At 37.6% G+C, this 142,118-nt stretch overlaps 9 protein-coding genes and 1 long non-coding RNA gene across 12 annotated transcripts; 5 read left to right on the top strand and 5 right to left on the bottom strand.

Annotated features, from left to right (window-relative positions):
• Nucleotides 1-16,494: 16,494 nt before the first annotated feature.
• mettl4 (methyltransferase 4, N6-adenosine) lies at nt 16,495-24,121 on the bottom strand. Its single transcript, XM_055037176.1, has 8 exons — nt 23,743-24,121; nt 23,528-23,593; nt 22,914-23,271; nt 22,664-22,733; nt 22,283-22,457; nt 22,100-22,203; nt 21,180-21,271; nt 16,495-18,213 (listed from the first exon to the last, which is right to left on the bottom strand). Exons 1-8 carry the CDS (start codon nt 23,965-23,967, stop codon nt 18,020-18,022), a joined length of 1,284 nt encoding a protein of 427 aa, XP_054893151.1. The 5' UTR covers nt 23,968-24,121; the 3' UTR covers nt 16,495-18,019.
• Nucleotides 24,122-25,120: 999 nt separating this feature from the next.
• smchd1 (structural maintenance of chromosomes flexible hinge domain containing 1) lies at nt 25,121-48,043 on the top strand. Its single transcript, XM_055037873.1, has 47 exons — nt 25,121-25,489; nt 27,184-27,259; nt 27,364-27,519; nt 27,630-27,712; nt 27,799-27,932; nt 28,044-28,158; nt 28,704-28,823; nt 28,904-29,067; nt 29,170-29,251; nt 30,919-31,132; nt 31,210-31,330; nt 32,391-32,571; nt 33,042-33,242; nt 34,382-34,495; nt 35,079-35,188; nt 35,455-35,537; nt 35,668-35,784; nt 35,936-36,022; nt 36,106-36,225; nt 36,318-36,462; nt 36,556-36,658; nt 36,801-36,873; nt 38,307-38,446; nt 38,889-39,017; nt 39,103-39,327; nt 39,436-39,578; nt 39,867-39,952; nt 40,045-40,163; nt 41,359-41,520; nt 41,607-41,735; nt 41,832-41,911; nt 42,052-42,209; nt 42,321-42,430; nt 42,769-42,830; nt 43,072-43,159; nt 43,378-43,509; nt 43,587-43,739; nt 43,825-43,951; nt 44,296-44,415; nt 44,595-44,680; nt 44,772-44,888; nt 44,961-45,142; nt 45,547-45,656; nt 46,149-46,219; nt 46,304-46,472; nt 46,561-46,704; nt 47,413-48,043. The coding sequence occupies exons 1-47, from the start codon at nt 25,388-25,390 to the stop codon at nt 47,508-47,510; spliced, it is 5,841 nt and encodes a 1,946-aa protein (XP_054893848.1). The 5' UTR covers nt 25,121-25,387; the 3' UTR covers nt 47,511-48,043.
• Nucleotides 48,044-48,462: 419 nt separating this feature from the next.
• Nucleotides 48,463-49,954, top strand: LOC129364852 (uncharacterized). Its single transcript, XR_008606480.1, has 3 exons — nt 48,463-48,725; nt 49,678-49,753; nt 49,833-49,954. It is a non-coding gene; the product is annotated as an uncharacterized LOC129364852 (long non-coding RNA).
• Nucleotides 49,955-50,606: 652 nt separating this feature from the next.
• emilin2b (elastin microfibril interfacer 2b) lies at nt 50,607-66,626 on the top strand. The gene is made up of 9 exons (XM_055037726.1): nt 50,607-50,798; nt 50,887-51,012; nt 52,324-52,505; nt 52,592-54,340; nt 63,339-63,533; nt 63,619-63,663; nt 63,736-63,789; nt 63,873-63,989; nt 65,925-66,626. Exons 1-9 carry the CDS (start codon nt 50,677-50,679, stop codon nt 66,254-66,256), a joined length of 2,922 nt encoding a protein of 973 aa, XP_054893701.1. The 5' UTR covers nt 50,607-50,676; the 3' UTR covers nt 66,257-66,626.
• A 91-nt stretch (nt 66,627-66,717) lies between these two features.
• On the bottom strand, nt 66,718-83,112 carry LOC129364829 (phosphatidate phosphatase LPIN2-like). Of its 2 annotated transcripts, none has more exons than XM_055037728.1 (20): nt 83,032-83,112; nt 77,286-77,486; nt 76,059-76,154; nt 75,125-75,414; nt 74,940-75,056; nt 73,909-74,032; nt 73,344-73,797; nt 72,865-72,964; nt 72,536-72,723; nt 71,466-71,559; nt 71,308-71,377; nt 71,148-71,231; nt 70,863-70,942; nt 70,212-70,362; nt 69,554-69,702; nt 68,990-69,076; nt 68,753-68,905; nt 68,403-68,517; nt 68,206-68,309; nt 66,718-68,114 (listed from the first exon to the last, which is right to left on the bottom strand). In XM_055037728.1, exons 2-20 carry the CDS (start codon nt 77,475-77,477, stop codon nt 67,970-67,972), a joined length of 2,793 nt encoding a protein of 930 aa, XP_054893703.1. In that variant the 5' UTR covers nt 77,478-77,486; nt 83,032-83,112; the 3' UTR covers nt 66,718-67,969. The 2 variants fall into 2 exon arrangements, with proteins under 2 accessions (XP_054893703.1, XP_054893702.1); XM_055037727.1 differs by having other exon boundaries at nt 70,212-70,365.
• Nucleotides 83,113-87,217: 4,105 nt separating this feature from the next.
• Nucleotides 87,218-109,854, bottom strand: myom1b (myomesin 1b). 2 transcript variants are annotated; one of them, XM_055037466.1, is made up of 37 exons: nt 109,740-109,829; nt 109,279-109,453; nt 107,516-107,650; nt 107,229-107,403; nt 104,986-105,143; nt 104,731-104,823; nt 103,299-103,387; nt 103,048-103,089; nt 102,697-102,858; nt 102,422-102,583; nt 101,096-101,237; nt 100,169-100,368; nt 99,880-99,933; nt 99,677-99,801; nt 99,404-99,587; nt 98,640-98,814; nt 98,432-98,553; nt 94,499-94,695; nt 94,279-94,405; nt 93,376-93,560; nt 93,173-93,287; nt 92,926-93,082; nt 92,322-92,428; nt 92,196-92,240; nt 91,971-92,107; nt 91,732-91,876; nt 91,155-91,214; nt 90,915-90,982; nt 90,706-90,819; nt 90,002-90,089; nt 89,886-89,924; nt 89,692-89,797; nt 89,372-89,535; nt 89,231-89,267; nt 88,811-88,833; nt 88,535-88,590; nt 87,218-88,429 (listed from the first exon to the last, which is right to left on the bottom strand). In XM_055037466.1, exons 2-37 carry the CDS (start codon nt 109,422-109,424, stop codon nt 88,178-88,180), a joined length of 4,386 nt encoding a protein of 1,461 aa, XP_054893441.1. In that variant the 5' UTR covers nt 109,425-109,453; nt 109,740-109,829; the 3' UTR covers nt 87,218-88,177. The 2 variants fall into 2 exon arrangements, with proteins under 2 accessions (XP_054893441.1, XP_054893442.1); XM_055037467.1 differs by lacking the exons at nt 107,229-107,403; nt 107,516-107,650; nt 109,279-109,453 and having other exon boundaries at nt 109,740-109,854.
• A 7,115-nt stretch (nt 109,855-116,969) lies between these two features.
• On the top strand, nt 116,970-121,524 carry myl12.1 (myosin, light chain 12, genome duplicate 1). The gene is made up of 4 exons (XM_055037538.1): nt 116,970-117,070; nt 118,858-119,062; nt 119,876-120,037; nt 121,052-121,524. Exons 2-4 carry the CDS (start codon nt 118,879-118,881, stop codon nt 121,222-121,224), a joined length of 519 nt encoding a protein of 172 aa, XP_054893513.1. The 5' UTR covers nt 116,970-117,070; nt 118,858-118,878; the 3' UTR covers nt 121,225-121,524.
• A 1,204-nt stretch (nt 121,525-122,728) lies between these two features.
• Nucleotides 122,729-128,344, top strand: fastkd3 (FAST kinase domains 3). The gene is made up of 7 exons (XM_055037539.1): nt 122,729-122,808; nt 123,692-125,145; nt 126,175-126,260; nt 127,138-127,312; nt 127,396-127,465; nt 127,903-128,017; nt 128,111-128,344. Exons 2-7 carry the CDS (start codon nt 123,717-123,719, stop codon nt 128,207-128,209), a joined length of 1,974 nt encoding a protein of 657 aa, XP_054893514.1. The 5' UTR covers nt 122,729-122,808; nt 123,692-123,716; the 3' UTR covers nt 128,210-128,344.
• A 45-nt stretch (nt 128,345-128,389) lies between these two features.
• chmp5b (charged multivesicular body protein 5b) lies at nt 128,390-132,031 on the bottom strand. The gene is made up of 8 exons (XM_055037540.1): nt 131,880-132,031; nt 131,179-131,283; nt 130,243-130,289; nt 129,906-129,999; nt 129,745-129,816; nt 129,475-129,583; nt 128,832-128,947; nt 128,390-128,729 (listed from the first exon to the last, which is right to left on the bottom strand). The coding sequence occupies exons 1-8, from the start codon at nt 131,946-131,948 to the stop codon at nt 128,679-128,681; spliced, it is 663 nt and encodes a 220-aa protein (XP_054893515.1). The 5' UTR covers nt 131,949-132,031; the 3' UTR covers nt 128,390-128,678.
• A 650-nt stretch (nt 132,032-132,681) lies between these two features.
• On the bottom strand, nt 132,682-140,594 carry LOC129364980 (delta-type opioid receptor-like). Its single transcript, XM_055037942.1, has 4 exons — nt 140,469-140,594; nt 139,926-140,215; nt 135,794-136,146; nt 132,682-135,222 (listed from the first exon to the last, which is right to left on the bottom strand). The coding sequence occupies exons 2-4, from the start codon at nt 140,165-140,167 to the stop codon at nt 134,693-134,695; spliced, it is 1,125 nt and encodes a 374-aa protein (XP_054893917.1). The 5' UTR covers nt 140,168-140,215; nt 140,469-140,594; the 3' UTR covers nt 132,682-134,692.
• Nucleotides 140,595-142,118: the final 1,524 nt, after the last annotated feature.

Below are 142,118 nucleotides of genomic sequence, written 5' to 3' on the forward strand. Positions count from 1 at the left end.
CCAAACTCAGACTGGTTGAAACAAATGCTGTCTGTCAGCATTTATTGTCTGATATGTCTGCAGAGTGGCCTGATCCCGCCGGGGCTGAGGCATGAGATTTCACGACTGTATCAGCGTGAGCAGATGTTCCAGCTTGCAGCTTCAGTTTGTGATGTAAGGCTGACATCACACCGTCTGCTGGCCATAATGATGCTCAGGCTCATATAAAGACACACAGTGGAAAACTACAGAGGACTCTTTCTGTGTGGAAATGAAATTTCTTTCACTCCATCCTTTACCAACAATAAAGTGAAATCCGGATGTACTAAAGAAAGTTTCCTCCATCCAGAAGTCAGCAAAAGACTTTCTTTCACCTATAACAAAAGCTAAGGCACCAACGGAAGAAGTCAGTAGAGATATGTTTTTTTCTTCTTTTTTTTAAACATTACTCTCAGTTGGTAATAACATACCAAAGCACAAAGACACTCATCAATCATATCATTCCCTTGGAACACATGGAATAATTAATTTATGTTCCTGCTGGCGTTCTAATTCAGAACCGGACTGAGGTCAGTTTGACTCAAATTTCACCTAGACATTATTTAGGAGAAAAGTCTACATGTTTAAAAAAAAAAAAAAAAAAACTTGAGTAGTTACACTTTAGAATATATGAACTTTATGTTTGCAGATTACATAAATATATTTAATCTCACATGCCTTCTGTAAATATCCTTTAATGCTTAAATGCTTAGAAAAAATAATTCAAAAGAAAGTGTTGGATATTGTGCATGTTCGAGTTGAAAGGCTTTAAAATCTGTGTCACAACATTTGGTGAAAACATCAATAATTTGGTGTTTTGATTGTTTTACTCATAAAATAAAAGATGATATGTATGCCTGGAACAAAATTACACTGCTGCAAAATTATAAAGGTAGTTAAACTCAACATGTTTTTTTTTTTTTTTTGTAATTGTGGAAGTTTAGTCCATAATTTCATGAGCAAAGAATCTTACAGCATGCATAGCTAAGATCTAGATTTCCATATATTACACTTTTTGTTATGGAAATGTAGCTCTAAAGATTTTACATTCACCAGATTTCATAATTAAGGTAAGGATGTGTGAAAAACCTAGAAATAAATCTTCATTTTGTAGGCTTGACCAAGCTATACCATTCTCTTCAATGAGCCTTAACTATTCTACCCAAAATAAATCTAGATATGACCTTGTTTATCATAGGTTTAGTTTAACATTTTGTTGTTCTGACTGTGAATATGGGCATGATCAGGCAGAAATAGAAACAGAATGTTATCTCATAACAAGAAAATTCAGGTGTACCACAAGCAAAATGACAAGCAGATGGTAGCATGCAGAATAAAAAAGAAAAATATAGAAATAATAGACTGCACAGTCGGCACTGGAAAAAAAATTACGCTACATAGATCTTAAAAATAGCTTACCTTTTTAACAGAGATGTGCAACTCAGTCAGATCATTATTCACTACAAAATGAGTATGTATTTTTACACATGCGATGAAAAAACAGTCCATATGCTCAATGAACAAACTGTGGAAATGACAACAGGGACATAAACACGGGTTTGTCAGGAGCAGTGATGGCTATGGAGTCTAACAGCTGCTGGGAGGAATGATCTACAACGTTGCTCATTGTCCAATCTCATGTTGCATCATTCCAGCACAGATTTATTTACAATATGTTGGACTGGGATACATGTTTAATTTTTAAATCAGATTCTTTTCTGGTTTTTCAGTCATACTTGTCCATAAGGTCAGCCTTAATTCACTCTAATTAGAGTTTTAATTAAGCCTCATGAATCCAGTCTGTAAATGTGTTATTTATTTTTTCTCGGGGAGGGATGAGGTGACCAAATGACATTATTAATTGGACTGAGTCATGTCTGTGTTATTTTACTATGCCATTATTTTCAGGGAGATGTTCATAAATGATACAGCCTGTCAGAGTGAAGAGGCGTAGACAAAGTTGTTGTTTTTTTTTTTTTGCAAACAATTTTTTTACACCCACTCTTCTTTGTTTTCACACGTGCTTCTGCCTACCCACTGGTTCCCCATTACATGCAGTAAACAGTGTAGACAAGCTCAGAGGTGATAGGAGAAGGAGTCCAAAAAGAAAAAAAAAATGTGGAGGAAAGGAGGTTTGAGTCACTCGCCACCTTTAGTCTTTCTGCATGTCTCCTGCTGCTCCTTCATACCGGATCGGGACGCCTGACTGTTTGACGTGTGTGACAGCGACACAGAGAACACCACACCCTGCAGCTCTGATCTGGTCTAATCATAGAGATCACTGCGGCGCTTTCCCGGCGATCCGCATCCTGTCACCTGCAGGGGAAAAGGTCAGAACAGGTAACATCAGAGGGCAGGCAGCTCACAAATATTTCTGCTGTCCTGAACAAATATGGGAGAGGACATTCCTTGGATAGTTTTTCCTTAGTTTGTGAATATCCAGATTAAACTCAGATTGAAGTTGAACTCTGCTGGGCTGCTCCAAAACCTTACTAATAAATCCAGTAAGAAGAAACATCTTGATCAAATTTAAGCATTAGTTTAAATCTAAATAAAATGTGCGAATAATTTTGAGCCTATGGGAAACAAGTTTCCAACTCATTTTAAAAACTTCCAGTTTTATCACCATTTTTCTCTCCGGGTCTCCTCTGCTCAAGTTGGGGTTTTCCGGGAGCTTCCAGGCAAGCTGTTGAAAAAGGCTCCTCATCCCCTGAGTGCTATTTGTCATGCATGGAACGCATCCAAAACCGGTGACTAAAGTCCGAACAGATGCTTGGACAGCAAGGTGCTTTCAAAATGCTGAACTTCTCACCTTCTCATTCAGATGAGGGTAAAAAGGTGAACAGCTGATTTAATTCCCTTCAAAAGCACTCGGAGATGTTTCCTAAACATCATGTCAAAGACAGTCTCTACACATCAACTGTCCAAGCCTTTAATTTCATGCTTTCTTCCACTTCTTGAAGAGTCTTCCTTGGAATGTTTTCCAGCAAAGTGCTTTTAATTTTTGCATTTTAGATTTGATGTATTCTGGAATTTAAAATATATAATCAATTGTATTTGAGCTTGTTGCTCACGTTGGCTGTCCTCATTTCCATATCTGAAGCATCACTGAAATATGGTAAACACAAGGCAGTTGAACCTGCAGCTGAAAGTTGCCAAATAGAGATAACTTGATTTTAAATGTAAGTTAATAACATTAAATTAATTAAATTTAAAGTAAAAGCCCTTCTTCCTGTGCGTTCACACAATGAAGAGAGACATATTGTGTTTGAAAAAAAGTCTTGTAGCATTTTGAGCAGCATTGTCTGTCTGTTATACACAGACATGCAACATGTTCTGAATAAAGAAAAAAATATATATTAAAAAAAAACATTCACCAGATTTCTTTACATTTGTGAGCCATGCAGTGATTTGGTACAATATAGTGAAAGGGGGCAGCTGAAAGTCTTACTTTTTCCACACAAATTCACTCTTTGTGTTACTCCTGATATTTTTACTGCACTACAAAAACGCTGCTGTTTTGATGTTATTCCGGGGACATGATTGGCCACACCACCCAAAAAACTTTGTTTCCATTTAGTTTTCTACGTTTTCTAGCATAGCTTTTTGGAGATTAGAAAGTTTCTTCAAGCTTTTGCCAAACATGTGTTGGTTGGTAGGAAAGTCAACTTGGTGCTTCATATCTTCTTATCTTAACATATTCTTACATTATCTCCTCTGGAAAAACAAGGTCATAATTTACATATACAGGACTTTTAAAAGGGAACAAACACTTGATGATGAACATTGAGCTGACGTAAGACAAAGATTCATGTTTTAGAGTATGTTTTACCCACAAAATTTTTGTCAGAACTGTTTAAATAGACACTTCACATAAGACTACTAAATTAAATACTTCAATCATGACTACTGCTTTTATATCTGTTTTATGGATGCACTTCAATCATTTCCTATTGTACTCTGATGACATTTGTTACTATAAAAGTCCTTGTAATCACATCTAATAGGACAAATGCTGCAGTGATCAACTTGAAGCACTTGGTATCAACACAGTTGTTAAATTAGACCTTATTTAAAAAATAGAGAGTTTTTTTCCATTTTGTGATATGACAGAAAATAATCTTGCTTCTAGTGCATAACTTTAGTTTTGCACTACAAGGAAACTAATGTTGCATAACTTTAGTTTTCAAATTAAGGTCATTGTATATTTAATGGTTAATCAGCTGTAGATTTTCAAAGTTGATGAACTTTGATGTTTTGATGAGAGAAATGGAGAGTCAAAAATGATATTACTTTTGGTAGTCACAACAGTAGAGTGAAAAATTAGAGAAACACACCACCACTGGTATTTTAGGAGACCAATGGCATGCTCCACAAAGAGACAGGAGTGGAAGTTTATCAGGCACTTGGTTGAGTCACATATGGCTTGCACATTAATACCAGAAAATCCTGGTGATCCCTGACTCATTCCTAATCAGGAATTCATTCCTAATCAGGAATCCACACTGGCACTGTGTGGATTCACAGTGCCAGTGAATCCATAGTGCTTTATTACACTTAAGTGTCACCACAGTATTTAAATGTTTACAGCAATAAGTCTGATTGTGAATACCTTGTCACATCTATGTGTTAACCTATGTGGCACGTAACCCCAGTGATCATCTCAGGAGGGGAATGTGAGAAAACTTTGAAATGTGGAATTGTTTTATTTACTTTTTAAGTAGGGCTTTTTTCATTTGAAAGCTCATTATGTGCAGTTTTGGCTCTCCAGCAGAAGCATAACTAACACCACTGTTTCAATGCATATGATAATGTCGATTAAAGTTTGAGATGGAGTGAAATAAAATGTTTAGTGTGGCTTCAATTCCCCACTTTACCATCTGTGTCACCAGTTTCCTCTGACTCCAGATCCAATGTACCTATGGGTCAGCATTTGTGTCACCGCTTACCATTCTCACTGTCCCGTCAGTTTTGTTTGCTAAAGAACCTTTGAGTGGAAAGTGAGACATACCAGTTTCAGGCTCTGTTTTGTGCATATCAACATTTAGAAATGAGACCCCAGGTCATTTATTCTTTAACATGTTAAAGAATAAATGTTAAAATAGAAAGTTGGAAAATTCCACATTTTAGCTTTGACAAGACAAAACATTTTCACATGTTTTATTTGAACATTTATTTTAAATATAACTATTAATTTAAAAAGTAACTCAGAGACAACTTCATTATAAGAAAATATAAATGTTTCTCATTTTTTCTATTTGTTAAAAAACATTTGTTGTTTTTTATCTCTTTGATGCATGAAAGTGTTATTATATTAGTGAGTAAAATGTGTGTTGTATAACCTTTTTCTCCCAGGTGAGACTCTGACTTTGACTTAATTTAAAAATACCTTAGAACATTGTTTTCAGTGATTTTCTTTCTGTGATAATGGTCTACATATATACAATATTTTTTTCTTATATAGTTACTTAAATATTTCATTACATGTTTTTCTGAACTTAATCTAAGTTATTAAATTCAATTTTTGTTTTTGATGAAGTGTGAGTCAGCACATCCACTCTATAATAAGTGCTTAAGTGCTGTTAAAATGTCGAGCTCACCAGAGTCTGATCCTTCCCACTGCTGTTTTTGCCACAAGCTGTCTGTCAAAAAATCTATTAATTTGTCAAAGGTTATTGGTCTGTCATTGCGCAGCATTTTAATAAAGCTGTAGGGCTTTGATAAGATCTTCATTTAATTGACAGCGAGCATATGATAAAGCCCCCTTTATTTATTTCCTCGTTTTATTTATATCCCTCTGGAAAAGGGATGTTGTGCAGATTGATTTCAGTGTTAGAGATACATCCTTCCTTCCAGTGCTATTGGAACTGTATGAAAAGCTGTGTATAAGTGATCTGATTTGAACTGCCCAGCAGGTTTTTAAAAAGAGGACAGCAGCCCATGGACCCTGAGGCTGTTCTCCCTTCATGCATGTTGTCTCTGGTATGCTAGCGTTCTGAGCTGACAGATCACCTTCCCATCAAAGAGGCACATCTGGCCCTCCTGGAGCTGTAGTCAAATGTCACCCTGACCCCCTCCTCTGAAGGAGGGACGCCATCCCGATGTTGTGTTAGCCCATCAGTCATTTCAATGCTTCTGCTGTGGCACTGCACACAAGAGCTGTCTACTGGATACTTCTTTAACTTTCCCACATTTGACCATGGTACAACTAGAAACCTCGATGTTTCCTCTTAGGGGGTTTGTGTGATAGAAAGCAAAGGTTTGTGGCGACCGAGCAGTTTGCTGTTTTAAAAACTTTTTCATTTTCATTACTATTTTTTATTTTTGTAGTCCTATTTTTCTATGCATAATAAATAATATTTGTTTGAACCCCAATGGTTTGCTAATTATAGTCTCACAAATTGAGAAAATCTGTTTTTCTTTCTAAATCTAATCTACAAATGACCCTCGTCTGAACGAGACATTAATTTCAGCTGTTCAGAAGTTTCGATTACAAAATTGTGATTCAATGATTCCCTTGTTTTTCCCATCAACCACATTGGAGTTAAGATTCATCAGTTTTGTTTTGTTTTTTGCTGTCTGTAAGAAATCACAAAGACAGATGCTTGTTCTCCTGCATGATAGATGCCTGAGGACTAAAAATACCTCTGTGCCCCCTTAATCCTCTTAATGTTTGATTCACCTTTACTTCCTGACTTTTCTGTTTTGTGTCTTTGCAGGCCTGATTGAGACGATCTTAGACTGGCCACGACAGGTTAAGTAGGGCGCGGGACAAAGCTCTCTGCAGGGCCGCCTTGCTGCTAACTCACATTAGCACATACATCTGTTTGAGGAGTTTTCCTTGCCGGCTGATAAGTCATGTTGTCTCTGACACTTTTCCCTGGACAGAAGCTCCACCCCACAAGATGAAAACGGACTCCGGGTCTAGAAAAAGAATTTCCAACCAAACTGTTTGTTCTTTCTTTTTCTTATTGACTGTGGCATATTTACTTATTGAAATCCGCTTTTTGTAATTTATGATAATGTGACAAATTATGAAATCCCACGCACGTCTTTGGTCTTTCCTTTGGGCTGATCTTCTAATTTGATGCAGGGCGCTGGTCTCTTGTTTAGACATCTGTTGAATAAAACGCAATGTTCTGCATTTTTTTATATTTTTATGCACTAAATGTGATTCAGGAACGCTGCCCAGAAAACTGTTTGTGTAGCCAGGAATTTGTGTCCTCAGAGTTGTCATGCCTGGAAGCACAAACATTTTTCCGCCTTTCACTAAATGCCTCTCACTCAAGACTAGCAGAGAAACTAATCAGATCGCCTGAATGTGGCTTTTCATTTGACTAATGTAAGCTGAAAATATGGAAATATGGAACATTTTACTAAAATATTTTAAAACAGGAATTTCTCTTGATGAGAATCAAATGTGAAGTAAAAGACAGAATCTAAGAAAGAAATCAAAATAGCCATAAAATAAAACATTTGTCGGTGTAGGATGCAGCTTTGTAATCATTAAGGATGTAATGTTGACAGACTTTGATGCAAGCGAGCTACCTGGTTATTCAGACATGTTTACATCAGTCACTATCAGTAAAGGGTCTCAGCCCTTGTCAAAGTTTCTTTCTTTGTGTTTCATCAAGGACAACCTCCACTTCATGAAGCCTAGACTCTCAAGGACTCAAATATGGCGTTAAAACATTATATAACTTTCAGCATATAAAAACAGCTTTTTACTGACATTTCTATCTTTAACTACCTCGATTGCTTGTCTTTATCTCAAAAGGTGGACTATTTTATTTATTTAAGTAGGAAAAAATCTTCAGTTTAGCTGATCGATGTGCAAACAAAGGCAGCAGTGGTGCCACAGTTTAAGCAGTCAACTCACACTGCTGTATAGATCAGGTCTTTATGCAACAGAAGACAATGAGTGACCTTTGTAGAGTATTGACTCAGACTCTGTGAGTTGGTGTTGCGGCATTGAGCTGACTGCTGGGAAGTTATCAACCACTTATTTCTCCCAAGGTAATGATAATTTGAATTAACGGTAAGGAAACTTTTCTTCAGGAGCAGATTTGGCTTGAAAATATTTATAACCACTTTTGCTCAATTTACCCTGATCAGTAAAGATGAAATGGGAGTTTTTATCCTTCAAAACTGGACAGTATGTAACTTTTTTTTCGAAACGCTTAAAACCATTCCCTTTTCTAAAAAAATAAAACAAATAAAAGTAAATAGTGTTAGTATCAATAGATATATTCTTTCCTAATATTATTCCCTGAATAGTATTATTAAAAGTTTGGTCAAGGCATATTAAAAAAAAAAAAAAGTCTAAAAACAATAATCTTTCAATATTTTTAATGTTTTATACATATACAATATAACTGAACTAAAAAAGAAAAAAAATTAATGTAATTTATTGCCGCACAAAAAAAGATTCTTTAATGTACATTCAAATGTGAGATTTCTTTTTAATACATTACATTGAACAGTCTTTGTCCAGTCCTGCAGGCTTTATGTCCTTATGTGTTGAAACTTCCTATTTACATAGATCAACACCAAACTACCTTTAAGTCTGAGATTTATTGCAACAGAAATTCAAATTTAAATGTTTGCTGTTATTACTTTTATTGGAACAAATGGCATTTAATGCACCCTGACAGATGCCAGACCGCATAAACCTCTCTGGGATTTAAGATGCATATCTCAAACCACATCAATGGCCTTATTCTATTTGTTCACATCAGCTTGCACTCCAGGCTTTAAATAGGACTTTATAATGACATAACAGTGTTTCCAGCAGTTTAGAGAAATCCATTTCTAAGACACTTACTATTAATCTGAGCAGAAGTGGAAATGATTCAGACGGCCACAAAAATACAGACATGTTTAACATTTTGTGTTTTTTGTTTTTTTTTGTGAACGATGAATGTTTGTGCAGGAGATATTTTATGTGTTCTTACTTTTTTTAAGAGCTGAAGATTTATTTTTAGCTGATGTTAACAACGGTGAGGTGGTGAAACATTGGGCTGCCAAGTGGCCCGGCACTGGAGAGCGACAGTCCGGATGACAGGCCGGGGCACGAAGTGGCTTCAGTGAGTCACCGATATGGGACAGCGATGACATGCCGTCACTTCAGCATCTGCTCTCCTGGTCTCTGGAGCTCCAAAGTTTAAGAGGAGGGATTATTTTGACTGTATTGGTGAAGCTAAGTGGAAAAGAGACAAGAGAGGGCAAAGGATGAAGAATATCAGAAAGTCCTATAGATAAAAAATAAATAAATAAATGAGGTAATGGGAAATGTTTTGGAGAAAAAAAAACATCAAGTTGACGCATTTGAAAGTGCGTGACTGTTGCTGAAGGAGACCAAAGACGTCATACTGTATATTTACTTGAAAGGGCCAGAGCCCAGAAGGCCAAAGACATCAGCACATGAAAATAAATATGACTAGAAAAAAAAACTAGACATCACTTAACACCAACTTCACCCCACCGGTCACAATAGTTATAGGACTTGAAATACTTACTTTTCAGTTAAAGTCCAGTAAATATGAGAATAATATATCGTAAAGCTAAAACAAATGTTGATTTTACTGCCTCTTTAAGAATAAGCACACTTTTGACAATGCTAAATAACAATTATCCAAGTCACATTGACGAGTAACTGGTTAAAAAAAATTGTAATCAATCAATCAATCGTCCAAATTTTATTTGTATAGCACATTTCAGCAGCAAGGCATTTCAAAGTGCTTTACATCATAAACACAAAAACACAAAGTCATCCACAAAAGGTTTACTGGTTACACTCCGACTGTGTTATATGGAACAAAATACCTATTGGTATTTTTATTCTCACTCACGCTCACAATCATGCAGTTTACAACGCCGTCAACAGCCTTTCAACGGGCTTCCAGCACAAAAGGACAGGCTGGGTAGAAAATCTAGAAAATCCTTCATAATGGCAGAACCAACACAACTTCTGTTGTTCTTCTCTGCCAGAAAAACTTTGAAAATGTCATAAGTTATTCAAATTAACCTGTCTTCATATTTAGAAGTCAAGAATAATCAGTGGGAGATGAATTGGTGTTTTTGATTTTGTGCTAAATGATTTGTAAACATAATTGAATGAGTCATGACGGAGCTGGCTCAGAGCCAGGCTTTCATGAATAAGCAGGAACTAAATTTGTTCAGAGGTATGACTCCTCATTACACTGAGACATGTTTCAATATCACCAAATTAGATTTGTTCATGTTGTTATAATCCACCTGAAATCCTCCAAGTGAAAAGATCTGAGAACCACAAAGACCGTAATCCTTCTGTATAGACATTTAATTCCCATAAACCAAATAAGCCTATGACCCCTGGAAACACACTTAGCATGAATAAGGCCAAGGTGACCTCAGACAGCAGTGGCATCTTGTGTTTAAACAGACCAAATTTAGTCTTGGTTTCCACATGGTGTCCATTTCCTGTTTTCAGATCTGATGGTCTGAAAGCTAATTGGTTTCTGTCATTTTAAAGAGCATATTATACATCCTTTGATGTGGTGATTCACATCTCCCATAGTCAGAAGGTGATTTATTATTATTTAACAAGAGTCGGTGGCCCATTGGGAGCACCCCGCCTCCCATCAGATCTCGCTCCCACACCCACTGAACAACACACTCTGATGCATATTTAGTTCTTTGTACTGAGGGTGCAAATATCATTTTAACTTATTAGAGCTGCTTTTAGTCAGAGTACATATTTTCATCTCAAACTCTTTGCTTAGTGAAAATGAACATGAAGCTTTTGATGAGGTCTGTAATTTGCTAATTGGGATTTCTTCTGCACTTAGAGATCTAAAAGATATTTGAACATTGCCATTACCTGCTCTGCATATATGTTAATGTGTATTCTATCATGTTTTCTTCACATTTACTGTTTGTTCCCATGTGCTGTTTCCTGTGTAAAGGGGCAGTGCTATGCAAAATAAACTTTCTTAAGATTTCTGTCATGTTAAATTGTCATTCCCTCATCAAAAACTTATCTTGAGTGTGACTTTGTCTCATTTATGTATGTTTTGCCCCTTTTTACCCAAATCCCTGCCTTGGAGCTTGAGATGACATGGAGAAGCACAGTTGTGATTATGTGCTGAAGGGGGAGTGTTGGAAAGAGTAGAAGGTTCTTAAAGAAACAGAACCCAACTTTAAGATGTCACATACGCTATGATGCAAAGTCAAATTTATTTTAAGTTTCCATGTTCATCCATGCCACCCCTTCATTAACACCATTGTGTAAGAGTAGACAAAACATGTCAAGGTAGATATCCACTTTAATGTCCTTTCTGCAGTTCAAGACTCACTGAAAAATTAGATATGAAGGCTAAAAGTATCCATTGTTCTAAAGTTAGACAATCTGCAGGTGGTCTGGACCATCTTTAAACTTGCTCAGTCAATACATGACTGGCATTTGTGAGAACACAACAAAGGATTTCCTCATGAACCTATCTGCAACACCTTCTTAATGATTACAGGTCTGCCCACTCACCAAAGAAGAAAAAACTGAAATGTGATGATTTAATGATTTGACCACTAACTGCTCTTCACAGCTAGTAAAGTGCTTAATTACCGGCCTTTTTTCTTCCTTTGACATTTACCTTCACCTTAAAGTCTCATCCAACAGGAACAACCTCTCTCAAAGCTCACAGCACTTCAGCATTTAGATAGTCAGGTCTGACAAGACTGTTCTCTCCTTTGCAAGCTGATGAGCTGGATCTTTCTCTCCCCTCATGGAAATTAGACATCTCAGTGTGGTTCTTGTGGCTATTTCCTGGTTTTGATTAATCCTCCTGAATTTCCTTTCTATAAATTCCTGTTTTTGCATAGGTACATTTTTCATTGTTGAAATATTTCTAAATTGTTCCTTGTTTAGAACCCCAGCAGTCCTAAATATCAAAATTTGCATTGTTTCTTGAATGTTTTGGTGCTGATCTGGGCTCAGATAGTTGTTAATTGTTAAATGATATCAAATAAGTGATAGAACAAGAACCCAGGATAAGACTTAAATGGTGAGAAATAAAGATGTGGAGAAGAATGTTTTGTTGTTGCCATATTCTGTTGATAGTGATTGATTAAGCAATAGAAAGGGTGAAATATCACACCAGGACGTGCACTGTACACCCTGATCTATAACAGAAGAGTGAACAATGAATCTTGTCTTTGTTACATGGGAAGATGAAAGTCTCTTTTTTGAGGATCCAGCATAACATGGAGCCAAAAGGTCATGAAGTGATTTCAGTTTTCTGCTATGAATGCCACTTTCATGCCAAAGATAGATCATCTGAAAGTGGTAAATCTGGAAGCCACTGTTTTATTTTGTTTTGTTTTGTTTGTTGATTTTGCAAAGTGGTATGTTGCATAATGGACGAGGACATTTTCATGTCAACACAGCAGCTGAAGGGAAGAGGGAATTATGGTGAGATATTAATCAACTTACTGTGCTATTTTGGCTGTAACATGACACAATGTGGAAAAGTTCAAAGGATATGAATACATTGTACAACACTTTAAACCATGCATAAATCTTCATTTATGTCTAGTAATTTTACCAGCGTCTTGAGCATTAAAAACACCTTCAGCAGGGGTTCCTGGCCAATTAGTTGGCATGTCTTCTCCTAGCAGAGATTCATTTTTCTTCTACATATTTAAAAATATCTATTAGTTTGTTTACACCTTGAATACTGGAATAACCTGCAGCGACTCATTGCAGAAACTCCATCTAAAGATCAAAGCATCAGAACCTTCATACTAATCTAATTTTATGCTAAAAAATATTATTTTAAAAAAGAATTTACAGCTTCAGATGAGAATCTTGTTTTGCTACATGCTTTTTCACAACTTCGCTGAAATAAAAGGAAGCAATACACCAAGCAGGCTAAACTGAAAGGCAAACAATAAGAGCTTTCATGAACTGTTCTTTCCAACAAAGCCCGAGGATTTGTAAATCTGGCACACAGTGATTTCCTGCCTGCTGCCATCCACCTGTCAGCTATTCTGACACCTAAACTGCTAATAACCCGAAATTTATCTCCTTCAGCGACTTTTGGACTACCCGCTCATGTTCAGACGCGCAAATAGTTCTTTTTTTCCCCTCCGTGACACCTTTTTTGTTAACGCACCGACACACTGCTCTCCGACAGACAGGTCTTTACACGAGAGACATGGGGGTACCTTCTGAATGAATAAGGATGGAGCTATCCATCTGTCCATCTGCTTCGGATCTCCTCTGGCTCTGAATGCTAATGAGGTCTAGCAGGCTATTTGGAAGTCTCTGAAAATGATAGAAATTAACCTTTTTCAGGAAATAAAGGCAAAAGATTGTAATCAGTCTTCAAGAACACTTTCAGGTATATTGCCCTTTCAGTATAAAATGGCAGCTGTGAGCTGGCTGTCAAAGATATTAGCTGAAGATACAGAGATGAAGAATGTCATGCATACATGAAAAAGAAGTTAAGTTTATTTATAAGGCACATTTTAGAGTCACAAAATCATAAAGCATTGCACAAAATTAATAAAACCATGACATAAGATCTTGGGAAATTAAAATAGTTTTCAAATTGTTTTTAAAATCATCCAAAGAGTCAGCAAAATGAAGTTGCAGGTGGGAAAACTGATGATCCAGACCAGTAAAAAGAGCATTAGTCCAAACTTGATGACACAAAATCATGAATTCTCTAGAGCTCCTCGGGAGTCCATGCCTCATACTTCATCTTTTAAATAAAAAACAAAATAAGAACAAGAAATAGATCTGGTGTTTGAGTCAAACTTTAATGAGGAGTCTAAACGTAACACCTACAGTATATTTTTCACATTAGATTTCATTCTTACATAATGGCAAACCTTTGACAAAGGCACAGTAGCTAATCTCAGGATTTCTTTATTACAGGACAAAACTTAAAACTCATTCTGGAAAGAAAAGTGAAACAAGTTGGAATTTGATACCTGCATTAATATTAGGCTCACTTCTTGATTATTCTAAGAGTCTTCGCACTTGGTATAGAAGTGCATTTTGAGTGACAACTCAACTCTTTATCTCAAACATGTGCCAATGTGAGAAGCACCTACTGTATTTCTCCAACAGCTACAAATGTTTTGACCAGGTTCATGTTTTTGATACAGAAAACACTTTTTAATTCATTCATAAAACATCTCCTTAAATAGAAAGCCATGACAAATACATATATCACTGCATCAAAAAATAAAATAAAAGAGTAATTCAGGTTAATTTCAGATAGGAGAAGAATACTGCACCAAAGCTGGTAAACTTTTGACTTGATGATGATGTCAACTTGGGGACAAAAAAGGACAGCACTGAAAACAAATCTTGCATCACCAGCTATTCCTCCCCCATGGTAAAGCAATTATTTTCCTGGAATATGTTTACTGTTACAGCTACATTTCTTTGATAGCACAAGAAAGCCCATAACAAACATGGATATGCATTCCCACAGGTAAATACAGTGCTGTGAAAAGTAGATGGTGATTGTAAATAATAATGAGAATAAAGCAAATTAACCTAGCTTTATTTGAAAAAATGATTTCCCCCTAAATCTAAGAACCACTTTTGCCATCATTGGCAGAAGCAGCTGTTGCTTATAAAGCAATCTTTTACATCTTTGAGGAGGATTTTTATCTCATTCGTCTTCTCAAGAGTTTTTAATCATGAATGACTTGTTTGACTGTGAAACGTATGAGAAAATTTGTGTCATGTTATCCAAATTCCTGAAAAAACTCATCCTTTTAGGGCAAAGAAAATATTATTAATCAATAATATTGATAATTAACTAAAAGCCACTAGTTTGAAACAGTGAGTATTTTTAAAATAAAAGAGAAAATAGATACCCTAAAATATCACTGCTCCTTTTATAGTAAAAGTAGAATTAGATGAAAAATGAGACAGGTCTTCTATAGAAACCTGTGTTGAGTTTTAATGATAAAACTCTTCTTTTGAAATGTAACAACATACTAAAGCTGCTGCCTTAAACATCAAGAGTTAGTGATAATAAATTTATACCGTGGGAATTGTCTTCAGGTTTGCACGCTCTGCTGCAGATTACACATTCCCTCTGAAGAGGACTGATGAAACTACTAAGTGTGCTGCGCTTTCATGGCTATTTTAGCCAGAGAAATAAAAGTATTTCTAGTAAACGCAAGCATGTAGGATGGGAATTTGGGACGGTAGCAGACGGGAAGAAGAAGCCCCTCTTAGGAAATAATTATTTCGACAAACCCCCCACTGCAGCCTCCTGTGGGAGATTTTGGCCCTGACGACGGCTGGTCTGCTCTGCGGCTGTTTCTGAACCACAGGATTTGTTTTTCATCCTGTGAGCAAAGTTATTGACAAAGCGCCATACTATTTAGAGCATTATTTTCCTGGAGCCCTTTAAACGTAATATCTTTTGGAAAGTTTGAAAAGAACTGCCTCTGACGATGGGGAATATTCTCCTGGGGCAAAGTATTGTATCCATTCTAAAATCAGAATACTCGTATATTGTTGTTGTTTTTCCAATCTCCTATTATTTTTCTAATACTTCAGGGCACTATAATAGATCAGGGCTTCATAGTTTTTCCAAACATCAACTTGGCTGATCGTGTTGAAGTACGGTGTTGGCAGCATCAGGCTGTGGAGGTATTTTTCTGTCAGAGGAACATGCTCACTTCACAAAATTGATGGCTTTCCACAGGAAGAACTTTATGTTGAAATATTAACGGAGCAGTGTTATGTAAAATTGGCTTTTTTGTGCTTTACATAATATTATAATGTTATTCACCCTTCAGAAACATACCTAGAGTTCTTTCCATTTTGACTTAAGGACAATAAAAAGTGTGCAAAGTGTATTTCCAAATATTCTGCCATTTAGGACATTTTTCTTGGTAATCATAACAGACCTGATAATTTCACTTTAGACAGTAAGAAAATAATGAAAAAATTTTTTATTTACTCAAAGTATTGCAAACGTCTGGTTTCAACTGTTTTTTAGAAAACAAAAATGTTTGTATTTTCTGAAGTTTTAGCACAAATACCCTCTGAGGTTGGTGTCAAAGACTGATACACAGACATTATCTGTGTATTAGCCTCAATATTCACAGCAAAACTAGCTGGCGAAAGGGAAGCCAGAACACAATGAAAGAAAAAGGACTACTGTGGATCTGGTAAAAGACACTGGGTTGCTGATTTTTTGCGGCTCCATCAGGGGAGCAGGGAAGCTGGGTGGTGAGGTCTTTGTGCTGGTGCTTCATCTTTAGTTTGACAGGAACCCCTGCTTTCACTGGCGCCTGAGAGAGAGATGATGACCTCATTCTTTGGTGCATTGTGATCTTTTAGAAACCAATGACGTCATCTCAGAAGCTGGCCATCGTGCAAGAGCAAAAAAAAAAAAAAAAATAAGAATTATTCTGAAGTTATGGCATCATGAAGATTATTTTTATAAACAGGAGACAAAAATAGCCAAAGAACAAAAACCTTTTGTAGAGGAAGTACTGACAGAGCTTGAGAGTCTGACAGATAATGAAGCAGGTAAACAAAAAAATTGTATTGAAAAGCAAGTAATACCAACATGAGTCACGGAGGTGACTTTGAATGAATGTAATAATAAATTGTGAATAGGATGAGAATATTAATTTTAAAAAAATCAAAGCTCCTTTTTTCATTGCATTTTGCTTTGAAGGGAAACAATCACAAAAAAAATCCTTGGAGACCTGACTGAGATTTTCAAGCACCTCTTCTCCACAACTTCTCAAAACACATTTTATTCAGACTTTTGACGGAGGTCAGTGAAGTCAAGTGAAATAAATATGAATATTAGTGCAAAAATTTCACATTTTAAACAGGTTGTCAATAGTTTCATCTGAGCTGCAGACTGATATGATTGTTTAAAACATGAGACACCGTCTACAGTCATTTGCAGGTTCTGCTCATTTTAATTGAGATCTTTTGCAAGTATAAATGTAGAAACTACTTCAGTGGCATTATTGTTACATTTTTGTGATGCTTGTCACTTATGCTAACCACAGAGCAAAGCCAACTCAAAAGATTACAACATAGTTTGGCTGCACAGCAGTAATGTAAAAGGTTCATGGTGGATATGGTGAAAAATGTCCATATTAACTCCAGAACAAAAGTGAAAAAAGATTAAGCTGGTATGAGAGAGTGAGAAATTGGTTCAGAACTAAGTATGATCTTGCTTGTTGTCTTGCATATGCACAATATGGGTCTGTTTATGAGTCTATGTGTTGAAGATGGACAGCGTGATGACAGTAACATGTAGGTGATTTTGCTGGAGTCACATTCTAGCTTCATTAGTTTTGATGTGTGGTGTGCTGCAGAGGCAATAACTCATCCTCATCTTCCTCAGAGGCGGCCATGCTCTTCCACTACATTTATTGGAAAGACCCCAACCAGTGAGCAAAGGACCAGTTAAACATGGGAAAGCATTTTGTTTTTAGCTGACACTGACGGTACAAGTGAATGGTGGACGAATTGTGGATGATGCTTTAGAAGCAGACTGTCTCTTACAGCTCAAGCCTCTGTTTCAGAAACGTTTTTCTCAACCGCATTTAGAAATTCAGCTTAAAACAGCATAGAAAGAGTAAAAATAGCAAGGCTTTGATCTTCCCTAAGACACATGCTGTGCCAAGGAGTACTCAAAAGGCTAAAAACCTGGAGAGTTGGGAGTCTGATTGCTGTGTGGGAAGTAGTTGGGTTCAAAACAGCTACAGAGAAATGCTCTTTCATCTCTCAAACAACATCATCACTACCTTAAGATTCATCCAGACCAAAAAAGATAAATCAAAGATCCCACATGCATGCAGATTATAGATCAAAAAGCGATGCAGGAGCAGCAGAATCTTTATCAAAAACAAAGTTAAAAGAAAAAAACAGCCGGCAGGTGTTGAACTTCGGTCATTTGCTCAATTGCTAAGAAGGCTGGATGCAGTAAGACAGTCACTTTTCTCAGGATATCTGCAGTCATGTTTCTGCAGGGCTGTCTGCAGTGTCTTCTGTGGCCTCGGCTTTAGCCGTATCTGCAGGTTCGAGGTTGAAGTAGCTGATGTGCTGAAATTTCAGCACCTCGTTTCCCCAGCTGGTCCACCCGGGCTGAAGACTCCGCGCAAACAGCTCCAAACACTTGGCTTCAGCTCCGACATACAACTTCAGCACCTCTGTGAAAAATTAAGACAAAGACACAATGATGCCATGATTGTTACACACAATGTGTGGCCAAACACACAACAGCTCATCTTCCTTGCATTTCAATAACGTAGGATGATACACTGCCTTGTGTTAGCTCCAGGAACACCTTCTACTGTCTAGTGTAGAGTACAGTTGTGCTGAGAATAATAGTAGTGTATTAAAAGAAAAGCATCCTTAAAATAGGATTTTTATGCAAAACACACTAGGAATGCTGCACAGAATAATCAAATCTGGGTTTCCCATTGCTTCCCTGCATGAATCTTTTGTATAAAAGCTCTTCACTTGTTACTTTGTAATAGGCTGAAGACAGAAGAGGCAGCTGCAGAACTCCTTCATACCACTGAACAGTTTTTCCTCCCTGTGAGGAGTCTGCCAGTGACCTTGGCTTTATAAGTATGGAACTCGCATTCCAGGAGAGGAACACCTGACAGATACGTTCCATTTCCCCTGCTCTCTGCTACTCTGACACTGTCTCAGTCGACATTCAGGGAGTTAATGAGCTCAAAAGTCTGCTCCCAAAACCCATCTAACCTATGTGTGCTGAATAGCCTTACTTCTTGTCCCCTCTCTGTGTCCATCAGGGAGACAAAGTCCTGGTGTGGAAAGGCCAGACATGCAGCTCAGTGACTAACTCGTCCTTAACTCATGACTCAGCTCTCAAGTTGAAAAGAGAGAAAATTTTTCACGATGATAAATCTTGAAATGGGACGGCACATCTGGATGAAAACACAAGCGAAAAGAAAAAAAGAAAGAGGTCTTTTCCTTCTGAACAAGTTACAGAGTCTTTGTTAATCCAGTTTGTGGAGATTTTTTCTATGTCTCTTCAAGATTAAGTAAGTAAAATGTACTTATTTTTAAAGTTGTGGAACATGATTAAAATCTAAATATCTCTGAATAAAATATAAGAATTAACATTTCAGTGCGCTCATCCAGAACAACATTGCTCCTTTGGGCCCTCCTTCTGTATGTCCTCCTGTAAATCTAGTTGAAAATCTGCTTTGGATTTACAAAAATTCTGCATTTTGTGAAGCCATCTTCATGGAGCATAAATCTTTCTCCAACCAACTGAAGAAAGATTTATATGACCAGGGGACTACTTTTTCTTCTTTTGACACATCAACTTCACTGTATTTTCTGGGATGTGATTTATAGCTTTGATCAGTTGACAAACATCATGTTGCCATTTTCTCCATTCTCATTGTTTTGTCTCTTGCCTTCATTTCTTGTTGATGCATATTTTCCATTGAGTTTATCATTAAAACCAGCGAAATTGAATTATGTTTCTTTGTGCCGCTAAAACAGCTCTGTAGCCTGACTCCTCAAGAGCTTTGAAGAATTTAAATGGTATTTATATTGTTTTAGGTCTAGTAAAATGCAACATTTATACATTAGTTTTGGTTTAGACGAACTGACCTTAAAATTATATTCTTAAAAGTTTCCACTCCTGAAAACCATGCATGGGTGGACAGATTCTTACTCCACAGCAACTACAAATGATATTGACCATCATCTGGGAGGGTGACACAAGTGGGTCACTGCTAAATAACTCAAATAAATGAGACGTGAATTCATCTTTTGTTACAGTAGCATAACCTTATACTGGAAGACCTTTTTTAAAAATCCATCCTTTAATTTGAATATACTTATTGATTGGAGGAACATCATATAAAATAATCATTAAAGATAAAAAAAAAAAACAGCTGGAATTACAAGACAAGTTTATTTTGCCTGTCATTAATGACTGTGCCAGATGGGATTTTGTTGAAATCAATTATTTCTTAATATAGATGAATAAGTGCAAATTAAAGGTTTGGCTATTATAATTTTTTTGTGTCTGATATTGTGGAGCTACAATAAACATTAATATATTTCCATGATTTTTATATATTTACCAGAAAAAATTAGCAAATCAGAAAGATTTTAAAGATCAAAATTGTGCTTTTTTTTCTTATATCTGAATTGAACTCTTTAACTTATAGGAATCATTTTTTGGACAACCAGCAGAGCCTTCTCACAACAAAATGCCTAAAATAAAGGAAAAAATCAAAAAAAAAAAACTGCTTTCAGTTTCCAGTTCTGCTTAATCACTCGATATCAACCAGTGAAGCTTAATTAAGGTGCATTTTTTTCTTCATTGCCTAACTAAAAGCTTCCAGGTCAGCAACAGCGGATCAACTGGAACAAACAAACCAGTTGTGAATGAAACCTGCTGAGACCCACTGACACAAACAAAGACTCACACATGGAAACCGAGCGCAATCTTTTTCCTAATCTGTTGAATCTCTATGGTGTCCCAGCTCCATGGAGGCATCATTATGATTTAAATCAATGTATTTTAATAATCTCCCTCTAGCTCTATGGGAGGGGAGCTTTTCTGTGCTGCTGAAAGGGCACCTGCAAACAGCAGCCATGTTTCACCCTCCATACTGCACCATAAATCGCATTCCCTTGAGAGGGAATGAGCTGACGTCAAGCCTTCCTTATTCATAGTTCCTGCATATGCTTTGCCAAGCTCTTACACTCAGTAGCAAGATGCATACTGGAGGTGGAACAATTGAGACAAATCTAACGTGTGTGATCTAAAAGTTTACTTTTTGACAAGTCAGATCTGTCACGGCTTCCATTATATGTAAATGTAAAAAGTATATACAGCTAGTATATTGTCTTCTCTTGTCTACAACAATAACATTCAAAAAGAAGCTCATGTTTTGACTCATGTTCAGTCTATATATGGTTCTATTTAGTGAGTTTTGTTTCCATAAAGAGGTGCTTCCCTGGTCCATACTTTCTCATGTAGGTACTGTCCTTATTAATAAAACACAAACGGCACTAGAGCAAGTGGTGTGAAGGGAAGTCGTCCTGCATTTAGATGTTATCAATGCTGCAGCTTTGCCCTCTAGTGGTGCAGAAAAAACACCACACTTTAAGAACTTACCTGACAGTGATGGCTTCTGGGAGTGCAAGGCCGAGGGAACGCTCACAATCAAACGTTTATCTTCAACTGGAACGTTTGCGGTTTGTAAAGGGCTGAAACAAAAAACATAAGTACTGTAAGTATCACCTGGAATTACCTCATCTAAAACTTTTCATTTGAAAACACAAAAGATGACTTGCAAAAGACCAGCATTTGTACCCTATTGAATCTCTGAATGCACAATCCTCATAGTGTCTTGTGATATGCTACAAACATAACACCATAAACATGTGTTACATTAACAGGTGTCATGTTTATCTGTGGAATAATATTTTCTGCTTGCCATGTCAAAGGTCAACTGCTAAAGCTGGTTTCTGCAGCAGCAAGACAAAAGATAAAGAAACGTCAGTTCTCATGGTGACTTGCCTTTCTGTCTTGCAAATATTTTGAACTTCTCTTGTCCTTGGATATCTGAGGACTTGTATTGACTTTGTGTGTCTCTTACACTCTGGCTTTATTCTCATCTTGTATAAGTTTCTCTATCAACCTGTTTTTCACCTTAATGCTTGGATAATTTTATTTTTCCACCATATCTTTGAGCAGGACAACAATTTTAAACACACAGCCATACCTATGATGAACTGGTTGAAATGAAAGCATTTTCACATGTAAAAATCATCTGGTCAAAGTCCAGATGTAAATCTAATTGAGAATTTGTGGCAAGACTTGAAAATTGATGTTCTCAAATGTCTTTTATTCAGTCTGAATGAGCTTTAATGTTTCGCAAAGCTGGTGGAGATGCACCTAGAAACACATGCACACTTGAATTACAATGAAAAGTGGTTCTAAAACCCAAGAGGGTGAAATATAAATGTTGGACACACTTTTCAGATTTAGATTTGTACCCAAAAAGTAGGGTACTGTATGAAAATCAGTCGCACCTCGTGTGATCATTGGCAGGACGATACCGACCCAGCACCAACACTTCATATGGCTTCTTGTGTGGTGAATCTAGAGGAAACACAAACTCCCCCGATGTGGTGACCTGGAGGACGAAAAGTTAGTTAGGATAAACTCCATCTGTGAAACTTACCATAAATCATTTAGCTCTAAATGTCCACTACCTTGACCCAGAACCATTCAGCAACAACTTCTACGCCCCAGTGTGGGTACAACTCGTCACGGACACATCGGAGGTGGCTGGGCCTGTTCGTAACCCAGGTGACCACCAAGCAGCCTGGAGATCCCAAGAGGGGGATGGGAAGCCGTTTCAGCTGGGATGAAGGCAAAGAGCTGTATCTTCATGGAAAAAATGTATGAGGTCAAACTCAGTCAACATGCTATATACATTGTGCTCTAAATTATTAAGCAAATTGGATTTAAGTGTCATAAAGATAAAATTTTTTGTTGGACTATAAAATTTATAAATGGTATCGGGTCAGGGCTCTAAGCATTTCTAACTGTCCACCACAATGGCTTGATAAAATATGTGAAAGCCAAATAACCTGCGACTTCTTTTCACAGACTTGTTTTCCCACGGTGGATCAATGACGATGACATCAAATCTCCTCCCACCTATTTAGGAGAGAAGAAATGTAATACTGTTCCTGGGAGAATTTTTATTAAACATTACGATGAAAAAATGTTTTTTTTTTCCTAAAAACATTTAAATGACTAACAGGTATTCCAGATGGCTTTAATAAAATTGATAATTTTCTAGATTTCACTGTCTTTTTTCATTTTCATTACACTCACATTGCACCAGTGGTTGTATTCTTGTGAAATCCGAGAGGAGGAATGCAGCGTTAGGAGGTATTATATACTCCTCCCCCATCAGAGGAACCACTGATGCCCAGGCCTGGCTGTTCTCGATCACCTGGGAGAACAGGTCGACATGTAAAGCAACGCCTTCATCTGTCAGAAGAGACTGTGTCCACTCCTGCTCTTCATCGGCCACCAGAGGGAGCTCTTTAGCTAACTCGCAGAGTGCTGCCAGTCTGCAGTCCTGGGAGGGAAGATGATCTTGGGATGTTTTTGTCTCTCCACTCAGGTATCCAAGTGACTGGGCAGAGTCCACTAAGGACTTGGTTCCCTCCAGAATAACGCTCCTGATCTGTTTCCACACATATATAGACATTATGTTTTCTGAATTGCAGACATAATTTTTGACATAATTCTATTAGCTGCTACAACATTGTTGTTACAATTATCCCTGAAGAAACTTAATAACTAATGTCATTAGTGCATTAGTGCATAATATTTTAACTGTATGTAGAGGATAAATGATATGCAAATGCATAAGGAATGCATCAACAAGTTGAGAAGAAGCTTCGACAGGTTTTGCAAAGCACTGGACAAAATCTATTCACCTTTTCATGAAAAGCCTTTGCATCGATTTCTCCTTGGTTGAGCTCACCGTGTTTTCGTTTCCGCTTCTGAAATCCAAAACACTTTATTAAATACCGATAACAGGACTACTTATCATTTTTAAAACGTGCATATTAAATGGCATCAACCAAAGAACAAGCCTCAACACATTTTGTTTACATTCAAAGAGGAACAGCCTACAGCTTCAGCAGTCTACCTTTGCGGATTTCTCTGTTTTCTGGGTCATAACAGTGAGTCCTCCATCACCTCCCCCACTCATGTTGTAATGACTCTTTGATATGTGAAAGCATTGTCTTTTAAAATTGCACTTGACGTGTGACTTGTGATGCCCAGTCCATGAGGTGCAGCTCGTGTACCCTCGGTCAATGAGCGCCTGGGAGTCCAAAACCCAGCCTGAGCTGCTCTGAAGCACAACCGACATCACGGAGGTGGAGGGCTCACCCCGGGGATGGTCGTTAAAGAACTGGTTATTTGCCTGTTTAGTCTTGCGGAGACACGCCTTGTCAATATCACGGCTGTGTGTAGAAAATTAGATTTCCCTGTAAACGATACTGAAAGGAAAGCCTGAGACCGTGATCCGCCCCTAACAGGAAGTGAAGCGTGTTGACGACATATGTGCTGGTGGTAACCGAGTCGACTCAATGTGCCGGCTCTTTTGAATGAACGAAGAAAGGTAACTCCAACCCCAATTCCAATAAAATTGAGGTTGTGTAAAACATAAATAAAAACAGATTATGATGATTTGCAAATACCTTTCAACTGGATACATAACAAAGATGAGATATTCAATGTTCAAACGGTTTCACAATGTGCAGTGGCAAGTAATAGTATTTCTACAGTTCATAGAGTATCATCAAAAGATTCAGAAAATCTGGGGAAGTCTTTGCAGGGAATAAATCAACATTGACCTTTGATCCCTCCGGTGGCACTGCATTAAAAACTGAGATATTCTGTAACAGCTTCTACTTATTTGGACAAAATGAATGGTATTACATAAATACTACTGCATATGGACCTGAATGACCAATACATCTTTATGTGGAGCAACATTGAGTGGTTTATATATAAGTTTTTTGTTTGTTTTTTTTTTCAATATGATTTTCCTTTTATCAGTTAACCAATAGAGAGTTTGGAGAACAAGAGTCATATTTTTGTGATTTGTTTCTCAGTAAATGTGAGACAAATATTATGAATTTTGTGCAGCTTAATGTCTTCTCTGTTTAGTGCAAAAAAATCCCACTAAATTCATCTATATTCGTCTAATATGTATTTAACACTAAAATTAAAAAAAATTAGGCTGAAGTTATTATGTGTGTATGATTTGTCCAATAAACTACATTCTGATTTGAATGGCATTCTAGGCATTGCAGATTTTGGAAGGCAAATAAAAAAGCCTGCTAAAATAGTCCAACTACCTTGTGAAGAGTCATTCAATGAGAAGAAACTTTAAACTTTTTCATATTCATTAAATGCTAAAAGGTTCACTTGACTTGTTAGGAGGGCACAATTAGAAGCCGAAAGAGCCCAATCTTTTCTGTGAGCGAAACTAAACAATTGAGATCCGGAAAAATAGCCGGAAGATCCATCAGGAGCTCGAGCACAGAAACGCTTTTTCTCTCCGATAGCAACAACACGCACGAGCAAAACTTATGCTTTTCAAACTCTCCCCGCAAAGAATATCCGAAGCAACATAATATTACAAAGACAAGACAAGACACAGAAGACGGTTTATATAACGTAGGAATATGTTGCAAGGTGATTCGAAAAGTTGTCGATAATCTCGGAGAAAGTGTAACGGAGTGCACCGTTTCTCTGGGCTGCTGCAGGAAGAACTGAGCAAAATGATTAATGTGTACAACTACCTACCCAACTACCAGCAGGGTTTGAAGAAGACTCTGAAACTCGGTTTGGAACTAGACGACTTTCTTCGACTTGTACACAGGGTGAGTTGTGCTTCTCTGCTCTGTTTTGGGGCTGTATGAAGGGTCATTGAAGCCTCCAAATACAAGAAGTTTTGTTTTGTTCTTAGTATCTATTTTTAAGATACGTTTTTAAGTTTATTTAGGTTTAAAGGAATGGCTACATATCACCCTATATGTGTAGGGGGAGATATATCGGGTGATTTTTTATTTTAAGAATTGACTTAAAATAAAGTATAAAGGAAAATATTTAGTAAAAAAAAATTAAAAGTGGTGTTGGGAAAACTTCAAATATTTTTGACAAACTTAAAAGGAAAAGTGACGCAAATTAATGAGACTTTCTGGTTTTGAAACATTTGTTAACTGTTTATTTCCATCTTTTTGCCATGTGCTTATGAGTAAAAGAGCAGTTGTGGAATTTGGTCACGTGACAGTGATGGTGATGAATGGTTTTGAACTCCTATGACAACCCCCTAAGGTGTTGCCCCCTCCTGATAATGGTCAGCAGTCATGACCCGTAACGAAATGTCCATTTTCTCTAGGACATCTCTGGTTACAATGTCACTTACCACTATCACCGTGTGAACAACTACAAGTAGTGGTGTCCTCTGATTTGATCAAATGCTATGCAAACGCTATTTTATATTGCAATAGATTTATGTTTATTGGACTGATGTTTGTCATTTGGTTAACAATTAAAAATAAATATTTAAATACATTTTATTAAAACTGGGCTGCACAGTGTGATGTTCATGGGCCGGGGGTTTTGTTCCACTTGTGCATGCATAGGTTCTATACCCTCCCACAGGCCAAAAACACGACTTTCAGTTCTGTGTCTGTATTGCCCCACCTGTTGACTGCTAGAAATAGGCACCTGCCTCCCTCATAAACAAGAATGAGCATGTTAGATAAGGATTAGGAAAACAAAACTTAGCTGTAGATACAAAAAAGGGAAACAAAAATCTCTGGTTGATCAAAACATAGTCAATAGATTAGCCATGCACTGTGTTGATGTAAAGCCAAGCAGAAAGGACTGAGCTTTTCATATGTTGATGTTAGACTTTTTTTTTTTTTTTTGTAGCTACAAATTATAAAGCATACAGTAGAGCAGGGATGTGAAAGTCAAATACACCCGCGAGCCAAACAACAAATTTGCTACAAGCCGAGGGCTGGACTGGTTCAACGTTTATTGAAATATATTGAAATGATTGCACTTCAACTACTGAACCAAGACCTAACACAGTGTATATTATTTAATAATTAAATGAATAAAACAATATTTTCATTTGAATCTGTCAGTGATTTCAAGTGAAACCATTTTCCAACAGGCAAATACACATAAACGAACTTACTTCAAAGAAAAATCGTACGTTCTGTACATTAAAAGAATAAAGCAATATTTTGTTATGGCTCTGTGAACATGTACTCTGCGTCCTACCTGGCTTGAAACCCCCCGGTACAAAACTATTTATTAAGTCTGTATTAAACTAAACACATGTATGCAGAAATGTTTTCATCTGGATTTGTGTCACACATTAGAAAATCAATAGTAGCACAGTTTTTTTTAAATGTATACTATTTACATTCCCTGGGTTTTTCTTGTTTATAACCCACTTAATTTGTTTGTAAAATGTATTGAACAGATATTTGTTGGTTAGAAATAACTGCATGTTTCATCTTAAATAAAGCTGAAATATAATTTTGTTTTCTGCCCACAGGAATTTGGCCTTCCTCCATGGCAAAAATTTTGTTTGGTGACAACAGACAGAACAGTTGTTGATCATGCCAAATTTAGTGAGTAAATCCTTGCTGAAACGTGAAGAGACTCATTAACATGATGCAAAAAAAGAAAAAATACTGATTGTATAAACATAAATTGGATCTTTGTCTCCTTATAGAGGAGCTTCAGGATGACAGCACCCTCTACTTGTTGCAAAGCGAGGACCAAGACCTTCCAGTGGCCGCTAAGGAGGTTATCAACTTTGTTCCTCATTACAACACGCTAATCGAGAGCGGAACATTTGAATACTTTGCCGAGGGCCAGGAATCACTGTGTGAGTTTTTATGTTGTAAATGGGTCGCTAGAAATTAACATAACGTAATCATAACCTTCCTCATTTCTTTGTTTCTTGTTTTTTTATGGTGATGTCTTCTATTCCTCCAGCCTGCTCTCTCGCTGAGCTGGTGGACAACTCTCTTTCGGCTACAGCTAAGAACACAGGAGTCAGGACGATAGAGATCCGGCTGGTTGGTTCTTTATATGCAGACTTGATTTAACCCTAACTTTTGTGTTGAGTTTTGTTATAATGTTAATGTGTGTGTGTTTTTGCCAGCTTTTTGACAAAACATTTGGGAAGTCTGCTGTCGTGGTGTTGGACAATGGATGCGGGATGACCTCCAAGCAGCTCAATAACTGGGCTGTTTACAGACTCTCTAAGTTCACAAGGGAAAACAGCAGATTTGAAAGGTTTGTTGTAGAATTTCCAGTGAGTGTGTTCACTTTAATAGGTTTTTATACAAAAACATAATTCTGTCACGTCACCTATCTTGTTTCTTGGACATCTTTTTGGGGATGTAGTGAAAGAGAAAATTACGCTCGTCCTGAACCTGTACCTCGCAGTCTCAACAGTGATATATCCTACTTTGGAGTTGGGGGCAAACAAGCAGCTTTCCATATTGGAACCTCAGTCAGAGTGAGTGTGTTTATGAAACATTTAAAATGTTATTTTGGTACAAAGATTATTGTGATGACTTTGCAGGACAAGAATAAACATTATTCTTACACCTTTAAAAACAATGTCAGACAGAATGGCAGAACAGAATGTGCTCTGTGGGTGAAACTTACACTACTGTGGGATTTCTTCCCGCTGATGCAAAGTGGGATGAGGAAACACTTTGTCCACTGACTTATGATGATTTCAAATGGAGAAATGTTCCCTTATTAGAAAAATTTGGCTGATCTGACACCTTTGATCCAGTCTCCAGTGGGGCAGCAGTGTACTGGTTGAGCATATAAATCAATAGCAAAACTATGAGCCATTTGATTAATCAAAAGCAGTTTAGTATAATTTAATTTCAATCACTTAATTTCATTGTTAATATGCAGTTATTGGAGCCAGCGTAGTTTTTAGTATCTATTAAAGAGGGACAAGGTAAAAAACGCTGCCAAAAGACATGTTTTTTGAACAAATATTTTTTTAAATGTAAAAAATTAATCATAGCATTTTGTAACTATCAGATGATCAGCAAACCAAGAAACTCTCCAGATGTTCATGAGCTGGTTCTATCAAAGGACGAATTTCAGAAAAAAGAGAAGAATAAGGAGGATGTTTACAAAGGGACCATCTTAAACAGGAAGGTGAGAGATTTTAATGAACGTGTTTGGTGAATTCACTGATAAAAGAAAGCTGCACATCTCATTTTACTCTCCTGCGGCAGCCTGGTGACTTCTCGCACATAACACACGAGGAGTCCTACCTTCAAGACATCATCAAGGAGGAAACCAGGAAGGAAAGCTTCACTGCTGTTGTTATAACAGGAGTCTGTCCTGGTCACATCGACTATCTAAAAGATTGTTTTCACGAGTGGACCAGACAGCTAGCGTGAGCTTGCTCACTCATATTCAATAGAGTATGAAACCCATGCATGTCAGAAGCATGGGACATAATATTGTTTTGTTTTTTTTTGTTTTGTTTTTTTTTCAGGCACATTTATCATTATTACATTCATGGAGTCAATGGAAACCACAAAATGGACCAGTCCCAAAAATCAAATATTGATATTCTGGTGAGTTCGGTTGACTATTACTGTAATTGTTTTGTTTTTGTTTTAGGTCTTATATTGTGCATCCAAAGACCTTTTTACACCACTGATCAAATTTTTCACATTTAATTATTTCATAATGCATCAAATTAAGTCACAGGCTTTTTTCAATATTTTTTAATCAGTGGAGAGCCACAAGGCTCCATTTTGGCCCTCTTCTTTTCTTCTAACCTCAGGTTGTCTTTGGAAAATGTGTCTTTAGTATTTGTGTTTCATTCCTCCCTGCAGTTCCTGTCAACCTCAGTAAGGTTGGATAAACCATTTACATTTTTTTAAGTGTTTGATTTATGTTTATTTTTTTTTGTGTGAAGACAGAGCTATGTATAAGAGAAAGCGGCAAGAAAAAAACTAAAATAACAGTGTTAGAGAGGTTTGGACTGGGATGAGCGAGATCACAGGACTGAAGAGAAAAGCTGGGGCTAATTAGTTGAACCAGTTTTTTTAACCGGTTTGATAGAGATGTCAGGTGGATGCAGCCCAGATCCTCTCCAGTTTGCATACCAGCCCCACTTAAAGAGTGGATAATGCAATAAATACCTGCTGCAGAACTCCTGTTCCCTCCTTGACAGACCCAACACCATTGTCCGCATCTCTTTCTTTGACTTTTCATCAACCTGAAACACCATCCAGCCAGGATTACAACAAGAGAAGCTAACTAAAATGGATGTAGATGCATCACCTTGATCATTGACTATCTAACAGCCAGACCTCGGTATGTAAGATTACAGAGCTGCAAATCAGACAGTCTAATAACATTGGAGCTCCCCAGGGAACGGTGATGTCTCCATTTCTATTCACCACCTGCACTGCGGACTTTAAGAACTGTTCCAAACTGTGCCATCTGCGAAAGTACTCAGATGACACGGCTATCGCAGGGTGTGTGAAATGGGGACAGGAGGTGGAGTACAGGACATTGGCGGATAATTTTGTGACTTGGTGCACAGAGAACCAACTCCTGCTTAGTGTAAACAAGTCCAAGAAAATGGTTCAGTTTCTGAAAACACATTTGCTCCCAATCTCCATCTCAGAGGCAGATGTGGTGTTGCATTACACTGGATGCTACAGTGGACTACTAGCACTGATGACCTCTACTAAAGGCCATGAGCAGACTCTTATTTCCTAAGAAAGCTGAGGTCTTTTAACATCTGCAATAAGATGCTCTTCATGCTCTATCAGTCATCAGTGGCTAGTTCCATCTTCAATGCAGTGGTGTGCTGGGGTGCTGCAATGAAGGTGAAAGACTTAATCAGACTTAACAGTTCAAGTTCAAGCTGGCTTTGCTAGAAGAGGTGATGAGAGACAGAATACTAAAGAAGATCAAAATCTCCCCCCTTTACAGTAATATTATTACTGTTATTATTAAACTCTGGCTGAGCCTCTCAAGGACATTGATAGACTGTTTGGGCTCGATACCAAAGTGTAAATGTGAACATTTTGAAAGAAATTTCTCACTCATGGTAAGAGGTGATCATCACCATCCAGAATTATAGATTTAAATTAGTCTAGATACAAAACAAAAATAGTTCAGTAGCCATTTACATTGCTTTTTGGCAACCCCCCCACAAAAACACCTTGACTTTATCTCAGCTTGTGACTTTATTTCAGATTATATTTAAAATTGTTTTTGGCAGGTTACTTTGCGGGAGAAACCGCCTAAAGGTTTGCGTCAGAAGAATCTCAGAGAAGTGCAGGATGACTTGCAGACCCTGTACATAAACTCAGCTGTAGACACATTTGAGTTCAAGGCCGAAACTTCTGACGACGGCTGCTTGGATGGAATCCTGAGATATCATCCATTTCTTTACGACAAGGAGACCTACCCCAAAGATCCGAAAACTCTTCAAGGTATTCAAATCTCATGCCGTTTATGAAAAGATTTCTCATAGCTTGATCTGTGAAGTGGATATGCTTCTGTTTTTTAGCAGCTGTTGAGGAAGATGATGATGAAAATCCGTCTGGAATCATGAATCAGGCCAGAGGGAAGAGGGACATCTTTGAGTGTTTCTGGAATGGACGACTCATTCCTTACACCACAGTTTCAGAGTAAATACATTCAACAATAGGTTGAACATTTACTTTTTGTTTTGGTATACTTGAAATGTTTTTCAAAATTAACTTGGACATATGCAGCAGTTTTTCTTGTGTATTTTATTATGTAGTCTTATTCTGAATTTCTGTTTTCCTCTTTCTCATTCTTTCGTTGGTAATCATTCTAACAGTTAGTATAGCTTATTTAACTTTACTTTAGACACCAGAATCTCTTTATTCACCTAAATACAATTTTTTATAACTCACATTGATTTGATAAATCAGTGTCAAATTAATACAGGGTGGGCATTTATTGTTTATTATTTAATGTTATACATTCCTTAGTATAAGAATTCAGATTTATTGTTGTCATAGTAAATTCCAATTAATAATGTTTAAAACTCCACAAGGATGTCCATATTGTCTAGATTATTTATGCTATTTTCTCCACTTTTGTTCAATGAAAGTATCAATAAATATTAATACATTTAAAATGTGATTAAATGCAGCTACTTTCCCCAGTTTAGTGATACAAATGACACTTTATGTGACTCGTATCCTAAAGAAAGTTTTAATACTTCGCAGATATTAATTTCTACCTACTTATAGAGTCTCAGCCATCCAGCAAAACCAAAAAAGGCAAATTAGTGGTTATAATTTAAAAAACACATAACTTCGATTAGTGTATTTTTCTTCTACCTTTCTTACTGCCATCCATCAATCCCTTCATCTTTCTGTTGTGAACTTTTGTATTCTTGTTTTTTTTTTTTTAAATAAGCATGAAGGATGATATATACAATAGAAAATAGAGCATTGAACTGGATTGAAAAACCTAAAAGGCCACCTGTTTTTGTGATCCAGTCTTTGCACGTGGCAGCACATGTATAGTTTTAGCCTGAAAAACAGAGGTTTGCTTAGCAATCAAACAAAACAGCTTAGACTGCAATGCGTTGCACTATTTATAGTAGCCCAGAACACCTGCAAGTTATTGACTAGAACCACTTTAGACTATTAGTTAATGTTGCTTCTGGAAAAAACAATAAAATGTAAAAAAAATATTCTGTCTGTGTTCCAGGTTCGATTGGTGCTGTCGGCCCAGTAGAAGTACATTGCCCCTGGAGTGTTTCAGCCGCTTTTCTGGGGTGCTTTTCACCAACGACAAATTCCGGGTCAATGCAAGCAAACAGAAGTTTATGGACCTGGAGCTGAAACTGAAGCACAAGGATGCCCATTTTACCCCAGTTTTTAATGTTCAGGTGATGATTCAGTGTTTTAAGTCAAGTTTTCATGAATAGTATATTTTAGCAACAAGGAATTTCAAAGTGCTTTACATCGTGAAAAACAATAAATATTGCACTAGAGTTTGAAAATAAAAAAAAAACAATAAAAACTTCTAATCCAGACAAGAATTAATCTATGTACACCTGCTACTAATCAAAGGTGACTAAACAAATTGATTTAAAGCTTTGATTCAAAGTGTTTGAACAGTTTTTCAGTTTTCTGGATGTTTGCTTCAGATTAGTGGAAATTTAATTCTAATTGTTCGGTTCTGACTCTGAAGATCCAGAGTAGATGACAACTTTAATTTTTGTTCTGTATTCTAAAGTGGGTTCTCTGAGCTACAGGAAAAAATACATTATATACACAATATGAAGTGTTTATAGTGGAAAGATATAGTGCATCTCTAATGCTTTTTTTTGTTTGTTTTTTACTGTGAATTTTACAGAAAGCCTCAAAAAATCGAAGCATCCAGAAAGAGTTCATCCAGTGGCTTGAAAAATGTCACAGTCAGTTTGATAAGCAGGTAAAGTTCATTGGCTATCAAGGACCTGTGAAAAGAACCGGTGTGTCCATTAAGAAGCTGTCTGACTGGGCCGTGTTCTCCACTATCGAATTGGATGGCAAAAGATACAAAGCAGGGGATCTTGTAAGTGTTGTAATATTAATATTTAATTGTACATATTTCAGTGTAGATATTCATGTAGATATACACAATATACAAATATTTTTCTTACTGTCTGATTCTATATCAAATACTCTTTCTACTTTAGGGAAGTTAGGATTGTCAAAATTGTTTTCATTTCCTAAATGTCAGAAATAGAAACATTACGGTTTTACTTTCTCCAATTATTAAAATGTACATATACTAAGATCAAACACACTTCTTCTGTGCTTCATCATAAGTAATCAAAAGAAAGTTTTTTTCTTACATGTATATAAATTCCTGTTTTCTACTGTATACTACCTTTATATATCTTAAGAAACTTCAACAGACACATCTTGTTCAATTAGTTTGTACACCCTCTGCAGCTGCACAAAAAAACATCTCGACTATACTACACTATATGATGCAAATAAAAGATTTTCTCTTTAAAGAAAAATTTACTTCACATCCCATTTTAATTTGATTATAATTTGCAATGACATACAAAAGACCTTTTTTTCCACATACAGGCGGCAGCATCGGGTTGTGGGTGTGTTTTACTAAATGAGGAACTGGTGCACTTCATAAAAGAGATAGGAGAAAAGGGAAAGAACAAAATGTGATGCTACTGAATTAATGTTTTTTGATGTGAGTCAGGAAGTTAAAGCTCGGACACACATACGTCTTCCAAATAGACAGTGACTCTATCATACCACCAATATAGTTACAACGTTAAGGACAATAGGCTCAATGTCTTTTCGTGGTCATCAGAAATACCTGCTCTCAGTAGAGAAGTTTGTAGGTACTGCAGCCTGTAGGTACTGCAGCCTACAGGCTGCAGTACCTTGGTCCAATTTGTCAGGACAAATTGGACCAAATTGCAAACTATTGTGAGAGAAAGATATCTTAACCCTGACTCATGTCGCATAGTTTGCAATTATACTGTAAAAATAATAAAAGCTTGAAATTATTCATCACTATTTTTTATATAACAAAGCAAGATAATTTTGGTAACTTTAACTGGCATAAAAAACGTCAGATTTATTGTCATTCAGTGAGAATAATTTCTTCTTACATCGATATAAATTCCTGTTTTCTACTGTAGACTTCTACCTTTATATGTCTTTTATGTTTTAACACAGGTGAAATCTCAGAAAACTCAGCCGATTTATTATGGCAAAGTGAATCAATTTTACCTGCATGGAGACCATAAAGGAGATGTGTTTGCCACTGGTGGAGAAGTGGAAATCACTCGTGTAAGAAAATAATTTATGCAATTTGGAAAAGCTAAATGACAGCTATTTGTCAAACAAAACAAACATTTTGTTCAAATGAAATTTCTTCTTCTTAATTAAATTGCACTTTTCCAGTTTAGGTGTATAATGTACGTTGGGTACATATTATTTGGATCATTTATTGTCAAGATGTTCTTCAGGCTGTTTTGTACATTTTTTTTCATATACAATTGTATTTCCTTATAAATTAGAAAATTTTTAAATTGCGATAAATGCTTTGTGCAGAAAAGTGGATGTATTCTTTAACTCCTCATACTCATTCACATAAATGCATTTATGTTTTAAATACATTTTAAATTTTAGACAAAGTTGAGTAAACTGGGATACTAGTCAATACTGATGCAACTTCTTTCTGCTAAATATTTTATATTTTTAGCTTTCTTCAATGTTGTGATTTTTCATGTTTCATGTTATATTGGGCTGAAATAAAGAAATCTATAAGATGATTTCATATAGAAATCATTATGTAAAGCTAATGATAGCTTTACATTATAATAAAATAAAATCATTCTAACATGATCAGATGTATGTCACATTTTTTCAGGTCCCAGAAACCCTGTATGACAATTACACCAGGGCTATTCCCATCTCCAAGATTGACCGGTCTGCTACAATAGAAACCATTAAGAATTGCATTGAGATCGACATTGACAAGTAAGTTAATTCTTGTGGAAAGTCAAAATGTTTTAAAATTTCTCCTGATTAGTGTAAAACAATGTACGCAATAAATTAAGTATTATAAGTTTAATAATAAGTATATCATAAATAAATGTTTACAGAGAAACATGAAATACACAAATGTAATTATACTCAGACTCAACTTCTCATTTGAATTTATTCTTTAATCTTGCATTGTACTCTTTTATTCTTTGTAAATAAGTAGTCTTGAAACGTGACTGGGATCATTGCTTTGTTTCCAGGTTGCCAGCAAAGCTGAGCATCTCGTGGCCTAAAGGGAATGCTTTGCCACAAAATGCTGTTATTCCTGCAGGGACTCCTTTAGGTAACGTGTTGCTACTTTCACTTTTTTCCCATATTACTACAATTTATTGTTGTGCCAACTCCTATCAAAATCAAATATTATTTTCTTTAAGAAATCAAGCTAACAATCATTCTGTGTTGCATCGTTTCAGGGCCCTTAGCTGTGGAAATTCTCAATAGAAAGGAGAAATCGATCTCATCCAGGATTAACACAGGGGGTCAAGGTGGAGGGATAAAACTGAATGTTGGACTCAGAATATTCTTTCATGGTAAGATCAGATATGTCATAGTCACATGATTGGTTTTATGTAAGATGTTATTTCAATCTTATCATTACCTTACTGTATTTCATTTGCATTGCTAGTGTAAGTTCTTTATTGTCCTGTCTCTTAGTGTACATTTATTTTATTTTATACACAGGTCCCAAAGAAGTCAAACAACCCAAACAGATTTCTTATTTCAGTGCCCCATATATAACTGGTCATGGACACTGGTTCAATAAAAATGGTTTGTTTCTTTTCATATCTTATCCTTCTGAATTTTTCACAACCCAAAAGTATAGCAATGAAAAAATGTTTCCTTCAATGCAGTATCCCTGACCGATCTGGGGAAGTACACACTGGCACTAAAAGCTGAGTTAAGTGAGAACAAAAAGACGTCCTATGGCGGCAGAGAGCTTCCGAGCTACGAGCACAAGTTCACTGTCAAAGGTAAAGTGATTTTATGTGACCAATATGGAAATGATTTTATTCTCTCCCACAATTTATCATGCAGACACTTTTGGTGTTTTTTTTTCTTTTAGAGGGAAATGCAGAGAACTTTACTTTTGGTCCACTGACCACCTCTCTGCGCATCGGAGTCCCATTCAGCATTCCCATGCAGATGACTGATTCTTATGGCCACCCCACAAAACCTCCACCAAATCTCCAGCCTGTTGTTGAATGCAGGTGAGTAGATCTTAAATGTATTTATATTTACATGATTTCAGACTGTATATTTAGTCTTTGATTTTTTTTCTTGTTTTGCTTGTGCTTATTCAGTGACTTGGCAGTGAGTTTTGAGACAACGAGCGCCAGTGGGAACAGCTTTACCATCCAAGGTGTCAAAGTCATAGGAAAACTCCAGAATTACCAACATTCCAGGGTAACATAAAACTAATCTCCATTCCTGTTTGATAGAAGAGCTACTAGATGTTTAAAATATTATTATGTTAATATTCAAAAACATTATTATTCTTTTTTGTTTTTTTGTTTTTTTGTTTTATTTTATTTATTTTTTTTTGCAGCGCTTTGATCTGAAAGTAACACTGCCAGGGTTGAAAAAACAAACACAGTTTGTCAAGATCAGTCCCTTTCCTGGTAAGACTGCTTTTATTTATGAATTTATTAAATAAAGCCGTAGCATGTAACTTGTGTTTTTTTGTTTTTTTTTTACATACCTTTTAAAAGTGTTGCCATATCATGACACCATTATATGAGGCAGATAGCTTGTGAAAAACTGTACATTTAACTATACAGTTAAATATAGTGTTAAAACTTAGAGGAATAACTTCACTTTGCTCGTTGATTTTCCTCTAGTTTCCCAGATCCAGGGACTCCGCATGCACAGGGAAATAATAAAAAAACAATCATTCGACAACAGACTTCAGATATATCTAGAGCTTTATCCAGAGAATTCAATGCATACAGAATGTGACATCAGCAGTACACCCAGATCATCAAGAAGTCCAACACAAAACAAAATATAGAATTACCTGCATCGAGTTGAAAAAGAAAGACAAAAATGCATTTTTGGGAATTGCTCACTCAGGCACAAAGCAATTCGATCTTCTGCTGTAAAACAGACCTTTTTATAAGGATGTGTATTCCCTTAATTTAAATATATGCATTAGAAGGTGTGTCCTCCCCTTGTAGAGCTGTTTAATGTTCATTTCATTACCTTGCTTGAGACCTGCTAAAATCCAAAGGCAAATATATGGAGAGAACAAAGGTCATCCTCAACCAGGGTATTCCCATACCAATCTCCTCCTTTTTACATTCCAGACCAGAATTTATAACCTGAAACTAGGCCTGGCGGTTTTCTGCCTTAGTGATTCAACAAGAAACTGATTTGTATTTTAAACAAACTGGCACAAAAATGTAATGGCAAATAATAACTATAAGTTTGGATCTAAAACTGCAGGGTTGTCCACTTTTAGAAAAGCTCTTTTAGAATACCTGAAATATTTTAGAACTTTCCTAATCCTATTGTATTTCAGTAATATAAAATGCATGCAAATAGTATGGTTAAAAACTAACTAATTCAGAACATGCTGTTGATGCTTAAAGGAAATATCTTAATACATTTGATTATACTTGTAGAAGACTTGTCTTAAAGGTTTTAGTGTTTTACTGAACTCTTAAACCAACACCAAAGAATGTATTGATCCTGATAATAGACAGACTCCCTATGTCTGGATACCCCTTAAGGGAGTACAACACTGCCTGTCTGAAAACCCTCCTTAGAAATTTATGTAAGATCAGAGAGGCACCAGTTTTAGTTTGGATCTTTATCAAAGTTTACCTTAACGTAAAGTCTACTCCAAATGTTCATGCTACATCAAATATTTCATATGCATAAAGGTTGACTGTCTTTAAAGTTATGCTAACCAAACTTATATTCTCAACAATAGTAAAATGTCTTTCAAATATGAAAGTCAATAAAACATAGTAATAAGTCACATCTGGAAACTGGCATCATGTAAAATAATTGAAATCTTCTAATTCTCCCTCTCTTTCTATTTCTGTTTCAGGCAATCCACATTCCCTTCTTGTAAAACCGGAAGTAAAACCAGTGAAAGTGGAAAATGGAAACCCAGTTAGTTTTGCTGTTGAAGTTCTCGATGAGGCTGGAAACATCACAGCCAACGCTAAACAGATAGTTCGCTGCCAGGTACGAGATTTTGATGTAAAAAAGAATTTGAGGATTACACTACAGGATAAGTAACCTAAATTAAGGTGTATGACCAACGTGGTCATGATCTTAAAAATGGCAGGGACTGTTTGTGCTGATCTCTGGCTGCCATTGCTTCTGAGATATCGGTGCTATGCATCATCCCAGAGGAGCTACGGTTAAAGTTGAGAGAAAAATAAAGTCAAAACGTTGCTAACCTACACCTTTTCATACTAAGCCATACTACTTCAAAAATCTCATTATCCAATGGCAACTTAAAGGGCCATGTTTTTGTCAGCTTACATACATTTCACCAGATAGTTGAATGTCCTGAATGTTTTGTAGGTAATGAACATATATCTGCATAATTTTACTGTTCTGTGTTTTTTATTTTGTTTTTTTAGAAATAAACTATTATTACTGTGTCTTAACTTTTTTTTAGATTCCAGGGCTTAAGTTGGCGGTGACAGACTGCAGCAGCACAGGAACCGGCCAGATTGTGACAGAGCCTGTAAACCTGAAAATTATTAATGGAGAGCCACAAATGCTGCAAGCTAAATTTGAGATGCCTGTAAGTTAAGAACAAATGTTCCACCATTAAACTCTTGGATTACAGTCTTATAGTTTTCTGTGTTTCTTTTTGTTTGTGTTTCTAGAGTCAGAAACATATTGCAGCCATCACAACAGAGCTGAAAGTCATGCCGAGCAGTCGAGTCTCCCGGATGGAGCTTTTCTGTGAGGGTGAGGAAAGGCTGGAGCTGAAGTATGAGGAAAAGATACAGTGGCAAGCTGGAGGGGTGCTGGAAAACCTCCTTTTTAAGCTCTATGATGAGTCTGGCAAGGAGGTCAAGGTCACTCCTGAAATAGCCTCCAGCATAAAGGTGTGCTTGGGACTCGCTATATAACATGTCGTTGCATGTATTGTGCATTTTAGTACGTTTTTGCTAATGTGATGTATTTTGATTTGATTCATCCTGGCTGTGTTTAAGGTTAACTGGACAGGAGACATCGATCAGAGAGCTTTGATAATGGGAAGGCTGCCAGATATTCAAGTTTCCACAAAAGTCCAGGAGGAACGATTCCACCAGGTCTCCTACCGGGACCACAGTGTGTCTTTCAGCTTTACCATTGTGTAGGTCAAAGGGCTCGTTAAACACATGAGGATATTGGAAATCATTTAAATATCTGATTTCAGAATTTAAAGTTTCTTCTAAAAGTATTCACTGCCTTTGTAATTCTTTACATTTTGTCATATTAAAAATACAAACTTTATTGTATTCTATTTTAATCTAAGGCTATAAACAGAAAAAAACCAAAACATTGTCAATAATTGCGAAGTGAATATAAATTTACATGGTTTTCTGCATTTTTTGACCAAAAAAGAGATTTGTTTGCATTTCTGTTCTTGCATTGTTCAAAGGCCTTATCCAGATGAACCAGCGCGACTGAAGGCAATTGTTCCTGAGAACACGGTGAAACTCGGTGAAACCGTCACTGGACCCATAAGTGAGCTTGCCTATGAGCACTCAAAATAAAAATATTTTATTTAATATTTAGAGTTTTATAAAATGTGGTTCTTAATATCTTTCACCATGCAGAGTTGATGTTTGTGGACCAGTACGACAATGTCACCAATAGGTTGACCTCTGATTGTGTGACGTCAATGGCTGTGGAAGCTGAGGGTCTCGATAAATCGAACATTGCATTCTTATGGGAGGTAAGGACACAAAAGCACAAGTGAATATGCATACACATTGCAACTGTTCCTACATCGAATGTTAACATTTTTCTTTCTTATTTTCTAGTTTACGCAAACATATCAATGTTAAATGTTTTATGCCCAAAATATCAGATTTCCAGTATTAAGTATCTATTAAGTTAGTTTGTTTTTGTAAATTGCTCAAAGGAGTAAGTGTGTGCATGGCTCTGAGTGTCTCTGTGTTGTTTTATTATGAACTATTGACCTGTGTATGGTCGGCCCGGCCTCTCCCCCTATGAATACTGGAGATAAGTGTGGTGGCAAACAACTAGATTCACGTCACCAAAACGTTTATGAGCAATGTTTAATCCTGTACACAGGAAGGACATATATATACATACAAAAGAACAGGTAAGGCGTGGTTCTGCAAATATACTCATACAGTATCGTGAAGCAGCAGAATATTGGTTATTTGGTCTTCGGCACTTCTCTCTCATTGCTGTTTTTCACCCAGAGCTTATCAGAATCTAAACTGTCCTCCTCAATTCTATAACAAAGTTGTTGTTTTTTTAAACTCAGGGTCAAAACACCAGACCATTTGTGCTGAACTTCAAAAAGTTCTGCATAGTAGGCCATACTTTAAACAGAGTTTTTTCTGCCTTAGAAGAAAACTCACAAATAATTGTGAGTGTTAAAAAAAAAGGCACCGTTGACTTCAAAAGTCAAGTCACTTAAATAACAGTTTTTAATTTTGGAAGCCTATATTTTATTTGTGAATATGCTGCTTTATTGTATATTTGTAAAAAGTCCCCAACCAGTGTTTCACCCTTTTTACAGATTAATCATGAGCAACAAATGTATGTATTTTTGACAAGAAAACTACTCCAAAGTAAGTGGAACTTGTCTTAGTATGAGAGAGAGGCAAAAAAGTAGAAGCTTTTTCCAGAACTGCAAAAAGGCAAAAATTAAGAGGGATGCCTTTTCTACAAGCATTAAAAACAATAATGAAAATGACTGCAGTACATATTTGAATGAGAAGAATTCCTCAAATACAATTACAAAACCTCAAAAGAACACTAAGACAACACAAACTGCCCAGTCTTTCAAAATTACAGTAGAATCATTTCAGTTTTTAACAAATATATAATTAAATTGTACAAAACTCTTTGTTACAAAAGAAGATTCTTCTGAACGTCTCTGTATCTGTTTCAAGGAGAGCAGCAGTTCTGTTGCAGTCTCTGGAATTCGCTTCAACTCGGGGCCTCTGGGGACCAGAGACGTTTGCTTCACCTATGGCAACTACACAGAACATATCAACTTTAAAGTGACGGCTGGAATTCCCACCAAGCTTAAACTCCTCAGTGGGCCTGAGATGGTAAAAATAAAACTAACTTATCACACAAATGTTGGTTTGCAACTTAAATAAAAGCCTGCATCTTTTTGTCTTTTACTCGTCGGCAGCCTTTGCAGATCTTGAATGGTACAGGCATTTCCACGCCATTCGTCGTGCAGTTGTGTGATGAGTGGGGAAACCCTTCCCCAGACCAGAGAGTGGTGGTGGAGACAAGAACTACACCCTCAACAGTAAAGGTGAGCTGGAAAGCCAGTAAATAACACAGTCTGTGTCTCTCACGTTTGTAAAAATAGAGATGCAAAGAGTGATGCTGTTGAACATTGTGTTGACAGGTGACGACATCTGTCACTTCTCAACCTGCGGATGCAGAAGGAAAAGCAGCCTTTACAGTTGTTTATGTGAAAGGGTCAAAGTAAGTCTTGACATAGTAAAACAATAAAACTTGCATTGTGTATTATGAAAACTACAAACTTTGAGATTTCATTTTGGAGAATGCCTTGAAGTGAGTGTGTTCCAATGTCTACTTCACTTTCTGCTCTCTTCTTCCATAAGGGGATACTATCAACTCGAATTTGTAGGGTGCTTTAACAGGAAACCCATCCCTGGTCCACATGTGAACTTCAGTATCATCCCTGATCCCAACAAACCCGTCACACTTTCAGTAAACTATGACACCAGTGCCAGGTTTCTAGCTGGAGGCACATTCCCTGGTTTGTATTTCTCCATATCCTTTCATTAAACTCTTCAGGATTATTTAGTGAGAAATAATCCCACAGAAATCCAGTGAAGTGGAGTCTCAGCTGTGTGTGTTTGTATTTTAGTTTTCTCTGTGGCCGTGGTGTCTGATGCAGGGAGTGAAATGACAACTTTTAAGTCTGCTGATTTGTCCATGTGGTGTTGGAAGGGAGAGTCATTGACACGTCCAGAATCAGTGAGTTGTCTATAAATAAGAGAGGCAATGTGACAAATTGGTGTGAAGTTGCTTAAAAATTCTATGTTGTTTTCAGAATGTTTACAAATAAAAAAATCAAAAAATTGTGGCGTAAGCCTTTGACCAGCCCCCAAATAAAGTGTAGACAAATAAATATGCATTTATAATAATATTAATATATGTATTATATTTATTTTTTTTTTACATTTATACATTTAGGTTGGTTTGTATTGCTGGGGCATAAAACTAACTAATAAAATGCATCAAAGTTTGTTGTTTTAATGTGATAATCTGTATAATTTCACAAGGCATCTAATTGTTCCTCATCTGTTATGCAGGCCACTCGGCTGGTGTGCAGTAAACCAATGGAGAATGACAACAAATGCTGTTATTATTTTAGGTAACTTGTCTGTAATGCTTGTCCTGTTGAGTCGATTTAAGCAAAGCGATGATTTTTTTCTGCTTGCTAATAGCATTGCTGGCATGTGTGTATAATAGTTGTTGAATATTGAGCCACAGTTCTTTAAATAATCTGGTGCTTTTACAATTTCTTGCATGTTTTTTTGTTTCAAAAACTACCATTTTCTTCCAACAAGACAAATCATGTAAAAAATGTGTCATTGTGGTTTGTTTCTTTGCAGGGATAAAAAAATCCCACCAAGTGTTGGGACATACACCATACAGTTTTCCCTGCGGGTTGAAAACACAGAAGTCCTATTCAGTAATCAGGTTGGTTTGTATACGTTTTTAATACATGATGTAAACAAAATTCAGCTGGCACATTCAAATAATGCTGTGCTTGGTAGAAAAAAATAAATCCTCAAAAGCTAGGTAATTTGTTTTGGCAGCTGTGACTCAACATTGACTTAACTTTTCAGAGTTCTTTAAAAATGCTCCTTAAATTCCCAAGAAGATATTGTTTATTAAGATTATTTTCTGTTCCATAGATCATTGTAAATGTTGTGGCTAATCAACCTGTCAAGCTAGGACCTGAATGTCAGCCACAAACCTCAGTTGTTTACTACAGCAGAGACATCGCCAACCGAACTTTAGTTGAGAACATGACTCTGAAGATTATGGTGAGCTTCAGTCTTTCAAACTACATTTTTAAAACAGAATTTGTTGAAAGATATAACACTGATTTCTTTTAATTCAGGATCAGCATGGTAATCCAACTGGGCAGAACCTGAACGGCAAGGTGTCGGTCTCCATAAAGTGTGCTGATGGGGAGCAAAGCAGAAATCTCCCTCTGCTTGAAGGGGTCGGCACTCTTCAAATAAACCTAAAAGATGGAAGCACCCACATCAACGTGAGTAACATTCTTCATCACTGATGTTATCATGGAGTCATTATGAAGAACATTACATCATATTAACAGTAACAACTCTTGCCAGAGGCTGGCGATCAGGGAGAACAGTCCTGGAGAGAACGGAAGAAGATACATTCTCATTTTCAAACCAGAAGTGGTGATACCTCCTACATCTCTGGGTCCTTTTGAACTTCCCTTCCATTTTTACAACGGTACATTGTTTAAATGGCTGTTAACAACAGAGCTGTCCTACTAATATGCAAGAGATTTATGGATCTGTTGGAGCTGTTCAGTCAATTTCACAGAATAAGATTGCATTTGGAACAAACCAAAAAATTCCTCATGTTGACAGAAGTTCAATCATTTCCTATAAAATTTTCCTATGAACATAAACAAATAAAATAATGTAAATAATAAATTATTTACAAGAAGTGAAAAGACCGGTTAGGTTGGTATCAGAAATTTGTCCTGAAATGTGATCAGGGAAAAACAAAACCAGCTTTAAAAATTGTTAGTGTTGCTCTTTCTGATGTTCATCTTTATTTTCACATTTTAGATTTTGACAACCAACAAAAAGTGTCTGGACTGACGAAGAAAAAGCATGAGTTGACCGTTCATGTTGAGAAACTCAACGAAACACATTCCTCGCTTGTCAGACTTCGTGAATTGCTTACTAGTGAGATTTATTCTTTTGACCTCTAGTTGTGATCTTTCAGAGATTCTAACATTATGCATTTGAAGTGGATTTAACTTTAAAACCTGAGAAGTTCTCAATTTAAGGCATAAAACCACTTTCACAACTTTTTCTATCTCTATTTGTTGCTGCAAAACATTAAAACATTTTCCTCCCACAAGGAAGTGTCCTGGATTCCAACATAAAAGAGGAAGCCCTCAAAAAAGTGCTGAAAGAAAGCAGAATACCAGCTTTGCAACTTTCATCTGTAAGTTTCGCAGATTTTTTTTCTCTTCTTTTCAAATCTTAATCGTGTGGCTTTTTCTGAGTCTAGCATTTCTACTCTTGACTCTTTGTAGATCCAAAATATAGACAGCTTACTCCAAGAAAAGACAGCTGAAAAGGAAAGGATAGAGAGGACTCCCAGGAGAGCGTTTCCTTCGTCTAACTGCAGTGGACCAGATATCCTTGGGAAGGTGATGGAATCTTTTAATTTTCTTTTTTATTCAGGATCCGGGTGTCTAAATCATCTGATGTTTTGGCTGCAGGTGGGCCACCTTGCACATATTAGCGATGAGGACGCTGCCTGGGTCATCTCTTGGCACCTGTCTTCAGAAATGGACTGCGTCATCACCAAGACGACAGCAGAAGCTCAGAGGATCTTCCGTGACGAACACGGCAGGCAGCAGATCATGGCCCTCGACAGCATTAATGTGCATCAAGGAAGCAGGTAAAGCAACATTTATACAGTAGTTTCATTGTTATAAAAAGGAAAATAAATTTGAATTTCCATCCTGGTTTGTTGACCAGTTCAACCATCTGTTTATCAACTTTTCCATCTACTACTCCTGTGTATTGTGAAAATTTCATATGAATTCAGTGTTTTTCTGCATTTACACTTTAAAAAGGGACCAAAAGAGAATCGAGAACTCCAGAAAAATCTGTGTGCAGAAGTTAAGAGGTTTTTAATGGGCCCATTGGAGTTTTCCAGTCCGTTTCAGAATCTCATTTAACTCAACATCAGATAAAAACATTTTTCACTAATATTAAAACTTAAAGCATCCCAGAGAAATGTTTTACAAGTGGAGAAATTTGCTTTAATTATAATATTTGGGCCTGTTTAATTTCTTGTAGACCTCTACCTCACATGAAACAAGGTAGAGAACTGTTCAGTCCAGTTGGGAACCCAGTCTGCGCGAGGAACTTGCTGATTTATACCACTGAAGAGGAGAGCTGTGAGCTTGGTGAGTTGGAATATGCTGATTTCTCTTTTTTATAATTGTTTTGCCCCCATGGGTTTTTACCAGGAGTTTGTAGCTTCTGTAGATTTTTAAATGTTGTACAGGTCCAATTGTCTGCCTTTACAGTCAGGATTTAGGTAAATAATTCCCCCTGGAATCCAAAGTCACACAGAAAATTATTCTTCAGGAGCATCTGTCTCTAGCTGTGTTTCCATTACAAATGGTTGCAAATCTTTGTCTAGATTCTTGTAAAATTGTTTTGGAAAAATTGTCAATGAATTTACAGAAGAGCAATGCATTCAGCGCGTTCGAATGATATACCACTTTTCATAAAATGTGTGATTTATTGAGAGCTTTAGTGGAATCAGCTGCATATTGTCCTCTTTCATTGGATCAAAACCATTTGAGGATTTTTTTTTTTGTTTAATTTTAATTTTAACAAGCAGTTGGATGTTAACCTTGTATTTGAAAGTTTTCCTCGTGTTTCACTTCCAGTGTTTAAAACCATCCTTGGTAACACGATTCTGATGGATGACATAGAGTCTGCTACCAATTACAGGAAGGCGGTGAGTGAATCTCTCTGACAGATGATGGTACCATGCTAGTCTCCACAGGGCTTCTTTATCCCGTAAATGACTTCCTGTTAACAGGTTATTCAGAAAGGGAACTATTGTCCCACCATATTGACCCGAGACGGGAACAGACTCCTCTTCAGTGGAAAGTTTGGGGGCGCACAGAACAAGGCACCAAAAAGGCACATAGTGAAGATGTTTGGAGCCCCTCTTCCTCTACGCTATGACACATTGCAGAAGGAGATAGGTGACAAATCTTACACTCCTTTATGAACCTTTTTATGACCACACAGTCAGATTATGCCTATTATATTGTTATTTTTGTTGTTGGATAGACTTGCTCATTCAATATCGTTCAACTTTGGAGAAGAAGAAAATTGAGGAAGATAAGCGTCATAAGACGATACAGAAACTTCATGAAATTGAACAAGAAGTGGAGGAAACTGAGAAAGAGCTTGAGGAGATTGAAAAGCAGCTTGGTAAGATTGTTTTTACACAACTTTCCATAAAAGTTGTGTTTTCTTGTTTCATACTTCGTAGAACTTTTCCACAACTTACCAGACTTAGTATAATACCTTAAGTCTTTCTGGAACTTACCAGATTACTATGTTGTTGTTTTTTTACTGAGCCTTAGCATTTTCTTCAGTAGAACTACCCAAACACTTTCTTAAACTTAACATGTACTTCTCTAGACAAGGCTCGTTTTTAAACTTAACAGGTTCTCTACTTAAATCTAAATCTGCTTTCCTGGAACACACAAGATACTTCCTTAAATCTCTCAATGGACCTTACCTTGTGCTAATCTAAACTTTCATAGAATTTAAGAGGTACTTTCTGAAACTTTAATTGAACCTACAAGGTATTTTATGGGGCTCCATTGAAACCTGCAGTCACAGCTGCTTTCCTGGAACTTTAATAGACATTTTCTTAAAGCAGGTCTCACTCCTTTGATTTATTTGATACGTTCAGAAACCTATGTTATGATGTGATTTTTAACTGGATACTTTTCTAGAATTTAGCAGGACATTTCTTGGTACCTTTTTGGAACTTGTGTTGTTGATAAGTAAAAGTTGGTCCAGAGAAAAAGTTTCAGAAATTTAAGCCTTAAGTTAACTTTAGTGTAATAATTTTTCCCGTATAGATGTGTTTCGCTGATTGTTCTGATATTGTTTTTTTTTCTCCTGCAGCATCAGTGAGATCAGGGAAACGAGGTCCTGAAGACATTTCAGAGCCATCTGGCCTCATGATGAAACGCCCAAGAGGAAGATCCAGGGATACTCCATAGAACTTTTAGCTCAACTTGTGATTTTGTTGTTTTTCTGTATTTCTTTTTAATCCGTTTTGAATGTTTTAAGTTTACAACTTCTAAAGTGAATTTACTTGGAATTCAGGAACATTTCATAAAGTCATTGTTTCTAAAAAAATAAACTGCTTCCATATTTTGTTTTTATTGTGTACCATTTTGTCAAGTTGGCATTGATTGTTTAGAAGTGCAAAACCTAAATGTGCACAACTTATGTTAAATGGTATTTTTATACATCCCAAAATATCTGGGTCTATTTTTCTGTTTGTGTAAATGAAAGAGGTCAGTGTTGATGTCTCAAAAATTGCACAGCAGAGGATCCTGCATGACCAGTCGGGTTTGGAAGTGTGCGCTGAAGATACAAAATATTTAAGACGTTTTCAAACTGCTGGTAGTTGCTGCTGATTATTATTTGAGGAAACTGCTAATATAAAAACAAACACAAAGTGAAATACAGTAGATGTTGACATATGGGCATTTGCCAAATAAATGTGATTTTGAGTTGGTGAACTATATTTTTGTGAACTGATTGCATGTACAGCATTTGTTTCAGATTTTTTTTAAATTTTCGGTTATTGCAGGAAAAAGCTTGCTTGCAAAACTTCCCATTTTGCAAGTAAGATGCGAAATGGGAAGTAATCAAGTTAGAATTGTTCTTGTTTTCAAGTTTGCCAATTCCCTGTACTAATTTAACAAACATGCTTTCCACTGCTATATAAACAGCTGTGATCTCCTTCTATCTTGTTTGAGCCAAAGTCGTTGTCGTCAGCTGAAGCTCCATGTTATTACGAAGCACAGAAAAGAGTTGAAACCTACAGAGAGCAGAAAGAAGAGCTCTCTGCACATCCCAGGTGTGTGTTTCTTAGTTACAGTAGGTGTTTCTATGTTTAGTGGGTGGATTCTAACAGCAGTAACACAGTCTCTGAATCAGGAAATGAGCATTTCATAATAGAGATACTATGTGCTCGAAACAAGGTAGAAAATAGTTTAATCTCTAGCGGAATTTGATCAATATGTTTTGAAACAGTTGAGAATAAACAAGTTTTCATGTTTTTTTCAACTTTGCATTGAGGCCAATCTCTAAATATCACACAGTTTTACCACTCTTGCAGTCTCAATGCAGTAAGGAAGACAAGATGATCCACTTGAACGACTGTCGCTTCAAAAAGATCATCAAGAAAACTTTGGAAACCAAAGGTTTGGACTTCAATGGCTTTGTGCAAGTTGTTCAAAAGATAATAATGGCTCTTCATAGTTGTTATATTGGCAGGAGCTATTTGCTATAATATGAATGCAATTGAAAATCTTGAAGGGAATTGTAAGACTGGCTTGGCACTTTTATTTACACTAGAATCATTTTGATGTGAAATTGCTATTTAACAGTTAAAGCAACTTTTAAGCCATTGTTTTAAGATCTGACCAAGTGCTTTTACATGTTTCTTTTTCAAGAGAAATCACTGATGCATGCAGATACTTGCCTTGGCGCCATTCTAGAAATTCAGGTCATGACAAGCTTGAACTGAGGCGCTTTTAGACACAAAGTCACAGTAAAGACATATAAAGTTGAAGTGTCACACTGTGTTTTCACCTTTTGGTTTTAGAAAAAAGCTCTTACACTTTTAAACTTATATTTATAATTACTATTGTCATACCATAAAAATTGTTAAACTTTGTAAATTCACAACTTGATAGGAATAATATTTGTTTTAATGCTAAGTTTCAGCACTAAAATTTCATGATAAATGCATGTCAACAGTGAGAGAATTGAAAAAAAAGTCCATAAATTCATTATTTCTGATTTTTAGACTAATGAATTAACATTTTAACATGCTGATTATCTCGCTGGTTGAGGTGTGCCTTCAATAATAATTACAGACCTCTCCATTCTTTATAAAAGGGAAAACTTAAAATTTGCTGTGTATTTATATTCTCCACACATAACTCATAATACTTTCTGATTACAGAAAGTATTTTCCATGGATTTAAATAATAAAATCAGAACTTCCTATTATTTTCCTGTTCCAACATGAGTGAACATTACTAACCTCAACCCAAATAAATGGCCAGGATTTTTTGTCCCACATCAGCATCTGTTCTTCAAAATTCTTTTATTGGATCTTATATCTCTCTTTTTTTTTTGCCCCAACAGGAATTTTCTGTCCTTTCAAATGAGACATTTGTGCTGACCACATCTGACAGAATAATAGTGGATGCTGATAAATTTGGTAAGTAAACTTGTTCAAGTTTACAAACAGAGGAAGAAACTAATTAGAACATGGGATGGTATTCTTTTGTTAATTTCAGAAAAACTGAAAGATGGCACCACCCTCTATCTGCTGCAAAAAACGGACCAAGCCCTGCCAGCTTCAACTGAGGAAGAGATAAACTTTGTTCCTCACTACAACACACTTATTGAAAGTGGGGCAAATGAGGCAAATGTCATGATTGGCAGCCATTTTGTTTGGTTTTATTGTTTTATGTGTGTTAACGGGCAATATTATGTAACATCTATTTTTTTGAGTTTTACATCATGTTATAATCTTTTTTTCCTCATCAAAGAAATAGTAATTTACAAAGTCAAATTTTTTTAAGTCATATTTGATATATGTATTAGTTTTATCACAACTTATGTCAAGATGTTGAATGTTCTGTTGACAATATGTTCATTGAAAATAAAAAATTGTCCTTTAAATTTCAAATGATATATTTTTAGTTCTTTAATCATTTAAAGTACAATTTCAATACATTGGACACATTTGATTTTTTTATTTAAAAGATAATAAATACCTTCATCTCTGTCATGCCTACTTCTTGAAGGTCATTCATTATAATTCCTAAATTACATTTTTTCTTGTGAAATTGAGCAACACTCATTTCACAAACAGAGTAAATTGAAGATGTTTCACAGCTAATAAAGACGGAACCAATTCTTAGCTCGTGGAAAAGGGGGCGCGGCTGCTCGGTTCGGAGGGGGTCCTGGTCCTGAAACGTCACATCCAAGATGCTGGAAGGCAGGCGCGCGCTTGGATGCGTCCAAAGCAGAGAAGAAGAAACAAGCCACAGATCTCTGGTTTCCAAACTGCTCGGGTCTCTGCTGGTTACAACCTGAGGTCTTCCTGCAGGGTGTTTTGTGCTGACATTCTTAACCATGAAGCGGGAAGTGCATCTCCTGAACTTTCTAATAACTTTCCCTCTCATCGGTGGAACACCGTTTCATCACATGTTTCGGGGAAACGCGTACTCTCCCCCCGAAACGCGACAGAGAAACAAGTGAGTAAGCTGCACATCTTTTTTTGTAATTAATTTCATTCCGTTCGTGCAAAGGACAGATTAGAACATTTAAAGTCATTCTTTTCAGAAACTGGTGCGCCTACGTTGTGCACAAGAACGTGAGCTGCGCTGTGGTTGGAGGCACGGAGAGCTTTGCGCAGCCGGAGTTTTTACCTTGTCCACCGGAGCAGCCGAACTGCGTGCAACAAGTGATGTAAGTTCCCAGAAATCACGATTATTGCGGAATCGGCAGATAGGTCTGTCCAGAAAACCCCATCTGATCTACAGTAGCACACATCTCTTTATATCTGACCAAGCAGACTTTCTTGTGATTTTTTTTTATTATTATTATTTCATTTCTCCAAGCTTTCTCAAGGCACATATTTTTTTACAATGTTTTTATTTGAGTTTGGTTGCATTTTTCTCTCATTTTAACTCATATAATCAGAAGAAACTGAAACTGACAAGTTTACTAAATTATGCCATACCTGGAGCAGGTACTAAACTGAATCAGAGCGCAAATCTGAGAAAAGAAACGTTGTTGCATGGCCAAGTGTACATTTTTAATGCAAAAGATTTAGCAACCAGTTTTTGATATTTATCTTACTTCTCATATTAAGGGCACATTCATCACATTTAGGAAGGAAATATCTTAACATCAGCTTTAATTAACAAGTTCACATTTCACACAGTTTTAGCAAATCTTAATGTTAAATCTAAGCCCCTTATTGTTGAAGTTGAATCTTCAGACGTTTTGTTACCAGGATCCTCTTACTAAAACAGTAGTTGTTTTCGAACAGTAAGCTTGGCACACAGCTAGGATGACACACCTCTCAGATCTTTTGTCTCTTACTTGTCTGCTGGCACAATTTGCTCTCATGGTTAGGGGAAAGGAATGAGCAAAACATAAACTTTGAACATCCCAAGAGCATTATTACAAGATCGTGTAGCTGGTTGGAAACACAACAAAAAGAAATTGGAGATAGATTAAAATAAACTGCACAACCATGTGTAGTTTATTTTACTGTGTGCTTCTTCTAAGAGCATCCCTTAGATGAAGCATAGTAAGTTTTTCAGGACTTAATTTATTTCACTACATGAATACATTTCTGTTGCATCCTTTACTGTTGTAGTCAAACACAGTAAAGGATACAATGCCTTCAAAAAAAAGTTTAGTACATTTATATAATGGCCTAACAAAAAGTAGTTCGTAATTGTGAGCCATACATTTGTGTCCATCCATTAATCTGTATTTTGCTGCATCATCTTTTGCTGAAATCACAACAAAAGACGAATGGCTCCCTACATGAGGAATTTATTGCAGAAGGGTGTCCAATAAAAGTGGGTGTGCACTTTGATTAGACCGTTGTAAAACATGAACATTCCAGTGTGAGAATGTTGTTCTGCAAGAAGATCAACCAGCAAAAATCCCCATTCACTCACTGGTGTAAGGGAATTTTTGCTGTATTTAGAGAGAGTCCTGGCATTTAACTTATTATCTTATCATTTTAATATTTGTTTGTAGATATCAAACACATTTTAGGCCCACATACAAGATCGGCTACAAGATTGTGACAGAACTGCAGTGGAAGTGCTGCCCGGGGTATCAGGGTTACGACTGCAAGGAGGTGAAAGACATGAAACTTCTCCAAGCAGACCGATTGCCCCATACCTCTTCAAACTCTGGCTATTTTCCACATCCACAAGGTCAGAAGCTAAGAATATTTTTTTAAATATTTAAAATGTTTAAAACCTTGAAGTGACAGGATCCTAATTGTTTGAATGTTATGTAGCTCCTAATCAGAGGACAGAGCAACAGAGAAACTATCCATCAACATGGGAGGGGCAGATTCAAGGTCAAACAGTTGCCACCGCACCACAGAGTCAAGGAAGACCTCAGAGTGCGCAACACCTGGAGGAGGAGGTGCAGCAGTTGTCCCAGATGGTTCTGGACATGCAGGCCAGAATGACAGACATGGCCTCCAACCTGAGGCTGGATTTCCAGGAGGATGCAAGTAAGATGTTGGCTACCCTGCTGAGCAACCTGAAACAGCCTGCCAGTGCTCGGGGCGGACAGACAGAGAGCTTCCAGGTGCAGGATTTCTCTTTTGGTCAAGAGGCCACATCAGTGGATGAGGTCACGAATAAGATAAACCAGTTCGCTGATGATCTGGAGTCAAAGAGCAATATCTTGAATGACTTAGTGGGTCGAGTTGACCTTCACGATGGACAAATTCGTCTGTTACTGGAGTCTGGTCGGAATCCTCTATCCACAGCCCAACCTGCCCCTGCGGGCACCGAAGCTGACCTGCGAGCCTACCTGGACGGCAAGATCAGCGCTCTGAGAGAAGAGTTGATGGAGGGTATGGACATCAAAATGGCCGACTTGAAGAACTCTTGTGATTATAAAATCCTCTCAGTTCAGGAACAGTGTGAAGGACAAGAAGCCAGCTACTTCAGCCTGACCGAGCTCCTGGAGTCAAAGGAAGAAGACCTCCGCAACGAGATCCAGGACCTTAAAAAAGAAGTATCTGATTTACAGAAGGCACAACCAGGGGATTCTTACTCTGTTCTGCTTCGCCTGCAAAACCTTGAAGACCATCTGAACTCAACTGAAAGGAGTTTGGTGGCACAGTGCATCTCTGTAGGGGAGAACCTTCGGACCGAGCAGGAAGAGGCCGTCACAGACTTGAAGAAGACGTTGGACAACAAGCTTGCATCCATTCAGGACCAACTCACGAACCAGCTGTCAGGAACAAACACCAGCTTCACATTTAGGAGTCCAAATGCTCTGCTGAAAGACATTAACTCTCTGAAGGAGTCAGTTAATAATCTGGAGCGTAAAGTCAACAATCTGGACCGTCCATGCTCAGGAGAATGCAAAGCTAATTTAACTGCCTTAGAAAACCTTCAGAAAGACTTTCAGAGCTATAAATCTGCTGTAGATGACATCAAGACACATCTGAATGTACAAATGAGGGACTTTGAATTCATGAAGGATCAGCTCGTTAGCATTAACAACAGCATTGAGAACAGTGACTTAAGTGACCCTCTGAAAAATGTAGAAGACTCAGGATTAGGTGAAGCGAAGCAGCAGAATCTGAGCTCCTCCTGGAGTCTAGCAAAAGACGGGGCCATGCAGGAGGCTGATGATCTTTTGGAACTTCACAGGGTGCAACACCAGGAGCTGAGACAGCGTTTGGATGAGCTGAGCAGGGAGGTGAAAGCTGAGAATGACAGATGCAGAGAAACGACTCACGACATGGGGGAGGAACTCGCCAGCATGGACAGCCGGATTGTTAACGTTGAGGCTCTGTGCAGCAGGCTAGACCCCATCTCCCTCAGCCTTCTGAGGGTCAAAGAAGGCCTGAACAGGCACATCACTGGGCTGTGGAGCAGTATGGACCAGCTGAACGGCACGGTTCAAACTCATGCTCAGGATATCGAAGGACTGAGGGGAAAGTGCCAGACGGTTCAAAATCAAAGCCTGAACATAGCTAAAGACATTCCCACCATAACTTATGGCTCTCCTGGGAAGGAAGGTAAGATGCCTGTCCTGCAAATCAGACATGAAGAGACAGATTTGTACAAACAAGCTAGGGAGTGATGTCTCTGTAAAGCTTTCACATCATGTATGAGAAGACTGAAATACACTAATAGTCTTATTAGTCTAATTAAACAAAATGTATAATTTTTATCAGATCTTTAAAAGTTTAGAAAAGAAACTTTAAAAAGGAAAGTTAAAAGACTTCTTGAGGAGTCTGGAGGTCTGGTGCCAGAAAACAACCTGATAGTGTAACAGGAAGGAGTAACACCTGGGTGGTTCAGACACTGTAAGTTTTTTAGAACCAACTTCTTTTCTGGGTTCTAGTAGAACTTTGTGGAATTAAAGATAATTGAGTTCAATTTGATTTCGCCTGAAGACATTCATTTACATTCAGAACAGAGAAGTGTCTGCATCTTTGGATGAATAAGTATCTTCAAGGTTCTATTTGGTTCACTTTTTTACATTTTATTGCTTTAAGGCATGAACAATTCACACATAGCTACCACATTAAAATGAAGGAAAATCTACAGAAATAAACAAAACATTTATGTATATATATATATATTTTTTTTTTTATTTCCTTAAAGTTCATTATATTTGATGTGTGAGGTCGACCAGATGCAGCAAATAAACATTTCGATTTAACTCAAATTATTTTGATCTCTGCAAAAGTATTCAAGGTTTTTAATGTTTTAGCAAACATAAATGTTTTAAAATTGCATTTGAATGACTAATGTTTTTGTAAACATTTTAGCTGAGCTGCTGAGTCCTTTATGACGCGGTGACTGTGCTGCCAGAGAGTCTCCACTATTGGCCTGTGTTTCAGCGTGTGAGTGAAGGGGGAAGTTGAATATTCTTTAAGCTATGTTCTCATTTAAGGCAAGCAAGCCTGATTGAAGACACATGCCTGGTTTAACAGACCCCATGTTGCGTTGAGCAATGCTTTGGCATCAAGTAATACAGCTAACCAGACTCAGTTTTGCATCCAGGAGTGCATTTTACGGGTGTGCATTTGTCCATTGTAACAGTTCATTTTTATGGCTGCAATGTTTTGAAGATCATTGTGGGAGAAAAAAAAACGATTATAGCAATTAACCGAGAAAGAAAATAGTATTGTTTTTTTCACATCAGCACTGAGATTTGATGGATTCTTCTAATATGTTTATTAGCCATGTGCTCACTTCTATTGTCGCATTTTTATTCCAAACCCTAGTGAACCTATTTTTAAAGGTGATAGTCATTTCTGGCTAAATGACAACACTGATGTGTTTTATTGCTTTTTGAAGTTGCAGCACAGAACTATAAAATGTCACCATTTAGTTTAGCTCATTCTAGGAGCAAGTCACTAAATCTTTGGACTTTTCCCATTTTTGATGTGCTAAGCTAAACGCTGCAAGCATGACTAGTAGTTGAAAAGTAGCAATTTACATTCTAAGTTCAAACACTGAGGTTCACTTATGAAGCTTTTGTACTGACTCAAGTTAAGTGGCACAAACTATCTGAAGTGTATATAAGTTATGTATTCCTCCAGCTTTGACTATGTTTTACATTTGAGGCAGTCAGATACACAGTTTGCGGTCCCTCAAAGGATGCCCTGTTGGATTTTTCTGACTTGAAACTGCGCTTGAAACACAAGTGTAGCTTCTACAAATAACTGTAAATAATCATAAGAAATAGGGAAGCCATTACCTGAAAAGCTAAAGTCTCTGGGCTTCATTAGCATAATCAAAAACAATCCATCATAAAAGCAGCTCTGTCATAACAAATGCAAAATGAGTGCAGCACCTTCAGTATTTGATCAGTAAACTCAATTTTTCAACACATATTTACATGTTTGAATGGCCTAGTCCTAAATCCAATTGACAATTTTTACAAAAACTTAAAAAGTCCTGTTCACAAACATCTGAAAGATGACTTTTCTTAGATGTGGGGCGAATGCTTGTGTACGGCATTGCATGTGTTAACTAGATGTCTCTGTAGTACTGTTAAACTCTTACCTTACACGTTTTTACAGTCCATCGCAGAGTTTGACTCATGACAGGATAATTTGCCAATTTAGCTGTTGCTGTCCCACCCAAATGACGTACTCTGCAGCACGGTCAACAAGCCTTAGCATCCATGTTTCTTTTTTCCGTTCATCATTCATTTCATTCTTTTAGTAACACTTGGCTTTTCTTAGTGGGAGCATGTTTTTGCACCAACAGATTTTCATACTGTAGCGTGTTTTTGATGTGAATCCACACATTGTTGGCACCTATGAGAACTAGCTGGACTCCTACCGTTGTGAGAGCAAACTTGGAGCTTTTCCACATTGTTATGGTGCCAGAGCTCTTCCTTTGGGAGCAGCTCGATTCCCATTCTGTTTTATTGGTCCTGATAATTTAGCATGTAGTCCAGTTTGGAATAACTTGAGAAGATGGCCTTTGTTTAGTTGAATACGATGGTTTCTACAAGATTTCCATGAAAATTACACCTCGAGATGTAATTTTTCACTTTTTTGCCAGAAAAATGATTGTACAGTGACACAGAAATATTGTTACTCCACCCTGTGGCTTCTTGCAATTATGTCATCTAACAGTTTTTTCCTGTTCGAAACATATTTTAGTTTGAGATCCGCTCTCTTGTTTCCTATTAGCGGCTACTCTGAGTGCTCTGTTATCTTCTCATTTATCTCACGTTGAGTTCATCTGATGAGGCTGGAAAAGGTCACTCTGCCACACAGTCTTCTTCATACACATCCACATGGATTCTCAATAATGGACAACTTTTCATTCAAAGCCAACAGTTTTAGTGTGTTCAAGTGCTAATAGGTGAACATTTCCATTGGCATCTTTTCTACTGCTGAGATTAGGTTTCCTTCATTCCCTTCAACCAAATCCTGTAAAGATTTTAAACCTCTGTGGCGAGTTCACTGTCTGTCTGAGGAAAAAAAAGGAAAGTGAAATGTGTTCCCAGAGGCCGCCCGTGACTGTTTACCAATGATGTCACACAGTTGTTAATCTTTATCAAGAGGACTGAAAGCAGTTGGGATTTTGTTGTATTCAGCACTGAAACTGGGTCATTCTTGGAAATATTTATGATTGCTTGAAAAATCATGAAAAGAATACAGTTAATTTGAGAACTATTTAGACCCTGGTATATTTTGTTGTAAATATAGGGTTAGTGACTGTCATCTATTAGCTATAATTGTTTGTTTTTAATACTTTGTTCAAAATCATTTGCAGAAGATGTGCTTTTCTCTTTAGTTACGCTTTGACATTTTCACAGCTGTCTTCAGTTTTTGCTTGTCAAAAAAACTTTCTGCCTTTAGGCTTTGCTTTATTGGTAAAATCCAATTGCATGGAGATCATACAAATCTGCAATCTACTTACTTCAGAAACTAGAATGTGGGTCTGAGAGTGGGCCAACTTCATTTGTTTTGCTTTTTTTTTTTGTTTTTTTCAGTTTTAGATTGGAATAATTCGTCTTTTCAGTTATAGTTTTACAGTTTTCAGTTATAAGACGTGTAAATCTTCTCATTAGGGGGATGAATTTCAGCATAAATCTCAAATTTTAATGTTGCATTGTTTTGAATTGTTCATGCCATGCACCAGCTTCTGTTATGATTATGGCTGGATATTTTTACTACACATCTTATCAGTCGAGTTGTAAAATGCATACAATCTTAATGCTAGTGTTTTTTTTAAAGATGCTGGGTTTTTGGGGTTTTTTTTGTTTGGTTGTCAACCTTTACCAGCACCACTACCAGGAAAACAGACCCATGTCATGCCGCTGCTTGGCAGTTGATCTGATATTTTTACATTTGAAAGCCTTAACCTGGTTTCTTTAACTGCACGTCTTGTAATTTAAAGTGAAACAGCTCAATCTCTGTCTCATCTCGTCATGGAGTGCTTCTCCAGATGGTGTGTGGTTTGTCCACATGAGGCAGTTAAAGTTTTCTGTTGTTAAACTGGCTTAACAGGTTCTGGTTCATGGTAAGTTTGGTACTTAATGACTCCTTTGCTGTTGCTGAACATCTTGATCAATTTCCTCTGATTCAGGGTTTTGTTATATGTCCAACAAAAACATATTTAGAATCATTATCTATTTAAGAAGCACAGTAACATTAGGTTTCTGGCTCTGACTCCAATCTTATTGACAATTGGAGGATTCCTCCTCAATTACAAAAGCTTGTGGTTTCTCTGGTCTTGGTAGGGTTGCATTTCTTTTTCTCTTTCCGTTTGTTGTATGATGGATTGAACAGTGCTCTCTGTGAAATGTTCAAAGTGTAGGATACTTTTTTTTAGTCAATCACTTCTTTACACTGTTGTGTTCCTGAAACTTCATGAGACTTTTTGGTCACTGAAATTATCCATCAAACCCCTGAGGTCCTCAGAGCACCTGTATTGTGCACCATTATAGACTAATTGAGCTATGACTTCCTGAAAATACACTCTGATATGTGTTTGCAATAGAAATGTGGTAACAGAAAAGGGCGGAGGGGATGGATACCTTTGCAGGACACTGCACTTGCAACAATCTGATTTTGAGGTCAGAGTTGGTGAGAAACTGTCCCAACTGGAATTCAGACTTCATGGGGAGCCCCAGTTAATTTTCCAACTTGAAACCTGAAATTTACGACTTTTTGAATTAACTATGATAATTCATTGCCAGTCAGAAAAGCTCTGGGCTTGCTTTCACAACATGCTTTGCTTCATTTTCCATGTGCACTTCAGCTACTCCCTACAAGTCCATGCCATCACCCAGCACCCACTGACTTCATAGACAAAGATGGTCTTGCATAAAAATGACCTGTAAGCAACTTCCCAGTTTGCTTTGAGCTCTTTATGGAAACTTTTACAGATAAGGGAGTAATGCTCTTATGCTGATGACGTATTTAGACTCTTAGGTCTGTGACTTGTGCAAGATAAGATGGCAAATCTTCCACACAGGTCAAACGTAACGACCTTCTTAACATGTACGACGGTTTCTGGCCAAGGGGCTCCAGGAACAGTAAAGTCTTCAGCTTTTGTTTTCTGTTACTCTCCATTTAGATCCTGATTTTTTTTTTTTTCAGACTGTTTGTGACAGGGCTGATAAATATATTGCCATTCTTACTCCTCTTTTCTCCAGAGATTTGCTTTGGCCACTAAACACAGAGGTTGCATCCATGGATTCCTAAATCAAAGCTTTAAGACCCCAGTGTGTTTTGAGGACTCATAAAGTCGATATCCAGCCTCACACTCATTATTAAAAAGTGATTTATAAAGTAGAATGTGTCTGTTTTTGCGACACAAGAGACTGCTGTAATCATAAACTGCTGGCTGGTAAATCACTAACAACACAGCGAGGATTTCCCTTCCCTGAACTGGTAAGAGAAACACACATTTAGATCCAGCTGTATTTGTTTACAGCGCACCTCTTTTATCCAGAAGTATACTCTACCATGCAGATACACATCCTGTCCTTGGCTCTTTTATCTCTGTGGCAGCAGCTCGGAAATCACTTTTGAATTGCTGAGATCAAAGGGGACGACATACCTTGCTTTATATGAGCAGCAACACGGCCGGCGCACTTGCAGGCTTACCTCCTGTGCTGTTTTACTGTGAGACGTTAGTCTGCCAGCATTTCTTGTATTTAACAGGCAGACTTTTCTGAAGTGACCCTTTCCCCTCATAGGAACATAGGCTTGTCTGCCTTTTATGCGCAAAATTATGCATGTGTGAAGGGGAGTGGGATACAAAGGCAAAAAGTCTTTAGACTTTTTACTTTTGCCAAAAATGTATTTTACTCAAGCATGTAAAAGTAAACATTGAATTTGAAATGCTTATCTTTAAAAGTAAGCATGTAAATGTAAGAGACTAAATGCACATCCGTGAGTTACACCACAATTATACGAGACACTAGGGATGGCTTTGTGCAACTGGTGTGTAAGTAAAATTAAAAGGCCACATTTGAAGATGCCCACAAGTTGGGCGACCATATGCACTGTATTTCCTTGCAATAACTTATACCAACAAATACATACATTTTCTGAGAAAAGCATACTACAATAGACTCACTGTTTCATATCTGTTACACACAGCTGTGATTATCCAAGACTAGCAACGGGCCCCATTAACACCTTTACTTCAAATGATTATTTAGGCCTGTTATTATGAACTTGAAGAGAGAAAATAACAGTCATCTAGCCTTTAACTCATCAGCTATAAAATACTGCGTTCTGGGGTTGCTGGGAGGAGTCCTTGAATTTACCAACTAAACATTCCCTCTGTTACTGGAGCGACCTGGTCGAGAATGCAGCTTTTTCAAAGTGTATTAAAAACAGAAGTAAACTTATGCATGAGCAAGGAATGGCTCGATTACACATGCATATGTCATGGTAAGTTAAAATAACTGACAAGGGGAAAAAAAGGATGTTTATTTAAAAAGAAAAATACTAATCAGTCCTACTGCAAAAATGTGTTATACACAATATACAGTGAAATATATATTATTATAGTAATGAACCCAGTAACATTATATCTAATAAACTCTTTAGTAATATGCATAAATTGATAGCATATTGAAAGTACTTCAGGGATTCTGTCTGTTCAGTGCGTCTTTACTCTGTTTTCTCAAGTCTATCATTTCTCAAATGATAGAAGGACATCAAGTTCTGGTTCTGCTGGAGGTTTCTTCTTGTTAAAGGGGAGTTTTCCTTTCTGCTGAGACTGCAGTGAGTTTTACAGAAAACTTTTAAACCAATTTGAATCATCAACAGAACTTGGCTGCATTGTTCTATAACTAGGATCAATTAGAATATTTTGACTTGGAACAATTCAAATTATTCTAATTGGATTGACTTTGTCCTTATTTTTGTTAAGTGCCTTGAGATTACATCTGTTGTGAATTAACACTATGTTGAAAAACTGAGTTGGATTAAATTGAACTCAGATTTGAATTTTTGCCCAGTTTTCATTGTTGAATCATGAATTCTGACCTTCACTGAGGCAAGACCTCCACTGTCTTTATGTAAACGTTTAACAAACCTTAAAACCCACTGGACTGTTAATCCTCTCATCTATTACAGAAGATTTAAAATCACATAAATCAAAGTCTTGATGACTGTAAAACCTGCGTCACTCTATTACGTATCAACCGTTTGCTTTAATGGCAGTGGGAAATATGATGCCATCCAATAATAATCACCTTCCTGCTCATTCAACACTGCAGCATAAACAATTTGATCACCAGATAAACCAGGCTATTACAGACTTTTCAGACACACATCCAGCACTACTAGAAAAATGTAGACTGAGACTGAAATGTTACAGCCAGCACCCAATAATAACATCACACAAATCTATGCAGACAGACTTCTTATTAAGTCATACTTGGCTACTCTTATGTGTGTAGTGCTGAGTAGAAAGTGCTGCTTTGTTATGTAAATTAATCCACCTTATTACCATTCCATGTTGGGATGGTAATGCATAAAATGGAGATTTATTTCTGGAGTCGTTCCTAAAAGAAACTTGGGATAGCTTTGAAATATGCTTGGACCGAAACAATTTGTGTTAAACTGTCAAATCTACAACAGAACAATAATCTAAATTATTATTACCAGCTCATGTGACATGTAATGGCTACAAGATTTTACCACAGCTAATTCAGGCACTCAGATATTCTGAGGGTGAGGATTAACACAATGAGAGCTCTCTTTTTTAGAATGTGAGAATATAACAATTTTCAAGGATGAGAAAATTCCAGCTGCCTTCTTTCTCAACACTCAGGATTTATTGTAGATTTTATTTGACGATTATTTGCTTTTGGAGACAGCCAAGATAGGCTGGGTTGAGCTATGCTTCAGGGAGTTTGCAGCATTATGCCATTACAATAAAATGTGCTCTTGGAAAGACTAACATTAGCAACAATTATGGCCTCATGGCTTTGATCACTGGGACAGGTGTTGGTAAGCCTTTAGATAAACCATATGAAATATAGTAATGTTCACTAGGTCTGTTTCATGTTGAGCATCACAACAAATCCAAAAGTCTCGTTTTGAAATGTGTTGGCAGATAAAGAGTGGATAGAGCTACTTTTTGGCGGAAACTGTACAATCAACCGGTCGGTTTTCCTTAAAGAAGATATTTGATAAGTCAAATGCAACTCAAAGTGTCTTCCAAATGCTAAACTATCATTGTAAAAACCACTAATAGTAAATAAAATTATGTAAAATAATTGTTACATACTTTAACATTGGTCCCTAACATTAGAGACAGAAAAGTGGTTTAAAACATATCAAATTCTAAAACAGTTTTATTAATGATTTTTATTCAATAAACAAAATCAAATTTACATTTCACTTATGATCAGATTTAAAACTGTCAACTGTGTTAAAATTAATTTAGTTTTGAAATTAAAACAATAGACGAACTTACAACTTTGATAAAGAGCCCAATAAATTTAATATTCAATTAAATAGAAAAATATTCTCAAGGTAATCTAAAAGTCAGTCTGGAAAGATATGTTTTGACTGTTTTATTTTATCTTTTTGTTTGCCTCTTTACATATTGCACGTACATTTCCGTGCGAAAATAGTTTTATCCTAAGAGAAGAGTTTTTGAAGGTTTAAGCAACTCACATGTTTGGAAAAAGCTTTTTTCATCTACATAAATCATCTTCAGAAAATTGGCTTCAAATTATTTTGACATGAGAAAAGAACAATGTACCAAGGCAAGATTGTTTTGCATGTCAAATGTATTCCACATGTCAAAGTTTAAGCTGTGAAAAAAGAAAAAAATTCAGAAAAATTTTATATTTGTTGAATATTTGCAAAAAAGAACAATGCCTACAGCCATCTGCAGTTGATTACAGTCTTTTTAACACTTCAAAGGAACTCTAAAAATAATTAGATTTGAACAAGCCATGAAATGTGTATTTAGCTAGAACATTTTTACAGCCTTATACAGTTGAATCCAGCTGGTGTGTAAACTCGGACTTGCAGTCTAAACACATGTCTCTGTTCTGTTCAGGTGCCAGTGTTGGACCAGTGGACGGAGCATCTCCTCGAGTTTCAGCTGAGAGTTTTAGAGTGTCGGTTGTCCCTCCAGAGCCTTCCCTGCAGCATCTACCTGTGATGGAGACAGGAGAAGCAGGCCCACCGGGAGAAATGACCAAAGGGATGGACGTCAGCATGATGTCTGTTCAGGGGTTTGCTGGAGCTCCAGGTGAAGCGCATTCAAATAAAATTGTTCTGCATGTTTTTTTTCTTATTTATTATTTAATTTCTCTCAATGTTTTTTTTATCCAAAGCTACCCAAACTGACTCCTTACAAACCAGCATACCTATAAACTCAGGTACATTTTACTTTAAATGTTTTATGATGCATCAGGTGGTGCAAATAATCAATTCCAATGCTATTTTATCAGCAGATGTGAGCATGCCTCCAAGATCTTCAAAGCAGAAAACTAGCACAGCTTCAGGTTAGAGTTATTAATTATTTAGGATCCTGAATCTGTTAGGATTATGGTTACTCATGTCAAATATTTGCTGTCCTGGTCTCCAGGTGAGAAGGTGTCCTTCTCGGCTGGTTTGACTGTCTCACCATTCCAAGAAGAAGCCGGAATAATCCGATTCAACAAGGTTCTGGTCAACGATGGAGGACATTATGACCCTCGTACAGGTAGCTTAACATGAACTCTTGAAAAGTCATTTGGAGGAGGAAGGAGTGCAGTGCTACAGAAAGGACATAAATTAGATTCTGTTGGCTGCTTGTGCCTCCACACATCCTGAGCAATTTCCTCTCTGACCAATATCAAAAACTGATACTGACCGAACCCATCAGGGGTTCTTCCATACTTATTCACAGCAGCATCACTGCAGACAGTAAGGCTCAGATGTTCATGTGTAGAAAAGGAGGCATTCAAAGAACTAAAGAAAATTTGGAAAGTGTATATTCTCACCTCCTCTGCTAAGCCAGTCCTCCATTACGGATCTCAGACGTAAACAACTGGAAACCTACTTGAACAGCTGCATCCTGTAGATTCTCTACATTCACTTGCCAGATCAAATTAGCAGCACTGACCTTTGACTATATACAAACCATCTGCATATAGGAGAGCATTTTCTCATAAGACACTGGCAATAGATCAGCTGTACACAAGCCCACTAATGACATCACCAGGAGACCTCTGACCTCAAGGACAGCGGAAGAGAGGATGGCCTCGAAACATCTGGCGAAGACATTTAGAAGTAGACATGAAGAGGACAAGTTGTTCTTGGAACAGTGTGCAGTTTAGTTATTATATATTATCAATGACCTTTGAACTCAGAGGAATGGATGGTTGTAGGTATTTACAATGTGATTATGATGACGTTGCTGTCATTTTTTATTAGGATAAAAGTGCAGAAAGTTACTTTTTGTTCTTGCATCCATCTTGTTTTCCTCCCAGGTTGTCAGTTATATAAATTGGTCACTTCGTTGATGATGTGGAGAATTTTATGAGTACTTTTTTTTATGAGTCGAGTAATTTTTGCTTCTCTCTCCAGTGACAGTTCTTTATTGCTCAAAGGCTAGAATCAAGCAAGTCAGGGTGTGCCCTGCGATACTGAATCAAAATCTTTTGATAAACACGGTTCATGTATTAAAAAGGCGGCTTATGTGATTTTCACATAGAGCCAGGCTGGTTTGGATAGTTTTTTATGTCTTTTAAAGGAAACCGTCAATTGAAATCAGCATTTTGTTATTTACAGAGGTTCACTTGTATTCACTGGGGTTATTATGGACCACACGCATCTCTGAATAGCTAAATATTTAAGACACAAAATATGTATTAATACACACAATGGAACCATCTTAGCATAACCACAGAAGTTAATATCTACAATCTTCCTGACCTCGGCTCTTGAAGGAACAACCAATAATTGCTGAGGAAAATGAACGTTTCAGTTCATTGTCCCTATATTTCTGCTTCCTGAGTTACAGTTTCCTTTTTTTTCTTTTACATCTGCCAAGAAATGAGAAACAGAAGCCCTCGTATGTGGGATAAAGAGAGGGGTGTGGCTGAGGAGAGAAGCAGGGGAAAGGAAGATGGGTGACGCAGGACTTCCAGTAAGAGGTCTTACTAAACAACTGGAAGCCATCTAACCGTGCCTGGAGACAACATGGTGTCAAAAATCTTTCTTTTCCCTTTGCAGAGCAGAACGATAACTGGAAGGCAGGACTATTGAATTCTGTAGATACCCTCTGTGATAATTTCTGCAATTAGGTGGCTTTTTTTTTTTTTTGCATATAATTTGAGTTACTCTGCAAAGAAAAACCTGTAGAGGTTTGAACCATGAATAAACAGGGATTCATTGTACTCCAGTTATCTTATTCTTTGTTTGATGGTAGACATTTAGATGAGACAAAAAAACAGCAGAAAACCTGTTGAAATTTGGAAGCCAGCAAATTTGCTTTATGCTTGAACCACTGAAGAGTAAGACTGCCTCTATTCTGGACATGTTTCCTTGGTTGGGCAACACTAATACACATTCTCTCTTTTGGCTTTTAAAAATCCCAGAGGTTCGTGACGTCTTTGATGACAGTCTCCACAGATCATCTCTCTCTGCATTCCAGGCATCTTCACCGTTCCTACAGACGGTCGCTACCTGGTGACGGCCGTGCTCGTCGCCCAGAGAGGCGAGAAGGTCGAGGCCGTGCTGTCAGTGTCCAACAGCATCATCCAGATGCTGGATTCGGCAGGCTTCTCCTCTGAGATCACTGCGCCGCTCTCGCCAGAACAATGCAGCTGCAGCGGCTCGACCTCACTCAGTCTGGTTGTTTCGATGAAGCAAGGAGACCAAATGGGACTCATGTTGACCGCTGGGAAACTCGCCATCTCTGACCCCCCGGAGATCCTGTCATCTTTTAGTGCTGTGCTTCTGTACGGCAGCCCGATAAAACGGTAGCTGCTCTGACTCTTTGTTACGCAAACAACTAAGACAGAGCATTTTCACCTGGTTGGGTTAAATTATTAAAACATGGCAACACTCTATTTAAGACAAGCGAATGAGATGGTCTGCATTATGAGGACTAACATATAGTTTCTATGTTTTGTTTTGCTTTCATGGCTCAAAAGAATTGAAACGGACAGACACACACACACACACACACACACATCTTGCCAGAAGCTAAATATAAACAAGCTTTGTAGTTTTAAATGCAGTCTTTTTAAAAAAAAAATCAATTTAAGACATTTTTTCACAATTTAATAAAACAACAGCACAGGGATGTGATGTGATGTGTACTACTTGTTCATAAATTTGAACAAAAGTGTCATTTGATGCGTTTTCTTTTTTTTTTCTTTTTTTTTTGTGCTTTTCAAGCATAAAATAATAGATACCCACAAGTTGGTCGGAGCAATCTATAGAAAGATATTAATGGGTAAGCAAAAGTAAAGTTTCATAAAACTAATATAAATTAAAGTGTGGTCTGTTCACACAAAGCTCGTCACTTTCACAGAAAGAATGTGGTAAATTGTGGACATTTGTTACTAAGAACACAAACTTCTGGGAAAAAAAAAATCTATATTCATCAAAAATGAACAGTGAACCCTGAGTCTAACCATGGATTTATAGAAATGCTTATCAAGCAGCAGCAGGATCTACATTCATTTTTTGAACCGAGACACATTACTGCAATTTGAAACAGCAAATCACAACATGTTTCTTGTCAGCATTTCAGTTAAAAGTAAATGACATGTAAGGCCTGAAAGGGACGGTGACACACTGACTCTATTAAGTCCCTACAGAAGTGCTTGGGCTACAACTCACAGGAACTGCAACAAAGAATGTTTATGTGCACAAAATTTTGTTCTTGCATGAGAAAAAAATTGTTGAGCAACTGTAGAAAAAGTATTTTTTGTTTCTAATTACAGAAAAAAAACAGGAATCTTTGTGTAGCCTTTTAAGCTCAAGAGCAAATTTTAGCACCAGCCAATCAGAAGAGATTGTCTGGAGAACAAAAGGCAATTGGAGAACAAAAGGCAATTTTTCAGTACATTTGGTTGGAGAAAGGAATTGTGATTCTTAAGATAATAAGCTAATCATATGAAAATTTGGAATCCAAAACGCTTTGTATAAAAAGCAGTAAATGCTGTGGGACTGTTAACTTGAATCCAGTCATTCATCTATTAAAGTGCATAAAACATCACATAAGCAGGATAGTAAAACACCCAGAAGAATTGTTATTTCCTGAAGTCTCTAAATGTAACAAAATAAGCAGTCTTCTGATTGGTCAGTTTAGACACTGTTCAATCAGTTGAACCTTTTAAGACTGTGTCAAAATTTGTACTTGGCAAGCTTCAGTTTTACATGCAGATGAATATTTTAGTCTTCTACACCTGCACAAACACTTCACTGAAAGACATTTTACTTCAAGACAGAAGCTTGATTTTTCAGTACAAAATATTGCCTTCAAAGTTTTTTTGGTGCAATCTAAAAGTGCAAATATGCTCTGTGCAGTTTATGCATTAACTACTTAAGATGGCAGAAACTACTGTTTCATTTAAAAATAAAGGACTACATAAATATATCCCTGACATTTACCCTACATCAAAAAACATTTAAGATGCAATTTTAGCAGCTGTTAAGTTTAGGATTTAAATCAAAGCGTCTCTGAAGTCACAGCAGCTCCTCGAAGCACACCTCTGCAATCGGCTGCCTCCAGTAACAGAAGGAGCTGAAGTCTGGACAGCTGAAGGTGGCGCACTGCTGAGTGCTTCTCAATGGGAAAACGTGCTCCACCAGCTCGCTCAGCCGGCTGTAGCTGCCAAGTTACAAACAAGCATCACAAGAGAAAATATTAAAACATTTGTATGGGACGAACAGCTGACAGAAAGTGATTTGTCGCTACTTACGATGTTTTATTGCCTTTGGATTGCTCAAGGATCAGCTCCCCCTTAGGATTCACTGTGAATATCCGACACGCGGGCACACCCACTTGTTTGTAGGCAAACACATCCTAATGAGGAAGGGACACAAAAGCAAACAGATGATTTTATACAGACTAAAATAAAAACTTTAATAGTGCAGGAGTAAAAGTATTTCTACTCACATTCGCCCTGTTTCCAAAGGCAGCATAGAAAGGTTGAGTGTTTGAATGGAACAGGTTCTTGATGTCTGTGAGGCATTCGATCTTGAACTTCTCAGGCTTTTTCTCAATGACCTCTCTTAAAGAAAAAAAATATCATAAATGAATCCTCTAACACACTGTAGCTGAGTCTGGAAGCACATAATGCATCTCAAAAACAGATTGAATGCACAGATCTGCATTTTCAAGCTCCAGTTGTAATTTCACTGTGATTTCCTCGCTTTCATGGTGTGATTTTCTCCAGCAGACGCAGATCTCATGTCGGTAAACATCAGCATCTTTGCTGATCAGATAAAAGTCAGAGGATTTCCCACCTGTGGAAGGCAGAGAAGAGGCTGCTTGGTGAAAGCATGAGAGGTCCCTGAGGAAGAAGCGTGCCGCTGTCGTTCACCCAGTGCAGATACCCGCGAGTCATGTCAGCCATGCCGATGGCTCGGGCCGAGCAGTACAGGAACCTGTAGCCGTTCCTGCAACAGTCAGATGTTCGCTGGCTAAGTTGTTTTAGTTTAACATCTCCTGATGTGATCATGGATGCAGACGATCAGTCTTACTCATGCACCGAGTTGTAAAGCTTTGCGATTCCCCGATGAGTCCAGTCTTTGCCGAGCTGAGGCAGAATCTGACCAAAAACATCTGATCTGTAAAGAAATGTGCGAGGACAAAGTTTTCTTGTTTGTTTTCTTTTTTCTTTCTTAATCAGAAACAATTACCAGGTCAAACTATATTTTCTTGTCAATCTAATAAGAATTTTAGATATACCGGCCTATTCTCAGGTATAAGTGGATCCAAAGATCTAAGTAATTTTGAGTGGTGAAGAAGGCTTGAAATTAAAAATGTCTGCTGCTAATCAGAACATGAGAATTTAAATTTGATGGACCGGTTGTTTTACAATCAGTGAACTCGCCGAATTGAAGCAACACCAATCCGATTTGTATCATTATTTGTGACATGAACAAGTTGTTAAAGGAGATGTGGGCAATTAAATTCACCCAAATCCAAAAGTGTATATAATAATAAACTTTGCAAATATGAATTTGATCAGCTGATGGCTTCATGTTCAGTAGCGTGTTCTACACTTTATATTTTTCAGAGAAAAGTGTGGTTATTGTCCGTACTTGGTGATGGTGCCATCGATGTCCGAGATGATGACCTTGTCGTCCCAGTTCCACAGGTAGATGGTTCCTTCGCAGCGACAGGTTCCCTGGTACTGAGTGGTGATGCTGAACGTGACGTCGTTTGGGCCGTCTCTCAGCTTCAGGCTGCCCTGCAAAAGGTAAACAGTTCAGAAGCTGAAATACACCAAATAAATTAGAATATTACTGAGTGAAATACATAATGTAGATAAATTTCACATAGAGTGATGCTATCAATAATGCATATTCTAATTTTATTTATTGTAGATATGAAAATCCAATAAAACTGAATGCTTGCTCTACACGCTTTCCGGTTTACTTTGAAGATAGGGTGAAAGTGAAGCGCAGACTCCTAAGAAGTACCAAGGAATAATGATTCAATAAATATTCTGGTGATTTGTTGCTGTGTGTTGATTTTCACTTGTAAAAAAAAACAAAAACATTTTTAACCTCCTGGAAGCATCCAGAATGTACTTGGTACCTGATTTTTCTTTCATTTCAAAATGCTAAATTGTTGTTTTTCCATAAAACACAGATTCTGAGGAAGAATGGAAGGATTTTATTATTGTTTGGCACACAAGTTAAACCTTTTTCCCACCTGTTTCTGTCTAAGCCACACAGCCCACACTGGTGAACTTACGATCTGATCAGACGACAGACGGAGGGATTTCCTGTAAGAGTGACATGTAGCTGCTCCTTCATTCTGCACGCGCTCAGTGGGTTTTATGGATGGTGCTGCACCATTCAGCTCTTTGGTCTCTTCATCACTGGACCACTCTGAAACTTTCTGCCTGCTGGAGAGAGATGGTGAACAGACACACACACATCATCATCATCATGGGTACAGATGTATCAAATTAAAAGACATAAAAATCTGTCTGAACTTTTCTTTTTCAGAGTGAATTTATTATCAGATAACCTAAGAATTGGCAAGAAGCAGCACCTATTACAGACACCAGAGGGCAGCATATCTACTCAGCCACATTTATAATTCATCATATCCTCTACTTAACACTGCAGATATGTATGCTGATTACCTTTCAAATTTACAATTTGAACAACTTTCTCTGATAATTATGAAGCATGTGAGTTTAATCATCTATTCTACACATACTTTCTGTGTCTCTGCTTCTTAATGAGTTTATTGGTCATAGGTTTATAAGTCACAAGACTTCAGCACTGACTAATATGCTAATCCGTCCTGTGTGGGACTTGTTTACCCAACACAACACGTGTTGACATGTTTTGTATTGTTGTTAGGACTCTGAATGCGGCCCGGCTGCTGACTCACTGGGTTTCTGGGGCCTGGTGGAGGGCAGGGCTCTCTCTGCTCACAGACTCCTGTCTCTCCAACTTGCTCTCAGTTGACAACTAAGAACACAAAGAGAAGGAAGATGATGTAGATATTTTGAAAGTGAGACAGTATAGAGAGCTTATGTAACAAGAAAATGCCTTTACATAACGATGCAAATCTAAAATGATGAGACTGCTGAGGCTTTTGGCCAAAATGTTCCTCATTTGCAATGCAAACTGGAACTCCAGTGTTCTCCACATTTGTTAGTCATAAGGTTTCCACCTGCTTTGTGCTGCTCTTCCTCCAGAACCACCACCGACCAGACTTTTTAGGCATTTTCTCCTTCACCCAGGCTTCTTCTGTCATCTGAAATTGAAATAACTCAATTATGAGAAAGAATTATTCAGGCACCTTGAGAAAAACGCATTAGACCAGACGATACCTTCGGAAGATTTTTCTGGAAAGCTTGCATGCAAAGAATCAAAGGTGCTGCCAGAGTCCAGTTGTAATACCTAAAAAATAAATATATTTTGATTTTTAATCTTAAGATGTTTGAGCAAAAATGTGGAATGGAATAAATGCTGGGCTGATGAGACCCACCGGTTTCCAATTTTGACCACCAAGTTTGGATTGTCGATGATCGCTGGATTCTCGGCAAAGTCATTGTAGGTGATCAGGTGTTCCATGAATTTTTCTAAACAGAAACGGACAGAGGTTCAGTCAACAGATTGTTTTCGAAATTTAATTTTTGATTATTTTGTTTTGTTTCACATTTTAAAATAATTTCTTCTTCCATCTACTAAACGAACAAATTAAAGAGATGTTAGCTGGCACCTCTCCAGTAATGCTGTATAAAACATGTTGAGGCAGTTGTATAAATCCTATTTTTGTCTATGATTCTTAAATTTATTACCACTTTATAGACTTGTTCTTACATTTTTAGGTCAAGTTTTTATTGTGAGGTTGGAAGTTAGGTAAACTTTTATTATACCAGATTTTTTTAATTGTTTATTGTCTTTTATGTTTTATTGGCTCTAATGTGTTCAATTACTGCTATGAACACAAATTTTCCTTTCGAGAAACCATAATTTGTTCTGCATCGGAATTTGTGAATAATAGGCAGATAATGAATACCAGAAACGGCTAAAAACAGGAGTTTACAACTGAAAGCTTTCTTTTTCTATAAAAAAATATTTCAAAATTAGGATTACATAGAAAAATATGGTTTAGAAAGAACAATAAAATAAGGGTAAATGTCTAAAAGCAAGCAGTAATAATAAGGCATGTTTCTTCGCTGAATCTTCATCTTACAGCTTCTGTGCTGTTTCACATTTGAAACTCCTTCCAATCAAAAACGTTTGTACACACCCGGCAGGAGCATGCTAAACTAAAACAAATTAAAAACCTTCCCCACAATACTCTGCCGCAAAACTTCTTACTGAAATTGTTCAAAAGGCTAAAAGATTATTTTAAATGGAAATACAAACCTTGCTTAAGAGATCAGATTAACAAAAATTATATACTTAATAATAGTTCTCTCTCTCTTTTGTGGAGATGCAGTGTGAAGAGAGGGGGAGTAGATAACGGGTCTAGAAAAACTAAAGCAGTTGCTCACAATGAATACTGTAAAGCAGCGATAGCTATAGTTCATAATAAAGACAACCTGTCACCTTTTGAGATCTCTGAGTTTTCGCCCACGCCTCCACACAGGGACAGCGAAACATCAGGCAGGTCACTCGCTGAGTCGGACAGACACTCTGTTCCACTGTCTGCCGCTGCGCTCCCCACTGACTGGGGGGACTGGGACCCGGAGCGCCGACCCGTCTCCTCCCAGTGCTTAGGTACCGGCTCAGTCTCACTGGAATACGGACAGTTCAAATTCAGATATTAAAACCATAGGAATTGCGCAGTTCATGTCACGTCTGCTGGGATTTTATTCATTTACATTCAAGGCTGGTTATAAATGCATTGAAATCTCAAAAAATGTCCTGTTTTGCACCTTTTTGGGAAGTAACGAGCAGCAATGTCCGGCTCAAGGGCGCTCAGGTCCTCCAGGTAAATATCCTCAGGCCCTTGGTGTTGGCTCCTCTTCCTCACAACTTCTCAACAAAGAGAAAAAAAAAACTCTGAATGTCTTCATAGCAATGACAGATTTCACTTTGTTTCACTTCCTTTTCTTTTTTTACTTCTGCATGTGAACGAAGAGGAGTCCCAGACGAGAGTCTGAACTAAGGACCCAAACAGAAACCACATCCTTCCTGTTAGCATCCACATACATTCAAACTGGGTGTAGTTGTTGTCTCATACAGAAATCTGGAGGAAGTCAGCTCAGACATTATCAACTTTCTGTCTTCAATGTTTCTTTTGAGACAATAAATGTGTTGAACTGGATTAAAATGCCTTCTCATTATGTCTGTTTTGTTCTGAAAAGTACAAAAAGCATTGAAATTTTCTAGAGCAGGGCAAAGAGACTGCTACCTTTCCTTTTGATGGGTGAGTCTGTGGTCTTAGATGCAGCTTTTGCATCAGAACATCCTGTCAGAGGCTCTCCAGCTTCACTGCTTCCTGTACTGGGAACAGAACCGCTGTTCCTGCGACTAGGAGGCGAAGACGTCCACCTTGGCTTCAGTACGTTATTTGAGTCGGAGTTCGAGATTGCAGGACTTGATTGAGAGGAAAAGCTGCTCGTCTTTCTATCTGAAAAGTCTTGCTTATTTTTTGCACCATGTGATTCAGGGAGCTGTGGGCTGCAGCTGCACTGACAAGGCTTAACGGTCCGAGGTTCTGGCTTCACGATGTTACAAACCGACTCTGATGAGCTCTGTTGGACAGTCGGCTCGTCCTCCATGGCCGCTGAGCTCAGAATTACTCTGAAATGTGTGCTCTCTGACGGGGTGATGCTCAGTGTCTTTGTCTCAGACTTTTTGTTGACCTAGACACAGACAAAGGAAGTTAAAATACAGAAACACATCATTAAAACTTGTTTTGAGTAAGTCTTTGTGTGGTAGAAGTGAGAGCATCGTTGTAACTTTATGATCCGTACCTTTGTTGATTCAGGAAGCTCCCCCCAGCTCCACTGCATGTGTGACTCAGACCTAAACATGCTCTCTGTCGGCTTCACCATCAGCTCAGAGTCACTTTTGGGCGAGGCTGGTTCGGACAGAGTCCTGATGCAAGCAAAACACAAGTTTCCACTGAGTCAGCTCCCAGGACCTCAAGGGAGAGTTTTGTTTTCTTTTATTTGCCTGACTTATTATAATTACAGCTGCTTTTAAAAATATTCACCACTATTGAACATTATTACTCTGTGTGGTAGAGCAAATCAAAGAAGTGAGTAAATGTGACTCACCAGTGAAAGAAAAGCTGTCGACAAATAAATCTAAAATGTCTTGGAAATGTCACAAAGACTTTTCAAAACAACATACTTTTAATTTAACCAGAGTATCTGCAGGTTTCAACAAGTTAAATGTAAGACCTTTTTAGTATCAGCTTTAATTGGGGATGATTGGGGGATCCTGCTGCTTTTTATGGGCTGAAACAGACTTTGTCTAGCCAACTGGTGATACATTTGCACTCACCCATGAAGATGTCTGCATATAAATCTAACATCTAGAAGCTGGACTTTTTTGCCTTTTTCTCCATCGAATGAGATTGAGAGTATCTGAGAATATTTTTTTTCAAACCTTACCGCTGTTCTTTGTTGGATTTAGGTTTGGATTTTTATTAGGCCCTGAGGAGGAAGGGATGAAATGGATTTGTCTAAAAGATACTGGATAGTTTCTCTGGAGGAATGGAATTGGTCTCTCTGATTAATGCTCCCTGGCTTATTGTGTTCTTTGGCGTTCATGATGCATTTTCACTAATGTTCAGATCTCTGAGGCCTTTAAGACTAAGATTAAATAACCCAAAAGTAGACCATGTTCACCATTTTCTTTCAACTTCAAAATTATGACTCACTCTGTGTTCTGCTCCATACATTTTAATGAAATTGATATCTTAGTGGTCGTATCATGCCAAAATGTGAAACTTCGGGAGGTGTAAGAACGTTTTGTGCATGGAAAGAAAAGTTCATACATGGGGCAGGGAGACCAGTCCCCATCAGAGAAAGGGTAGCTGTCCCATTCCAGGGAGGTGAGAGGCGAGTGCTGCCTCTGCTCCACATTGTCCTTCACTATTGACAGCGATGATGCCCTGATGATAGAGAATAGTGTTAGTAACACAGTCTCTAAACAGCAGATCAGAGTTCAGTTTATGTTCACCTTCCGCTGTTTGCATGCTGCTCCTCATCTGAGCTGCACTCACACAGCTCCTGCTCTCCTCCTGCACACGTCGGCTCCTCCTTACGTGGCTCAGCTTTGTGCTTCCTCCTGCGCCGCCTCTTCTTCCTTCCAGATGAGGTTGAGCAAGGCTGGGGATTTGCCGAGTCTGGCTCTGGGACAACAGGGGGCTGGCAGCTCTCTGTGGACCCTGAACATCTGGCTTCCCTGCTCCGGAGCAGAACCTCCTCAGTGGGGATGGGTGACGTCACCAAGTGGGCAGGAATTATCTCCTATTTTAAAAAGTATATTTACACAATGACCACAAAAGACAATGCCTTGGAAAGGTTTTCAAACCTGTCACATTACAAGCTTTTCACAGGAATTGCATGTAACAGACCAACACAAAGTAGCACATCGCTGAGAAGTGAAGAGAAAATTATGGTAAATGTATCTGAAACCCTTCTCACTTATGGAAGTGAGAAGGGTTTGCCTTTTCACTTCTTCACTTCTCACTTCTTATTGAAGTGAGAAGGGCCCAGTGCAACTGTTTTTTTATTTGTAAATTTAAGGGGAATTGTGCAACAGCGGGACTGTTGACATGGCATTTAATAGTCCTGCACTCTGCAAATGTAGCAAAAGGCGCCGAAGTTTTGCAAAGACATTTTATTTTCTCTGTGTGCAACGCTGGTGGAAAAAAACACTTGCAGATGTTTTTGGAAAATGTTTTTAAAACCATGTCATTTTACTTCCATTTCACAATTACTCGCTATTTTGTTCGGTACTGTCACATAAAGCCTTGATAAAACACACAGATGTTTCTGAATGTAAGGTGGCACAAGATGAAAGAGCTTTGTGGGATTCATATTTTTGCAAGTTATTATAAAGGTGAAACATAGTAAAACAAGTCATTGTAATTAAAAAGTGCAAAACTCACATTGCTCCGCTCTGCCTCTTGCACAAAAAAGGCCTCTCCATTGTCTCCGAGCTTCATGTGCAGCTCCACAGGTTCTCCATTGATCTCTATGTCAATCTGCAGAATCAGAGTTTCACAACAACACAGCACCTTACAGTGAGGCACACTCAGATTGCTTCAGGTTGAAACAAACAACAATGAGGCTTAACAGAAAACCACAATCTTAGCATAGTTCTGTGCCCCAGATTTACCTGAAGTTTTGAGCTGAGCCACAGAAAACGGACGGACAATTTTTACCTGCGCATTAAGCAAAAATGCATGCACATAGCATGCAGCTGAAATAGTTTGTTCACATCTAAAGCATGAGAAATGTTACATGAAGATATTATCTTAAACCCAATCAAATTGTAAGATACAGAAATTTCACAGTAGTGAAATACAAGGCAAATGTGTTTTCTCCCATGTGCCTTCTCTACAGAAATGAATGCTTTAAACCACCAGTGAAACCCACAGACTACTTCTCCTGCACAGTGTACCACTCACAGCAGATGATATTACTTTTTTTGAATGGGGCAAACTGAGAATTGAGTTTTAGCTTCTTCTTCCCTACAAAGTACTCAGTAGGCTGCTCCAGAGTCTATGGGTACGGGAGAGAGGAAACATTTTTGTTGTGGGCTTCAAAACAAATAGCTGCTTTACACTCTATGAATTGTTGGCTGTAGTTATCTTTATGTGAAACGTTACATTAGACTTGGTCCAAGTGGCTAGTGTCCAAAAGTTGTGCTAAGTAAAAGTAGCACTACTTGAATATATTTTTAGTCCAGTTAAAGTACAAAGTTGTCATCCAACAATTTACTCAAGACTAAAACCGCATTTGTTAAAACTGGCTGCAATTACTGAGTAACTGTGAATACACTGTCTGGCTTACTTGGTGAATAATTATGTATATACAACTTTTGGAATTATTAAAGAAACAAATAAGAATAGAAATAAAACATTTTATCATCATGATAAAATAAATTCAGGCAAAAGGAATCACAGAATGCCCCTTTTATGCAATCTATAGCTTTGACACCTGATACTTATGTTAAGTAATGCATACATATGTAATGATAGTGCAAAGTACTTCTCAATCTTGTTAGCAAGATTAGGCAAATTCATCTCCATATAGCAAAATTTTCCCAAAAGACTCTGAAGAGATCCCAAAAAGCTGCAAGCATTTGATTTAAACCATTATTAGGAACCCACCACTTTCTCCCTGGAGCGTAGGACTCCTAGTTTTCCGAAGCGGACGTGGAAAGGAGAGCAGTGGAACGTCCCATCAGGCTGTCGGACCACAATCACGTCAATGCAGCCTGACAGGGTGGCCTGATTGATTCCTTTGTACAACTCCTTCACCGTCACCAGAACCTGGCCTGCCAGCTGCCCCACATAGTTCATGGTGTTCACCTGTAAGAAAAATAAGGTGAATGGAACTAAAAATACTAATTTTTAGTTCCATTTGACTAAACTCTGACTATAAGATATGTTTTTTTTATTTCTTTTTTTTTATTATTTTGGCCTATCAGGTCACTGACTCTGTAAGATGGCTGCTGTTGCTTAGAATAGCTTGTCCCTAAACACACTGGTTCTGTTCCATTTCCCTTTCAAATGGACCAGAAATGATCAGGATTTAATCAGGGGCTCTGCTACAGCAACTAAGGACGTAGAGGTGAGAGGTCCAAAATATTCTAGAAATCAACTCAACTTGGATCGAATATTTGAAGTGATAGCTCAGAAGTTTGAAGTCGCTGCGGACAACACTCTTAGCATCTCAACTTATTATAAATCCAGCTTAGTTGGATTTATAATAAAGATGAAGTCTGCAAACTGAAAGTGTTTTCAATTTTGCTTCCTCTGCATTTACAGGAAAGCCAGATTATTTTCACGGTAAATTGGGGTTAGAGGTGGTGCACCACTGCCTCTGACAAGATTAACTGTCTCACAGATAATTAGAACCAAACAAGTAGAGCTAAAACAGACTTTGCAATGACATACCTTGACTGCAGATCATTTCTAACCTTGACAGAAAATTTGCTTAATTTTGTAATTCATTTTTTTTTTGGTATCTCATAACAAACAGCAACATTAATCTGTGATTTAACTAAATTGAGGCCAGTTTCTTCTTAAATGTTGATTTGAGTTGGGCAACAGGTCAAAAGGCTTTTACAGTTTTTTTTTCTTTCTTTTCAGTGATAATAAATGGGCCTCCTTGCAAAATTTGGCTTATAAGACAATTTAAATAGTTTTAAATTATACTAAGCATATAAAATCTAATAAAAGAAAAACTTATTTTGGAACAGAAAGGAGCACTTTGTAATATCTATGACCCATTTTTTAAAATTAAATCTTATTGAAAAGAAGCTTCAAGCGCCTTGGCTGCTGGTCTGTTTGATTAATTAATTCAACTTTTGCCAATGGTTTCATGAAGATCCAGAACCAAAGAGCTGCGCTGGTCCAAACTGGGTCACAAGTATTTTTAGTACTTTGGGCTCAGTTTTCAACTGGGTCTGTCACAAAAAACTGCTGCTCTCCTCTCTTTATGTATTTTGACAGTTTAGTTTGAAAGTAAAGGAACAATGTTCTAACAGCAAGCCGAAATACAACAGTTCACAGCCAAAACTTAATATGACACCATTGGTATCAAGTCTTTTACATATTCAACATACTTTCAGTTCTAAAGTGAAGACTTCCTCTTATTCTGCATCAAAACCAAACAATCTACGGCATACAGAGAAGAAGCAGAAAATTATTACTTCCATGTCAGGTTTATATGTTTTGGGTGCTTCAGGGAGTGTGTCTGCAAATATCTGTTTATGTCATTTCTGGCTTGAAACTGTCTAAATGCAGCCAGATAAAACAGAAAACACTTCAGAAAGTGTGTTAATCTTACTGATAAAAGGAAATGCACAAAAACAACTTAATTATTCTTACAATATTTAGAGTAATCTATGTCTAGGTTTTGTTGGAAAACTAATTTTGGGTCCTATTACTTAACACTGTGTAAAGTGGCTTCAGTCCACTTTTGACTTGAAACAAAACAAACAAGGTACCTAAAATTCTGGTCTAATTGGACTATGACATTAAGACCTCACCTTTAAGCAAACAACTAAAAATTTCATAATACAAATTATTATCTGAATTAACGATAAAAATAATTTCATAAGTATGATGAGGCAAGTCTGGCTGAACCTCACTGAAAAGGACATTACAAAACACTTCCATAGAACAAAATATTAAGAATATTAAGTGTTTTCTTCAGAAAATGTAGTCAGGCTTTGTGAAAGACTCTCCTAAAATCTTAACAAATAAGGGTAATATTTTCAAGCCTGTGTCACCACTGCTCCCAACACACCTTCCTTTTTCTGCCTTTAGTTTATCACTAAAAGACAGCACTGACAAAAGTATATGTTTCCACCAAGTTCAGAAGTTTTGATTGCAAGCAGGTTTCCTGTAAACTGTTCAATACATTGTAATGTAACTCACAAATAACCTCACAAGCAAGTACACCTTGTTCACTCCTGTTAAAAATGATAAAAAAAATGAACAATAAGAGGTTTAGGGAATTAAAGTCTAAACCGTTCAAGACATGTTTAGTCTTTCTTTCAAGGTTTAATCAATTCAATTTGGTCATTATTTTTTGTTCCCTTATTCTGACAACCATACAACATTTGTTTCTACAATGACAGAGATTCACAGAGGAAGAAAAGAAGACGTCTCCTCGTCAAAAGCAAAGCCATGGTTTGAACTAACCAGAGTCCACGGGGTCTTAAGGTGCAGCTGTTGGTTCTTCTGCTGCTCTGCAGGTGTCCTTCCCGAGACCTCCATTTTACATCAGCATCATTAAGGTAAACTACAAACTTTTCCACTACAGCATTTTCCTCTGCTAGCCTCCTCTTCTCAGTGCCACAGCTTCTTAGAACCTTCTGATTGAACTTTGAGTTAAAATTACCCCCAACCTGAACTCTAAAATGCTTACATAACTTGGCACTAGGCCCCAGGCACCACCATCCTGTGGACCAGAAATCTCTTTAAACATTGCAAAACAGCTTGAAGGCACAATTTACTCTTTTTAATTGAGTAATAGTTTAATCGCTTGAAAGAGTTGGATGTTGGTACCATTATGGACTAAAAGAACTCGTTCAGTTTTCCGATGTCATGACAGGTAAGAAATTTCTTACAGTGATGATAGGACAACAAACTTGGCTGCCTAATAATTAAAAATAGAGTTACATCAAGAGCCAGAGTCTTCTATACTGATGACATTACACTGTGAGCAATGTGCTTCCCCTGCACATTACAGTAGACCTGATCAATAAAAATTTAATAGACAAAGCAGATATGTCTGTTGTTGCACACTAAGCCACCCCAGACAACTCTGCATTATGTTTAGTTGAAATTTGACTACCTAGTGTGGTGCCATCCTATAATAATGTGAGGTTTAGGAAATAAATCCTTTTTACTTCCTAAATACTATCAAATGCTATTTTTTGCATTAGAATAGTCTCTCAGCTAGAAACACTTTTTGCCAGAGGATAATGGGGAAAAATCTTGGACTCAACAGAAAGAACAACAACAAAAAATTGTCAATAGACAAGCCATGGAAGCTGTTTGTGAGCATAAAGTTAAGCAGCTAAGAAACTGCTTTTTTATTTCTTACTTGTTCACCATCAGCACTGATGCCTGATGAGGCATTAACTGCTCTTCCTGTTTTTTTCTGTGACAAATAAATGAGAAAATGTTCAACTGCAGATGGTATCAGTATTTTTACTTTCCCTTAATTAACCTGGTGGTCTCTGTAATAGAAAATGTCATTTTAGCCTTATTTGATCTTTAATGGAACTGATGATACTTTTTTTTTTTTACCAGTTATTTACTGACTATATCAGCTTTTTCTTGTATTTCTACAAGATGTGTTTCTCCATTAAAGAAATTTCCAGATGTTTTAGATGTTTCTGCAGCTGTGATAGTAAAAGAGACATGAAGACATCTTGGGTAAAATGCTTAACCTGGCAATTGTCTTAAAAGACTGATGTGTGGAATGTAGTTTGCACCCATGAGTAACTGACAAAGAAAAATTTCTCCTGAAATTCTTATCAGTTCTCTTTCCTGCCATAAAATCATCCCCTCCAAGAGGCAAGGGACAGTTCATGAGGTGGGGGTAAGGATTGTGTTTGTGGTCCATCTGGTAATAGAGATCAGACTTTGGGTGGGTCTTTTTCTTTCTGCGACTATATAACGATATAATGTGTGTTTTTCAGGGCTCTTCTCCTGACTGCGTTCAGTGAGATGGGTCTTTGAACGCTTTTGCCTTCGAATAAAGAAACTTAAAGACAAAGATTAATATTTCTCTTATTATTGAAACAGATTCTCATTCTTTGATAAATAAAATTTCCATAACATCTTCAACTCCAGTCCTGAGCACACCTGGCTCCAACATTAGTTCTTTAGTAAAGCTCTGTAGAACTTGACTGCATGCCAGTGAGGTAGGTTAGCCTTTTAATTCAAGCATATGTGACAAGGAACACATCTAAAAGTTGCATGACTCTGTTGCTCGAGGAATGCAGTTGAAGACCACTGCATTAACCACATCATAACATTTGCTTTGGGTGACTTTTCTGGGCATAACAACATACAGTGTTGTGGGAAAACTACCTGCAGATCACCAGCTGATCTGCAGTTCTAGCTGCATGACAGACAATGTTCTAGTAATGTAATATTGTTCAAAGCGTTTTACAGCACTGCTTTTAAACCCATTAAAATGTTTTTATTAATAGTTCTCCCAAAAAAAAATGACCCAGTTTTCAAACTTCAACATCAGTTAATTCACGGCATCACTGAACTTTAGCTTTGACTGGGAAACTCTGGATCTAAACTAACACCACAACAGAGTGAAAGTAAGAAGACGCAGGAGAAAACCATACCTCTTGTTACCACTGAAATAAATGTCAACCTACATCCTCTATTATAAACATGTTTTTATTTGAAAACAAACATTTGAAACATTTATTCTCTTCATTGCAAGAGACATTAAGCCACATTTACTCTTTCAAAAATAACTGTCTGTTATATCAGCCTTACTGCATTCTAATTTGAGAGTTTATTTTTGGGTCCTCGGAGGGTTACAACACAAAGTGCCCTATACTTTATCAAAGAAGTCCAGCACAACAGGTCCCATCTACTCCCTCCCTACTGACTCTTAAGAAGTGTTAATCTCATTAACAGGATTAGGCCAAGTCTAGCTTTCCCTGTCTCTGCACGTTTCTCCTACTGACTGGACAGCTTCCCCATGTGACTGTAGGACAGCCATGGCTGCTTTTGTCCCCCTGAGTTTGTGACTGTTATTTCCAGCAAATGGCTTATGACTAATTTAATGTAGTTATTCACTGGATAAGTCAGTTGTAACTGAAAAGAAAATCACAGATTATATATGTTATTGTGTGTTTATACAGTTGTGTTTTTCCGGAGGTAGTTGGGTAATTTGAAAGTAACAAATTAATCAACACATTCAGCAATAGTGTGCTTTCCTGTGTCATCTGATTTCTGGGAAATAACCTGCATCAGCCAGCACAGAATGAGAGTAAATGTTTACGCTTATCATCATATCATCTTATTTACGTGTAAACAACACAATCTACCTGTAATGTGAGTGGACATTTTTCAATTAAACGTAGCTTAATAAAACGCTTGGATGCTTATCTCCAGAGAGGTTTTTCGTAGTCTAACAGGAGTTTTTATGAGAAGACGAAACAAAGTAATAACTAAGACGTAACGTGCATTTCTTTTACGTAAAGAATAAGTTCACCTGTGAGCTGGAATCGGTTTAGTTCAAATTCACGGCTCGAAACTTTAAACGCTGCTTTTAAATCGGAAACCCTTCCGTGACGTCAGAGACGGGAACCAGAGTTTTCGCTCATTTTCTGAGCCTGTTAACGGAGCGCGTACATCTTCTTACCTGCAGGGAATGGAGGTTCTCCGGTAGCAGGCAAACACACGGTCCGTCTATCTGTTCCTCCGACCGGCGGCACTTGTCTGTTTCCGCCGCTCCTCGCCCTTCTGCTGCAGAGTCTGTTGATGGTCACGTGACCGACACGCGCTGATGCGGCAGCGTCGCGCAAGGACAGGTGATGGACCTGGTCAGAGCAGAGCGCGTCCTTCCCCACAGTTACGTCACCTAGAATAGCCACCACATTATACTGAACTGCGACACCTTGTTACATAATTACCTTTGGGTCAGACTTTCTTGAATGAACTGAAAAGAGATTTTGTGGCACCAAATAAATAATGAATAAAAGTCATCAGATGGAACGCTTAGAATTAAATGAAAAAGATTAAAAAAAAAAAAAAAAAAAGACAAGGGCCTCATGTTAACAGTTTCAATTGTAAGAAAAAAAAGGTTTCATGAAGTTTGGCTTTTAATCACACTTGAAAGTTTTTGGATTGATTACATTTACGAATTTAAATGTCATTAACAGAAATATTCTCTTGGTATATTCAAATTTATTTACATACTGTGATCAAAAACAGGATTAGAAACAACAACAAATAGAGCATGATGCAGTCTGCTCTATTTCTTGCAGACTGCATCAACGAGTTGCAGTCTGCATTCAATTTGATTTCAAAACTTGCATTTATTTGTGCAATGAAACAAAATGTAAAGAGTTCATTCATTTCAGTGAGTTAATTTATTTATGCTTTCTGATCCAAGAACAGAAGTCATACTCAGCCGCCAAACAGGAAACCTGCAGAAGGTGGATTGTCAAGGCTTTATTCCAAAATAGATCAACTGCACAGACACATTGCAAAATAGAAAAATGTTGATGTGGATGAAAAAGAAGCTGTGTGTCGGGCTTTTGTAGAAAGATGGAAACACAATGTCCTATTCACACGTTCTGCTGAGGGAAGTATCTGTTTTCAGTTCCCCAAAAAAGTCAAAGTAAACCTTGTGAAAAATCCAGGTTTGTCTGTGTTGTTGTGGAAGCTGAAATTCCAAAATATATCAACTTCAGATGTGAGGTAACAAAATTCTTCCATTCCATCTTTACAATTGTCACTGTTTTATTGTATGTGAACAAAAATTAAACAATAACACTGTAAAACTAACTTATTTCCTCACTAAGTTTCTGGTGAAACAGCACAATGTGTGATATGTGTTTTCTCTGTTCATCTGCTTTAGGCCTCTTTTCTACGTTTTCTGACAGATAAGCTCTTGCCCATTGCAAACAAAAAACAAAAAAATCAACATAGAGATGTGTGAATTCCAAAAATCCCACTTGGTTACAATTTTTATTTTTAAAAAAAAATTATCATTAACATATTTCTATGTCAAAAAAAATTCTGTGGTGTTTTAGGCTGTTTTGGCTTCTGTCTCAGTAGAGGATAACTTCTCCAACAGAATTTCTTTAGGATCCACTGATCGGTCTGACTGTGAAGACTTTGTGTCTGTTGAGGCATCATCCGTCTTCGTTTCTGTTTCCAACCCCCTGCTGCTGCTGCCTTCCTTTTTGTCTTCCATCCTTTTAGCAGGATCTCTAGCTACAGACTCTGCAAGAGGATATTTCTTAGTTAAACAAACCGTCCTGTACTGTACAGATGACTCTTGCTCATATAAGTCTGCTCACCTTTTTGTTTTGGGTTTTTCCTTCCTGTGACTGAGGTTTTCATTTTTTCTTCTGGAGTATTTGGGTTGAAAACCACATTTCCTTCAGCATCAGTCCAGTAGGAGGTCACGCCCAAGTCGGGCGTCCCCTCTGAGATCTCGAGCTGGACGAAGAACAAATGAGGTAAAACATTTTCATATAATGAAGCTCTTCAGATAGATTGAATCATCATAAAGTCATTAAAAATTGATATCATACTTACCCATTCACTGAGGTCTGACCTGTCAGTGATGACCAAGCTGCTCAATATATTAATGTGAATGCATTTTTTGCCAATAAATGGTGCTTTCGAAGTGCTTAATATTTTCTATCAGCAAATCTGCAGCAATTATGTTTTTATACTGTTTGTCTTAAAATGCTTGCTGAAGTTTGTTGAAGAGGAAATCGGTCTGACTTTATCTTCTTCACACACTGATCTCATGTATTTTATTCCAGATTGTCTATATATACAGGGTTCTTACATATGGCCCAGATGTTTTTGCTGCAAGCCGTTCAGATTACAAGTAAGAATCATTGGAGGAAGAGCTGAATTATAAAGAAAATAGAATATATTCAGAAGGACTATACATATATATATAGATATATATAGATATATATATCTATATATATATATATATATATATATATATAATATATATATATATATATATATATATATATATACTCCTTATCAAAATCTTAAGACCAGTCAAAAAATTGCAAGAATTTGCATTTTGCACTATTGAATCTTAAGAAGATTCTAAGTAGAGCTTCACAATGTTAAAAGAAAATATTAGTGCAAGAGACAAAAACATTTGAGCGGGGAATTTTCTGAAAACTGCATTTACACTCAAACATGATTTTTTTAGCTGATCAAAAGTTTAAGACCATAGTCTTTAAAAGCCAAAAGCTGTGCAAAAATCTGGATTCCATGTCATGTTCTATGAAGTCTTTACACTGTCAAGACCTCCAGATGGCAAAAGCAAAAAAGCTCACTGACTTTGAACGTGGCAGGATTGTTGAGCTGCATAAGCAAGGCCTCTCACAACGTGCCATTGCTGCTGAGGTTGGACGCAGTAAGACAGTCATTTTGCATTTTTTAAATGATCCTGAGGGTTATGGAACAAAAAAGTCAAGCGGTAGACCCAAAAAAATTTCACCAGCTCTGAACCGCAGGATCCGATTGGCTGTCCGTCAAGACAAGGGACGATCCTCTACCCAAATTAAAGCCATTACTGGTGCCGACTGCAGCCCGATAACCATCAGACGGCATCTGCAAGGGAAGGGCTTCAGAAACAAAAAACGTCTTCAAAGGCCACGTCTTCTTCAACTCCACAGAATTGCCCGTTTGGACTTTGCAAGGGTGCACCAAACATGGGACATTGAAAGGTGGAAGAAAGTTGTCTTCTCTGATGAGAAAAGGTTTTGGCTTGATGATCCTGATGGCTTCCAACGTTACTGGCATGACAGGGAGATCCCACCTGAGATGTTTTCTACACGGCACAGTGGTGGGGGCGCCATCATGATTTGGGGTGCGTTTTCCTTCAATGGAACAATGGAGCTTCAGGTTGTGCAGGGGCGTCAAACAGCAGCTGGCTATGTGGAGATGTTGCAGCAGGCATCCCTCATGACTGAGGGCCCTCGTCTGTGTGGTAATGATTGGGTTTTTCAACAAGACAATGCTGCAGTTCACAATGCCCGCCTGACAAAGCAGTTCTTCCAAGAGAATAACATCACTCTTTTGGACCATCCTGCATGTTCCCCGGATCTAAACCCAATTGAGAACATTTGGGGATGGATGGCAAGGGAAGTTTACAAAAATGGACATCAGTTCCAGACAGTGGATGCCCTTCGTGAAGCCATTTTCAACACTTGGAGCAATGTTCCCACTAGCCTCCTGGAAACACTGGCATCAAGCATGCCTAAACGATTGTTTGACGTCATCAACAAGAATGGTGGAGCTACTCATTACTGAGTCCTTTTTTTGGCACTTTGATTTCTGTTTTGGGTTTTGGAGGTTTTTTTGAGCTATGGTCTTAAACTTTTGATCAGCTGAAAAAATCATGTTTGAGTATAAATGCAGTTTTCAATTAATTCCCCGCTCAAATGTTTTTGTCTCTTATGCTGATTTCTTCTTTTAACATTGTGAAGCTCTACTTAGAACCTTCTTAAGATCCAATAATGCTAAATGCAAATTCTTGCAATTTTTTGACTGGTCTTAAGATTTTGATCAGGAGTGTATATGTAAATTACATATATATAATTTCTTTTGCTTAAATCCTGGTTTTGTTTTTCTTCTCTGGTTCTCTTATAACAAATTAAGTTTTATTGCAGGGTTGAGGCGACATGTCTCCATGCAGGTGGTAGATCTTCAGTTTCTCCAGCTCTACAAGAAACCGTGCCTACAGGAAGAAAGGAGTGAGCTGAAGGGAGAGCGTGGAGTGAGAAAGGTGAACGGTGGAATCAAAGTGAGGCGACTCATAAAGGAGAAGGAGGAGGAAGTGGGGATACATGCCAATATTTATTAGTTTAATCAGGAAACAGGGCAACAGAAAGTGGAGCGATAACCACTGTCATCAGTAATAACAGTGACTGTGATGGGTTTGTCACGACAACAGTGAAAACATCAAAAGTAATGTGCAGACAGAATACTGACTAGAGACAGTGGAACAAAGTGATGTCACATTGAACATACAATCTAATGAAATTACTCATGTTTTCACACATTTGCTACTGATTTTATTTGCACCAAAAACACACCAATAACATTGACTTCATGTTCAGCTGGGGCCTGAACTGTGGAACTCATATTTAAAGTGAATATTTCTTAATGAGAAGCTCTGGGTCTTTAGCTTTTATTGTTTTATGTTATTGGGAAATGATCCCAAAATGATACTAATGTTAACTCTAACAGTTTTCTTATAATTTGTGAAGAGACTCAAGAAAAGAGAACATTTTATCTTTTGTTATTTGATTGTTTTTAACTTGGTGAGTAGCGCAGCTTGCAAAAATCTGTAGCAAATGTAAAAACATTCATGTTTTAATAGACTTTCCACGTAAACTAATATTTTTGAGATCAAAGCATTTTATTCAAACAGTTTAGCAGCTATTTTTCTTTTGTTAAGTGAAGAAGTTTTTATTTTATTTATTCCTCTAAAGCTAATACTTTCCTCTGCATGCTATGACTTTACACAAACAGAAATTGCACCAGTAATATTTGGATTTGGAAGAAATTACCATATTTATTTAGATTATTAATATTGGACTAAATGTGAAGATCAATTCTTAGCTTGACATTTTTTTTTCTTTTTCTCACAGAAACTGCTTTAAGTTTAAAGTTCAGATGCAGCACCTTTCAAGTTTCATTTAGACACTGAACGTCAAACACATCCTCCCTCTGGCTCTTTTTTTTCCAGTGAACTCCATTTACAGGTATTTACGATAAGACTTGGACCACTTTTACTATTTCTTGCCTGACTCCGGGATGAACACACTTACGGTGAAGTCACCGCTCTCTGTGCCGAACTTGTTCTTCACCAGGATGCTGTACTTGCCGGAGTCCGACGTGTTCACGCCGGTGATGGTAAAGCTGGCAAACTTGCCCGACTCGAACTTCAGGATGCAATGCTCATCGGAGGTGATCTCCCTGTCGTTCTTCAGCCAGGTGACCTCTGGCACGGGGTTGCCCGAAATGTTGCAGGTGAGATTGAGAGCCTGAGGTTGAGAAATGTACAAATATACCAAAAAAAAACACCTCTTTAAGTCCTGCATAGAAGAGATGGAGACTAGGCCACTGTAAAGTCAACACTGTTTCTTTACCTTGCCCTCTTGTATAGTCACCACATCAGGCAGGCCTCCTGCCACTCGAGCACGATCTTAGCATAAGGAACAGTTTAATTTAATTTGAGATACATGTATTTTACCTCTTAAAGTGTCTTATATATCTCATTGTCTAAAAATGAATGAAGTAAATGTGGCTTGTGCCATTATCTCACAATGAAGACATGCTCATTTAAAAAAAGTTGTAAGAACTTTTTTAGTCTCTTCTAGCAGTTTGGGCTCTGACTATAACTTTAATAAGGAGTTAATACTTACTTCTCTCTGCAGTAGCTGCAGCTCTAAGGATACAAAGAAGAAAGCAACAGATTAAAACAAGAATCAAAGACATAATTTGGATCAAACACAGAGGTTTTGTGTAAAGCACACTATTTACTAAGAACACTCTGCATGTAATATGTTAGAAATATTTTAATGTGGCTACTAAAATTAATACTAATAAGTTCTTTCTACCAAGAAAATGAGAGAAGATGGAGACATTCGTCTGAGCTGAAGACAATGTGTTTCTTTTGTTGTTGTTGTTGTTTTTTAAGATTTTTAGCTGCTGGATCGGATATGGTCTAGTGGGTTTTTTTCCCCTCTAAACATGCTTGAATAGTTACATACTCAATGGGTGTTAAAATATGTACCTAATAAAATGGCCACTTTGAAGTTACAGAAAGATTAGCACAAACTTACTTGAGTCTCTGAAATTCTGCAAAAGCATCATCAAATGCTAAAAGAAAAAAACAACAACATTTCATTAATCTGCTCAGTATACATCTGCTTAGAATCAAAACGGAGTACAGCTCAGGTCTAGTCAAAGTTCTTGAGAATCACCTTGACCAGAGAGTTCCACTGTTCTCCTGAGACCGCCCTTTCCATCGTAAAACTCTATGGCATATTTTCCCATGTCTTTCTCGGTGGGCTCTGAGATCTGAAGCCACAGCTGTTCTCCAACCACACCACTCTTTATACGGTCAGAGAAGGAGATCGCCGAGTCCCTGTTAGAAAAACGAAAGGCAAAACGCGTGCAAACATAGACCGCTTTGAGAAATTAAAACAAGCAAGAACATGCACACAAAGCTTTCTCTGTGTGTATTAATGATATGTATCTGCAGGATAATAAAAAGAAGACCAGCATGTTCCCTTAAACTGACTTGTAATGCCATGTGACTTGGAGCAAGTCGTTGTAGATGCTGACAAACGTGTAGAGTCGAATTCCCTCATCTGTGCTTGTGATCTTCAGTGGAGTGGAGGAATTAGCTAAAAGCAGCAACGACAAAACGGTTATTTTTAACACTTATGTTTTAAGAAATGATTATTAGGATGCAGAAATTATGTTTCTCCTCACCAATAAAGCTGAAAACTTCATTCATCAATTCTTTGAAACCTGAAAAAGAGTAAAATTGGTGATGCAAAGTGCATCACAAGCTGTTTTTCTAGACAGACTGACTCTGGAATTATTACCTTGATCTGTCAGATTCAGTGTGGATGTGTCTATTCCTCTCTCATCCTTTAGAACAACCTCATACACACCAGAGTCCTTTCTGGAAATCTGGCAAAACAGGAAAGTAAAATTAATGCAAGTGCATCTCTAATGGAATGCAGGACCTTGAATTTGTAACAATCGGAAAACATACTAGTGGTTCATGTTTAATTTTAATTTTCAAAAAGCACTTAAACCTCTTCAAGTAGAACAGAAAACGGAGAATTTGGATAGTCTGCTGCTTCTACAGCTGAGTTATTATCAATCATAATAGGGAAGGATTAATTATTTGATATTTGAAAGATATAAGCTAAACTTAAAGACAGATAACTCTTGAAAACATGACATTTGTTTTAAATCATTATGATATACTTCTAGAAATAAGGTATCAAATGAATAATTTTTTTTTTTTTTTTTTTGCTTTAATAGTTGCCAAAGCAGTATCTTGTTTGTTACTTTTGTCAATATATCTAAGATGCATTTCACATGGTTATTCAAATGAAAAGTCTGAAATGATGGTCTGACCAACTTGGGCTGACAGTTTAAAACTCTGTACTGTCAATGCTTGCTCCCATTTGGCTGAATCTTCATTGCTGCAGACTAAGCTTCTGCTTAAGATAGTGTGGTGTCTGAAAATAGCAAGACATTATATCATGTTACTAAGAGGTCTTCCTTTTTTTCTCACCTGGGCAATTTCCAGTTTGAGAACTCCCTCTGTGAAGCCGAGTTGTTCATCGGCTTTGATCTGATGTTTGTCTTTGTGCCACACAGCCGAGGTATCCTTCTTTATGTTGCCAACCTGGGATGTAGCCAAGCAGAGGGGTACTTTTAGACTTGAAGTATTCAAAAAGTGAGTGGAGGGGAATGTGCTTCTTCTCTAAGTCTAAGACTCACCTTGCACTTGAGTATCACACAGCAATCTGGCGTTACCTCCCAACTCAAGCCTTCAATAAAATGAGGACCTGAGACATGTAAACAAATGTTGTTACTGACTGTCAGTTACAACAAAAGAAGTTTTGATTTATTTAGAATCTAAGCTGATTTTCTGACTCCGTTGATAAAGAAGTCAAAAGTGTTTGAGTGATTTGTTTGAGATCACTCAGACAAAAAAAGTAGTTATTCTTGTTATATTACCTTGCTTTCTGAACCATTCCTTTCTCTGGAACTCTGATTCTTTCTGCAGCTGCTTGAACACTAAAAGCGAAAAGAGTAAGCAAAATATAGATGAATAGTTTTATTCCAATAACATAATCAGGTAAACATGTTGGGGGTCAGGGGCTGTAGGGGGACTAAACATGAATAAGAAATGACAACATGAGTTTTGAATTACATTTGACTGTTTTAGAGGCTAAACTCCCTTTGGCAAAGCTTATCTATGTGTGAGGCTCTATGTGTGTTCAGTTCTTCAATAATATGACAGATCGTTTTCTGCCCTCTAGTGGTGAATCGCTCCCAAAGCATGCTCTACACTTACATTGACATTAATATGTAAATGTAGAAGAAAAGATCCTACATAAAAAGTATTTTACACCAGTTACAGACTAAATATATTGGCAGCACTTTGTACAACCCTCTTTTTTCCAAGAGTTGTTTTTCCCTATAACATTTCATGCAGTTGTTACAAACAAAGAAAGGCGTCTTTTCGCTTGTAACTCAATCAAATGTAAGAAATTTTTTCCATTTGTTTGTTTGTTTGTTGTTGTTAACGTACCATCACCTATCAGCACCAAGCTGGACTGATTTGTTGCTTTTCCGTCGTTCAGCTGGAAAGTGTAAGTCCCTTCATCTTGAGGAGTCAGAGACTCCATGAACATCTCAATCACACCGGTGTTCTTGTCAAAGTTCATTTTGTATTTCTGTAGAAAAAAATGTTTTAAAAAGCAATGATTTTTTCCCTTCCTATTACAAATGTTAACTTTTCATGATAAAAGAGTTGAACATCTCACTGACATCTCCCTGGGAGAGAACGTTATCGTTGAAAACATAATCCACTTTGCCATTCGCTGACATTTGCGCCGCCTGCAGCCAGAAGCGCACTCTGCCCTTCTCCTGTAACTCGACTGCCAGATCTGACTTCAGTGAAATAACTGTGAAGAGAAAATGCAGAGTCATCTTACAAGAAATGAACAGAAATAAAGAAAAAGTCCCATCTCAGAGAAACTTTGAAGCACTTACTTGGGAATTTGTGGTCGTGACTGACTTCCAGCAGCCTCTTTAGCTCTGAGGAACAACAAAAGGTTGTGATTGAAACTGGGGTCTGACCTGTTCTTTTGTTGTTTTGTTAAAAGAAAAAGGTTCCACCTTCTTGAGAAAGAGTATAGCTGGATGAAGCACCATCAGTATGGGTGACAAGACATGAGTAAACACCAATGTCCTCCTCCCCAGGACTGTTGAAAACGGTTTTGGATCTGAACACAAAGCTTGTGTTAGGATTTATGCAATCTTAAGTTGAATGTCCAGTGACAGCAACATGTAAAGGTCATTGAAATAAACGAGGATAATAGTGACGCAAACGGATATAAAGTATTTAAAGCATTTTTCCTTTATCAACTAGTTGGCTAAAAGCAGCACACTCTATATTTGGTGGCACCATGCTAAAGCCTTTAAAGAAATTAACCTTGTACAGTCACAATGACATCTGATGTTAAAAATGAATTAAATATGTGGAAAATGTAGTTTTCATTTTCTCTCCCCAAATATAAGATAATAGACATAACAACACATTAGGTGAAGATTAACCAAACTCCTAAATAAAACATATCCTCAGGTGGCAAGTCCTTAACTCCCATAGTTTTATTTTCTGCTCTGTTTAACAAGCTTGGTCTTCATAATTTATTTGCTGTTAAATCTGATATCTACACTTAGTCACACACTGAATGTAATAAGACAGACTGAGTCATCTCACTTGTTTCCCTTGGTCTCAATGGTCAGACGACTGGAGTCTGTGATTTCTTCATAATCCTTGGACCACACAAATTTGGAGTCTGGCGTCAAGTCAGAGCACTCAAAGTTCAGGGAGATGACACCGTCATCATCGACGTCCACAACTATCTCCTTAGTACCTGAAAGCCAAATATATGCTGAGGAGTTCAGGACATTCACATTACCATTATACCCTCATGGTATCTGCCCCTTTGTCAATGTTTACCTACCAGGTTTGGTCAGAGCCACGACTGGCTCTGTAACATCTGAGGTTTTGCCCACACCGGCTTTATTCTGAGCACGCACTCTCAGCATGTACGTCTGACCTTCCTTAAGATCCTTTACCTGCAAAGTTTAAAGACAACGCCAGATAAGACAGCTTGTACAGTCCTGTTTCAGGAGAAAATGCTCCAAACGGACTCCATGTAATGACCTTGAGATAAGTTTTCTCTGCTGCCTTGGTGTTGACGCCCCTCCAGGCTTCCTCTGGTGCATCTCCTTCCTTGATGTCAACGTAGAAACCGTTGACCGGATCGCGGCCCTGGTACACAGGAGGTTTCCACAGTAACACCAGGGAGTCGCTACGCACCTCTAAAACCTGCAGATCATGAGGAGGTCCTGCAGAAAAAATATGTAAAAGTCTTAGAAAATTTGAAGTTGTTGGTACAAGTAGCAAAAATAAATTGCAATCTTGTTTTTCTGATGTGTATTATTCTACAGTACTTATGACAACAGATTCGTTGGTTAAATTAATCATATTGTGATAGATTAACTTCTCAGATGTTTATTTTGGGTGCCCGTAAATTTTATACATCTATAATCTTTTTGAAAATTTGAAAAAGTAGCAAACCATCCAAACACTGAGTTATATTATACATTTTTAACAGCTGTTAAGTCAACCAATCATTGCCTTTATTTTGTAGACACATACAGTGTCTTTCAGCAAATATAAACTTTTTGTTCATAATTCATGCTGAAATTTAATCATTACAACTTTTCTACCATATTTTTACACCAGTAGACATCTTTCAACCTTTAATGTACAACCACGTTTTTTTTTTTTAAGACATAGTGAAAATGTGGAAAATCAAAGCATATACTTGATTGTTATGTATGGTGGAGAACCATACATAAATATTTTCTAAAAGTGCAGTGATTAATCAATAGCAGGATGCTTTCCACTGGGGAGAAATGTTTCAAGTAAAATATGACCAGTGGTCTGGATTCTACAAAACCAAAGCATAATCGCGACTGATTAATTTTAGTTATGAATTTAATCAATTAAGAGTGAGATAGGGTTTTCATAATCTTGATAGTTCCAGCTTGAGCAACCAACCTGGTACAGCAATGGTCCATTCCTCACACAGGAAGGTGTTACTGGGCATCGATGGGATCCCGACGCCCGCCATGTTGGCAGCTCGCACCTGGAACTGGTACTTTCTATTTTCCCGCAGCTCCGACACCTGGCAGGCACAGACACAACCAGATAAATTACCTGCTGGTCATGAACACACCAGCAAAACATCTGGACGTAGAAAGGGTTCCCGTGAGCTCACCCTGTAGGCCCTCTCGCTCACAGCCTTCACGTTGGCCTCGTGCCATTTCCCCGGCACGCCATCGACGACCTCACGGTAATCTACGAAATAGCCGGTGATGTCAGCTCCTCCAACGAAGGTCGGCTGCTTCCAGGAGAGCACCATGGCGTCGCGCACACACTCCAGAATGGTGATGCCATAGGGTGGAGCAGGAGATGCTGGGACAGAGAACTTCAAGTTAACACCATCGCCTCAACAGAGAGACTGTGCTCATGGGAAAGTGAAGTAACAGGAAACTGACCACATCTGGTCTAATGCACTCATTATCTTTATTAAATCAAGCGGTTTAATATGCCTTTACATGTGTTACTAAGGAATTAAATACTGAATATGTTCACAACAAATATAGAATACCCTCATGTTCAGTTAAATATAATATAATGTTTATGAGCACTACAGAAACACAATTAAGAGAGTAACTGTGAACTTGGTGTATTTTTTGGCTTGAATTGGGCTCATAGTGTCCCAAGAGTTGGATTTCTGGAGTGTTTCATTTCCAGAAAGGTCAAGTGTCCTGCTCTTGTGTTCGGTTCAGTGTCCATTTCTGGGACAGACTCAGACTGAGAGACTCCAGACAGGAAAAATTTCTGCATGTTGAAAGTTGAAGTGCTCAAGGGCAATCATCAGGAGAGCGGAAGCTGGTGCTGAGGTTACAGATGACAGGCGAACGAGTTGGGAAGTGACTTAGGGCTAAGTACTGATAAGGAACTATGTTCTATGTTAAGAACTAAGTTCTTAGTTCAAGAAGGAACTGGTGAAAACTTACCTTTAATGCAGAAGAATGCAGGTGGAGTTTTCCGTTTGTCATATTTATATTAAGTTTAGTACAGTGTTTTGTAAAGAATGAATAGATCTTGAACCTTTCTCAAACTTTAATGTATATTAAAGGGATTTCATGCATCAGATCACTAGAAAGTACTGTATAATTGTGAAGAAGGGGGTGTTTTTTTTTTTATTTATTTGTGGTATTCAGACTGTACTCAGTAACTGATCTAAAATCCATTGAATTTTAAGAGGCATGTATGAGTTTGTAATCCTCCAGAAGTCATATGATAAAGAACTGTTATTTAAATTCATTTACACTGTCAGGGTCTCAAAGGTTTGTTAGAGACCAAGCTTGGATACAAGGTTGTAGAGAAGTTAAAAGTTGGACACAACATCACAAAATCACATGTCAGTGTTGTTTAATCCATCACTGGAAAAATGGAGCCATGCAGTCAATAGTTCCTAAACAAGATACCAGCGACACCCCAAAATTGTTTAAAACTTTTAAGAATTAAAGTCTATAGATGCTTTTCATCTAATTCAACTGAGCTTGGGCTTTTCTCAAAAGAAGAAAAAATTAGTTTAGTCTTCAGATGTATGTAATGCTGGCAGAGATGTTCGACAAAGAATGGCAACTGTAATTGCAGCAAAACGTGGTTCTATAATGTCCTGACACAAAAGGCCTAATGACACACTTTTAAAATGTTTGTTAAAAATCTGAAAGCTGTGTAACCTCTTTATAATCATGCACTTTCTTCCATTGGTCTGTTTCATAAAATCCCAATAACAGACTGAAGTTTGTGGTAATAAAATGATCTGAAATAGGTCAAGGGACATGAACTTGTGTACATTTGCAAGGTGCAGTAAACTTGGGTGAAATAAAATTTTAAAAAATTGTGAATACATTATGTTTCTTTCTGTTAAACTTATTACAGCATCCACTAAAGGGTTTCAGGTTCTCTCCTGGTCTTTGCACTCTGCTATTTACCAGGACCCTCTACAGTGAACTTACGTGCACCACGTAGTTTATCCACCACAGCAGTTTGATCCTGAATCTCAATGACTGTCTCAAAGTGTACAGCTGAAATTTTACCAGTAAGAAATTCAGAAACTGAGCCTGACTCTGAGAGGGGGCTCTGGTCTACAGACCATGAACCAGCAAGCTTGACCCCCTCTCCGCTTTCAGTGTCAGCCTGAGGTTTATTGTGCCTTTCAACAGTGAATTGGGAAGGCTGGACAGTTTCATGCTTGTCCGTCCAGCGTGGCTTGTGCTCGGTTAGTGGGCACGCTTTACCCCCCGGCCCCATCTTCGAAAACACACCATGTGGAATGCCGCCCCCTATGGGTGTTAGCAAAGAAAAGCAAAACCAATGACTTAGACCAGGCAACAACATATGTTGCAACTAAATCACAAAGCAATAATGGAGCACAACAACAACAGAAAAAAGAAACGTGAACACATAAACACAATATTCAGCACATCAGCCTGTAAAATATAAAGAAATGTCTTCATCTGACTGGGAGGGAAAATGAAGACAAGATGACCATCAGGTGACATCCATGTGAGAAGGATTTAGGAATATCAGAACATGCACCAACACCTTATGATGTTCAAAAACAATGCCAACTGTTCTACAAGACACTCATTGTTCTGCTATGGTCGTATTGCTTTGAACAACACTTTTTCCAACATGACTTTGTATTCATGGGAAGACATTTTTAGTTATTTGTTCTTGTTTGGGTGTCTTTTGGATATTTTTTTTCTTTTATTAAAAATAATAATAAATTTTAACACATATTGGACTAATAGGATTCAAAACACATTTACCGAGTATCTACCTGCAAGATAAATACATTGGCATTGCTTCTGAGCGTAAGTACAGAATGACAGACATCTAAAGGCTTTGTTAGTTAGGATGCTGGAGAAAGATTTTGTTAGGAACAGAGAGGTGCTTATTGACGATTACAATACTTTTGCACGTGCTGCGCTGCCATTAGAATGTATTTGTCCCCTTATAGACTTCCTCTGATTTTGCTTTTTGTCACATTCTGTAGGATAAAAACATCCTGTACATAAAACCTGTCTGAGACCATGTAGTAGGCCAAAAGACTTCAGAAGAGAAGAGATGAGCAACAAATTCAGTGACCTGAATCAGTTTGGATGTTTCAAAGCCTGGAAATCAGTGTTGGCCTTCAGCTTGAATACACTTGGGTTGTGCAAAAAAAAATCCTATGACCCAGAAAGTCTACCTCTGAAAGTTCCTAAACAAACCAAAGTAATGTTTTGAAATGGCTTACTCAAAGTCCAGACTTAAATCCAGAGCCTTTTGTATTTATAGTTTTTTTTTCCAATATTAACATTTGTTAGATGATCTCAAACATTAAAGTGTGACAAAATAAAGAAAATAGAACTTTGCATTGACATGTATAGCATGTTAGAATGATCAGTTAGCTTCAATAGCAAATTCTAGAACAAGAAATCATGGAACAGTCTTAAAGATCTGTGAGGGTCCATCTTTTGGTACCTTCAGCACCATGCGTAGACCAACACAAACTAGCCCCAGGAAAGGTGAGTGTGAGGAAAGAGGGATTGTGAGAAATGGTGTACCACATTTATCCGGTTTGTAACGACCGCTGAATTGGATCAAGTTGATCCAAAATAGAGGAAGTATACAAGTCCTGACCCCAACCTGCTTCAGGCAAAGCAGGAAGTGAGGAGTCTGTAGGGTGGATGCAGCTGAACAGGGTGGTGTAGAACAACATTTTGGAGTGAGAGAGTGTGGGAGTGCAGATGAAGATCTGAAAACACTTCTGACAAAATAAAGGTATCACTATTAATGTTGTTCTTCCATCAGTTTTCCCCAGGAAACTAAATATGTTTCTGACTTTGGGATCAATAACTAAAGAGCTGTCAAAAGTCACACTCTTGAGTGCATTCAGGAGACATTTTGTAAACAAGTGATCTATTTTCACCCAGTTAGGTAAATCTTACTTTATTTATTCCATTTTAAATACTTAAAATATATAGTTCAAATGACAATTTTACGCAAAGGGTTGAATAATCTAATATTTCCAGTATTTCTGACTATTAACAACATTTTATCCTGTGAATGATTTTTTTTCACTCACCAATCGCAGCTTTTACTTCCACTGGTTCTGATATTGGGGAGAACTGGCTGAGTCCTGCGGCGTTCACAGCCCTCACCCTGAACACGTACTGCTCTCCAGTCATCAACCCATGGCAGATGAACCTGCAAAATTGAATTTATGATCCATAACAGATGCTGATTTCTGATATCTGATTATTATCAGAAGAGTACAAAAGAAGTAGTTTTACCTTGTTGCCCTAACAGGCTTGTTGTTGCATGGCTCCCACACATCGCTCCCAACAATACTACACTCAATGTAGTATCCAACCAAATCTTTGACATCCTTAGACGCCTCCCAGCTCACCACGACAGATGTGTCCGTGTTTCTGGTGGGGACAACTTTTCCCGGAGCCAATGGGATATCTGCAGATGAGATCATTTAATATCTTCAGGCTATTATTGTTGTGATTTATTTACAGATTTATTTATTTATTTACTCTTAAATACCAATAAGTTAGAAATACTATTAATAGCTTCAAGATGAGCAGGACTGATTTTCAGAGTCAATATAAGAGTTGGCAGGGAGCGAGCTTAAGGTATTTATTTGGCTCCCTAATATCAAAGTTAGACTTGGTTATCTTGTAAATATATTTATATTTTTGAGGGAAAGATTAATTTTTACACATAAAAAACAGCTGGGTTATGTTTTTAACCAGAACACTGGGTTTATGCTGTTCTGCTGGTAGTTTTATTATTTATTATTATTATTATTATTATTATTATTTCATTATTTCATTGTATCCACATAAATTGTATGCATTAGTTTTAACCTAACTATATCTAGTTTAAATCTATGCTAGATTTGAACCAGACCCAAGACAGAAAAGTGTCCCAAATTAGGTTGTTTTTAACTGAACTTTTAGACAGGAAAGTGTTTGACTCTGGGAGAAAGATGCCACAAAGACATTGTTAAACAATAAGTCAAGTCCTGCAAGTTACTGTATCTTCTGACCAAGCTTGTCGCCCACAGTGATGGCTTCAGTTGGCTCAGACGGTTCGCCGACACCAGCAGAGTTGCAGCAGCGGACACGGAACAGGTAGGACTTTCCCTCAGCAAGATCAAACAGAGCGAAGCGAGGAGACTTGACCGGGATCTCTGTGTTCACCCTCTGCCAGTTGTCTGTGCCCGAGACACACTGACAAACGAAACCGATAGTGTCAAACAGATTTTAAAATGTGAAAAATGCAACAAAAATTAAGTTTGCAGAACTCTGTCAATATTCACCTTCTCCACATAGTACATGACCCCTTCAAGGCCTTTCTCTCCAGGAGGCTTCCAGCTCAGGACCACATAGTTTTTGGTTGCCTCAGTCACTTGCAATTCACGAGGTCTGCCAGGAACAATGCCCTCTAGACGTGAAAAGATGAGTTGGACGGGCCCCAATCCTCAGGTAAGCAACATGACATTCAGTACTGTGACTTTCTTACCTGCAGGCTCCTCCTCTGTGACAATGATTTGGCCGGTCCAGGGTGCAGAAGTGCCTAACAGAAAACCACGCATGTAACTGATTACATTTCCTGATTTTTATTCATCTTCCATTTTCAATATTTTCTATTTTCTTACCTTCAAACTGAGAAGGGCTTAGCTGTAGTTTTCCTTTTTCTCAGCATGTTTTACTTTTATAAGGTTATGAATCTCAATAAATTTAGCTCTTTTACAAAAGTTTTTTTTTTTAAACCACAAATATAGTAAAGCTAGATCCCCTAGGTATAGTACCTCTCATGCGGGCTCGATCGGCCGGATCCATTGCTGCCACTGGTTCAGAGACCCGAGACGGGTGGCTAATCCCGGTCTTGTTGACGGCTCGGACTCGGAAGATATAGGATCGGCCCTCCACCAAACCAGTGACGGGAAAACGAGCAAACTTGACCGGAGTGTCATTGCACTGAACCCAGTGAGTCGTCCCAACCTCACATCTGTTCATAACAACACAACTGGAGAATATTAAACTGAATTGACAATATAGTTTTACTTGCAGTTATACTTTTCATAACCATAAAATGACAAGGATTGTTTTATGTCATACCTTTGAATAAGACATTTTGAGGTTAAGGTCTGTCATCTTATTGAGGAAACAATTTTTCCAATTTCCTCTTCTTTCAGAGGTTCTAACATGTTTGAGGCAAATATACTTTACCTGCTACTGCACTACAAACACGTACAAATGCAACTTCTGTGTTAATATGTCTTAGTTATTATTCTTTTTTGATTGTATCATGCCAAACCACAAAGATATGTTATGAGATAGATAAGATTTTTGTTTTAGTAACTAATTGGTTCCTGTTACTCATAACTTTTCCTGCGATTGGACATATATGATTTGCACTTTCAAGAGAAAGGCCATTACACTTTGGACCTTGACCCTGTCACATCTCCGCATCTGGTCCTTGATATCATTGCAGACTGTTTTGTTTCCATTGGCCAATATACATAATGTTTTATGATATGTAGATGGATGCCGATAAATAAGGGGAAAGACAAGGGCAGAGCGACACCTTCTAAACATACAGCGAAAGTTAAAAGAGAATGATTTAGATTCTAAACTTAAAGAAAAATATTATCTATAGACTATCAGCAACATGAGCATATGACAATGCATTGTAGGATTAGCGAAGCTAACAAACAAAGAGCAGAATTACAAACCTGTCAACAAAGTAGCCCAAGATGGCATTTCCTCCCTCAACAGCTGGTTGCTTCCAGGTAACAATAATGTAATCCTTGTTGGCGTCCAGACAGCGTACGTCCAGTGGGGCTCCAGGAGCACCTTCCACCTCTGCATCTGCATCTAAGCACACAATATCACCATAATAAGTCTATAATATATTGCTTCATGTTCCTAGCACTAGAATCGCCAAGCAAAGGCTTTTGGGTATTAATGTATCTTTTCATTTGACTATTCTTTAAGTTATATTCATGAATACTTGTTCAGTCACAATGTGCTTTTTTGAAGCAAGTGGGAGTTATGACTATTGCATTGGCTTTTTGTTTTTTATATCTGGCATATTATGAAATAACTACTTTGGCCAATATCCCAGACCCCTGTTAACATGTCAAAGTCATCATAAGTCATCATAATGTCAAGGCTCATTCATGTTCATGACAGTAAACAACTATTTAACATTATCTGTTACTGTAAATTTTGAAACAATGAATATTTAGAGGGATCAAATGTTTAGAGGAAACAGTTGCTCATAAAAAGGGTTTTAAATATTGAACATTTGTATTATTAACTAGCAAAAATATACTTTGCATACTTTGTGAGGCAGATAACATCTAATATCCAAGTTAGCGCATTGAGTAACCTGAGGAGTGTGTCCTTTCTTTCTGAAAGCTTTTATTAATCTCACAGCTCTTACAGCCAGACTCATTCCATTAATAAACCCTCTTCGAACATTATAACTGCAGCCAAGACCAGAGTGCTTTTGTCATGGAGATCATACCTTGCCTTTCCTTTTTCTGGGCAACCATGAGCTTGCCACAAGGGAGACATAGGAGTCTATTTTCTAACATCTTCATGCTCAGCATGACTGGTGTGCAGATGCTGAAACCATGTTTGACAGGTTGTCTCTGAAGGCAACAAAGATAAGTTCAACTGACCTGTTTTTTCCATGGCATTCAAACACATGCCAGACACTTGCCGCTTAGCAGTGCCTCCATTAGATATATCCTATTTAAAACCACTCAAAGACATTTCAGACACTGATAAATAAACAGTGTTATTATCAGGTGCCAGTGCATGTGGTGTTGTGACTGTGACCTTGATCTCCAGAGACACAAGCAAAGGCGAGGGAATCCATTGAGTTCAGATTGGGTTGACGTGGATTATAAGTATATAAGTTATGTAAACAAATAGGATGTGTTGGGTTAGTTGCATTGTTTTGAACATATGTGGATCAAATTTTGCCAAAATACACAATTAAAACTTCACCTGTAACAGTTTCCAATAAAATATCTTTAAAAGAGGTTTACCTTTGACAAACACATAGGCAGAGTATGTCTCGTATCCAGACTTAGTGGCGACGCGCAGAGTGTAGAGCCCCTCGTCTTCCTTGTTGAGGTGGGTGAGTGTCAACGTGGCTCGGTCTCCACTCCAGTGCATGTGGGTCCATTTAGATGGAGACAACAGCACATCTGAAAGACACAACACGGAAGGCAGTGATTGCATTTATAGCAATATAAATCGAAGATACCAGGTTGGACAAGGGTTTAAAAGTGAGTCAATGAAGTAATAAATGTCTACCTACCATCTCTGTACCACTGAACCTCTGGCTGATAACGGTGGAGAGCTGGGTAGATGATTACTGTGCAGCCCAAACTCATGGTCTCCCCCTCTCTTCCAAAAGACACTCCAAACGTATCAACGATGTGAATCTGGAACGTGATGCCATACTCAGAAACTGGGCCAACTGGAGGCAAAGAAGACAACTAGTTATTGGAAACTATATGTTGTGCATGAAATCTAGATATCTTTTCATGCTGCTTGCTATATTTAATTTGACAATAGAGTAAAAGGAATGAAATAACAAAGGCATTAGATTTGTTGGGAAGCATCCTGTCGCCAATGACGGGACAGAAATTTAGAAATTAACACTTACGTCTGGGCACTGGCAGTGTTTCATCAATTTCACCTTTGAACCCTATGGAAAAGAGCAGGAGCTACTATAAATACTTACAGTAGGCAGAACACAGTGTTGTATGTCAGTCAGGATGAACTGTATGTACAGTATTTTAAGAAAATATGACAAGAGCATATGTAAACTCTAGTTTTGACTTTTGAATATGCCTTTAAAAAATTTTGTATGTGATTATGAGGGTTGTGATAGTGCTGTGCTTTGGTGGAACCTACTTTTGACAACGACAGAGGCAAATTCAGATTGCTCTCCTTGCGAATTCATGGCAGAAACACGATACTGGGCAGTGTCATCAAAATCACATCTGCAAGATGACACCATTAATCAGTGTTCCATAATATGCACATAATATCAATGAGGGATTCACAGGTTTGGCGCCCTTTCTCTGTAACTCCAGCAGCAGGCCTCTTAACCATGTATACATAATACCAAAGATGTGGGCCCCAAGCCATAAAGCATCCCAAAACTCTGAGCCAGGAATACTCTGGCAATAACTAGACACCACTAGTGATGTCATTTCCATCCAATGCAATCGGACCGCTGTACTTGAAGGTACGTGTCGGGTGAAGTACCAGAAACTGAATCTGATGTTGACACATAGAAAATATGCAGGAAAATCAGCCCACCTTGTGAGTTTAGTTGTTTACGTAAGAAGCAAAATGTGATCTATGGATTGGTCCAGAGTTCCAAGCAGGCTGTACCCAGAGGTATTTAATGGAAATACTCAGAGGTATTTCCATTAAATACCCAGAGGTATTTAATAATGCGTTACATGATCTTTCCTTCTTGCCATCCTAACTAGTTAATTAGCTAGCAAAATTTAGAGAAAAAGACAACTAGATAAATAAATAGTGTGTTCAGCTTGTACTCTAAAGATGAGATATCTGTATTTTAAGTCACAAACATCAAAACAAGTTCCTCACAAACATGAAATCACTTTCCAGCATTGGCACTATGTCAACAAAAAGTGCCGATAATTTCACACGCAGTTTTTTTCTCAAATGCTTCAGCGCATTTCTCTAAACAAAATTTAAATTCTCATTCTACCTCAGTCCCATTTGCTACCTGACTTTGGCTGAGTTCCTACAAACAAGTTTTAACTCCAATAGACAGACATGTTATTGCTGTAATCTAGTAGTTCACATATGTGTCGTAAGAACATAGTCATAGTGAATGACATTTTCTTTTCATCATGAAATCTTCATGGTGAAATGTGCAAACATTCAATTGGGTAAATTAATATATATATTAAATTTACATATTAATACTAACTAATACTAATATCCTCATGAGTAACTGATGCCTGTGTGTGATTTCAGCTATTTAAGTAAGAATAGTGGAGGGTGTCCTAATTTATTTCTCCCCATAAAATGCTTTTTCTAACTACATTTTACAGGAAACCCGCTAAACATGTCATGGAATGTCCTAAAATTTATGCCATAAGTTATGGCATAAATTTGTTATATCAACCATGTAGTAATCAAATGTTTTTATTTTCTTGATTCAAGAACATTATTTTGGTAAGAGATGGTTAGCACTGTTCTTTTTATGAGTATTATTCTCTGGAAAGTAATTTGCATCCCTCTAAGTCTGTATATAAAGTGCTATATAGTTGATTTTAAGTTTGACAGGGGAGGCTACACTTACTTGTTAATCTCCAGTGAGTGCACATTGTATCTGCTCTCCAGTTTAAACTTGCCAGGATTGGCAAGTGGGTCAATAGCCACATTGTTTTTGTACCTTAGATTAGGAGGTAGAAAACATGACAGAAGACAGATAAAATCAGAATTAAAAGAGGCAGAAAAGAGAATTTTGAGAATTTTCAGAAGGAATAAGAAAGAGATCCGGAAATCCAGGAATGATTAGAGGCTATGTTCTAGGTGATTCATGTCTGTGGCCTACCAGATGACCCTGGGGTCAGGCCAACCGCTGACAGTGCAGTGCAGCCGCACGCACTGCTTCTCCCACACAGTGTGGGAGCGAGGTTTAATCACGAACTCTGGGGCGTGCATCAGGCTATCTTCGTTCATCCTCTTGAAGTGTTCCTCGTGTTCATGGATCTAAACATAGCAGACGAAAAACATTCAGGATAATTTCACTTTTGCCACCAGTGAACATCTAAACCCAACAAATGCAGCAGGAATTCACATTGCATACCCAAACAGTGCAAATTCTGTGCTTCGTTTGATTTCAGATGCACACGCAAGCCTTGCAGCAGCAGCATGTGTCTTAAGAGTGAGTGCAGTGCATGATTTTTATTATATTCTAATTTTAGTGGGATGTGTGTGGCTACATGCCATCCAGCACAAGACCACAGGGACTTCCATGTACCTCAAGAAAAGCAATCTCCTTAAGAATTTGTCACCCTCTAGAGAGCTTGCCTGGCAGAGTGGAGACAGATAAAGGTTCTAAGGGTGGTAACTAGTGTTTGTAATGCTTGTTAAATGGCCCAGCTACTACTTCACATAATCACTCAGATACATAAATAACCTTGTTGTGCAAAATGATGTAAGAAAATCTCCTTTACCAAATGCACTCAACCTTCCTACTGACTGCAGCAAGTAACTGCGGTTCAGTTACTTGAACTCCAGTTACTGGAGACAAAAAAGTAAGCGCTACAAATGTGGTTATTGCTTTTAAATGGTTATGTATTTTACAATGGAAATACTTGTACAATAATTCAGCAGGTTTTTGATACAATTAAATTATAGTTTGAGGAACATCAGGTCCTTTTACATATTTGATGCATGTAATCTGGCCATTTCTGTACACTGTATTTGAATTAGGAGATAGAGGGTAAAATTTACATTCTTCTTCTTTGTTAGAAAATGGTTATATTATTTTGCTTTTACCGTCTCATTAATTATATTAAGGAGCTTAATGATTCTACAACCACTTACTGTCACAGGATGAATTGAATCTTCATCAGCACAGACTAAACATCTGCATGGATTTAAATAGTACTTGCATTGATTCTGTAACAGTTTGTACAAATAATATAGCGAGTGTGCATTCAGCTAAAACTGGATGCTAACCTGCAGTATGTAAAAAGTGACTGTCATTAACTGACTTTCAGCCATACTACTGGCATTTTTTCTGTTCCAGGTCAGTGTGGATTAACAATATGTTTTGTGTTTGGCAAATCCCAGAATAATAAAAACATTGAACGATTTATTAGCTTTATTAGTTTCTTTAAACTCCAAAGTTTAAATACATTTCCTTAATAGTTGGTGGAATTGGAATGGGATGAGTATTTTATTATTCCCTCTTCTAGGCATTCACATTGCTACTTTGCAACTAATTTAGCACTATGCTTACTTAGTAGTGTTATTTGCCATTGGAGCTTTAACTTCTGGTTCATGTCTTAAATATTGCTTCAATACTTCCACATGATGTTCTTTACGCATGAATCTAAAGCCAGGTCTGTCCCTGAGTGGACATTCAAACTGTAATCTGGCTTGTTATATTTCTTTCTGAATAATGGCTTCCTCCTTTTTGAGAGGTCGTACAACCTATGTTGGTACTGGATTTGTTTCACTGTGGAAAATGACGCTTTCTTACGAGCTTCAGTCTGCATCTTTACAAAGTCTTCAGCTTCTGTTCTTGGGTTGATACACAAAACACATTTATCTTCCTCCTTAATGGTATGATGGCTGGGAATTCCTATGGTGTTTATACTTGTGTAAAAGTGTTTGAAGAGGTTAACCTTGAGACATCTGGAAATTCTCTTCAAGGATGAAACAGACTTTTGGAGCGCCACAATTTGTAATATTTTGCCTATGACATCCACAAGTAGTGTGGCCTAAGTCTCCCTGAGTTATTGCTCTAAAATACACCTACATGGGTTTCTCCATTCAGCTCAGACATGTTGATTTAATTGATCAGAAGTTCACAAAGACACGAAATCATCACCTGGGGAAACCTCACATTGTTGAATTGCATATTACTCATAGTGATCTTAGTGACAGGAAACTTCTGAATTTGAAGATAGTAATAAAAAAAAATATCTATAAAGTATCACTATTATTCTGGCATTTTGATTATTCTCATTATTCTAACTGACCTAAAACAGGAAAAGCTTAGCCTGATTTTATTGACTATGGCAAAAATTGGTAATCTGAATACCAACATGACATGGCACTGACCCGTTTATTCAGAGAGATGCGTTCAGCTGACTCACGCATGGCCTCCTTCCTGGAAATCACCTCTGACCTCTCCATCTCCAGACCACTCGTAAACAAATCCCTGCGGGCCATGTATGCAGCTGTGTCTCTCACTCTGGCCTCCTCTGTGTCTGACAATCCCGTAGCAAACTCTTGACTATCGGTGTCAGCGGAGCAGAAACAGGAGTAGGTTTAGAGGAGTAAGAATTATCATAACTGAAATAGGTCAAGATAGTGTGGAACTTTCTATGTGGTGAATGTTTTGTTACCTGCCCCTGAAGATGGGCACTACATAGCCGATGATTTGGTTCTCTTTGTCAAGAGCCAAGTAAGATGGCTTGGATCGCTTGGGTAAGGGACTTAGTCTGTTCTCCTCCAGTCCCAAGTGAGAAGACACCTTAAGTCTGAGACAAACACAACAGCATCAGTCTGGCACAAGCCAGACAGTGCAACATTTCATAAAACAATGTAGGTAGAGGTAAAGTGAGGAATTGATTACCAGTAGGTTAACATGAAATGATGGATAAAGTTTAGTCTTTATTTCAGCATAATATACCTACCAACAACAGTTTGATTGAATTAGCTCCAATCTACCACAATGAAAAACAAAATTAAGGCCTGATAAACTCATTAAAAACTTCCAAATCCTGAGATTGAAACGGCTAATCCACTTGACATTGCAAAAAAAAAAAAAAAAAGAACAATGAAAATGTTCAAGAAGTATTGCCTTTCTATGAGGCTTTTTAGCTTCTCTATTTACAATGTTTTCATTCAAAACAAGACATCTCTGTCCACTGTAAAACTGGTTAAACTCTGCTCTAGTTTTATTGGGGACTGTGGTTGTGTGGAAGTGGGGTTTGGTATTTGAAGTATGCGATAAAACAATCTCCACAAAGCAGGGCAATCAGTTATGAGCAGCTCTCTTTTTCCATGTCAATACCCTTTAAATAACTTGTGCATTCATTTGACTTTCCAAGAACTTGTAAAAAAATTCCACAGAACAACAACTTTATTCACAAAAAAAAGATATATATATATATATATATGTTCATTTGCCATGGTTTAAAGATATGGTACAAATGGAGCTATCAAAAGTGTTGGGTAAAATAAGGTAAAATAAGCATTGTGTTGGTTGGTAAATCGGGGCAATAATTGGGGATGGGCAAAAAGACTTATCCAAAAGTAAACATGCAGAACAACAGAAATAATAATGCCATCAAAAGTGCCTTTCCAGATAAATCTTTGCAACATCATAACCCTCCTCGTTTTATCTTTAGTCACCACAACACCAGTGTTTTTTTTTTTTGTGCCAATGAGCCAATCTTCTAAAAGTTTGGCTATGAGATGATATTTAAAGACCCTGATCTTGTTCACACTGAGCAAGTTGGCTTGTCACTAAGCTGTAAGCTTTGATGCACCAGGGAGAGGAAATGATTTGTGTATTCCTCCCAAATGTTTGAGAGTCTGAATAAGCTCAAATTATCTACAACATTTCTTTCATTATTTCAATTAATTCTTCAGTAGTCTAATATTTTTGGGAACATAGCGCACATAAACACCGTGAAACACATACAAAAACAATTTTGTCTTAAGAAACACCTTCAGAAACACTGCCAAAACGATCAATACAAATGTGATCTGGTGGTGAAAGTTTAGTTACTTTGGGATGAATGTGTTAAATATTAGTCTCATTTCGTAGGAAGACATTTGCTGCATCTCCAGCATAGCATGCAAAGACCAGCATGCAGGACACCAACCGGTTTGGAGTTGATACTGACAGGAATGCTCTTCAGTTTTGAATGAAGGCTCATCGAAGTGAAATTAGGGATAATTAAGAGGGATAAAAAGTGGTTACTTGGTGTAAAGGAAAGATGATCCCAAAACTCTGACTGGGAAGTGTTCCAGTAGGGTTGATGGAGGTGAACCAGCTCAGCTGGGGTGGGGAAGGCAGAGGTGTTAGAAAGGTAGTAGGGTTTTCCTTGGATATTATAGTTAACTACCCCAATCTTCTTCTTCCCTTCCTCCTTCTTACCCCCTGCTGCTGGTGGACAGGCTGGTTCCAGCAGAGTACCTGCTGCTGGACTGGTAGTGCCTCATTTTAGACTCTGCCTCCGTGCTACGGTAGCTACGGTCGTAGTGGCGATGGTGCTTCTGGTAGAAGGGTATTGATCCAGACATGATGCGGCCCAGAGCTTCTTCTTGTCTCTCTGTTTGTCACGTTAGTTCAGTTAGACAGCAGGTTCATCATCTTTTATTCTCTGCTGTTGCACATAAATTTTTATTTCATAATAAGAAAGAAAACACAACTGTAGTTAAAATACTTCTAGATGATTTGATTTAAAAAGGGAGGCTCAAGCATCAAAAAACTTGCAGCATCTGCTTCAAAGACATCCGTTTCAGAAAGTCAGGCACATCATTGACATGCTTAATCAGACATATGCACCAATTACAACCTGGCAAGCTGCATTCTCCTCCCCGCAGGAGTCCACTTACCCTGTACAAAATCCCTCAAACTCCAACCTTTTCAGAAAAATTAAAGATCCAAATCCACTCTTTACAGCTTGATAACCCAGCAAACCCACAGGTAGGTGCTTACAGTGCTGCGGTCTACACAACCAAAATAATGTTGGCTCAGGCCAGAGTGTCCAAGCTGCAGTCGCGGCCTTTTAAGGAGAGGGTAGAGATAAATATAGCTGGGAGTCGAGTCGACTCTGATAGTGGAACACATTTATGGGTGCAGGTCTTCATGCCAGTAACTGTGGTCTGAAGGTAAACACAAATCTGATTTTAAAGTTAACTCAATGACTGGTTGAATATTCCCCAATGATTCTCTAAGTTGAAGCACTTTTAGATTTTCCTAATTTACCATCTGCACTGTGGCCAGCTGTCTGTCAGAGTTAGTTAACCTTCAGCAGCTTTTGTCCTGTTTTTTACTCCAGCAGCCTCAGCTGTGACTGATGCTAACTTTAGCTATGCTATTGTTACTCCTTCACATTCAACAAATACCAGTCACTATGTCACTCTCCTTTTCAGCCTCTCGCATTGCTAGAAGAGCATGAATGTCCTCCCAGCAATCTGCAAAGAAAGACTAGATATCAAAGTGATCGATATTCATGAACACATCAGTGTGTTCATGAATTGGGATTTTACAGATCATCACAAAGTTGTTCATATTTGTGAACTGGATCAAAAATAATATGTTTTTGTTGTATATATATATATATATATATATATATATATATATATATATATATATATATATATATATATATATATATATATATATATAAACTGAAAAGTGTGTTATAAATTTATGTTTTGAATCTGAATCAAAATATTCACAAAAATATTGAGTTTCTACTGGGATTGACGTTCAAATTGTTGACTCTATACTTAGAATGGATCCCATGTTTAAAAAGAAATATTTTGTTATTATTTTACGAAGAAGTACTATTTGCATTGGTCTGTCACAAATCAAAATACAGCAAAACCTGGAGAAAATGGAAAAGAATTAAGGAGTATAACTTCTTTCAGAAAGCACTGTGTTTGATGTTGGAATAAACAGATTGGCATATCTTTCCCTTTTGATTAAAGCATCCAACAGCAGGTGGACAGATTTAGTTTAGGTGCTGCAGATATTTCAACCTCGTCCTGGAAATTAACTCAAGTGTCCGGTAATTTTCCATCCGACAACATTTCAGATGCTTTTGTTTAGGGACCTTCCATCTTTTCTGGCCTTTATCCATAACATTCCCACGTAATACGAGGGTCAGCATGACTACATAGCTAAATGTTGTGGCAGTCTTGTGAAATGTGAGCCCATTAAAATAAATCAACCAGCTATTAAATGTGGGAGTTCACACAAGACACAAAGAGGACAACATAGCTGGAACATTTTTCATCAACATAATAGGTTGAAAGTGTATTTACTTGTTTTGTTTGGATTTGATATAATTTGGTGGGCACTCTACAAATCTAACTTTTGTGGGACAGTCGGAAAAAGACATCAAAAATACTGTGAGTCGTTTAACACAAGTTAGGTAAGGGACACAGCAGGTATGTGTAGAAAGGTCTATGTGTTGTGATAAAAACTTAGCACTGCACATCACCTTTAACACACCATTCCCATGGTGACACTTGGTGGTGGCAGCATCTTGTTCTTCTTTTACTGCAGGGAAAGGGAAGTTGCACCAGGTAAATAAACCGAACACAATGTGCAGCACAGTTTGTAAACGCTTATTAGAAAACATTTACTATGTTCCTTCAACACCTTTGTATGCTGGTTTATCACACAAAATAATAATAAAGCACATTGAAATGTATTTCAACAAAATGATTTTTTACACTTTTGCACAAAATTGCAATAGGTCTAAACATTTAATTTATGTGTGGGACAAGAACAAATTAATTATCTGTTTTGGATTAAAGCAGCAGTGTTACAATAGACATGATAATATACACAACTGTAAGTGAAAAACAGGCAGAATAATTATTTCATAACATCACCAAGGACAGTGAGTTTTCCTGCTACAACAGCGCACTCTAATGGTTAAATTTGAGACAAAAATTACAACGATCGAAATTCAAAGCTTTATTGTCTTAAGAAAACATGTTTCTACACACAATAAATTTCTTACTTTGCTGCCAACACTAGATGCCATAATAATAAGGTGTAATAAGGCACACAAAATAAAATTAACAAATAGAAATATGAATTGTGCTTGGTCTCCAGGAGACCAAGCAGAACATAAAGTATGTACTGCTTGGAAATGTGCTCCATTACCTGGTATGTGGAAGAGTCTTAGTGAAGCAGTGAAATACACAGATTGTGCAATCCCAGTATCAGACACATATGCTTACATGTTCTGAACTATAATATCCAAACATCCACTGTGTTTACCCATTTATCCTATAGAGTCTCAGGGAACTACTGGTGTTCTTTTCCAGTGGTCGTAGGGCAAGAGGTGGTGTTCTCCCTGAACAGGTCACCACGTCATCACAAGGCAACACAGAGACAGCATAAACAGATGTGTGTTTTGGGCAGTGAGAGGAAGCCAGAGAGCCTTAGGATGACCCACCCAAATATTGGGAAAACATGCAAACTGAATGCAATCATTCAAATCCATGCTCTTGCTGCAAAGCAATAGTGCTACCAACATGCAGCACAAATATTGGATATTTTTGCAGCACAAAGCTCAATAAAACACTTTTTTAGAGATGCAAGTTTATTGGTTGTTACTACAGTATGCTTTCTATGTATTTTTCAGGAAGCAAAGCCATGCATCTCTTTAACTTCTTTAAAATCACAAGATACCAACCTAGAGGCAACAATCCTTCAAATAAATTTTGAAAGGAAAAATAATCAATTAGTAGGACTTCATATGTCCTCCTAATTTGCATTTGGTCTGATCAAAAGCTACTTATATCAAAAATAAAATCAGCACATGTCACTTATCACAGCACATGTCCAACTTTGTTGTTATCATGCTAGAGATTAGTTAGACATAAAAGACAGATGTGGCTTATTTTAAACATTGAGTCAACCACACATCACTTTTAAAGCCTGGAAAGATTAAGCCTCTTTTGAAAACACTGACTGCTGAAACAACAGTTGTCTGACTGGACAGGCAGTAACTCTAAATATCCATCATGACATCACTTTTTCAGTTATTGTTCTCAATAAAGCAAATGAACAAGTATATTTTAATTCCTAAATTAAAAAATTCCAAGTGACTTTATCACTTATTTAAAGAAAGAAAAAACTTGACAAATAAGTGTTTAAGGTTACATGATACATCCTGACAGCAACCTATATGAAAAAAAAATCTTCTAGCAGGTTTAGAATAAAATAAAAAAAAATTAGGAGACACAAGAATAGAGATATGCGTATGTAGATTTACATGTATTTCATGAGATGTGCATATTTTTATTGTGCAAACTACAAAAACAACACCAAATTTAGAGAAGCCAGCTTTGTATCTGTCTGCATGTTTCTGTGTTTGTTTAAGTTCTCTCCAGTTACTTCATCTTCTTACCATAGTCCAAAAAACATGACAGTTAGGCCAGTTCTCTAAATTGCTTTTAGATATGTGTGTGTGTGTGTGTGTGTGTGTGTGTGTGTGTGTGTGTGTGTGTGTGTGTGTGTGTGTGTGGGTGTGGGTGGGTATGTGTGTGTGTGTGTGCATAGTTTGAATGTTATTCTACTATATTTTTTTCCACCTAACTTTCCATAAATACAGTGGAAAACAAAACTTGGTGAACTGTTAAAGACCTCATACCTTTTGATGTTTACCCTCATTGGTAAACAGGTAAACATCAATGACGCCCAGGATGCCCATTTTGGAGACATGTCCAAAATATTATGTGTGATTTCTGTTCAAAATTCTTTATCATTCGGTCTAATGTAATGTTCAGATTTTCAGGTGAATTGAAAGTTGAGTTTTCAATGACTTAAAAAGGCTGAATAAACTCATAAAATTTGTGGGCGATAGACCTTTTTTACATACGATTTTAATTATATATTTGAAGCATTACTTCTGTGAAGATCAATACATGTTGTGAGTGGGAGCATGTATGTATACAGCCATTGACTTAATCTCTCCAAAATATACATAACCACATAATCTCATAATTTCATTATTATGTGATCATAATAATAATAATATTATAGTAACAGTTATATTTTACTGAAATTATCTTACATAGAAAATATATACACTGTACTATCTTTATTAGACGTTTACCTGCGGGTGGAGGTGCCGTATAATCATGGTCCGCAGTAGCATCTTCAGCCTGGCTAGCTTTCTGAGAGAGGACAAACTGCCGTTTCTTAGCCCTCTCGAAAGCAGACTCTCTCATTGCCGGTGCAGTGAAGTTATTCCAGGCAAACAGGGAAGAAACAGCTCCACTTTTAAGGCGGCTGGTGGTGGATCCGCTAACAAAATCCTCCGGTGTGAAGTGGCGGCTACATACGAAAGTGCTCCCCGTCTTTATGCAAAAGTCCGGACCTTCATCTCTGCGGATCGCCTGGATCCACTGCCTCCGTTGGTCCGGGTCCGTTGGGAACGCATGATATGACAGATTAGGCTGTTTTCTTGCCCCACATGAACAACCAGGGACTGAATAAAAACAACAGCGCCGAGACTGAGCCACTTTCCTAGCCTTTTAATGCTAACACTATAGCCACCGGAAGTTGTCCAACACCACATCCACACAACAACAACCACTCCGGCCCCACGCATGCGTACAACCGCCGCGGCCCCGCGCATGCGCACAACCACTCCGGCCCGACGCATGCGCACAACTGCCGCGGCTTCGCGCACAACCAACCAGACACCGCGCATGCGCAGAACCGCCCCGGCCCCGCGCACAACCGCTCTGGCCCCACGCATGCGCACAACCAACCGGACCTTGCACATGCGCAAAACCACCCGGGCCCCGCGCATGCGCACTACCGTTCGGACCCTGCGCATGCGCACAACCCGTCTGGACCCACGCATGCGCACAACCACCCGGGTTCCGCGCATGCGCACAACCGTTTTCAAGGCAACCGGAAGTTGTATCCGCAAGGGCTGCGGCACTTCCTGTTTTGGTGACTGTAATTCAAGTACTCTGAAAAATGGCTCTTCTCCTCCGGTTCTTTTCATCGTCCTTACTTAATTTGCCAGCCCTTTCTTTCGCTGATGCGGAGGAAATCGCAGCGGCTAATTCATCCACCAACAAACGTTGAAAGGATACAAGTTCTTCCTCGAAAATATATCCACCGCTATCAAGGTAAGAAAAGACGTAGCTTAGCGAGCTAACCGCTAGCTACAATATATGAACTACACAACATCATAATGAAGCTTAACTTAGTTTGCTAAATTACGTTGAATATTAGAGACAAACATAATTTAAACTTTTCAATTATATTCTGATTGCAATACATTTTGTTCGGTAGTTCGAGTTCCTGTTCATATTTGACAGATGGAGAACTTCCACGTACGACTTCTGGACAACTCAGAGCTTTTTATAACATCTTCCTGTTCAGAGGTTACTGTTTGTTTTCTGTTTTTGTTGCGGTTGCAACAGTCTGTGTTTTTTATGCTGTTGTTGAAGCTTACCTTCACACTAGAATCTATTGTTTAAAGCTAAACATGCTATATATATTGATGTATATATGTGTTACTAAAACAGTTGTCTATTTTAGATATCACTGGGTGTTGGGAAAGAAAAGGCTGAATTACTGGATTATTCCTGTAGCTGTGCAGCTGGTAAAGGTTTTTGCAATCATGTAGTTGCACTTCTTCACCAGACTGCACACTACTCCCAACTCCAGCTGCCAACTGTTCCTCCTGCACAAGTGATTTACAAAGATGGCTCAGACCAAGAACACAGGTAAGAAAAAAAGAGTGGAACACATTGTCCTATAGGATGTGATATATAAATATACTAGATATACTAAATTATATACATTGCATATACTGTCATACACATATGATCTTAAAATAACAGTACTATAGTTATGTACACAATTTATTTCTCCTTTGATTGTGTCACACTGCCATTTACATTCCTTTCCCACCTGTATTTTATAATCGCCATATAAAATTTGTTGTAATCTCAATATTACTTGTGTCAAATATAATTTCTCTCATAGTTTGTTTGGAATATTTCTTTTTTGTAGGCAATGAAAAAAAAAAACAGACTCAACTGCTATCAATTAATTTATTTGCAAGTTGGGTAAAATCTAAACTTTGCCAAATTAGTCCCATTATGTCCTAACAAATTGCTCACTCGTCAATTTATTTGTCTTTAGTTTGACGTCTTTCTGTGTATTTCTTGTAAGGGGATACATCCTGAACCTGCCAGCAACATGGTGGTGCGGAAAAGATATCTGCACTCCACACTTTACAGAGCTTACACAGGTATAAGGTTTGGTTTATGTTTTCACACGTATGTTTCCTTTGTCAAAATTTATTATGATTATGTCACTGATGTTTGTAGGACCACTTCCAGATCCCCACATTCTGGCATCAGGAGAAAAACTAGGCCTGCTGGAGTCCCAACCACTTATCGCTCTTGTCCTAGATGGTCTTTCAAATTTGGAGCTGGTTCCATCCAAATTTGGGCCTTTGCCACAGGGCTCACCAATGTCTTATCAATAACTGTTGAGCAGGAGTGGCGTGATGAGACTTTCATTGATCAAATGAAATCTAAACTGGACTTATTTTACTTCAACACCTTCATGTCAATGGGTTAGGGTTAGGGTAGTCCAACCCCACATCCGCTTTAAAACGTGAAAAAGGTCTCTAGTCCATATGTTACATGAATTTTATATTTTGATTTTATCGCTTAAATAAATTAACTTTTAGATAATATTGTAACTTATTGAGACGCACTTATATTTGATTCGCACAGGAGGACTATTTAAATTTTTATCTCGATTTTGGAATTGCGAAAGACAAAGGAGGAGATGCGCTCCTTTTCCTTAAAAGGGCATATCCAAGAATGTCAAGGAAGCGTTTATGGGGAGTTACACTTTTTCAACCAGGGGAAGGTTGAGAAATTCCTACATTATTGTCCGTATAAACTTGACTATTCAAGTGCACTTTTATAAATACGTTAACAAAACCAATCATTTTAAAACTTTTTATAAGTGAAAGGTATTTAAATGTGTTTTATAACGAGAAAGAATTGTATTATAAACGGCGCCCACCCCCATGTTTATGTACTTGGTTTGTTCCGATGTTCAGTTCTGAACCCACAGCATCAGGAAGTAAAGGGCGGTGGTTGAGAAACGAAGCAGCAGCTGATTAGCTTAAAAATTGTTTCCCCGTAAGAAGGTAAGAAAGCGTTTGAATTTAGGTCTAAACATAATTTGGCAATACAAAAGTCTCATTTACGTATTGATGTTGTATCTTTATAAGCTTAACTAGAAAATAACGCCAAAATTTACGGTTTGTCGTGCTCGGCTAAGACCAATAATAACAGTTAGCGGCACAGCTAACCTCAAGCCAGCGAACATTACGGTATAACGTTTTTAATTTGATTATTTGGCCACCGGGTTCTGTTTTAAAATGTGATTGTTTGCTTAAACTGTTAAAGAATATGGCTGTTCTTAATCTTCTGCTCGCGTTTATTGTGCTTACTTTATTGTTTAAACTAGGCCGCAAAGCTTTTTTTGAGATTGGAAAAGGTAACAGGTTTGACGACCTGCTAATTGTTTACTGCTGTTTATTAATAAGAAATTATATAAAAGCCACGTTTGTGACAGTTGCACATTTGTCCAAAGATACAAAGTAAAGGTAGATAATAAGTTTGTCAATGGAAAATCAGTAGTTTTTGTGTTAACCAACATGAGGCGCTATTAAAAATAGATTTAGTCACTCATTGAAATTTGTTTAAATTGGTCTTATCTTAATTAATAAGGTTGTTGTTTCACCTGTTTGTGTACAGTTTGTAATTGCTCATGCTGTAAAGACAGCATGAGCAATTAAGCGCCTTTTACAGATAAAACTACGGCAAAACACTGCAAAAAACTCGCCATTTAAAACTTGATGTCAATGACATGAGACTTTGCCTTTCAGCGTCTCATGTCAAGACAAAGCAGTGGAAGTCTGCATTCCAGACATTTCCTGATAAGGGCATCCGTCCTCACATCAGTAACTTTCCCAGTGAAGGCTGCAAGCAAACCAACCTAGAAAGCTGAGCAACATTTCCATTTTTAGCTCAGCCAGGGACGCAACTCCAGGGATTTACTGCTCTGGAATTAAATTACACAGCCACTGAGATAGATATGGCATCACAAAGTTTTATTTTGAGTAGCAGCATGATCTGGTGCACCTTTTAATCGTAATCTTTTTCTGCAATTGGTCTGAACCATTTGTGTTGACCAGTATGTAAAATCACATGCTGATGTGAATATTTAACATTTCTCAATGGGGTTTATACATTTGGAGCATCTTACTGGTGCTTATTCTAAGTCTATAATCAGTTTTTAGCTACACAAATATTTAGAGAAAACAATTGTTTGAAGAAATATACCTATATTTTCATTTTTCATTGGTTAGATTTCAGAGTGGGTCACTAATGTGGAACTATTTTTTTTGCACTGTAACTGATTGTCATACCTCCATTCTAATGCTTCTCTCCAAGGCAAGTCAGACATATCAAGCTTTAACGATCCACGCCCTCCTTTTTGTTTTGACGCATTTTGATGACAGTCACACCATATGCATGTCTGCCATAACTCATGGTTTATTTTATTTGTATGGATGAAGACTCTTGAAGATGATTTCATTCTTTAAAGAAACTTTTTGAAAGAAAAAATAAAGATAATTTCAGATGTTATCATGTGGACTAAGCCTAGAAACCTTACGGTTGTTTTTTGCTTATTAAATGTATTTGTGTTAGTGGGACAGTTTTTCTCTTTGGTGTATTTAATTTTCTAGAAAAAGGGAGGTTTGTTTTCACTGTTTGATCTGCAGCTCAAGGGGTGACTGATTTTTTATTTCTTTTTGCACTGTTTTGCACTGTAACTGACTTATCTGTTTATCTTTTTATTTACTCTAAACTCCTTTGTCATCCCACTGATCTGAGCTATACCAATATTGTATTTCTACTTTTCCAGAAATATACTAAACCTGTCACAATGTCAAGCAAAAGGGCAAAGGGAAAGACAACCAAGAAGCGCCCTCAGCGCGCCACCTCCAATGTCTTTGCCATGTTTGACCAATCCCAGATTCAGGAGTTCAAGGAGGCCTTCAACATGATTGACCAGAACCGGGATGGCTTTGTTGACAAAGAGGATCTTCACGACATGCTGGCCTCACTGGGTGAGTAAAATGTAATTAGCAGGGTTTTTTTAAACATAACTTAATGATACACAGTTTTTACAAATAATGCTACATTTGTTAATATAGTTTTGGCTCTTATTGCAAGCAATAGTATATTTTCATGCCTGTTTGTAAATGAACTGCAGTGTGCTTGGGGCTGTGCATGGCCACATCTTTAACAAACAAACTGATCAGCTGTGCTTTCAGGCCACAGTGGCTCTTGAAGTTAATTTTTAAAAGCAAACTTGGGACATTTTTGTTTTAGCTTTTAGTAATGAAAATTACTTATCCCCAATTGAACATTTACTTATTGGAGTCATCAGTAATTGTTTTTCTCTTTCTTGTTGCTTTAGATATTTTTAATAAAGTTTAAAATTGATTTAACACTGCCTCAGTTAACTACATATGTGAATTTTATTTCTGCTCATGTTTAGGCCATTTCATTGTGTTATTGTGTCTTGATTGTGAATGTTTTTAAAGCCCTTGTGTTTGAAAAGTGCCAGCCTATTTGTTCCTGTCAATCAAAATGTTCCCACTCAATGAACCGATAAAACAAAGCAACAGATGACTGGATCATTTAAAATTAAGTTCTCATTCAAGTTTTGACCAGCTTGTTTATTTTCTCTACTGGTGAATATACAGAAACTGGGAAAGTTGAATGCAAATTAATTTGTCTACTGTTTAGCTAACAAACATGGGCTTCAATCAAACAGAGAAAAAGACCTATCTGACAAAGAGGAACCATAATGTTTCACCTTCTACTTTTTTAAATTGTTGACATTTTAATTTTAAGAGCCTTTTGTCTTTTTAAAGGGAAAAATCCAAATGACGACTACCTGGAGGCCATGATGAACGAAGCACCTGGACCAATCAACTTCACCATGTTCCTCACCATGTTTGGAGAGAAGCTCAATGGCACAGACCCTGAGGACGTGATCAGAAATGCATTTGCTTGCTTCGACGAGGAGGGTACAGGTAAATCTGAGCTTATTTATTACCAGTGTTGGTCTCAAAGTGCAGAGTTCATTCATATTGTTGAAAAGTCTAAAATAAATGTTAAAATGGGCAAATATTCACACATTCCATTTTACAAAATTTATTTTTAAATTGATTTGATTCGCCACATCAATACTGAACTTTAAGACCTACCTACCTACTGTGTGTTTTAGATTTGGAGTAACTGACAAAAGCCCCCCCAAACATGGATTAAGATCTGTTAAAAAAAATTTGAAAGTCAGTCTGCCTGCTTTTATGTCCCCCAGAACCTCGTAGACCAGAGTGTTAAACTGGAGCTGGTTCTGGTGTAGATGGCCAATAAATTGTGACGCAGCAGCAAATGAGATGAGTCATTGTCATTGGGAAGCCTTGTGTTGAAATTTTGATGCTTCTGAACAGAAGATTAGAAATGATCTGTGGACTTCGCTTTACACTTTGTGGGCTAAATACTAAACACTATTGGGTGTTTAAACAGAAAATACTTGATGTATTTCTTGACTTTCATCTCTTGCTGCTGTGTTGCACATAGGTATTTTAAATTGTAAAACTAGAAGGCAAAGTACTAAATAATGATGAAAATACCTTTTTATTAAATGAGAGAGATGGACATTTCCTCACCACTCGATGAGCTTCTTGATCTCGGTCAAGAGAACAAACTGAGCCACAAATGACAAAGAAAATATGTTTGGAAGGCAGAGTGCAATACATCTCACCTGAAATATTACAGCCTTTCAAAGCAGTCATTTTCAGGGATTGTGCAAATTTACCGTATCTCGTAATTATGAATTTGAAACTATAAAATGCTTTGCATATGCCACACGGTGGATTTCACTTCTTGAGTTTGAAGCAAAATACTTTGAAATGATATCAGACCTTTCCAGAAGATGGTGTGGCCTTCTCTAATTGTTTTACCCAGCTTTGAGCATTCTATCAAATGATAAGCATCTCATCACAAGGTCATTATAGTTCTTGTTGTCTAACTGTTTGCATTAGGTTTTATTCCAGAGGATTACCTCAGGGAGCTACTCACAACAATGGGCGACCGATTTACAGATGAGGAGGTGGATGAGCTCTTCAGGGAGGCTCCCATTGACAAGAAGAATAACTTCAACTATGTGGAGTTCACACGCATCCTAAAGCACGGTGCCAGGGATAAGGACGATTAAAGCACCTACAACAAATTGTTTCCTCTGACCTGCCTCTGCCTCTCTGCCGTCAGCTAGATCATGCTGCATGTCTCGACTTTACAGTAAAGGCCCCGTTAATACAAACCAAAGCAATAACTATCCACTCTGTTTGCTGTGAACTTGCAGTTTTGCCAAATGAGTTTGTAAAATCTCCTTAAGATGTGGCAGAACATTAGTAGCTCGAAGGGATTTATGACTTTGCAGTTCATGTGATCACATTTAGCTGAATTTTTACATTTATAATGTAAACTTTTTAAAATAAAGCCCTCTATCAAATTATATTTTTTTTGACTGTTTACCTTCCATAAATACATATGTAACAAAGTGCATTATTCTGCCTCCCCCCCATATAAATTGGTGTAAATGGCATTCTTGAGGACCAGCTGTGTCTTGACAAGTCTACTCTCCTATTTCATCAAAATCCCTCGACGTGTTCTGACTTGCACAAGCTGGATTCTTTAAGATCCGACTGGAATGGTGGTGGTTCTAGAGCATACTGTTGTGGCAGCCATTTTTAAACTTGCATAAAGGGAAATGTGTGCTGATGCAAATATGAACTGTCTGGTTTTGCCTGTTAATCTTAAGTCTTGAGTAATAAAACGTTTAACAGACAAGGACATTGAGCTGTAAATGAAGACTGCCCAGTGTATGACCTCATTCAGTTTTGTTTTATTGGTGAGTCAGAGCTCAATTCAAATCATCCCATAAAAAAAATCTCACTGATAATGGTTATTCCCCTGAAGTGCTGTGCCTTTCTCTCAGGTTTATATGGATCACTTCAGACTTTTCTGTCGTCTATTTTTAACAAACACACTGAGTTCCAACAAATTACATTTTCTTTATTTGACTTGAGACTATTTAAAGTAATTCAATAGCAAACTGAGCTTTGTGTGGGCTTTGCTTCATAATGCTCGCATTGCTGAAGTTTGACTTGCTTTTGCGTTTTTCCTCTCACTTCACTTTAAATTATTAACCTTGGAAACTGCTCACGCAGAATGTGACATTATTTTCAAAATGAATAAGAAATAAATAGATGCTTGAAGAGAAAAGCATAGCTATTGTAACAAATTAACGTTTGATATGACATTCTCTGGTCAAAAATTATACAATTGTTACTGGAGAATTTAATATGATCCCGATCAATTATAAAATATGGACCTAAATCACAAGTTTGTCGTTTTCATAATTTTATGTGACGTTTGGATGGATCTTTATCGCCATCTAGTGCCTGAAAGAAATTTATTGTGATACCTTCATGAGCGCCCTTCAAAAGATGGAAATCCCAAAAGTGAAAATGACGAGCAACACATTGTAAGGAACAATGTTACGTTTTTTTTTTTTTTACTTTTTTATTACAGCCTGATTATTTCGTCATTTTACAAATTGCAAAATGTAGCAATGCTGTGCGGTTTATTCTACCTTTAACCTTAAGTTCACAAACTTCATCTAGTTTTCGAAAGTCATATTATTTCTGAGGGAACGTAAACACAACATCCGGAAAACGTTTTTAGCGTCACTGCAGTCAGCACGGGTTTGACCCTCAGCGGCTCTCGGGAGGTTCAGGTATGAATTTATTGCTCCCTATCTTAATTTTTATACTTTTCTTGCTGGGAATGAAACTTTATATCTTACAGCTTACTTGCAGCAACAACAGCATTCCGGCTACTGTTAAAACCAGATGTAAACTTGCACGCTAAACCTAGCCAGTATAGCTAGCAGCAGCCCTCAAGGTTGGTTAATTAAGAGGTGCAGAGGAAGAGTTGAGAATTAAAGGAATCATAGCTGTTTTCTTTAGATTATTTTTGTCCGAGACTGAAAGTGACCCTAAAATAATTACATTTGTTGGATCCTCCACTGACTGAACTAATATCATCTCTACATCAGTCATCAATTTGTATGCAGCCTACACATCTATAATCATAATTTACCACAGCAAATAAATATCAACTCCCGTATTCGTGACCCTTAAACTTTTTCTCAGTTTGCCACATTAATGAAACTAAAGTGTATTTTAGTGTAGGTTCATTTGACAGAAACAGAGTAGTTCCTGAAGAGGAACTGTTTTTCACGCTGGTATATAACTAAACATTCCCTGAGTTGGTCGCATCGGGTCTTGATAACTCTGTCGAAGCTTCGTTCTCATTAAAAAGATTTTTCTTGTAATTTTAGGATGTTTTTTTCTGGTAAATTGCGACTTCATCCTGTTAATATTGTGTTTACATTCTTGTAATTAAACAAAACTGTTCATAACTTGACCCTAATACTCCATCATTTAACTCACAGAAGGAATGACTGAAATAAAAGTGTATTTGATTTGTAATTTATTTTTAGAAAAGAAAGTGAGAATAAAAACCCTTGTAAAATCAGAAATCAGATCCGGTGTGAAAAAAAGCCATATTTCCCAGCCCTACCTGTTATTTAAGTGTTGTTCTTTTTCTTGTTCCAGCTTGGGGAAGTTCAGGAGCAGACTCATGGCTCTGAAACTTACTCAGAACCTTTGCTTTGCTGGACTCATATCGGTCAGGCTCCTGTACAGCAGTGGTTTGGGCCGTTACCCCTGCGCTTCCTGTCTCTGGACGTCAGCCGCCCACTGCATCCACATTCACGGCTGCAGGAAACTCCGGACGGACTTCAGCTCGAGGAATGTGACCACCACAATCAGGGAGCCATCGTTTTTCGCCAGCAGCACTGTGGCAATACACAGAGACGCTGAGATCCGGTTCCATCTGACCCAACTGCACCGACCCTCGCATGATGAAGAGAAGAGCTTCCAGAAGAAGCTGCTGGGCTGCTCCACTTCCCAGCAGGTTTTCAAGCTGCTGTGCTCGGTGGAAGTCCTGTCTGACACCATGGCAGCAGCCTGTCTCCACCGCGTGGCGGACCTGGAGCAGGATGGTGCAGCGCTGAGAGACCCATCGGTGCTGGAGAAGGATGCCATCCGGGCCCTTTGCTTCCAGTTGGAGCGGGACTCGGAGCGGCTGACAGAAGCAGGGCTGGTGTCAGCGCTGCTCGCCTGCACCCGCCTATTTCTAGATCCCTGGAGCACGCTGATGGTGCGCCTGGTGACGGAGAGCCAGAACCGGCTTGACGGGGAGAAAATGGCAGTTGGAGAGCTGTGCATGCTGGGCCAGGCAATGCTGGCCATGGAAGGTCCAGAGTCCGCCATGCTGGAGCAGGTAATGGAACAGATCAAGAAGCAGGAGCCCGATGATTGGAGCGTCCCAGATCTCGTAGCCGTCTACAGACTTCTGGAAGTGTGTGTGGGTGAAGACGGGAAGCACGGCGACTTGTTGAACGCCATGCACATCAATGCAGCGACGGTCACCTCCAGGATGAACCCGGCTGCGGTCAGCGGAGTCCTGAGTTCGCTCGTCGCTCTCAACCAGAAGCAGGCCATACCTCTGGTGATCAGTCTGTGTAAGCAGGCCGTGCGACATGTACCTCACTTCAGCGACGAAGAGCTCAGCCACGTCTTGGCCGCTCTGATCCACTTCGGCCACAGTGACCGCTACTTTGTGGATGCAATGCAGAAGCAAGTCCCTAGAAAGGCCTTCACCTGGCACCCGGAGACCGTATCTAAGGTGACGGAGTTCTTCAGCCGCAAGAAAATCCTGTCCCCGACAGTCTTCAATGCCGTAGCTGAGAGCTTCGTGTACCGGGCGGACAGCTACAGCACCAGCCAGATTGCCAGGCAGATCATGGCCTTTGGGAAGCTGGGCTACCTTCCGCCCAATGTCGGCCAGCTGTTCAGGAAGGTGGAGACCATCCTGCACACTCGTTTTTCTCAGTTTCAGCCTCTGATGCTGCTGAACCTGCTGCACGCCTGCACGCTGGTCGAGAGGTTCCCCGTCAACTTTCTCTCTAAAGTCTTCAGCCGTTATTTCCTGCACCAACTACAAGGTAAAACACACATTGTCTGGGAATCTCTGAAAATCAGGAAATTATCACCGAAAAGTTGAAGAATTGAAACTCGTATATAGACTCTTTACACAGAGTGATTTCAAACGTTTATTTCTGCTAGTTTTGATGATTGTAGAGCAAAGCTTTCATTTAAAAAGAAATATTACAGAAAACATAACATAAAGTGTTTTTAATATAGTAATGTGATGTTTATGCCCACACAATTACTGGGTAGACTGCTAACTTAAAATTGTCCACATGAAGTGTAAGCAAAAATAGGGTAATTGATTAAAATAAGCAGGCTCCTCATAAACTGATGGAAAGTTTAGTCGAAGAAAAAAGTGTGGCAGAATATAATCTGACTCCACTAGGTGTCCTGTTGGAAAATAAAATGAGCATCTCCATAAAGTGTGTCAGCAGAGGGAAATATGAAGTGCTCCCCTGACTTTGGAGTTGATAAAACACAGCGGTCCAACACCAGAACGTGGACCAGCTCCTGTCCATGCTCTGTCCATGGACTGTGGAAACATTAGTCTTGGTGTTGAGCAGGATTGATTCTGTGTCCAAGTTTCTTCTGGGATCATAATTTTCAACTCCGGTCCTATTTCTCCCTGGCCCAGGGAAGACGTAGCTCACTGTGTATGGTGTCTCTTGAAGCCCTGAGTCTAGTTCAGAAAAGCGGTATCCCCAGGGGTGGTGCTTTGTTTTCTACCGCACTTATTTTCTGCAAAACTTTCCAATAACATGATTAGATGAAGCAGTCTGGTGCGTGTCAGTGACTGTGTAATCCATAACACACGGTCTGTTTTGGATTTTTGGGGGATTTTATCCAAAAAAGACCGTAATCATCAAAACAATTAAAAAAAATAAATGATTTAAACATTTCATTCAATGTGAACTGAGTTTATAAGAGGTTCATTTTCTAAATTGAATTACAGTAATGAATACACGTTTTAAAGATTTTCAAATTTCCTAAGAAGCAGTTTTCCTCTGAATTTGTGATGAAACCAACATGTTTCTGTGCTTCAGATCAGAACCTGTGGATTGAACGGGCGGTTCTGGCGCAGCTGACTCAACTCTACATGACTGTGAAGCTGGAGTGTCCCATCTATGAGGTAAACGCCTCAGACGCTTAAATACTTGGAGAGCCAAACGAGAACGAATCGTGACAGAAACCTGAACACACACCCAGCAGATTAGCAGCAGTGTTACAGGTTCAGTTCTTTGATTTCTTCAGAAAATAAATGGAACACAGATGTGAACATATTTACCATGTAATTATAATTCATAATGAAACAAAATACACCATAAATACTTTTTTTTTTTGGTAAAGATTAAATAGAATACTTAAGAAAACTGTTTAATGGTCTGATTGCTTTTGTAAAAAGTGGAAAAGCAACAATTATTTCTCCTGTTGCTAAAGTACTTCATTTAATACATGCCTTTCTGCTGTAATTTCTGCCATAGGTGCATAGTAAACTGTAGTGTTTTATATTTTAAAGTGAATGTTAAAAACAGAAAACCTGTAAAAAATTGATTAGAAAAGTCTGCATATGTCCTTAACTCTTTACTATTTACTGAAACTTATACAACCATAATTCAACTATATTTCTTAAATTGGGTAAAAAAAATTTAATAATACACATTGCTATATAATAATTCAACTGCATTTTGGAATTGCATTTTCCACACTATAGTTTCTTTCCCCATTGTCACTTTCGCTATGCTTTCTGATCTTCCTGTAAGATCTATATATTTATTGAAATCCATATGGTTTGAAATATACTAAATATATACTAAATGTTGCATCTTGGCATTCTGTGCAGTTGTAATTTTATTCAATGAAATACTTTGTTCTAAAATCCTAAACTATCCATATAGCTAAAATGCACTCTGTAGTGACTCACTCAAAGTCTTGAATTCCTTAACTCTATTTATTTGTGGCCATATTTTAACTATTTTTTAAAATTGCTTATTTAATCCCAACATCAGGGTCCTCAGCTCCTTCCACAGTACCGTGTCAAGTCCTTCCTCACGTCCAATCGATCCCTGGAGACGCCGGTTGATCAGCAGCTGTATAACTCGGTAAAATCGGGGCTGGTGGATTTACTCGGAGACCGATCGTTCTTCGGATCTCAAGTTCTCACGCCATACTGCTACACGCTGGGTATTCCGTTTTTTTTGTTGTTGTTGTGGTTCATGTCTTTCTCAAGGCTCATCTTGCAGTAGAGTAACCTGTTATTTTCGCAGACGTGGAGCTAAAGTTCGATGAGGAGGGATACATTCTGCCTGCCAGCCAAACTGATGAAGTGTACAAGAGGTAAATGTTTTAGATACCTCGAATGTTTCCACATTTTGTCATGTTTCAAGCAGAGGTTTAAGTTGACCAACAAGAAGTTGTGCATAATTTAGAAGTACTAGAAAAAGTTTTGGAAATAAATCTAAAAAGTGTGTTGTGTATTTTATGCTCCTCCCCTTCTAATAAGTATCTTGTAAAACCACCTTTCACTGTTCTTACTGCATATCTACCAGATTTGCATATCTAGAGAACTTACTTTCTTCAGGATAGATTTTCATCTGGATTTAGGTCTGAACTTTGACTAGGCTATTTCAGAACATAATAGTGTTATTCAAAATCTTATTGAAGGGTATCACTTCAAAGCCATCTTTATTTTAAAAAAAAGCAACCCACACCTTTCATATATATTTGAAAAAATAAAACCATCTACAAATAATTGATGAAACCATCTATTCCAGGATAGCTCTTTGTATTGATGGACACAGGAGGTTCACAACTAATGTAAGACAGCTTCTTGGGAAAGAAGTCATCAAGCAGAGACATCTTCGGCTGCTGGGCTATGAAGTTGTGCAGGTCAGACCCTCACTACTAAACGATTAGTCGCTTCATTTGCGTAGATTGCTGCTTGCTAATCTTATGTTTTTAAATTTCCCTTTATTTTTCCAGATTCCTTTTTATGAGTTTGAAAAATATCACCGCATGAGCAAAGTGGTGGAGTATCTTCACCAGAAAATCTTCCCTCATACATTCAGGCTGAGCTGGTGATGAGAAGGTTTGCTTGAACAAATGCATATTTATGTTTTCTAACTACAATCATTGCCAAAAAAGCAGTGTCTTGAAGATATGTTAATAACTGTGAAATATTTAACCTATCATTAAAGTGGCTTTTTTTGTACCATGGATCTTTTTTTTGTTTTGTTTTTTTGAAAGACTTCAGCAAAACAGTTTGATTCCGTTTGAAAAATATAATTTATTGCGTCTGTAACTTCGGAGACTGTACAAAGTTAAGAAAACCCCTTTTCCTACCATTAGGACAAACTAAAGTGAAACATAATCATAAACTTTAAAGGAGCCTGATTGCAACTTTGTATTCCATCATTCATCGGTCAGAAGATGCTTTGGTTTACATCGCGGTCTCCAAAGACCTGGAGCGTCAGTTGGATAAATACAGAAAAAGGGAAAAGAATAATATGATACATGTAGAACTTGCACACTGTTTGATCAAATCACTCCTTTAAGAAGCAGGAATCTGAGGAAGTCCGAACTCGTCCACCAAAACTCCATCCTGGAACAAAAAGAAAAAACAAAAGATAAGTTCCTTTAATAAGGAGTGTAAAGTTCACGTTCCACATAAAGTTAAAAAAGAAATCCAGAAGTTATCTGGTACCCTGTTGGTGGATCTATCTCCAGGGATACCCTCTGGGATGGAGGGAGCAGTGGCAGCCTCATCTAGGTAGGAGCTGTCGTCGTCCATCAGGAGCTCGTCTCCCAGGGCGTCCAGCTCTGAAGACACAAAACACATCAAATGGTCAATCGCATCAAAGTAGAACATATTACACAAAGACTCTCACAAGAGAGCGTTTAAATTCTACGTCAATCTAAATAAAATACTTTAGTTTGAACTCTTAACATTCTAACTATGTCCTCCATCATGTCCTCCTTTTGCTGCCTTTGGAATGATTTTGTCTGGCTCACGATCCAAAATATTGGTACGAATGTCAGCACAGTTAGTTTATAAAAAATGCAAAAATTAATATCATGGACGAACAAGAGAACAATTTTGGATAAATTATATGGACACAATGTTACAACAAAGAAATGGCATATGTTTTGAAGTACAATAGCTCTTAATCTTCTTTTTTTATACTTGACCTAAAAAAAATCTTTTAAAATCTAGACCAAGGGAGCTCTGTGGATTGTGTTCTGTTCTAGTAAAATATTTACAATTTGATCACTAATTAGATTAGTAACAGTTTTCATAGTTTTACTGAAAGTGTGACGTTAAAATGTACAGTATTTGTTTGCCTTACCTGCTTCCAAGTCGTCCTCATCGATGTCCGGAGTGCCGTAGCTCCTGCTCATCGCCTCCTGGATCTCATTTGCATCCTCCATCATGTCCTCCAGCTGATCTTGGATATCCTTTATATTAAATAGTACAATTAGAAACATAACTCTACATTTCACTTTACTAATTTAGAATAAAAACACAAACAAATGCAAACTTATTTAAAATTATTTACCTTAATTTAAGGCTTTTTTAAATATCAGTAACTACTGAATTAACCAACAAACATACACACCTCGATCTTATCAATTTTCACGTTCTTGTATGCTTTCTTCATGTCTTTGAGGCCGACTTTCATGGCATCAACCTGAAGAGAATTGTAGCATTAGTAAACACCAAGAAAATACATATATTTTCCCAGTAATTCCCTTCTAAATTTCACAGAACACGTCTTACTGTGGTTTTAGTATCTTTCAGGTTCTGGATCGTGTAGTTTGTTTGTTCCATGTTGAACGACTGCTGCATGAGATTATCTCTCTGCCCCTCATACCTGCAAATAGATTACAAAACTTAAACTAAACAGTAAAAACATTCAAAACCTAATATGAGTCATTTATATATACATAGCAGTACCTGCAGAGAACCCACACATGCACATGAAGAACATTCAAACTACATGCAGAAAGACTGCAAGTCTGGGTTGTAACCCAAAACCTTCTTGCTGCAAGGCAACAGTGCAGCTCTAATTTATATATTAATACTATAAAAATAAAAGATTGATAAAACGACTTACATTCTCTTCTGCTTCAGAACTCTCAATGCCTTTTGCTTCACCATGTTCTACAAAACAAAAAAGAAAACTCATGAAGTTATGCTGACAGAATATTATGGTGCAAGTAGTAGTACATATCCCATTTTCTGCGCATTTTCTGTTTTATGCAACACCGATTTTGGATTATCTTCGAGAATTTTTGACAAGCACTGACATTTATTTGTGTTTAAAACTTTGTTATTTAACTGTGGAAGAGACTTATGACCCTTGGCTGAATTTGTAAATATGTCGAGTAAGTCAATAAGAGGTACAATGATGATACAAACAATATCAATGGCTAATATTCTGTGTTCATTTATTATAAGTGCTTATTTTTAATCGCATATAGGATTTATAGCATACATATGCCTTACCATTATCACTTTTGGCAGTTTGGTTAAATTCTTTTAGGCACTAAGCTTAAAAAAACTATTACAGGTTAATTAACTGATATTTATTTAACCACTGAAAAAATATACACATTTTAAGATAAATGTTCTCTTTTAAATCAGAGCCTTTCATGGGGTCAGTATAAAATGATTGCGGTACATTTTCACAGAATTTAGGATAAATTTCCAGGATATATGCACGATCCTGTTGTAATGGAGCTTTTAACATTTTTTTCAAATGGAATCCTTTGTCCTGAAACTCTTCAGAAAATGTTGTGAGCACAGCGACTGAAAAAATGAGAAATAAAAAAATAATAAAACACCTGTACTTAAATTTTTAAAAAATGAATTCATCTCTCAGACTTCTTTTAAACATGCACTCATCTGCTCATAGACATTTCTACATTTTAGTGCTTTACTCATGCCTCCAGCGTAATCTGTGTGGATCTATTTATTCTTTTTATGTCGTTGTGTGAGGAAAAAAAATCCCCTTCATTCTTTTACAGCAGCCTCAAACAGCTGACCTCACCTTTGAAGGCCCATCTCTCATCTTCTTCATCTGATCCTTGTACTTGACAAGTTCAGCATCTAGTCTGGCGATTTTCTTGTCAATGGACTCCGCCCTGGAGTCAACCTACACGGAAAACAAAACAAAACACAGTAAAATATTAGAGTAACAGAGGGTAATCTTACACAACAATCTCCAAGCCAAACATTATCACCTATAAAGGGTTATAAATACATTTAAAAAAACCTACCAAATTTGGCTAATGTAACAGTATTTTCTTCTGCTCCTGTCAGCTCATAATAGTAAAGCATATACACAACCGACCGGTTTAACTGGTTTATTTTACATGGTTTTGAAAAAGAAAAATGCTTTTTTTTCTAATTTAGCTGAAAAATACTGCCAGATCATGCTATTATATAACGCTGAGTCACTACCCGGACAAAAAACAATAGAAAGTTTTGTTTTCATGTCTTGTTTACAAGGTAACAGACCGAAAAAAAAAACACTCTTAGGTAAACAATCAGCCATTTATATTCAATAAATATATCATATAAAGTGTACAAGGATACAGACTCATAATAAAAACAGATATAGTACATATTCTAATTGTAGTTACTAGCTGCTAAAGTTGGCTAACAGTCGGTTAGCAAGTATCCATGTCGGTTTTTGGTTACTTAGTAAATTTCCCCGTTGAGAAAGTTTAAGTGCAGGATTTTACTTACACTTCCTATACAGTCCGTTAGGTTTGGAGGGGGCCCTTTGGCTTTCCCTCGGCCAAAAATACGATTCATCTCGGCGGTATTATAGTCAAAGGTGTCACAAAACCAGCGAAGTCCACAGTTTAACCTAAAGAAGTAACCCGGAAGAATCTGGGATGACGTCAGAAGAATCACATGATCGCGACACCGCCCTTTAAGGTTCTAATTGTTTCTCCCATCCAGTGTTTGTTTTTATATTTTGTATTTAAGTATATTTGTCTTCCAAGGAATGGAAGACAAAGACAAATAAATATAATAGCATAATACTTATTATTATTATTATTATTATTATTGCTTTTTCACATATTGTTTTTCACTTAATGATTTAAATGGAGGATATAACGCAACAATGTAAGATAATATGTAAAAAAAAAGTTAGACATGACTATTTCAAGCTGTTGCACATAGTTTAACATATTGACAGTCTGACTTTGAAGCCAATAATACCTGTACTACCACCATGTCTTGTTTATGTGAAATATCAATAAAATGTTAATTTCCAACCATTGTACCACTCTTTGTCCTCTGGGTGGCGCTGCTATTTCGCAATATAAAACATCAAAACAATGACTGTAGCAATCTCCCAAAGTCTAGAACAAATAAGCGAAGATGCCGAGTCAAAATGGTGGTGCACATATATAGTATTTCTCATGGTCAGGAAACTTTTGAATTAATCAGTGAGAATGTCAGTGTGAGAATTTCATAAAAAAAACAAAAACAACAACAACAACAAAAAAAGAATTAGTTTTAATTAATTAAACTTGCTTTAATTTTGACAGCTTCACAGACAGGAACTACACACGTCCTGCACAAATAAGAGCAGACAGACCCAAAGTACAACAGATTTAAAGAGAGCACACAAAGATCATGACAAATAGGGGGGAAAAAAACCTATGCATTCATGGTCCTTTTTAATATTATAGATGTTTTCTGTTTTGGTTTTAATTCCACAATATACATGTAGCAGCCAGAAAATTAGAAATAAATAGTTTTAGCTGTCCAGATGAATTTCTACATATTTTACACAGTCTCTTTGCAGCACATTAGAAACAAACAGCAGTCCATTAAGCATGTTTTAGCTTCTGATGTCAGCTTTTACATCACATTGATGATGACTCACATGCTACGAGTACAGTTTATTTACATGATGACTGCGCAAAGTTGTTCAACTTGTAATCTTTGCTAAATTTTAAAGACACAGCATTATTGTGTGGGTATTATAATAGACTGTCGGTCCACAACTTGTAAAGACTGCCATTCATATGATTCGATTGAACAACATGAGAAAGAGTTCTTGTCATCCCTGTAAAAGCCATAAAAAGCACAGGTTAATTCATCACATTGAGTACAATTTTACAGTGCATCAGTTTGGACACCATTCATGACGTCAAAACCGATGGAGAGCCCTGGGACAAATTTTAAATGCACATTTGAGTCCAGGATGTATCCTTTATTTTTTTTCCACTCTTTTCCCTCATTGAGTAAGCTCTTTGTGACGCAGATGTATGTTGACTATTTTTGACTTCCAAGACCATCCATGAGTCAGTTTTCACACACTGTGACCAATCAGCTCCATTCACACATTTCACAGAGGCGAAAAAGCTTTTGACCAACGTTCTCTGCCAGGGCTTCATGCAGTCAAACCAATGAAAACCCAAACTAATTCATATACAAAGAAAATCTTTTGAACATAACTTGCCAATTGGCTTCAGTCATTCTTCACATCGAAAAGACAATCATGTTATCCTGAACTGTCGAAGGCACTGCTGGCAAATATTAGACTTATTGAAGGAAATTTAAATGAGAAGTTTGGACATATTTAGCAATAGTCATAATTATCAGTCTTCTGTTTGTTTTTTAGACATATTTTTTTCACAGATTTTTTTAACAGATGAGCAATTATGGAAAAAGCACTTTTTAAAATTTCTGCTACAAAAAAATGGATCAACAGATGCATCCAAATAAAGTTCCTGAACTTCAACTTCAGCTATGATGAAAGAACCATCTGTATGTGCTGGTTCTTTCACCACAGGCTGAGGCTGTGGTTATCTCTGTCACATGGGAATCTTGCTGAAACACATTTTCTCCTTCCACTCAGCTTTTCATTTATGTCTCAGACAAGTTTTTTAGAAATAAGGGTTTTGGCTTACCCTTCTGTTCAAATGAGAAGTCTTCCTTATGATTATGCAAACCATGAATGACGATTTTTTTTGTATTAGAACCCCAGTTTGATTGGTCTTGTGTAAGCCACAACCTTTAAACATGTGTCTAATGTTCAATTAATCTATTTAATATATGTGTTATATTAAATAGAAGTTTTTTATTCTATAAACTTTTTTTCATAGAAGATTTTTTATTTATTTTTTTAGTAAGATTCCTTTGGGAAAACTCTTAGACATATAAGGCTGTTGGGGGAGAGAGGAAGGGCCAGCAAATTCATAAACATAGCTCGTGGTCCACTGTATTCCCCTTACAGATAACTTTCATCCACTTTTTATATGTTTTCTTTGAATCCCCCTGTAAATTCAGACATGAACTTCAAAATCTTTAGATCAAAGAAGATGAAATTGTCCAACAGATGACTTTCATGTGGTTTTAAGTGAAAGATTTTGATCTATCTTGGCAGCTTGGCTCTGCGATACGGTGTTTCTAAAATCAAGAGGTGGATCACCTTTCACAGCAGAGCAAGTCTACATCACTGAAGTGATATGCGTTAAGCCCAGATCATGCGAGTCTTCTTTTCCAATGTGGGAAATTGAAGACAGTTCCACCGCTAGTCAGGTGGGTTTATTAGTCCTGTCTGGGTTCTCCAGGGGAACAGCGGTGGCCCGGACTGTGCTGGGGACCTTCTTGCTGCCAGAGGCCCTGTCCCCCTTCAGTTTGGCTGACAGGCAGAAGTCCTTGAAGCAGCGTTTGAAGTTCTCGTCCAGGAAGGCGTAGAGGATGGGGTTGAGGCTGCTGTTGGTGTAGCCCAGAGCCACGCAGAAGAAATACGCCGCCATGATGGCGGTGGTCTCGGGTACGCTCACAAGTGCCTTGACCAGGATGAAGATGTGAATGGGCGTCCAGCAGACCACGAACACGGCGACCACCACCACCACCAGCCGTGTGATGCGCCGCAGGTTGCGGTCCTTCTCCCGTGAACCAGACAGCATCCGGACACTCTTCAGTCTCAGGACCATGAGGGTGTAGCAGACGGTGATGATGAGCACAGGCACGACGAAGGCAAACACAAACACACAGATCTTCATCATCGTGTCCCAGTAGGCGTACGGCTCTGGAAACTGTAAGGCACATTCAGTTATGTCTGCAGAGAGAAAAGGATGAAGAAAGGGATTATTTAGTTACAAGAAAGGATTTTATTTGTTTGTAAATGAAGTTCCACTTTCACAGCTTTGTTATGGACGAAGCATGCACTCAGTTGGGAACAGTTTGCTCCTTCTCTTTAGTATAACCTAAAAACTAGCTAGGGGTGAATATCTATCATGGCCAGTTTAAGGTTTAAATGAGTTAGAGCCCATTGTATGTCAAAAAGGGGCATACTGTGTGCATATATCGAATAAAATTAAATATTATTGAGCAGATAAATCATTTAAGTAATGTAACTCAAAAATTAAATAACGCAGAATGCAAATTTCCATTAACATCCTAGAAAAATAAAAAAAAAAAATGCTGTAATTATCTATGTAGATTCTGTCCTTTTTCCTTCCTTATACAATTTTGTTTCAGATTTGTAGTTCGGCAAAATCAGACAACGCTACTAACAAATAAAAGATTACTTGTTTGCTCCTAAAATCCCTTTGGCAAAATTTACAGAGAACCTTAAGAGCTTGGAAAACAGACTGCAAGTTTAATGAGGAGTGAAAGCATTTCCTCACCGCTGTTTGTCTGCGTTCCCCCCAGAACAAAAGCCGGTATCCCTGCAGCCGAGGACAGGATCCAGATGCAGACGTTGATCATCTTGGCTTTGATGGGTGTGCGGAAGTCCAGAGCTTTAACAGGGTGGCACACCGCCACATACCGGTCCACACTCATCATGGTGAGAGTGAAGATGCTGGTGAACATGTTATAGTAGTCGATGGAGATGAAGACCTTGCACACCACCTCCCCAAACGGCCAGGTGTTCAGAAGGTAGTCGGTACTCTGGAAGGGCATGGTGGTGGTGACAAGAGCATCTGCGAGCGCCAAGTTGAAGATGTAGATGTTGGTGGCTGTCTTCATCTTTGTGTATCTGTTAAACATGCGGAACACAGGGCTGTCCTGATGAGACATGACTCCAGCCAACCATTCAGACAGACAGAATCATCAGCATCTTATTGCTTTCGTTTCTCTGTGGAAGACCTTTCCTCTTTTCTCATTAAGTATTAAACAGTGTGCATTAACCCAGAAATCCTTCCTGAATCTCTAACACAATTTGCCTGACTCACACTTCATTGTCATGTATGGTGCTTTGCTCACTGCAGACCTCATGTAATTGGTTTGTTTAAGCTTCATTAAATTATGATGGAGTTTTTAGCAAAGTGGCTTCAGCAAAGTTCACCCATAAGGCTTTATTTAAGTTTTTAAAACAAAAGTTGAGAGTAGAGCCACTGATGGAAAAGCTAGGTTCGACCAAAAGAAAAAGTTAATCAAATTTAGGTGGAGATCATTTTATTTAAAGAAACAGTTCATCTTTTTTTCTGTGGTGGGGTTTGCTTAGGCTTCTGTTCAGCTTGGATCTGAGAACAACCTCACACAATTTATTTTTATAAATTCTAGACAGAAATAGTAATGATATAAACATTTTTTTTCCACTCCTTGTAAAACTTGTCCTTTTGAGAAATCATGTTTCCTGTGCATGAAGACATAAATATTTCCACTGATCATAAAATTAAAGAAAAATTATTTGAAATAATGAATGAATGTCAGGACAATATCATTTAAAGAATGAAATGCTTTTGGTTGTTCAGAGCTCGTCAAACTTACAGAAACACAAAAGGAAATAAATTTAGCTGTTCCAAATCTAATGTAGATTTAGGACAGATCAGGAAAAGAGGTTCAATTTAGACTTACAAATGCCTGACCAGAAAACAGAACTCATTAAAACACTCATACACAGTCCACTCCTGTTTGTCTAATGAACAAGACTTTTTAGTATAGAGTTCTTTGAATTGGCCCTTGGGTTTGGTTCACAGATGGCACGGTGCTGTCACTCGGGTTTTCTGGGACAAACTGAGGCAGATGTCCGTTTAACCCACCAAAAGGTGCCGCAAACAAGCTCAGTGAAACAAGACGGCACAAAAAAGCATTTTAAGGAGCAGGCACAACAAAAGAAAGTGCAGTTAACAAACAATTTTCCAGTTCGTGGAATTGTTTTATACAGAAATGCACTTGAAAAGCAATGTCGAATTTTCGCTTCAAATTTTTTTCACAATCTTTGTTTTGAGAACCACTTAATAGATGTGGTGAGGAATTATGTACATTTAAAAAAATATTTACAAAATACCTACAAAAATTGCCAAATGGCTAAAAACTCCTGGGTAGAAATAAAAAGTTAAGAACTCTAATCCTATTATAGCATTTGAAAATTAGGTGAGTGAACAATTATAGTGCATTCCAGTCTGAGATGTTCGTATCTCCTACGTAGTGCAGATGGCTGCCACAGGAAGCTAGAAAAATAGTCTTTTGCTATTCTAATTTCCAATTGATTCAAAAAAACTCAAAAGCATTTCTGATGCTCTTATAGATTTTTTTTGTCTTTATTGTGAAATTTTGATCTTGCTCAAGACATTCAGTATCTGTAACAGCCTCCGTAACAAATTCTCCATATTGTAATGAACAATGTCTTACTAGAGTATTTAGGAAGACGAGATAGGAAAGAATAAATGACCGTTCCAATATATCTATTGGTTGGATTAGCTAAATCTTAAAGCTTGTTGTGTAGAAACTTACTACAATGAGTTACCAACAGAAAATCTAAATCTTTAAGTGAATTCCTGATAAAGCTTTCTATATAAAATGGAAAGCTGACATTCCTTAAAGAAAAGGACCCAGAGTGACTTATTTACAACAGTTTGGACTATAAAAAAGGGACCCACTGTTAACGTGCAAAAATATCTTGCAGTGTTAATTCCAGACAGGACAGATATGAAACGAGAGCTCCTTCCAAAGTGTTTCAGGTAAACAAAACATTTCTGTGACTCTCATTTATTAGTGTAATTAAATTTTTTTTGTCTCCACTTACTAATCATGAAACCTTTTCTTCCCTCAGTTAAATTGTCATCCACAGAGCATTTCCATCAAAAGACATCTTTTCTTGCAACCAACGTGATAAGATTTTCCTCCAATTACAGGTAAAAGCGATCAATCCCATATTCGGTAATTGTCTACGGATGGAAACGTTCAGTGTGGCATGTCTACATTTCACATTAAACAAAAGGAAGATTTGTCACCTTCACATATCATAAATAATGTCAATGAGATGCAGGATATCTGTGTGAGTAAACAGAACCAGTTTCACTTGTAATTAAAATCCCATTCACCTGACGTTAAAGAATTTATCTAATACTGGTGTTGCATTTTGGAGGTCTTGAGAGTTATTGGATTAATAAAACAAGCTCTTTTCTGTCTCTGAAGGAGGCTGAATCAAATCAGGGCTGCTGTGCTTCACAAGTTTTTTGCTGAATTGGAACTGACAACACACATCTTAACCTTTCCCTCACCTAGATGCCATTCTGTCTGTGATGACCAGACCCTTTAATGATGTAAAGATTTCAAATGTTTTTGATTTCACTCTACAGAGAATCAGCATTGCTGCAAATTAATAAATATATACTTAAGTTGTTACTTAAATGAGCCTTTCATAATTTAAATTATAAGATAACATAGATCATTTATTAAATATAACATCACAGGAACAATGAAAAAAGTCAAAATTGTCTAACATTTAAATACTTAGCTTAGTGTTGGTTTATTTGTGAAATGGAGGAAAAATGTTAAATCATAACAATCATTTCATACTTCAACATTCATTGCCTTTGTCATCCAGGTCCAGGATTATTTATGTCTCAAAGGGCAATTAATGCTACAACCAGTAAAAAACAAAAAAGGCATTAAAAAACTCATTTGTAACTCTTGCTTATGCACAGCTTTTAAAGTGGACCAAGGAGTGAGCCGTGTGGTATACCTGCACCCCAAAGCAAATATAAGTCCAAACAATTTTTTTTCAAAAACTAGTCACTGAAAATAACCTGATTGATTATTTCAGAATGTTATGTTCTAATGTGTTCTACACATCTTTATCAAATCCAGAAACTGTACATTAGCATGTAAATAATTGTGAATACATTTCCTGATATATTTTGTATTTCTGTATAAAAATATTGATCATTAGAGTTAATTTGTAAACTAGCGACCTGTTTTGCACTCAATATGTACGCCATACCATAGATGTTGAGATAACCCTCATTTTAATCAATAAAATATCTGCCTGCATAGAATAGTGAAAAATGTTTCCAAACATATTATTAGGACCACAAGAGTATGTACATTATAATGTCATTCTATAATATAATTTTTCCAATCAGTATGGCTTACAGTTAATGAAAGTCACAAAATTCTGAACTGCTACGCCTACATTACGGCCTACACAATCATGGGGAACAATGTTTATTTGGAAGATGTCCAACATTCAGTCAATGACACCCTCCACAAAAAGGGTCACCAGCAACCACATTGTTAAAGATACTGGCTGTCCACAGAGCAATGCAAAATTAGCAAAAAGTTGAGTGGAAGAAAAAAAAACTGCAAAAGGAAAGTCATCAAAGACATCAGACCCAACAACACAGACCAGTTAACAAACACCAATAAACCAACCTGGGCTTCTCAATAGAAGAGTACATGAACATAACTAACATTTCTGAACTAAAAATAATGGATTATTGGTAATAGTGTAATTTTCTAAGAAACTAAATTGTTCATTTTCATTAACCCAAGTCGTAATTATCTGAAACGTCTGAAACATGAGCTCACCTGATGATCACATACATGACGAGGCAGTTGCCCAGCAAGCCGACCACGAACACCACAGAATACACCGCGGTGATGATGGGGATGATGGGGGACATGCTCTCCTGCTCCCAGCTCTCATCATCGCGGGTCACGTTGCGGCTGTCTCCGGACATCCAAACCGAGGAATTCACCGGACAGTCCTCCAGCAGCCCGGACAGGCACTTGCTCTCTTCTTTGAAAATTTCAACTGGTGCGTTTTCCATGTCCAGATCGTATTTCTCAAGGTGGGCAGGAAAAGAAGAAAGTGGGACCTAAAATGAAATAGGCGCGACAATGCCAGAGATGCGCAAAAAGTGACCAAATCTCTCTAACCATGCGGAACATGTTTTTTAAAAGCACGCACTGGGCATGTTAGTGCAAAAAAATACTCGATCTGAACTAACACGTTTTGATTCAGGAGACACTTGTGGATCATAAATTATCCTAACAGAAATTAAGTCAATAGGAGAAAAGAAAAACGCACCATATTGTCACAAATATTGACAATTCTCGTGATTTACTCACCTTTATCACACAAAATCGGCGGCTGACTCTGTGCTCTAAGAAAAATAAAAATATGATTTTCTCCTTTGCTTGAAGGTTTCAGCTTATCAAAGTTTGGCGATGGCTCTGCGCGCTCGGAGAGCAGAAGCGGCGGTGGTGGAGGCGGCTATGCGGACTCTCGTGCACACGCGCTGTTGGAGGAAAGGATGGCGCGTGCGCGGGCGCTATCAGCTCTCAGGTCCACGGACAGCACATGCACGCGCACCACACACAAGGGCACGCACGTTTTACACAAAATATGAGATGACAGAGCGATGACAATAACCTGGAGGCAGGAGCGGCGCTCTCCGCAATATCTGTGTCATAACTGAGGAAAAGCCGTTCGGCTTCATTAAGCAGGACAACCCTGCTTTGTGTTTTCCAAGTGTCTGAAGGAGACATAAAATATGAAATTGCATAGGGAAATTTCATAAAATGCTCCCTCAATGATTAATGGGAAGGTCTCCAAACATATTGCAGGAGCATCTATGGAGCATGCATGAATATTTATTTGTCTTATTCATCTTTTTTTTTTAAATTATTTTATTTTATAACGTTTTTATTTACATTTTTAACAATGTGATAAGAAGTGACAACAATAGAAAGTTTTTTCAGTCATCTTGTAAAGGTAAGAGAACAGAAAACTATACAATGAAGGTTTTAAGTAATAAAGAAAAAAAAGTTTTTTTTAAAAAAAGCAAGTGTTGACAAAAATGATCAAAAGAGTGGTGTAGATAAATCAAATGTTCAAAATTACTCCCCTTTTTTCCATTTTAATATAAGAACCAAAAGGGATTTATTGAACATACAAGCGTCTTCTGAGTGCAGCGCTATTAAGAATGTTGTTAAGGACTAATGGAGAAGCATTCTGATGATGTAGTAAAGGCAAAGCTTTCGAAGGAGCAGCAGCTTCTTAAAGAGACAGCGGCCCAATTTCAAGGCATTAAATTGCAAAGTCACATTTCTTTTATGTCATGTTTTATAAAACTTGAAGGTAACATGATTGTGCTATAAAATGGAGCTATGTGCCTGAAAAATACATACTTAAATTTTTTGTCACAAATTTGTGGCTAATTCCTATACTTATTTAGATTCAGTGTCTATTTAGAAGACCCATAACATTTTTTTCTCATGACACCAGATATCTTGTAAAGTCCACCAGTCAGTCTCTGCTGCAGTAAAACACTAACTCACTATAATACTGCCTCCTCTGTACTGCACCGCTGGGAGTGTGTCCTCAAGCTTGCACGATTCCCTGTTGTACTTCCAATCTAACAATATTAGATTTGGCCAAACAGCTCAGTTTTGATTTTATATCGCAACAGGACATGTCCAGAACTTGCGTTGTTTGATTTGTGAGTGCATTTGATAACTCTAGTCTGTCTTGCTATGTAGCTGTGTTTCCACTCTGTGAGTCCTTTCAGCCCATGTTGGTGCCGGCCTCGTGGATAATGATTCTCTCTTATCAGCTACAACCATCATCTTCACAAGATTTTTTGCTTCTGCTCTGGGATTGATTCACACACTCCACATCAAAACACATTCATCTCTGGGACACAGAACCTTTTACCTCGTTATGGCTGGACGGTCTCATGGTGCTTATTTGCATATAATTATTTGAACATGGTAGCT

The sequence above is a fragment of the Poeciliopsis prolifica genome, unplaced genomic scaffold, assembly GCF_027474105.1.
Source record: "Poeciliopsis prolifica strain line A6 unplaced genomic scaffold, Auburn_PproV2 SCAFFOLD012, whole genome shotgun sequence".
Taxonomy (NCBI): Eukaryota; Metazoa; Chordata; class Actinopteri; order Cyprinodontiformes; family Poeciliidae; genus Poeciliopsis; species Poeciliopsis prolifica.

Bases quoted from the DNA above. Each gene is read 5' to 3' on its own strand.
- LOC129364980 (XM_055037942.1), bottom strand. From the start codon at position 140,167: ATGGAAAACGCACCAGTTGAAATTTTCAAAGAAGAGAGCAAGTGCCTG. The intron at 136,147-139,925 runs GTGAGCTCATGT...CATGTTTAACAG, and splicing joins GTCATGTATGTGATCATCAG to ATACACAAAGATGAAGACAG. The intron at 135,223-135,793 runs GTGAGGAAATGC...TTCTCTCTGCAG, and splicing joins GGGAACGCAGACAAACAGCG to ACATAACTGAATGTGCCTTA.
- smchd1 (XM_055037873.1), top strand. From the start codon at position 25,388: ATGATTAATGTGTACAACTACCTACCCAACTACCAGCAGGGTTTGAAG. The intron at 39,953-40,044 runs GTGAGCTTGCCT...TTCACCATGCAG, and splicing joins AACCGTCACTGGACCCATAA to AGTTGATGTTTGTGGACCAG. The intron at 46,220-46,303 runs GTGAGTGAATCT...TCCTGTTAACAG, and splicing joins CTACCAATTACAGGAAGGCG to GTTATTCAGAAAGGGAACTA.
- LOC129364829 (XM_055037727.1), bottom strand. From the start codon at position 77,477: ATGAACTATGTGGGGCAGCTGGCAGGCCAGGTTCTGGTGACGGTGAAG. The intron at 75,415-76,058 runs GTGAGTTTTGCA...TTTTTAAAATAG, and splicing joins AAGAGGCAGAGCGGAGCAAT to GAGATAATTCCTGCCCACTT. The intron at 68,906-68,989 runs GTAAGACTGATC...TGACTGTTGCAG, and splicing joins CTTTACAACTCGGTGCATGA to GAACGGCTACAGGTTCCTGT.
- myl12.1 (XM_055037538.1), top strand. From the start codon at position 118,879: ATGTCAAGCAAAAGGGCAAAGGGAAAGACAACCAAGAAGCGCCCTCAG. The intron at 119,063-119,875 runs GTGAGTAAAATG...GTCTTTTTAAAG, and splicing joins CGACATGCTGGCCTCACTGG to GGAAAAATCCAAATGACGAC. The intron at 120,038-121,051 runs GTAAATCTGAGC...TGTTTGCATTAG, and splicing joins CTTCGACGAGGAGGGTACAG to GTTTTATTCCAGAGGATTAC.
- fastkd3 (XM_055037539.1), top strand. From the start codon at position 123,717: ATGGCTCTGAAACTTACTCAGAACCTTTGCTTTGCTGGACTCATATCG. The intron at 126,261-127,137 runs GTAAACGCCTCA...TCCCAACATCAG, and splicing joins TGGAGTGTCCCATCTATGAG to GGTCCTCAGCTCCTTCCACA. The intron at 127,466-127,902 runs GTAAATGTTTTA...CATCTATTCCAG, and splicing joins ACTGATGAAGTGTACAAGAG to GATAGCTCTTTGTATTGATG.
- myom1b (XM_055037466.1), bottom strand. From the start codon at position 109,424: ATGTCTGGATCAATACCCTTCTACCAGAAGCACCATCGCCACTACGAC. The intron at 102,584-102,696 runs GTAGGTAGACAT...TGTGTCTTTCAG, and splicing joins GGTTCAGTGGTACAGAGATG to ATGTGCTGTTGTCTCCATCT. The intron at 98,554-98,639 runs GTAAAACTACTT...TCAATTTTGCAG, and splicing joins AAGCCTGTTAGGGCAACAAG to GTTCATCTGCCATGGGTTGA.
- emilin2b (XM_055037726.1), top strand. From the start codon at position 50,677: ATGAAGCGGGAAGTGCATCTCCTGAACTTTCTAATAACTTTCCCTCTC. The intron at 51,013-52,323 runs GTAAGTTCCCAG...ATTTGTTTGTAG, and splicing joins AACTGCGTGCAACAAGTGAT to ATATCAAACACATTTTAGGC. The intron at 63,664-63,735 runs GTACATTTTACT...CTATTTTATCAG, and splicing joins CAGCATACCTATAAACTCAG to CAGATGTGAGCATGCCTCCA.
- mettl4 (XM_055037176.1), bottom strand. From the start codon at position 23,967: ATGTCGGTTGTGCTTCAGAGCAGCTCAGGCTGGGTTTTGGACTCCCAG. The intron at 23,594-23,742 runs GTAGACTGCTGA...TTTGGATTTCAG, and splicing joins AAACAGAGAAATCCGCAAAG to AAGCGGAAACGAAAACACGG. The intron at 22,734-22,913 runs GTGAGTGTAATG...TCTCCTAAATAG, and splicing joins AATACAACCACTGGTGCAAT to GTGGGAGGAGATTTGATGTC.
- chmp5b (XM_055037540.1), bottom strand. From the start codon at position 131,948: ATGAATCGTATTTTTGGCCGAGGGAAAGCCAAAGGGCCCCCTCCAAAC. The intron at 129,584-129,744 runs GTGTGTATGTTT...TTTAATATAAAG, and splicing joins TGAAAATTGATAAGATCGAG to GATATCCAAGATCAGCTGGA. The intron at 128,730-128,831 runs GTACCAGATAAC...TTTTTGTTCCAG, and splicing joins GAGATAGATCCACCAACAGG to GATGGAGTTTTGGTGGACGA.